The sequence below is a fragment of the Conger conger genome, chromosome 17 (assembly GCF_963514075.1).
Source record: "Conger conger chromosome 17, fConCon1.1, whole genome shotgun sequence".
Taxonomy (NCBI): Eukaryota; Metazoa; Chordata; class Actinopteri; order Anguilliformes; family Congridae; genus Conger; species Conger conger.
The window spans coordinates 25,936,721-26,080,899 of record NC_083776.1 but is presented as its reverse complement, the minus strand read 5'-3'; the positions used below and the strand labels follow the sequence as shown (position 1 = coordinate 26,080,899).

Sequence of the window (144,179 nt, the reverse complement as noted above, 5' to 3'; positions counted from 1 at the left end):
CAGACAACATCTCTCTCAAACACTGACCGTCCTGCTCTCGAAGAGGAGGCAGAGACCAGAGAGCTGCTCCCACTGCGCCGTTCTTCAAGTGCCAAAATCTTGAAAACATATCAACAATGCCTAAACCCAAAAACATTATGATAGACTTTTACATCACTGCATTGTAAGTGGCTTGCATTTTACGGACAGCCAAGTGACACCTTGACAATGTAGACAGGTGACTGAGTGACACCTCAGATGTTGAGGGGCAAGTACGTGTAGAACTTCAGGCTTCACAGCGGCTCGGGAATTTGATTTTTTTGTTGGATGGTCTCCACAGAATTGCAGCTTCAGTTTTTCTCCTTTCTCATCTGGGCTAATTTTAGAGATAATTATTTTTGTCTGTTGACTGTCAGTCTTATGCTTCTTCAGTTCTTAAGTGCGTATGATATTAATATTTGAAGGTTTTGCTTTGGTATGTTGCCAAGCTGTATAAAAAAGACATAATTAGACAAGAAAGGAAAAATTAGACAAAATGTTCAGTTACACGGTTTAACTGGACAAGAAGGATTGTCTTAGAATTTTTATTTATAAAAGAAGGATGTACACACACACACACACACACACACACAGTGATGCACAGTGACCCTGAAGGTTGTTTCATTGCATCCTATGGATAGCAGAGTTTGAGCCATGGACATGTCGGTAGCAGATCCACACATGTGTATCAGAGACTGGAGTGAGGCAACACACACACACACACACACACGCACACTCACACACACGCACACACACACTCACACACACACACACACACACACACACACTGAAAGAGGGAGAGGTAGGGATTATTGTCTCTCCTCACCTTCCCTGAGTGCCATATGAAAGAGCTTAAGGGAGGCCAGACGATGAAATCTGGAAATGGACGCTTTGTTGGAAGTGCTGTTGAGCCTTAAGCCCGGTTTTGGAGGAGAGCCATCGAGACAGAAATGTCCCAGGATACAAACCACTGAGGCCTTGGGAGGGGGTTATGCTATCTTCATTTTGCCATTGCTTTTTCAACAGTGAAGGAGAGAGTAAACTGTACACCGGCTTTGTGTTTATGTGAATCTGACTGGAGTACTTCAGACTGTTCCTGGATGTTTTCACATCGTAAGAGAAAGAGAACTTCAAATCTGTACTCTGTACATCCACAGAATGAGTCTTACCTGTGCACACACACACACACACACACACACACATGCATACACACACACAAGCCAAGCATGAGCAGTGTGCGAGTGCTTGGATCTGTGGGTGCTGGTTGGACGCTGGCGATTGAGCCAATGGTGGTTCAGCTGTGGGGTAGAGATGGTGCATCGGGCTCCTGGACTCTGTTCACTCTTTTCCAAGTGCCTTGGAGCTCGCCCCAGTGAACCTTCCTTTGGCCAGGAGAGAGCATTATGTCTCCTGTCTGGGACAGGTGGCTAACATCATCCCGGCACTCCTCAGATACTCAAATGTTATTTGTAGACTTTGTACAGAAATTTTTTTTATTGTGATTATTATTATTTAATAAACGATTGAGAATATAGTAGAGGCTCTGTTAAGGCTCTGTTGGTCCTTCCCTTGTCTGTTCAACTGTGAAGCAGTTTTACTGGTCATTATTTTGTGACGTGGATATATAATCTCAAATGTACACACTCACACAGAATTGTATTTTTCAGTTGAAACCAGGGTTAAACATTTGTTAAAGGTGCAATAGGTTATTTTAACCCCCATCTAGTAACAGGGAAATAAAAAGAGCTGTTCCGGGTTTTACTTTGTGCACTTATCTAACTCAGTAATCCTGCTTTGTGCTTTCACATAAACACAACATGGCTTGAAATGACAAATACATATTCAATGTAAAAGTTAGAGGAAAGCAACACAAAAATCCACACACACACACACTATCACCTACAATAATAAACAAGCATATGTACATACAGGGAAATATACACTCTCAACCATTCACTCTCTCAATCTCAGTCATTAGTCCCCCCATGCACTGATGACACACCGTTTTTCCCCCATGCACTCCTTTATTCATCTCCGAGTTTCCTATGTATACGTATACTTTGTTTTAAATATACTTTGAATGTCCAGTTATTGTTTCAAATGCCATTTAACCAAAAAAATGCTGTTAATGTAATAACTATAGGTGTATATACCTTTTTAGGCTTGCTGGTGTATGGGGTGGTGACTTCATCTTTAGCATTTAAACAGGTACTGGGAATTATGGAGACCATGCAGGATTTGGATAAACAGACGAGACTGTCACAGGGTTTGTGGTCATAGACAATCATTTCCCCCTCATGAAGACCAAAGTTAAGCTGTAAAATTAATTACTTTCAAGGTTTAATGATATTGACTGACCTCCCAGTTACCCCCTTGGTCTGGGGGTTATGCCACATGCCATGTGCCTGACACAGATTTGGGGGAAGAGGGGCACATATCATCTGCAATAAAGCCATGCAATATTAACATGTGCCAAATGTTCAATTTTGTGGCTTTATATCTCCAGAGTTGAGCATCACAGGGACTTGAAAAATGGCTTAAATGACGGAAGAAAGGTGTACCATTTACAATATTAATATAATTAATTAATTCATTCATTCATTCATTATCCTAACCCACTTATCCTGAACAGGGTCGCAGGGGGGCTGGAGCCTATCCCAGCATACATTGGGCGAAAGGCAGGAATACACCCTGGACAGGTCGCCAGTCCATCGCAGGGCACGCACACCATTCACTCACACACTCATACCTATGGGCAATTTAGACTCTGCAATCAGCCTAAACTGCATGTCTTTGGACTGTGGGAGGAAACCGGAGTACCCAGAGGAAACCCACACGAACACGGGGAGAACATGCAAACTCCACAAAGAGAGGCCCCAGCCAACGGGGATTCGAACCCAGGACCTCCTTGCTGTGAGGCGGCAGTGCTACCCACTGCAGCATCCATGCCACCCTTATTCATATAATTACATTAGTAATTACATATAATTACTATCATTCAAAGGTTTGGGGCGACCTTGGCTTTTTCTGATTTAATATTTTATTTTCTCTGTTTGTAATCGACCAATTCATATGTGGTCAAAGTGCAGACTCAGTGGGTAGCACTGCCGTCTCACAGCAAGGAGGTCCTGGGTTCGAATCCCGGTCGCCTGGGACCTCTCTGTGTGGAGTTTGCATGTTCTCCCCGTGTTCGTGTGGGTTTCCTCTGGGTACTCCGGTTTCCTCCCACAGTCCAAAGACATGCAGTTTAGGCTGATTGCAGAGTCTAAATTGCCCATAGGTATGAGTGTGTGAGTGAATGGTGTGCGTGCCCTGCGATGGACTGGCGACCTGTCCAGGGTGTATTCCTGCCTTTCGCCCAATGTATGCTGGGATAGGCTCCAGCCCCCCTGCGACCCTATTCAGGATAAGCAGGTTCAGATAATGGATAGATGGATGTTTAAAGACATTTATAATGCAAAAACAGTTTTAGCCTTTAATCAGAAAAATACATAAAACTGTCATCTTTTGTCCAAAAAGTTTTTTGCTGAAATTGATGACTATTGATGACTATTGAGTTATATATTATTAATACAAAAAATACATTGAATAACATGTTTGAAGACATTTATAACAAGACACACAGTTTTTGAATAAAATCAGAAAAATACATGATTAAGTCTTTTGTCCAAACAGTGGAAAAAAATGATAATAATAAAAATAAAAAATAATAATATATATATTATTAAAACCAAGAAAGAAATGGGATATGACATGGTTCAAGCTACAAATGAGGAAAAAACGTTTTTAGTGAAAAATCTGAAAAATAAGACTATAGTTGTTAGGGTGCACCGAGAATGGAGGACAAGAAGGACGAGGGATGGCGGTGATGAGGTGCTGATGGTGTATTTTATTTATATGCTGGCGGTACAGAAATATTTAGTGACAACAAAAAAAAAGAAAAAAAAAGAAGGAAAATTTTTTTTACAAAAATAAATTTACACTGAAAATGCAGTGTACACGACACAGCGACTCCAGCTCAACAAAACTCAATCCACCAACTCAACTTCCCGGAGCTCTAAATGCCTCGAGCTATATGGGCATAGCCCCTCCCACCTGGCGCCTTCCAAGAACCAAAAAGAAAATCAATTGACAAAACAAAACAGAAAATGATCCAATCGAACATAACAAACATGGCCATGACAATAATAATAAACAACTGAACACACAAGAACAACAAGGGCTACTAAACAGAAATTAAAGCAATAATACTCGTATTGTTAAAATTCCCCCCTTACACCAACAAACAGGAGGTAGCTTCCGCTAACCCCCCTCTCGAAATACCACCTAGTTCCCTCCACTTCCTGTTTGGTAGTTGCTACCTGGGTATGTTCGATAGAAAACGCAACTTCATTCGTCATATTTCTTCCAAGTTTTAAACGGTAAACCCCTCAATAAACATTTAAAAATGCACTCGCTGTTTGTCGTTTTTTTCTTTACAGTTACAGATGCCGGCAAAAATGTAAAGAGTGTTGTTTTGCGGTGTTTGTGTTGCGTGTCTGTAATAGTGTATGTCTCGTCGCAGCACTTCTCCGTGAAAATAGTCTTTCGTCCCAAAAGTGAAAAAAAGGTGTTTTTTTTGTTGTTGAAATTAATGCGGAATGATTCTACATAAATGATATACAACATGTTTCAAGTCATTTATGAGGAAAAAAACAAACAATTGAGCAGAAAATCTGAAAAATACATAAGACTCTATTCTTTCATCCAAAAAGTGAAACAATTAAGTAGGTATTTTCTTGGTTGAAATTGATGAGTAGTGAGATATATGTACTATTAAAATGAAGAAATAAATGAATATTTTTCAATAGATTTATTTGGGAAAAAACCTATTTAGCAGAAAATATGAAAAATGAAAAAGATATTCTTATATATTTGTAGATATTCTTTTGTCATATTTTTTTTTGTTTGAAATGGATGAGAATGTGGTAAAACTTGTTCAAACCAACAAAGAAATAGAATGCAACATGGTTCAAGATAATTCAAATAAATAAATTAAATTAAATCTTTCAATACATTCATAAGGAAAATAACGATCAGAAAAATAGGACTGTAGTCTTTCATCCAAAAAATGAAAGAAATAGGTTTATGTTTAAAATGTAATGAAATACATTTCAATACATTTATTTGGAAAAAAACGATTTAGCAGAAAATCTGAAACATTTTGAAGACTAGTCTTTGGTCCCAAAAGTGAAAAACTTAAGGTTTGTGTTTTCATTATTGAAATCAATGAGGAATGATTCTATATAAATCATATATAACATGTTTCAAGTCATTTATGAGGAAAAAAACAAACAAACAATTGAGCAGAAAATCTGAAAAATACATAAACACTTTTGTCCAAAAAAGAAAAAAAATATGTACGTGCTTTTATAGTGGTAATGGATGAGGATTTAGATATATATGCTTAATGTGAAGAAATAAATGAAATCCATTTGAAATCCAACATGTTTCAAGACATTTATCAGGAAAAAAACCTTTTATGAGGAAAAAAAGTAGAAAATCAGAAAAATGCATAAGACTTGACCAAAAGGGAAAAACATTATGTATTGTCTATGGATCCCAAGTACACCATTGGCTGCAGGCTGACTGACTCTCCTGTGCCTTTGGGGTCCACAAAGCCAGCACGCCTGAAAGAACTGGCTAATACCACATCAATATGCCAATGATCGCTAACCTTATGAAAAAATGAAGCCTATATTGTGCATAACAGATGAATGTGCCCTTTGAGTAAGCACAAGCCAGCAATGCTTGAAAAATGCATTTGCTGCCGCTAAGGACCTGGAAAAATTATGATTATTTATCACTCAATAAATCACTCGACCTGTCTGCCAGAATTTCCCTGTGTAGAAAACACACACATATGCATGTTATCCAATTTCACTAATATGACCATGTTTCATATTAAATAATTGTCTTGCACCTCAAATACATGGTGGTGGGATTGAACTTGGTGTTGCATGAGACTGACACCACATCACAGATTGAAACTTAAACCTAAGTAAGAGTGTCAAAGCATCTCCAGAGTGCAGTGCTCTGCTAATTTGTGTTATGTACATAGATGTTTTGTGTTGTGCTGTGCCATATTTAACTAGCAGTGCTTCTTGTGTATTGAATTTAGTATCTGAGCCCTCTCATTGCATCCTTCTCTGTGCTGGTGTGTGGAGGGTTATTTATTTCTTGTGGTGGGGTGGGTGTGGTGTGACGGTTGTTCTATGGGGGCTGTAACAGCCTGTCATGCATTAAACATGGCCTCTATGCAGCAGGGCTGTGTGTGGGTGTTTGCCAGCCAGGTTCATTATTGATTCCCAAATGGAAACTGATAGATCGTTGTTTACGTCAGCTCAGATGTTCCCCCTCCTGGCTGCCTCTCTACCACAGAGGGTCTTGCTACCCTTGCCCCAAATTTACCCCATTCACATCCTACTCCTACTCTCCCCAAATTTACCCCATTCACGTCCTACTCCCACTCTCCCCAAATCTACCCCATTTACTGTCAGTAACCTTGATAAAAATTAAGAAAACTGGCAGCATATAATAAACAACACAGATAATCTATATCTTACATTCAAACATATGGGAAAACTATATACTTTTATTTTGACACATTTATTGCCTCAATGCTTACATTTTTTTACATTCTACCTGCCCCATCTCTTATCTATCCAGATCTTACTCCCCCAAAGCAACCATCTATAGAATAGGTTTTTTTGATATTGTGAGTGTGTGTGTACTAGAATGTGTGTGTACAGTATATCTGTGCATGTAATTGTCAGATTTTTTCCAGAAACAAAATGCCTGTTATTTTATGTACCACACAAATGTCATATGCAAAGTATATCACCTCGCTCCCTGTCAGTGAGTCACAGGTGGCTCTATTAAGCTGTCTAAACAGTAATGGGGGTATCTCTAATAGACAGTGGCACCTGCATGACACCCACTGCCAAAATGAACTTAATCATAGCCCCCTCAGTACTTAATCCAGCACCTTCAGCCACTGCCGTGTGGATGACTCATCACAACCTGTACCGGCAACACCTTCACACCACCATTTATGTGCTATCTTCATCCAGAGGGATTGACAGAGCTTATCATTTGTGGAAAAATCCCTTTATATGGTTGGGTATTTTGTGACACAGCTGCAGATTTGAAGCGGGGAGAGGATGGGGCGCACAGCACAGCATTCAGTGTTTATTTAATCCTCAGAGTTTCTATCCGGGAGTTCAGGAGAGATGAAAATACACTTTATCACAGCAAAATCTATCTCTGTCAGAGTTGATTTAACTTTGAATATTTTACTGTGAATGGAGGGGAGCTAAAGCAGCTTTGTGTCTCAGAGGGGGTGTTGCTGGCTCATATCCTGCACCAGGCACTGCTGCTATATCTCCGAATGAGGTACTTAGTCTTGTTAATTCATCCACTTTCTCTATGGTATCGTGTGTCAATAGGTTTACCTGAGGAATTCTGTATACAATCATTCTTAGTTTCCAACCATCTTGGCACTCATACTGGTATTATTCAAACCTTATGAAAGTTTTTGTCCCGGTATGGTGTGGCAGTGTGTAAATTAGTGTTACAGGATCAGACCAATGGCAGGCTCACATTGGGCTAGCATATGGCTAACATCAGACCAGGAGCTCTGGGGAGGGAGGCTTGTAGAGCTGCTTTCTAACACTGCGCTTGCCTTGGATTCATTATGCTCTGTAAATCTCCCATGATTAAAATATTTCACGGCTGCTACGGCCACACACGACTGGATGCCTGTGTCTGTGTCCCCCAGCCCGCTCGCTCAGTCCCGCTGTCCGTTAAGAGGGAAATCTGCGCTTTGTCTTCTGTAATCACAACTGACTCTTAGATTGATGAGAACGCACTATGGCTCTTGAAATATTTATATCTGCACCTGAGGAGCAATGTGAGATGGTGAAGGGAGAGAGAGAGAGTGTGTGTGTGTCTGAAGGGGTTTTTTTCTTTCTTCTGTTTTCTACCCTTTTCTTTTCTTCCAAATCATGCATATCTAACAAATAGGGATTGTCATAATTATTATTATTATTCAAACATTATTATAATTAAATGGAGCAACCTGTAGCCTTGCGGCTAAGGTACATGACTGAGACCCGGAAGGTTGGTGGTTCAAGCCCCGGTGTAGCCACAATATGATCCGCACAGCTGTTGGGCCCTTGAACAAGGCCCTGCATTGCTGCAGGGGGATTTTCCCCTGCTTAGTCTAATCAACCGGAAGTCACTTTGGATAAAAGCATCTGCTAAATAACACATTATTTATGTATTATTTATTTTTAAAAATTGTGAGGGGCTCTATGGCTCCACTACATTTCCCCTCCCTTGCCCCTTTTGCCTGCAAACCCTCTTCCTGACACACTCACTAAAAATTACTGAGGCTTCTCTGCTCCATTCAGCTGACACAAACACACACAAACCACACTAAAATGTGCAGGCACGCACGCACGCACGCACGCACGCACGCACGCACGCACGCACGCACGCACGCACGCACGCACGCACGCACGCACGCACGCACGCACGCACGCACGCACGCACGCACGCACGCACGCACGCACGCACGCACGCACGCACGCACGCACGCACGCACGCACGCACGCACGCACGCACGCACGCACGCACGCACGCACGCACGCACGCACGCACGCACGCACGCACACAGGACATTGCTGGTGATCCTAATTTTCCAGGCTTCCAGCCTGGCTTCCACTGTGTGACAGATTGTGCATAAAGTCATAGATTAGAGGTAAAAACCAGCACAGGGAGGTATTTGTGTTTTGGCTCAGATTAGGCGATCTGATCGGATATTTGATTAACAGTCACAGATGGGGAAGGTCAGGACATCAGCATGCGTCTCTGGGGGCTGGCTGTTCCACACACTCCCTGCACTTTACCTACACGTTTCTCATTACGCTGTCTGCACTAGACCGGCATGAAATTCCATATTTTAAATATTTCCAATTCAAGTCACTCATGCAGATACCAGGAATTTTCAACAAAATGTTTTGCAAACAAAATGTATAATCATATGTGAGAAGGATTTTATTGTAATAATGGTGACAATAAATATTTACTTTAAAATGGATCCGTAATCCGCAGGAATTTTACTGGTGTCTAAAGGGCTACAATACTTCAAAATTGCAATTTGATCAAAGTCATGTGTTGTTTTATGAAGACTGGAATGAGATCAAATGCATTGATATCTCTATTTGCCTTTAAGAGGCTCGTGTTTGATCAGTTGAGATTGATATGGGTTTCTGTATCCAGTGAAACCAAAGCCAGATAAGAGTGGCTGAATAGCTCTTCTGATATTCCTCAGGAGCACAACATCATCTCACACTGAGAACAGAAGCAAAATCACGAGCAGAAATAGCAAAAGCTTCACAGTCACACTTCCTCTCACAGCTGGGCCTGGAGATGGAGAATAATGAATGTCTATTTCTATAAATATGAGCAAGACAAAAAAAACAAAAAAACAACAAACACAAGGATCTGTCAGAGAAGGGCGCGCTAATATCCGTTTCGTCTTTTACTCCTTTCATCCCCCATTTTGGATCTGCCGTTTGAGCCTCTTACGTTCCCGCTGTGCGGCCCGTGTGAAACAGTGCAGCCCGGCTGGGTGCAGTGCTCTCACACACACGTAGATCACCCAGGGTAGCTATGTAGCACAGTGGTTAAGGGAGCTGGGCTTGTAACTGAATGGTTGTGTGTTCAATTTTCAGCTGGGGCACCGGCGCTGTGCCTTCGAGCAAGGTACTTATTCTACTTAAACTGAAATGTTTCGGTGAATATCCAGCTGGTTCCTATGTGAAAATCTGTACGAGCCGCTCTTGATGAGAGAATCGTCTCAATGCAGTAGTTATGTCACCAGTGACTTTTACAGCTTGCAGCAGCTTTTCCTTGAAAGTTGTCATATCAGAGTGCTGAGGATACCACCAATTCAACACAGCACAGAGTCTGGGACAGGGACCGGTTAAGAGGAATATGTTAATATACTGTACGTCTCAGATCTTATTTCTCAGATGACACGATGGAGAAAGGACATTTGCACAGCATGATCTGTTGAGCTCTGTAGACTGGCTTAACTGACACATCTTTCAGTATAGATGTGGATTAAAAGCTCGCGTTGGATTAAAAGCGTCTGCCAAATGACTGAAATGTAAATGTAAATGTATAGTCTGTCACAAGCACATTGATTTCAGGTTTGTGCATCCCTATTTGACACCATTGACACAGAGGATGTAGGATGTATCATAACTCTTTGTTTCAGGAGCTTGGTTGGGTGACAGCACAGAGACATGTGGAGGTAAGAGTACGGTGTCCTGAGAGGAACACAGCGGGTGGGGGGCAGGGGCATGTGAGATATGGCTCAAAAAATATTTTGCTGTAACTTCTAGTGATACTGGAGTATATTGATTTGGGTCAGCCTTAAAATGTTACTGTGCATACATTTAATTATAATGAATATCACAACAACAAAATAGAGGGAGGGGGGTTCCACATTGTGGTTATATATTATTAAAATGGATATTATACATACTCTATATAAAATTATTGTGATGAAGATTATTATTATTACTACTACTACTACTACTACTACAACGTACATATATACATATATGCATACGTACATAACATTACATTACATTACATACATGATCCCATATTTAAAAACCCAGTAATAACACCTGGCAGATTGTACCTCAAAATATTTCGGATTTATTTGCCAGTTAATGAGGATTGGGAGTTTGGGATCATTGAAGTCTGTGCTGATCTGCACATTCGTCTTCAGTGATCTCTGATAAATAACAGGTTACACATTTACAAACTATTTCCTACTTTTTTCTTTTTGCTTTGTGTTCAATGAGAATTGCTAAAGAAAACAAAGAATTTGAAAAAATGTAGAAAATGAATATCAGATGTGGATGTGTTTTGCCTGATAAGAACGCACTTCAGATGATGGTTTATTTAAAGACTCTTCATTCCCTGCTCAAAGGTGCAGACTTCGGAAGAACTTAATTTAAATGATCGCTAATGCAAATAATTATCCTTCTGAAACAGGTTGCCCAGAAGTAATGTATCCTGTTCTGTTAAATTATCAGGCGTCTTTACTTTTGCCAGATGCATAGCAACCAGTTCCAGCTCAGCCTTATAGTGATTAAGCCAACATTCATGGAGGAACGGATTTACTCCATTTGAAGCACTATGAAAAACCTTGATGGCTAACTCAAGGCTAACTGTCTTTCTGTATTTCCGTTGTCCAATTTGTGTCCCCCCCACGGCCCCATCCATGCTGGCCACTGGCAGCGGCATGTATTACACACTCCTTCAGTCTAACCTAATGAGCGCCTGTGATTAAGGTACATGACTGGGACCCGCAAGGTCGGTGGTTTGATCCCCGGTGTAGCCACAATAAGATCCACACAGCAGTTGGGCCCTTGAGCAAGGCCCTTAACCCTGCATTGCTCCAGGGCAGGATTGTCTCCTGCTTAGTCTAATCAACTGTATGTCGCTCTGGATAAAAGCATCTGCCAAATTCCATTAATGTAATGTAATGTCATGTAATGACCTAATGCGTCTTTCAGAAAGCACAAAAGAAATGAAAAGGTGTGTCCTTGGTCATTGTATTATTTAATACCTGCTGGGAGCTCATGAGACTCACAGGAAGTACACATATAGCAGCAGTGTGCGTTTCCTGTGAAACACAGACCAGGAGAATGGTTTTTGTGTGCCTGAGGCTTTACACATGCTGCATTAAGGGTTTATGCATTTCTATTTGCTGTATAGAGTAAAGTGTTTTGTGGAGCAATTTCAGGGATACGTTTATGGAATCAGGTGAGACAAGTCCCCAACAGTTCACTGGAATTAATTTGATACACAGTCAAATCAGTAAGTCAAAACAAACACTCGCTGAACTTGAACTAACATAATTAACAATCTCTCTCTTTTTCATACACACACACACACACACACACACACACATTCACATGGACGTACACAACCCCTCAGCCATCAGGTCCAAATCAATCAGGCTACTGGCATTCCTGCTCTTAGTAGTGGATGCAGAGGAGACGATGACTATCCCGCACCTCCGAGACCCAGAGATCCCAGTCTCAGCCACACCTGCCAGAGACAGGGACTAAATGTTTATCCAAAACAAGGGGTCTCAAAAGTCCCCCAGCTAAAGGATTAAACAGGATATTAATGAATAAGGATTAAACGGTATTAATGAATAAGGTTTAAATGGATATTGATGAATAATTATGAGAGGCTCTGTCCCCAGCCTCCTCACCAGATGCCATGCCATTTGTTCCACTTCAGAAACTTTTAAATTAAATTTCAGATGAACCTGCAGGGGATTACATTACCTGTACATAATCTTGCACTGACACAACCGACACCACTCTTTCTTAGCAGGGCAAAAATTCTCTACTGATCATGCTCAGATATTATTTCAGCAATGCTCACATACTAATGATGTTTTTGCAGAAACATTACCAATTCAAGAATGTCTAAATACTGTATAAAATGCCTTCAGAAAATATTCATCTACTTTTCACAGTTTATCTTGGTACATATTAAAATTTTAATCTATAAATTGATGCAGTCCGTATGCATTTGGACAGTTGCTAGAATTTCTGTTCTTTTGGCTCTGTAGTCCGGCACATTGGATTTGAAATGAAACTATAAACGTGCGGGTAGAGTGCAGACTGTCCCCTTTAATTTTAGGGTATTTACATCCATATTGGAATCTCATCCCTTTTTATACAGTCGATTTGGCCGGTTTTTCAGGTCCACAGCTTATCATTTTCCCTGATTCCCGCTGGGGCGTTTTTACTATTTTATTTTTTTATATTGTGTTACTCACAATATTAAAATCGGTCGATTTGGCTGGTTTTTCACATCCGCGGCTTATCATTTTCCCTGATTCCTACTGGGGCATTTTTTCAAATTTATTTTACACTTTCTTGCTCATATTTTATTGGTTTTATCATATTTGGCCCATTTTCTATTCAATTCAGAAAAAAAAATCACAATATTAAAATCGGTCGATTTGGCCAGTTTTTCATGTCTGCGGCTTATCATTTTCCCTGATTCCTGGTGGGGCATTTTTTCTATTTTTTATACTTTCTTGCACATATTTGATTGGCTTCATCATATTTGGCCCATCTCCTATTAATTCCAGTTAAAAAAAAAAATCACAATTTTAAAATCGGTTGATTTAGCCGGTTTTTCATGTCTGCGGATTATCATTTTCCCTGTGGGGCTTTTTTGCATTTATTTTTACACACATATTTCATTGGTTTCAGCATATTTGGCACATCGACACCTGCCTCCTGAAGATCGTTTCTGATCTGTAGGACAGATCTTCATTATGAGAATTCTTCGGTCATCAACTGTAGAGGTCTTCCTTGGCCTACCAGTCTCATTGCAATCGCATCACCTGATGTGGATGTAAATAACCTCAAATTTAACCCTTTAAGTTTACATTTATTGCTTCATTTCAAATCCAATGTGCCGGACTACAGAACCAAAAAATAGAAATTGCCAAATACATACGGACTGCACCATATTTCCCTTTGATTAACATAAATTAAATCCATGATGCTAAAATATTTGAAACTAAATATTTGAATGTTTTTAAAAAATGTAAATCTTACAAACTCTCACATGTTTTAACCCCTCCAGAGTCAATACATTGTAAACTGAAGTTTGGCATGAATTACAACTCTGAGTTTTCCAGTGTGCATCTGTATGACCTTTGCACATATCGAAGATTTAATTGTACCATGGATTTTTGATGGGATTTAAGCCTAAACCTTGGTTGGGCCATGAACTTCTGGTTTTAAAGCAATGGCTTTGCAGTTTTTGCTGGGCGCTTTGTTTGTTTTCCTTTAAGAGCACCTTTGCCTTTTGCCAGTCTTTTGGACAGAAGGTCCTCCTCAATGATTTACCTGTATTTGGCTCCGTCCACCCTGCCTGATGTTAGGGCTGGTGTTTGCATTCAGTCTCATTGGACCACATAATCATTTGCCAGATGTCTCAGATTCAGTCAAGTCTTAATTTTGGCTTTCCATAAGTGTTCTGGGCAACAAATCTGTGAAATGCTCAATGTTATGTACTGTTTCTTTCACTCTTTTAGTGTTGTAGCTGGTCTCTTCATCACTTCTCTGACAATTGCCCTGGTTAATAATTTGGTAGGATGATCTGATCTTGCTTTGCTCTGGGTTGTGCCATATTTTTCCGTTCTATTAGAAACCACTTAACAGTGATCCTAGGAAGGTTAAAAGCTTTTCAAAACCTTTTTGCTCCTTGAGCTTTCTAACAACCTAGTCTGGAATTTCCACAGCCACTCACCAGTGACCCCTGCTGGTTGATTGGGGACCCACAAATCTGCCTGTTAAGCTGCACAAGAGTGTTCTTGTATGAGCCCGACTCACAAACCGTGCTGAGATAGGAAACAGCGGCCGACATCACATGCTTCAGAGGAGAGCGCTTTCTCGTCTTCCGAAACAAGAGCAGAGGCTGCGGCACTGACTGCTGAAACACATGATTGGGCATTCCAGACTGGAGAGAAAAGGAGGTAAAAGATGAGCAGAGGCTACCCGGATAAAGTGCCTGTGGATGCATTACTGAACAGCCCACTCCGATCCAGAAAGGGACAGAACTCATGGAGCTGTACTGCCCCCTAGTGAGCAGCATGCAGAGCCCCCCCCCCCCCAACACACACACTGTTCTGAATGCTTTTATACTAAATACTTTTCCATTTCTTATGCTTTCTTGAATTTAAAAGGTATGTGTTGAAAACTCACATATATATTTCTTCACTTGGATGCATTAATTAATTAAAATTTCAGTACTACACATTCAAAATGAACTTACTGATAGAGTAAAGCACAATCCAAATGTAACCATATAAAGTATTACTTTTCTAAAAGTGGATTGTGCTGAGAATCAATGCAAAATTAAAAAAAGGCTGATTTCTCAAAGCTGCTGTTTGTGAAAGCATACTATTTTATTAAACATTACAGCCAAAGTATTTGTTCAATATTGGCAAGAAAAACCTTATTTTGTAGCTCTCAATATGTATGTCAGCATCATGCGATAAAACAACAATGCTAATTTGGTGAATGTGCCCATAACCTAGTACACGTTCACTCACATTTCTTTGTGATCTATTAAATGTATCCAGCAAAATAGCTGTGTCACTACCACAGTCAATTTTCCCATGTGAGGTTCAGCCATGGGGGAAATATCCTTATTCCAAAATGAAACAATCTCTCTGATGAACATTTAGAACATGTCCTCCTTAACTGTCAAATAAGAGCTGATCATCTCTGTTCAAATGCTTCTATTTCACAGTCACACTGGGCTGACTGTCAGGGTCCCATTGTTGGAATATATGTTATGTCCTTGTTCATTGTTCAAGAAGTAAGATACAATTTATTCTTCTTTTTGTTGATAATAAAAGGAATAGTCAGTGAAAAATGTTCCTCATACTCATTTTTGTATTTTAGATTTGTTATAAGATTAAGGTTATTATACACATAAGTAGGCCCAGGCGGAATCTGTGGACTTCTTTGGGGTTTTCTGCAGGGTTTCCAGAGGAAAATCTGCAGTGTAAATTTTAGCTCCAGAACTGTACTGCATTAACTGTAACTACATTAATCAGTGTGTTCTGAGCAAATGTTTTAATTCAAGCTGAAAATGGCTGGCAGTTTAACACTAGAAAGGCCAGCAGGCGTTTTTGACTTTACAGACATGATGAAATAAAAATGCACTTTTTCCTCTATTGTCTTGAAACATTATAACATTTGAATACTTGTGTATATTCACACCAACGTTTTTTTTTCCCATCAACTTCCTGGAAAACAAGATTTTACAAGATTTGGCGTTATTGTGTACCAGTGGGCATGTATTTCGATTAAATGAATGTAAATTTTCTGTTTCCCTCCAATCAATGTCCTTTCATGCAGCGGCGCGTATTCTTCCCCCCAGAGCCGAAGGCTACAGCTCTGTTTCCCCCTCCTCATTTAACGGCAGTCAGATCAACTCCCCACCCTCCAACAATTCCCCCCGAAAGAGCCATTTCACTCACGTATACGTCACATCGTGGAAGCTAGTGCTGCTCTAACTTCTGTTCAGTGTGTCTTTAACATTCAAATTTCTCCAATACAGTAAATGCAATATGCTCCTCTTTCCATGACTTTTCCTAAAAGGTAGTAAAGAGGTAGTAAAGGAAGTAAAAAAAGCTACTACATGTTTGTGTTTCTGTTTGGAAGGGGAAACTTACTTCATGATTTAGCCCAGAAGATAAAAATTAGCATAATATAAGCACAATTATTCAGTCAGTCCATGGACTTGAAATTCCCGTTACATTTTGGTGCACGATTTTTGACAGTGTGATCTTGCCTATTGCACAATATGGGTGTGAAGCATGGAGTCCACTCAGTAAACTTGAGTACACTATATGGGATAAACAGCCAATAAAGACCCTATTTGCTTAATTCTGTTGAAATAGCCTATATCGAAAATCCCCAACAAATTCAAGCGGGCCAGAATTAGGCTCACTGCACTAATTGCAACTCTGTCAGCTGGTCCTGAAATTACCCAACCTTCAGGTCCAGACAGAGATGCACTTTTTCCTTCAATATGAAAAATTCTAAATAACCAGGTAAAATGATTTTGAGAAATTTGAGACTACATACCCTAATACAGTGGTTACCACTCACGATGCTTAGTATGACGGTTTTCATTCCAAGCACAGAATTTTTATTCTTCATTTATTTTCTTTATGCTTCTTTTTAAAATATTTTTCTTAGCTTGAAGCTTTTCATGCCTAGAGGATTTATTAACCCTCTTAAGCCACATCACATAAGAAATATCTGAGCACTCCATGAAAGATAACAATTTGATGTCCAGGTTCTGCTCATTATTCTGTATTAATACTAATAATTTGGGAGAGCCAAATCTGCATTGTTTTAATAGATTTAAGGAAAAATATGATCAAACTGAAACAAGTGTTGAACAACTTAATTAGGAGCCTATTAATTCTCCTAATTGGATCAGTTGATTGTGTTCTTATGTAATTGTTTGCAATATTGCACAATAAGCACAGCATAGGATGCGTATTCTTCATGCCACGCATAGCCATCTCCGACATATGTCTTAAGCGGGTAAATAATTCCTCTAAATAAAGTAACAGGGATTGCAACTTTGTTTGGAACAAAAACCAGCATAAACAGGACCAAGGTTGGGAACCACTGCCCTAATCTACCTCAAACACACACTATAAGGTTCTATTTACTTATGTTTTTCCTTTTGATCATTTTGTTTTATTAATCTTCTTTTCAGAATTCCTTTGACATGTCTTATTGTTATTCATAATGTAGCATATACATTCACTGAGCACTTTGTTTTGAACATGTTTACTTTATTACACATTACTTATTCATGTGATTATCTAATCAGCCAATTGTGTGGCAGCAGTGCAATACATACAATCATGTAGATACGGGTCAGGAGCTTCAGGTAATGTACACATCAGAATGGGGAAAAAAAGTGATCTAAGTGACTTTAACCATGGAATGATTGTCGGTGGCAGACAGGGTGGCTTGAATATCTCAGAAATTCTATAGGCTAGCCTGCAATCCTGGCTATTGGCCAGCCTGGACTTTGAGAAATTGAGAAATATACGCCACTTCCGGTTTAGGAATATGTAACTTCCGGTTTAAAACACACGCGTCACTTCCTGTTTCCAAAAATGTAAAAAAGATACCTAATACAGTGCTCAGTGAGTGTATGTAGCAATACAGGCCAATGTAAATTTTTACTCTAGTTCAATGCTACATTTATTGTTACAACTAATTCACTTGATGCAGCAGCACATATATATGATGAAAGAAAGCACAGCTCAATATTCAAAACAGTTTATTATGCTTTAAATGTATGAAATACATGTATTCTTTATTTATTTTTCATTTTTTGGCAATATGCATATGCAGCTACATCATGCCAGTAAGACAGATGTAGGAAAAGCTGCACCGCATTTCTGTTATAAAATCAGAGAAAGTGGCAGATACAAGCTTGTTCTATGGGGAAATATGCACAATATAATATATACAGTATAGTGTCATATCATTTCATTTCATCAATGAAAAAAAGGCAAGACAATTGTTGTAAAATGCTCTGTCCAGGAAATAAGAACCCCCACAGCTTCATAAACATAGCCTACAAATTGCACATTAAACAATAACAAAACTGAAATAGCCTATCCACACTAAGTGTTCTGCACAAATCAGTCTATGCATAAGAAACAACTGTTAAATGAAAGTTGCATGATTTCTGCAGAATGATTGCACTCGTCCCGTTTCTGCAGTGCCTTGCACAACCACTTTGTTTCGACACTTGAGGACATTCGGGTGCAGTTTTGGGAAAACTCAAGTGTAATTTCAATGCCTGTCGATATCTTTACCATATTTTATAATCAAGTTTGAGCACAAACTTGTGGTGGAAATTCCCCTTCAAAGTGGAAAGGATTAAGTCATATTTAAATTTCTGGCCGGTTGAGATTCTACTGAAGGAGTAACATGTTGTACTGAAGGGAAGAATCAGCGTGCAGCCTGGTGTTTGCCGCCCCTTACTCCCAGTTGAGAAATCCCTCGGCTTCAGAACCTTCAACAGTACAAACTGAGCAGCAGGTTTGTTTTGTCTCATGCTGCCAGCTGCAGTTATTGTGTGATGTGAATTACTTCCTGCAGAGGAGTGGTCTCTGTTCTAATCCCTCTTGAGTGATGGCACAGGAACAGAGTGTGCTTTACGTATGTGTACTACATCCATAAATATAGGCTGGCCCGCTTTATAGGAGCTTCCGCTAATCTGCTGGATTTACACAGCAGCCTGCGACCCGTGAACACTCATCTCCTGATGTTTAATCCCGCCGCACACCCTCAGTCCGGGTCCTGCCTTTACAGATATCAGCAAACCCCAGCGAGGGCCAGCAAAGGTATGTGCCGTTATTGTCATTCCCATTTAATCTTAATCCTCACTGTTATTTGCTTGGAGATCTATTCAAAATTGCTTTTTCTTTTTTTGTTGTTTGAAGTACTTGTTTTTAGTTCATTTTTGCTGGTTTCCTGGAGAGCAGGAATATGCTTTGTAAATGTTTTTTTAATATATATTCTTTATATTGCATTTGTTTAAATACTGTTTAAATGTGGTTATTTGAACAGTTACATACACTGAGTGACCCACTTTATTAGGTAGACCTGTACACCAGCTTGTTAATGCAAATATATAATCAGCAACTGATTGGCAGTAACTAAATGCCTAAAACCATGCAGACATGGTCAAGAGGCTCAGCTGTTTTTCAGACCAAATGTCAGAATGGGGGAGAAATTGCCAATAAGTTGCTAATAAGAGGTCAGAGGAGAAGGACTGCAGACTGATCAAAGCTGACAGGAAGGTGACAGCAATGCAAATGCATTAAAACCATGCATTACAACAATCAGCATATCTGAACACACAACACAGTGAAACCTCGAAGTAAATAGGCTACAGTAAAGTCAAATTACTAAAATAAGCCTAATAAATACCTAATAAAGTGCTCACTAAATGTATCATCATGATAAAATGGGTTCTGTTTCAAATAACAGGCCCACCCCACTAACAGTGTTGAGTGGTACTGTTAGTGCCTGCCCCACAAATCTCAATTCAGCTGCACTGATCTGGAATGTTTGAATCAATCATAATTGAATCAAATAACAATTTCAATAAGGAGCTTAAATATGGCACTTCTTGAAAATAAATGTGCTCAGAACTTTGAGTTTAGTGTATCATAGTAATTCTCTATATCCCACTAATACTGAGTACATTAATTGATCCATTCGTTGTTTGTTTATTCAGTGTATTTTGATTCATATCAAAATAACTCAATCAAATCGAACTGTGGTGAAATGAAAGATTTCATGATGCATTGAATTGTTTTCTAAAGGATCAGATCAAATTGAATTGTTGTACAGATTTAAACCCTTATGAGCTAGACAACATACAAAAGCATTAATCAGGTCTTTGCAAACCCTATTGCACAATTAACTTCAAGAAGTGATAGGAAACATTTTATTTCACAATTAAAATTTGGCCAGTTAATGATGAAATTATGAGAATAAATTAATTGATCCATACCAAATGATGCTTAACTAACTAGATTTATTCAAAGCCATACAGTTGGTAGCTATGATAAAAAAAAAAACATTTTCTGCAGTGAGTGTGTGTCTAATGAAGGATTTGTTTATATTGCCTGCTTAGCTGTCACTTTGAAATGTAACTGTACATATTGTGGTGCAGCAAGGTCATCCACAGTAGATGTTAACCCCCCTGTCCCATTCCCTGTTCCAGTAGGGGTGTGAATTATTGATGGCCCCGCCCTCTTCCCCATTCATTGTGCTGTCAGCACACACCCCTGGCACAATAGGCCATCCCCCAGGCAACAGCTGCATCGCTCTGCTTTCCACCTGCGACTTTCTTTAGCGTTCACAGCTGCTGTGCCTCACACAGGTACCAGTGAACTTCTCACTTCACTCTTCCCTCCGACAGAGTACGCAAGCCAGTTTCCGTCTTTAATTTCATTTTGTGCGGATGCTAATGGTGTTTGTGAATGGTGTGTATGTTATCAATTAGAGTCTACATGGGTCAGTGACGTACATATATTGGTATAGGTTTTTGGTTAAACATTTTGGGAAATATAACTTTTTTTCTGACTTACCCAGACGAGATGTTCGATTTCATTTAAATTTTTGTGCATTCACTGGCTCGGTTTCCATGTTAGCATAACATGTTAGCTTAGCATAAAGACTGGAAGCCTATAGGAGTCAGTAGCCTACCTCCTTCAAAGTGAAGAAATACACCTTAAAGCAACTCTGAAGCGGTGTTATTTACATGAGGTATCATGTGTATTTGAAATGCATGTGCGGGAAAGAAATTTTAAAAATGAGAGACATCGTTTTTGGAGAAGATAGATGGTTGGAACTACCGCTGAGCACGCATGTATCCTTCAGTCTTCCGCAGCTTGTTATGTGAGTGAGCGCAGTTTGAGCCAGATCTGGCTCTACCTTCAGAAGGTGCGTGGATCACTGCGCTCAACCAGCAATGTATACATATACAGTCAGCCTACCATGTAAACATAAATGTTAATAATTATATATATATACATTTGACACATTTTTGCTGACAAAATCTTTCATATCCAGAATAATCTTTAAGCAGCAGGAATTTTACCTGAAAAAATAATCTGCCTTGAAACTCATTCCACTAATACCTCTGTGTATCACTGAAGAAGTGTTTCAACATATTTTATCATTTTCAGGCTTATAAAAATGCATTCACTTAATTTTAATTATGTTGTACTTACTTGCAGTACAATATTTCCCCTGTAATCATTTCAATTATGTTTCTGTTTTTGTGTTGTAATGTCTTATTGAAAGAGGAGACAATGCCGTACTTTAGCACACTGCTTCTGCTGGCAGTGGCACATTCCACATCTCTCCAGACCAGCAGCAGCGTATGTGAGAAAGATTGTGACTGTCAGGGCGAGTTCAAATTCACCAACTGCTCCAGTGTGCTCTTCACCCACATCCCCAGTGACATCCCCCCTTCCACCGAGCACTTGGACCTGTCCTGGAACCGGCTGTCCCGCCTCCCTGCGGGGACCTTCCGGGCCCTGCGCAGGCTGAGGGTGCTGCTCCTGAACGACAACAACATCAGCGATGTGGCCGGAGGAGTCTTCTCCCCTCTGGAGAGCCTCCAGAGGCTGGACCTGAGCCGGAACCGCGTCTCCTCCCTGAGGGAGGGCTTCTCCCTGGGCCTGGGCTCCCTGAAGGAGCTTCTCCTCGGGGAGAACCAGCTCACCTGCCTGGACGGCTTCCTGCACCTGGACAGCCTGCAGAGGCTCAACCTGAGCGGCAACGCCATCAGCTCCATCCGGCCCAGGGCCTTCGGGCACATGACGTCGCTGCGGCAGCTTTACCTGCAGGACAACCGCCTGGGCTCCCTGACCAACGGGGACTTCTCCATGCTCCGGTACCTGGAGGTGCTGCACCTGCAGGGGAACCGCATCAACAGCACCGAGGCCGGGGTCTTCGCCCCGCTCACCAGCCTGGCCCTGCTGGACCTGGCCCGCAACCGGCTGAGCGCCGTGCGCTTCAAGACCTTCCTCAGCATCCACAGCTACAGCACGCACGTCCTGCTGGCGGACAACCCCTGGTCGTGCGACTGCGACCTGCAGCGGGTGTTCGGGAAGCTGCGCAGCGTGCAGAGGCTCTTCCTGGACGACTACCACAACCTGAGCTGCAGGGAGCCGGACGAGCTGCGGGGCTACCGCCTCAGCGCCGTCGACTCGGAGCTGTGCGTCGCCGAGACCGTCACCGTGCTCATCATCACCCTCACCGTGCTCATCACCGTGGTGGCCGCCGTCGTCATGGCAGAGAAGACCAGGAAGAAGCAGACGGGCAAGCACTTGTGTGAGGAGAGCAGTGTGGTTTACAATTATCAGAGCTAGGGGGCGCTCTGCGGCGAGGTATGAGGAAACGCGGGAATAAATAAATCGTAGGGAAACAACCCACCATGCTCCTTTAGGTCCTCAGTAAAAGATTATATTTTCGAACAAGAGGGAACAAGGCATGGTCCTCCAGTTTTGTGGAATCATCTGGCAGATTGTATGGGGACCTCTGACTCATCTGACTTTAAAACTTTGAAAAATTAATTAATTTTATTTATTTTTTGTAAACCTTACAGTATGTAATTATTTTAGACAAATTATAGTTTTACTTGTTTGTTTACTTGTCTGTTTTCTTCTTTATTTATCTTCTTTTTTTCCCTATTTCATGCATTGTGTCTCCTGTACTTTTATTGTGTAAAGCAATGTGTGTGCCATGTAAGAGAAGCAAACAAGCAGCTTCCAAAATTGTTATTGTTATTGTTATTGTTATTGCACCTCTTGCCATTAAAAAAAAAACTAACAAAGTAATGGTAAACATAATCTGGCAACCTAATCTGAGGGGACCATGTCTTTAAAAATTTGGAACAGGATATGTATTTGTGGTATATTAAATATGTAATGAGTGCATCATATATAATATTGTAATGCTCTTCAAAACACAGCTGCCCGAGGTACAGGACTCAATTTTAAGATGTATTTAATTATTTTCATTGAATAATGACATCACTGCAGGTATAAATGCCCTCATATGTGACCAGCTCCGTGTTTCAGATACACGTATCTTTTCATACATATTATGTCCCATAGAAATCCCTTTGCATCCTAAAGTGTGACTTGGCTTTTCAGCACAGGTCCCCAAATGTGACACCTAAATACTGGGGCTCTACAAACTTCAGTATAAAAAGTGGTGTCATTTCTACGTGGTGAAACCAAAATGTAGGTTTGTAATCAAACAGTTCACAAGGGGTTAAAGTGTAGATTCTCAGCTTTTATTCTTTTCAGCTTTTATTTTTAACTTTTAAATTTTATTTTAATACCTTTTGGTTTGACCATGTAGAAATTACAGCACTTTTTATACATGACCGCTCCCTTCCCCTCATTTTAGAGTGCTATATATCTTCGGCCAAACATTGTCACAAACATTATGAAGGGCACGGTAATTCAAAATATAATACCATAAATACCTATTTACAATAAAATAAAAAAATTAACAAATCATTGCAATTAGATATGCCATAGCATGTGCAGCCCAGTGTTAGTGCGCATGCAGTGCTGTCAGATTTCCACAGGGTGGCGCTAGAGATTAAAATGGGAGCTGCACACCATGTTGAGTACCACGTGCAGAAACATGGAACCTGGTGGGAACACAAAAGACTGCAGTCACCATCCAGACATTAACCGGGTAATGATCCTTTGCTATATTAATATTTCATAATGATGCAAAAACATCACTGACAAAGCATAGAATTGAATGGGATAAGATGGAGGCATTGCTATTGAAGATGCTTTTTAATATTTACAGAATACCAGCCAACAGAACGGGTCGCTGTTAACCGAAGATTGAACCCATGGCCTTGTGAGTATCTTACTTGGATATATTTCACTACCCTTGCACCTTACAAATTTACTGTGGTTTAAAAACTGAATGTGTAGTTGAATTTTACTGCTTTTCTATGTATTCTGCTTTGAGAAAAGGTGCACTTGAAGAATTTTTGCTTACTGGAAAGCAAAAGGCACTAGATATTATGTATGGTGCATGCAGCATTTTCCTTGCATTGATGAACGTTTAGATGCCGTATGTGGCGCAAGCCTTGCCAATACTACCATGGAGTAGCATCCAGATGACTTGTATTAAAGTCACTTTTGGGCTGTTTGAGTATTTAGGGGCACCCTTTGGTGTTTGTTAAGGCCCTGCTATGTTTCAAAAGATTATACAGGCCACTGTGCGTGACTTTGAGCTTCAGATCCTGTGGGTTTATCTGGATGACATTCTCCTCTTCTCTCAGGATTTCACTGACCTAGAGAGACTCCAGGCTTTCAGAGTTCCAGACTGGTGGAGTTATAACCACCGCAGGCTGTAAACAGCAGCAGGAAAGACAACAGGGCCACAGCGAGCTTCAGGACATGGGAAGCTTGTTGTGGCAACGATATAACCAACCAACCGACACCCCTTGGACTACACAAGCGAGACCAATACCTACATTATGGACTGAAACAAGGCATTATATGTATGTGGGTGAATAAATTATAATTGGATGGCACTTTGGTTGATTTTGAGAATTGGTGACCCAACTAAAATCTCTACCCTCCCCCATTTTGTGGGGACAACATGTACTTCATTTTCCTGGCAAGTTCAAAACCTCTCCAGATGTTTGAATCTTTTTTTATTATGCGGATTGGTATGTTTAACTATTACATATTTTCGAACCATTACTGTAAAATACACAGCGCAAAACATGCTCTGTTGCATATTACAGTTTTTGTCTTTATATTATGACCCCCATTCCAACATAAAGAACAAGAAACAAACACACAATCAGTCATACATGTACGCACATTCAAACACACACACACCCACACACAGATAGCATCATCAAAGGCATTTAATTATGCCTGGAGTAATCCGAGTGAAGGCTTAGCGAAGATCAAACTGATTTACTCCACATGGTCCTCCTGCAGAAACCTCAAACAAAGCTATTATTTTCATCTTACAGCATCACAAACACATTTCATACAAAAGGATGCATGTGCCTACAGCATCTCCCAGGGAAGGTACCCCATTCAGGTTCCCTCAGGCCCAAAACTCTTTTGGCACGCATTTTCTCAAAACGTTTCAAGGCTGTCGGCATTCAGCAGGGTGCTTCTCTGGACGGTTTTAGATACAAAGCCAGTCTGCGAGAGAGCTGGAGAAGGCTCGAGGCAGAGCAGAATTCCTGGGTCATGGTGAGTCATCATCACCCAGTTTCAGAATGTAGAACTGCAAGGCACATTAATGAGCTGTCAAAGTTAAAGGTTTAGGCGCAGAAGCCGGCGGAGCAGAGCTGACAGCCTCAGATATGATGTTACTTGCTTCAGAGAGCATTAGGAGCAGAATGATTTGTGAGAGTGAGGCTAGTGAGCAACTTATAAGTGATGTGTTCAAAGATTCCAGCTCTCGAAAAAGCCACTGAAGGTCACCCGTGGGCTCAAATAGGTCACCTGGTACCAGTCCTGGGGATATCCCATATTGGGGTGGCTGTTGAACGGTCCCCTCTGTTCCCAGCATAGAAATTGGTATCTGAAGATGTGAGCAATGATGACCTTCACAGCCTTTTTAAAAATCCATCAAGGGAACTGGGAAAAACTGTAAAACACACGCCTTCTATTTCCCCTTATCATCGGGTTTAAAATCTCGGACTCACGCCACGGACTCTGAGCTCCCTTTCCAGGTTGAATGTTTGACCTTGTTTGTTGGCCAAACAAAGGATGAATAGTTTGGACAGAAATGTAGCCAAATAAACGATGGAGAAACTTGTAATGCCTGCTATGTAGTGTTACTACTTACCACTTCTTTTCTAGTTTACCCCTTTATGTGGTGACCTTCCTATCCAAATAATCCATCCTAAAATGAGATCAAACTTTCCTTGATTTAATTCTATTGTGGTGAAGCAATCCGATACGACACCACTTCCTGAAAACTCCTGTTATTCATCTAGACACGAGCCCAAAGCTGGCCATCTGGCTGTGGGCTGTGGTAGAGGTTGACCTGTTTTTCGAAAGACAACTTACAAATGGGCAGCAGGGATTGCTGCTTGTATGTAGCTGTGTATAGCCAATTGGACATTCCAAATTAAGGTGGAAATTAGAGATTTTCAAATGAATAAGAAAGAAAATATATAATTAAAGAAATAAATACAGGCAACTCATTAAGGGCAGACAATGTGCAACAAACAGCACTTAAAAAGTATCCCACATCAGATCTCAAAAAATAGAGTTTAATGTTTATGTCCTGTATAACAAATTAAATATATTAGTGTTTACAAAACAGGTGCATAACCCAAGAGAACAACTTTTCACTTACAACAACAGTGATGAAAACAGATGTACAATTTAACTGACAAGCAATCTTTATCTTGTCCCATAGATAAAGATGTGCGGCTCTCTATAAATGCAACTATAAACCCCCTGTCCCTGAAAAAATAATAAGAAAATGAATTATATAAAAATTCTCATTTGAGGACTGTTACTGACACATAAAAAATGAGAAATCTAGATGATCACCATTAAAGGTCAATGGTGGTTGCATATGCATTGCATTGTGGGTGGTGCATTCATGAGCCTACATTACTGCCATTAATCATTTTTCTACCAAATGCACCAACATTTTTTACTCTTCTAGACAGATGAATGTTCTTAAACAAATACAAATACCCTATTTAGTAGGCTATATCTTGTCAGTTAAGGAAGTTACCATCATTCCATTTCTCTCTGAAATGTTAAAAATGACCCTCCAAAAATTAACTTATCAATATCCAAAATGGAGTAACTAAATTATATAATAAATGGATTATTACAAGATCCTCTTTTCTCTTTAATTTTTATTGAGCTTGTTTATTCTCAATAATATTTCATATTAGATTTTTTAAAATAAGCAACGAGCTGTACAAAAAACAGTTTCTTATTTCTATCTGAAGATATAAGAAAAAGCATAAACTGTCCACATTTAAATTAATAAGTCTATTGCAGGTTGGGTTTCAAGAGTGAATCAGTTTGTGAATTCATCATTCACAGCCACTTGAATGTAAGTATGTTGTAAGCTTGAACAAGGGGGAACCTGATTGGATGCTTCATTTTACCCATCAGGGAAAGGGGGAAAACTGACTCTTCAATGACTACGTGAAAAACGGACACTCAAGGCCCAACAAGATACACACCACATTCTACTTTGACAATAATTACAATGACATACTTATTCACTGAAAACATGAGAAGTCTTGGTATACAGTTTTGCTAATTCTAACACCACAGAACATTGCATTTAGAATCAAGCATATCAGCTACAGGTTGTGGTGGAAATCAGTCAGAATTAAGACTAAGAATATGCTACTCAACACATAAATACTGTACAGTGAACGATCCCAGAGAAGGGACAACTGGATACCTCCACTCAGTTTCTCAAAAACAGCTATTCAGTATTGCTATTCTAACACGTATAATATTGGAATCAATGTTGTATAATACACCGTCAAATGATGTAGTGACAAAACCCTGTTTTTTAGATGCAGGAATTATTGTTCATTTTCTAAAAATATGTACAAAATAATTATTGTAAAACATCACAGATGATTTCATGAAATCATTTTCCCAATTCCATACATAAATGTATATTTAATCAACATTCGTCCTTATCGTTGAACTGCAAAAAAATCTGTGCCTTTAACTTTTACATGGCAACATAATTTTGGTTATCACTGACCTCCTTAAAACAAACTAACATTTGCATTTAAACACAAATGCTGATTGAATCCAGACCCAAGGCTATAAAGAGCACTGCCTATCTGAAAAGGCCAAAGACAAGATACACGTTGTGCTTCATGATGACTGAAGAAAAATGCTTCCCCAAAATTAACAGTAGGGCCCTTTGGTGAAAGTAAATTGCTGCACTGTCATCACACCTGTCCACCATATTTTATTTTCCCTTCAAACAATCACTTTATGGAGTTTCCTGCAAACCATTCTAGATAAGAATAGACTTCTAGATAAGGTGCTTAACCACATGCTATCTTAGAAAGTCCATTTCATCTCTAAATCTTAAGCACCATTCCACATAAAGTTTTTTTCCCCAAAATGAAACTATTAAGCCACCATATTGAATTTCTGGTATGATCAAAATAATTACCACACTGAGGGGTGCTTTATGTCCGAACTATTAGATTCCCATTAATTCAGAGCAAAATAATGTTCAGATCATCTGCCCTCTCTCTGAAAAAAGTACAATGAGAACAGACTAGAAGTGTCTTCAGAAAGGACTGTACAACCAATGAGAAGAGACCAGGTGTCTCTTCAGAAGCGGCTATGCAGACAATGAGAAAAGTCTCTAGGAGTGTCTTCTGAAGATTGCTAAGGGTTCTAGGCGCTTTGTAAAAATACAAACTAAACATGAAGTAGGAGAATGTATTTTTCTTTCTCGAGGCAACATTGGTTGTTAAGGCTCTACTGTAGCTGTGCTTGTTTAGTATTCAATGACAGACAGAGTGTGCCCAGCACAAACGAGGAGGAGAGCGGAGCCCCAGGCACTATCTGGAGTCGTTGGGTTCCATTTTGATGGCCTTCTTGTCGGAGAGGTTGAGCACGTGGTGGGAGAAGTCTTTCCCAAGCCCGTTTTCTGGAATACGAAACACACACCTACGTAAGTGTTTTCAGCCTGCCGGGACGTCAGGGACTGCCAAACAAGGTGCAAAACACTGCATCACACAGAGCCTGGTGACTGAGTGAGACGGGTTTATTAACAACACTGTCAAAGAGACTGAAGAGTGTAAAAAAGAAGCGCTTTAACCAGAGTGAGAACAATGACTCTGCAAATCAAGGCCATATAAAATCTAAAGGCAATCTGATGCAAGCTCCCTTAGCAGCCAGGTACTACTACTACTACTACTACTGCTACTGCTACTGCTACTACTGCTACTATTTTTTCTGTAATTATACCTGTTTCTATTATAAACATCCAAAATTCAGAGGGCGCTTGAACGCTTCCAGGGAAAAAGAGGTCATGAATGGTATCTATTATCACCATAGACAATAGACAACAATGGTGATGTTTCCTTCCCCCGGAAGCATTTAGCACCAACAGATGGGCAAACTAAGACTGCTGATTAAATGAGAACCTGATGAGTATGTGGAAATGTGCACAACCAAGCAGGGTGATATGTCATCAAAAGGTCATAGATTTAAAGCCATTCATGCAAAAAGTCACAGGTGGAAGTGAAGTGTATGCAGGTCACGGAATAATGTGCAAAGCTGGGATGTCTGCCGTGCTATGATTAAGCCAAAGCAGTAGGGTACTACTCAAGGTGTGTCTGCAATGTATCCCCCGAGTTAACCATGTATTCACTTTATACCAAATGGTCTGGGGGTTTACAGTATTTGTGTAGTCAAATTCATTGGCTCTTTAGCCATGCTTATCAAGTTCTTAATTAAACGTTTATGAAGCATAATCTCTGTGACCATGTGGCTTGTGGACAACACCCACATAACTGCATTTTTATATTTGTTTTGCAAGCATTAGCCTAGAGGCACACCTCTGTTTGCGTTCTGCCCAAATTAATTGTACAACTGTGTGTAAGCTACTCCCTGTCCTATTCTTAGAAACTATCATACGATGTTTCACTTGCAGTTTTCTTTTATCACATAGTTACTTTGCAGTTGGTTTTGTTTTACTCATTGGGAAAAGCGCACATTCATTTGAGTGGGAGGAACACAGCTGCTATAATGGACTCACTTCAGTCTTTTCACATTTAAAATGTGCTGCAAAAGTCATCCATCCATCCATCAACCATTATCTAACCTGCAGGGGGAGCTGGAGCATGCATTGGGAGAGGGGCAGAACAGACCCAGGACTTTCTCTAATCAATCGCCAGGCCCATGGGTCCATACAGCTATTCATATCTACAGGCAACATAGAGTCTCCAATTGCCCTAACCTGCTAGTCTCTGGACTAAGGCAGGCTTTGTGAAGTTTCAGAATAACATTGAATTGATCAATTTTAGACACAAAGAGCGCAATAATCATGATCAATCCCAGATGTGCCTTATTTCATTTATTTGAGGCAAAGGATGTCTTATAGCAGTGGTGACCAATAATTTGAGTTCAAATTGAAGTTAATTTGAGATTTATAATACCACAGGTGTGTAAGATATACAGCTTTGGCCTCAGCTATTTTTACAAATCAAGCGTAAGCACAACTTGGGAAATGATCTCAAGATTAAGTTTAAGTTTAAAACCAAGATCATTTTTTTAGAAGTTAAGCTTATAATGTAATTGGATTAAGAGGCAGTTTAACTCAGAGCACTGGGCTGTGGAACCCTGTTCAAAGAGGGGCTCATTCAGACCTGAGGACGCCGTCTTGCCTTCCCCAGTGGAGAGGTGCCTCTTCAGCTCATTGGCCAGCTGCTTCCCCAGGGGCGTGTCCCCGTGGGCCCCACCCGGTCTCAGTCCAGGCACCCGCAGATTCAATGGCCGCTCCGCTGCACGGCAACAAACACACACAGATTCAATGGCCGCTCTGCTGCACGGCAACAAACACACACAGATTCAATGGCCGCTCCGCTGCACGGCAACAAACACACACAGATACAATGGCTGCTCCGCTGCACGGCAACAAACACACACAAGCTGCACTTCAACAACTGGGTCAAACACACATCCCCTTTCCCATATTTTACTGCTACCTTCATACAGGAGCACACTCATCTCTTGGCTCCTGGTCATTGTGTGAATGCCACAGACAAAGAAGCTATTAGTTGGTTTTGATTCATATTAAGGGCAGCTGAGCTCATGCTGACTTAAGACAGTTACCCAAGCTGTTTAAAACAAGAGCGTGGTTATAAGGCTAATGCGCAGAACCCCTGCGGTTTGACATGTCACGACATAAGGAGGAAGAGGGAGACATTGGGGGCATTTTCAGAGGGAACACCAGGTGCTCAGCGGGTTACAGCCAACCAAGTTTCCTCTTTCACATAAAGCCGAGGTTATTATGCACACACACACATGCATCATCTTCAGCACTGAGCCTTGGGAGGCCCTCCCCACAGGCACACAGTCTCTGCCCCACGCACAGCTGTCAGATTGTAGAAACGAAAGCAGCACTGAGAAAAGAAGAGAGAATGTGCCCCCCCCCCCCATCTCCACCCAGTCACCACTTCCCTTCACGTCTTCTTCAGTGACAGTGGAAAAACACTATGTTTTCCAAAATATCAGGAAGTATTTATTTTCTTTTTCTTTTTTTGTTCCCCCACCAAGCCCATACTATACTGATAGTTGGCTCTGTGGAGAGTCTGCAGGGGGCTGGTTGTCATGGCCGTACCGTCCTGTTCGCCGGCAGGCTGGGAGGAGAGGCCGTTGGTGCTCTGCCTGTCTGCGCTGGCTCTGACAGCCCCTGAGGGGATTCTCCAGTCCAGCGCCTGCAGCCTCTCCTGAGCCGACGCGTCGTGGAGGATCTCCATCTGCCTGGTCAACAGGCGCTCCAGCTGCATCTGCATCACAGAGAAACGCACTGCTGACACAGGACAACTCAAATACACACGTACACACACACGCACACACTATGACAATACCGACACATCACAACATACACACACGCACGCATGCACTGCTGACTCAGGACGCAGTGCAACTCAAATACAGACACACGCACTGCTGAGACAGGACGCAGTGCAACTTATACACACACACACACGCACTGCTGAGACAGGACGCAGTACAACTCAAATACACACACACTCACTGCTGAGACAGGACGCAGTACAACTCAAATACACACACACACGCACTGCTGAGACAGGACGCAGTACAGCTCAAATACACACACGCGCACTGCCGACACAGGACGCAGTGCAACTTATACACACACACACACTCACTGCTGACACAGGACGCAGTGCAACTCAAATACACACACACTCACTGCTGACACAGGACGCAGTGCAACTTAAATACACACATACACGCACTGCTGACACAGGACGCAATACAACTCAAATAAACACATACACACTGCTGACACAGGACACAGTGCAACTTAAATACACACATACACACTGCTGACACAGGATGCAGTGCAACTTAAATACACACACACTCACTACTGACACATAATACAGTCCAACTTAAATGCACACATGTACATGCACACACACACACACACACACACACACACTTACTACTGACACATAATACAGTACAATACACACAAAGTCACACACATAAATAGTGGTTTTGGGATTAATTCCAGGAGGGTCCTCGAAGAAGAAGCAAATTATCATTTTCCCCCCACAGTAACTACATGTTGTTTCACACGACGGCCACCGGGTGGAAAACGTGTACACTCTAATCCAATAATCAAATGCGAGAACTTCAAACGCCGATATCTGCTTCTTGTGTAAGTGGGAAGTAGTAGCTGCCACCCTGGTCTAGCTAATACCGCTAAACTCGCTTTTCTATCACTACTCTCTTCCCAAACTTTAGTATAGTGGTTAGTGCAGCCACCCTACAAATAGACGACTGAGGTTTGTGTTCTGCTTGCGGCTGGGCTGAAAACTCATCATCGTGCTGCACGTGCATCTTAAACTGCCTACCTTGGGTTTGCAATTTGCATCTGAATGCAAATACGAATACAGATAACTTTTGGACTCGAAAAGATAGTTACAAATTCAAATGGTGATATTCTGTATAGCTGATTAGGCTGCATCAGGATTCCATTGTTTGCGAGGCTATAGGCTTTCTCCACAGGATAGAATTTCTCATGATTCACAATGGCATTAGTCACATTCCATGGTTAAAAAATTGCTTTCCAGATAATGTTAACTTGTATTTCAAAATCAGTATCCGTTCCAGCATTGAGACTGCCTGTCTGAGCACCCTGTTGTTGCTGCAAGCTAATGGTGGATGACTCACAATTCAGAGTTATTTTTACCTGATCTCATTCACTCTGACCAGCCAGTGGTGGTCTTAATGAGCACTTATGGCGGTTGTTATGACCACTGGATAAGGTACACATACATTATGCCAGGGACATGATGCTGAGGCGGTCTCCAGCGCTGAGCATCATGGGATAGGCAGGCTTAGCCTGAACGAGCGCAGAGAGAAAGTGACTGACGCTGGTGTGACAGTGTGACAGACAGGCCTTTTGTGCACTTTCCCCGTCGCGGTCTCCATGTTTCCTTGGTTACCTGAATGTTCTGGCCGACGGTCTCCTCCCCTTTCGACTTGGCGTGCACGAGCTGCTCCCTCAGCGTCTCCTGGCGCATGTGGATGGCCTGCAGCGCCTCCTGCAGGTCGAAAAAGCCCTCCTGAAGAACAACAGGGAAGCATACAAAACATAAATGGCCAAAAAAATAGCAGGCTCCTGTGTGAAAGCAAAAAAGCGTTATTAAAATTAAAAAAGACGACTCATTCAGGCTTGTTTGCTCTTAATTCAGCTCCTTGGTACAGACACCCCTGTCAAACCTGTACTTTGAGTCATCGTGGATTTTAACCGTTTCAGGAGATGAAAGATCTGCCCCTGGCCTGAGCATGTCAGAAAGAGCTCCACCCTGTACAGGAGAAAGGCCCTGTAGATTCCTGTGTTTCTGTGGGATGCGTAATAGGGCCAATGTTTTTCCAATTTCTTTACAATTATCACATCAAAGTGCAGCTACGTTTCTATTTGTTATTGTCTGGAGTGAGAGTTGTCTGGAGTGAGAGTTGTCTGGAGTGAGAGCCGTCTGGAGTGAGAGCCGTCTGGAGTGAGAGCCGTCTGGAGTGAGAGCCGTCTGGAGTGAGAGCCGTCTGGAGTGAGAGTCGGGTGGAGTGAGAGCCGGGTGGAGTGAGAGCCGTCTGGAGTGAGAGCCGTCTGGAGTGAGAGCCGTCTGGAGTGAGAGCCGTCTGGAGTGAGAGTCGGGTACAGTGAGAGTTGTCTGGAGTGAGAGTTAGGTGGAGTGACAGTTGTCTGGAGAGAGAGTCAGGTGGAGTGACAGTTGTCTGGAGAGAGAGTCGGGTGCAGTGAGAGTTGTCTGGAGTGAGAGTCAGGTGGAGTGACACTCTTGTCTCTAGTCTCTCTCTCTCTCTCTCTCTCTCTCTCTCTCTCTCTCTCTCTCTCAGAACGCTCAGGTACTGACGCAGACCTGCCATTGGCCACATCATCAGGTGGCAGTGATGTCACTCTACCACACCTTCCAGCCACATTCCTGATGAAGATCCCCAGCTCCGCCTGCCCCACAGAACCTGCAGGGGAGGGTGTGCTCACGAGCATGCCTGCCTGGAATATTCTGGCTTCAGCCAGCTAGTGGCAGTTCTGCATTTGCATGGGTGTGGGTGATTCCCTGCTCATAATGCCATCATATATTCCGTGTGTGTGTAGCTGATCTCATTTAGACTCTCCTTCAACAGCGTGGCCAGGCACAGCAAATGATAAGGATGGTGCATATGGTGGCGTGCTTCACTACTAAAAGTCTAGGCCATTCACGCAGAAACTAAGGTAGAAATACAGCACTGTGCAAGGTTTTAAACACCCCTCTAATAAAAGTACAGGACATTCACCCAGAAACTAAGCTTGGAATATAGTACAGTACAAGAAATGAAACACCCCTTCTCTACTAAAAGTCGACGATATTCACCCAAAGGGCAGCATTGTGCAAAGACTACCACAGCATTTAGTCAATTGCACTACCACACAGACTAACAAGAGAACCAGGATATACAGATCCAAAGGCAAGCTACCTTGTTCACACGCTACATGGAAAGATGTAAATTTGAGTGGAATATTTCCAGATATTAAATGTAAGTCACCAATAACTGAAACACGTCCAACCTACACACTGCCAACTGTTAGCTGAAACCCGTGTTGTTAAAGCATGGTGAAACATGGGCACAGAAATGAAATTAATAACTGAAAAACAAGAGTGGGTGCTGGAAGCCGACTGATGCCCTGTTTGTGTGTAGCAGCTAATAGCACCTTTCCACAGAGCTGTGGGGAGAAAACCGCAGTTTCCATCCGTCATTCACTTGCGTCAGTCTGGACAGAAACTGGGCTAAGAGTGAAACACCTGAACCCCTGCTCGTCTAGAGACGGCAACTGGACCGAGACGGTAATTATGGGACAGAGGGAGTTTCCAGGGCACGGACATCAGATGCCTGGAAACAGATCAAATATGTTGCTATAGAGAGACGGATGGAGAGCTGCCATGCGCAACATGTAAAACAAAAGGCCCTTTACACTAAAAAAAAAAAGAAAGAGTGCGCTGTACGGAATATTTCAGTTCCGTTAACTCTTGATTAACATTCTGCAATGGAAAAAAATCTGTAGAATCTTTATGTCAAAAGGAAAAGAGAAAAGGAGGGACCATTAACCAACTGAAAGAAAAGACATCAACATAATAATAATAATTATAATAAACCAGTTTCTCTTGCTTCCATTAACATGCTTGTCATTTATGACATTAAGGGCTGGATTCATAGACACAGATTGACTTATAGACCTAGTCCTAGAATAAATTCAGTGGAGATTCTCCATACAAACCTCAATTTAGTCCAGGACTAAACTCAATCTGTTTGTGTGAATCAGGCCCTTAATGTGAGAAAAGAACAAAAGCAAGTTTATGGAAGTGAGAGCTCCCCAGTACAGATGTGTTTAGAACAGGGAGCAGCTCTGAGTTTCACTATTTCCCGTGAACTATGACTTCCTACGCGATGTCACGTCAGGGCTTGTGGGATAAACCACCCCTACCCGCCCACGTATCACACCCAGCCAAAAGCAGCTATTCAAACAATGAAGGTCATCTGCTCTCGAGATCACATCCTTTTGAGCCGTGAAGCTGTGCTGCTGCACATTTTCTTAATGCATAGGGCAGGTGAAGGGGTGAACATTCATTCTTAAGGAAAAGCCCAAATCATTTACATTACATTAATGGCATTTGGCAGACGCTCTTATCCAGAGGGACGTACAGTTGATCAGCCTAAGCAGGAGACAATCCTCCCCTGGAGCAATGCAGGGTTAAGGGCCTTGCTCAAGGGCCCAACGGCTGTGCGGATCTTGTAGTGGCTACACCGGGGATTGAACCACCGACCTTGTGTGTCCCAGTCATTTACCTTAACCACTACGCTACAGGCCACCAGTCACATGTCAGGTGACTTTATATTCATCCAACATTCTCAGGGATCACCCTGTCAGAATGTACACATATTACATGTCTGTTTTGTGGAGCTCCAGACTTCCAGCCATCAAAATGAGCCCTTTAACGTGACATGCAGAACTGTGCAAAAGTCTTAGGCACCTGTATAACATTCTGTACAGATAAGATTCTTTCAAAAATAATTCAATGAAAGGTCCTAAATAAACATAGTATACATTTGACATTACATTTTAGTAATTTGGCAGAATAGTTAAAAACTGAAGGGTTTTAATTTCCTCTCATATAAGCCCCTAAACAGAGGAGCAAAGCCATCATCTCTGCACAGAAACACCAAAGACCCAGCTGAACACACCTCTGCTTTTATCCTCTTAGGAGACGGCTCATCTCTATCTCCACACCGGGATCTGGAGGAGGGAGAGAGAAAGCGGGGCTCATTCAAAACACGGTGAAATTAAAGACTATTTATAACATTAAAAGAACGGTCTTACAACCTGTGATGCACTTTTGCTTTGCTTGTTCTCCAATTTGGAAAGCCCAACTCTGTATCAGTGCTCATGTCTGGACCCTCAGCTATTGATCTGGGTGCAAACAAGCCTGTGGTGTCCTCCAAAGCATGTGATCCCCAGCACCCTGCACTTCTATCTATTACACCACAAGGTTGCACTTGTGCAGAGTTGAGTCAGAGGAAGACTCTTCCTGTGTAGCATCAGCTGGACTTGTAGGTGCCCCATTGGCCAGGGAAGGTCTTTGGTGAATGTCATTCCCAACCAGCCCTGGTAGACACTACCGCCAGTTGTGTCACCCTGTGGCACTGGCATTGACAGGACTCTGGGGCTCCCCCATGCATTTAATCAACAATTCAGGTTTAGCTATTTTAAAGGAAATAAAATTTTTTGAAAGGGGACGGCACTGATTACTAGATTACAAGTACAATACCAGTCAATCAATGTGTCACCTGTGCTGGTCATTTGAATGCAGGCTTAGTGTCAGAGAAGAAAACATTCCCGTGGTCTGTCAGTGAGGGTGGGAGCTAATGTATTCATGCAGGGAGATAACTCCACATGCAACCCCGAAAGTCAATAAAATGCTCTGTCAGAGAACTGAGCCCTGGAAACAGTTCATTTTCTATTCGAGTGGAGCCGTAATGGGTGTAGGTGTCTAATGACAGATGGCAGAGGAGAGGCAGCTCACTTGCTGGTCCGGTACGTGTACTTGTAGGTGACCTCCCTGGAGATCTGTCGGGCCAGGCTGAAGAGCTCATCCCTACGAGCCAGAAGAGCCACATCCTTCATACACAGCTGAGCTGCAGCCTCGTTCACCGTCAGCTACGCAGAGTAGAGACAGGACACGCAATAACGCATTTATGACACGGTAAAAAAGTAGCATGTATATTGTGGTTATGCATGTTCATAATGAATGACTGTCAAATGTCATTTCTGTTTTTTTGTACAACTTTAAGACACAGACGTGTGTGCGTCATGTGCCATGGCAACACCAGAGGAAGCATTAGTCATGTGCATACACAAGCCTTCTCTCACTGACTCCAGCACTGAGTAACACACTCTTTCACAAGTCTTTTGCACACACATACACGGACATACACACACCCAGACAGGCACACACCCCTCTCTCAGTGACTCTACTCCTTAGACTGAGTAACACAATGACTCCTTCATGCACGCGCACGCACACACACACACACACACACACACAGACACACACACGTGTTTCTACCTCATGCAGTGTCAGATGTTTGCCATCCTTCCTCTTGGAGTCAAAGCGGCCGTAAATGGCGCTATACTTGCGGACCTCCTCCTCTCTACGGGGGTCCTCCTCACCCATGTCCAGGACGTGGCTGATCATCTTGGCCAGCTTCTTGTTGGCCTTCAGCTGCTCTCTGAGCTGGGCCAGGTCTCCAGGGACCTGGGCGGGGGCCAGCCTCTCCACGCACTCCGCCACCGAACGCACGGCCGCGGCGTCCAGCGCCTCCAGCGCCTCGCGGGGGGACGAGGGCGAGCCGGGGGACAGGCTCCGCTCGCTCTCCGGCCCGGGGCCCGTCCAGAAGCGCGGCTCCGCGCTGCTCCTCAGCGGGGAGCCTCCGGCCGCGTTGGCCCCGGCCGGCTCCGCCTTGCAGGGGTCCACGCAGGCGGCCGCCACGCACTTGGGCGCCTTGACGTGCGGGTCGCGGGGCCCCCCGCCGCCCTCGGGCAGCTTGTACACGGGGATGCTGCAGACGGGCAGCGAGGCCAGCGGCTGGTTGAAGAGGGTGGGGTTGGTCACCCAGTCCCGCAGCGACTTCTGGAGCCGACGCACGTGCAGCGGCTTGCTGGCCATGCCCACCAGCGCCATGATCTCCAGGAACTCGTCCTCGCCCGCCTCGCACAGCTGCTGCACGTCGTCGCCGCCCTGCTGGATGAAGGCGTCGTAGTAGCACAGCAGGTTGGCCCGCTGCAGGATGCGGTAGAGCTGCAGCTCCCCGAGGGTCCTGGGCAAAGCCGCCGCCATACCTGACAACCACAACCGAAGGGTTAACGCTCACAGCCATACCTGATAACCACAACCGAAGGGTTAACGCTTACAGCCATACCTGACAACCACAACCGAAGGGTTAACGCTTACAGCCGTACCTGACAACCACAACCGAAGGGTTAACGCTTACAGCCATACCTGACAACCACAACCGAAGGATTAACGCTCACAGCCATACCTGACAACCACAACCGAAGGGTTAATGCTCACAGCCATACCTGACAACCACAACCGAAGGGTTAATGCTCACAGCCATACCTGACAACCACAACCGAAGAGTTTACGCTTACAGCCATACCTGACAACCACAACCGAAGAGTTTACGCTTACAACCATACCTGACAACCGCAACCGGAGGGTTAACGCTTACAACAGGGTTCTGCAGGAGGGGACCGCAAACAACCAGCCAGAGAACAGAGTGGGCAGGAGAATGGGAGAAGGGAGAAAGGGGTGTGATAGAGCGAGAGGCTATGAAAGAGAAGCAGAGGTGTATGTGCATGCGTGTGAGCATGATGTGTGTGTGTGCGTGTGTGCGTGTGTGTATGTGTGTGTGTGTGTGTGTGCGTGTGTGCATGTATGTGTGTGTGTGTGTGCATGTGTGCGTGTGTGCGTGTGTGTATGTGTGTATGTGTGTGTGTGTGTGTGCGTGTGTGCGTGTGTGCGTGTGTGCGTGTGTGCGTGTATGCACGTGTGTGCGTGTATGTGTGTGTGGGCGCGCGTGTGCGTGTGTGCGTGTGTGTGTGTGTGTGTGTGTGTGCGCGCGTGTGTGCGCGCGTGTGTGCGTGTATGTGTGTGTGCGCATGTGTGCGCATGTGTGCGTATGCGTGTGTGTGTGTGTGCGCGTGTGTGTATGTGTGTGTGTGTGTGTGTGTGTGCGCGCGCGTGTGTGTGTGCGTGTGTGCGCGTGTGTGCGTGCGTATGTGTGTGTGTATGTGCAGGCGTGTGCGTGCCTGTGGCCCCTGTACTGGAGCAGAGGATATAAAAGTGTCTGTCAGCCTCCTGGTTGCTGGGTGAGCCACATACCACACTCCACCTCTGCAGCGTGCGTAGGTGTGTGCACTCGGCACAAGCTCTGCTTGTTCGCCCTGCGATTGTTCTGGACTGGCGGGGATCTCCACACCAGGCTCAGAGGAAGGGGGAGGGGTGTGGGACTGGGGAACCTGGGCTACCTCTGGGAGGTTCACGCTTTTCTTTTTTACACTCTCCTTCCATGCCATCCTCACTCCCCCCCCCCCCCCCCGCCCTTCCCTCATTCACCTCTTTCCTGCCCTCCCTTCCCTCCTCCCCCAATCTCTATCCATCTATCTGAGAGAGAGAGGGACATCCTGAGATCCAAGAAATTCCTCAATACTTACTTCTTGAAAGCTGAACAAGTATAGTAACCTCTCCAACACAGACCACAGCACAGCTTAACTGAATTGTCATGCTGAAGAAAGCCTGCAAAGCAGTCAAAACCTGAGACTTTTCATGGCTTTGGTCAGTCAGGTTGCCTGGATATGCTTGTTACCCAAAACAAACATGACTGGTCCTGTATTCCTCTCATTCTGGCAGTACTGCAGGCTTAACTTACACCATGCAAAGTTAATCATGCATAATGTTAAACCCTGTGTATGACAGAGGAGCTATTCAGCAGGTGGAGAGGGTAGGGTGGCCATGTGTGAGGCTAAGAGGATAATGAACCCCTGCTCAACATCAGATTGTTGAACCCAGTGGGATTTTACTTGAACGGCACTGACTGCACTTAATCGAAAACATTTCATCAGAGCATTCCCTCTTCAGTATAAGGCTCAGGTAACAATGGGTAGTTTGCCTGGTGCTTCACATTGTCTATGTTAGTACACTTATCATACAATCACAAAGCATAGCAGATGACTCTCGATCAATTTAATGAGAGCAATACACAATAAGAGGAGGTAAACTGAAGACATCAGGCCACTCCAAGTGATAATGGAAACAAAATTAACATAAAACGAATTACAATCATATTAAGGCCAACATAGGCTAAAATGTTTTTGTTATCCTATGAGCATCTTATATTTGACCTGTGCGATATTTGCGTCAGACATCAATATAAACAGAGTGAACTCGGTGTGGAATCTTGACCATCAAAATATAAATAAATTAATTTCTTTTTTTTTTTTTTATCCACACATTTCGACAGATTTGTATCTGCTGTGTACTCTCGTCTTCATACTATATGTAACTTGAAAGAGTTGCGACCAAGCTTACTTTCTCCACCCCAAATCAGACTCAAACAATTTTGAAAATCGAGTTGTGACTGGAGAAGGAAAATTATTCGAAATGAGCTTTCACAGTCTAATCACTTCGTTAACGTGCATTACGCCTATGTACAAACATTTAGAAATGCATAATCAGATAGGCCTAGCCAAAGCTATGACAGGACAAATGAAATAATTTTACCTAGCAGGAGCATGCGTCTACTGTGACTCGGATAACTTATTTTAAATTCACAGTAATGGTTAAAGAAAAAAAAAAAAAACCCTGCAGACTCAAGCGCAACATTTCCGAGCCGGTAACTGTCAGATAAACCGCATTCATGTTGATGGAACGTTGACGGTTTGTTTTAATAACAAGAAACTACATGCTCAGATCAGAAAAAACTAAGATACCTGTGAATGGCACAATAACAATAAAAAATATTAAACTAAACGGAGTAAGTTCACAACAATACGTACTACTGAACAACAAACAAAATCCATGTCCCGCAATAAATATTTGAATAAATGAGCGAATTAATTTAGGTTATGACCAAATAAACGAGTAAATTAATAAATCATTTTACGTGGGAACCAAAAAATTAGAAATTAAACGAGATAAGTAATTTGACTAGCCTACAGTAAGCATGCGAAACTGCACAGTTGGCAACGAAAAGTTTTTGTTTGGACCAAAAGCACTTTCAGAAATGAGAAATGAGCAGGCCGAAAATTGTTTAATTCCATTTATTAATTTTGGCGCTTTAAGAACGTCTGCCTAATACGTCAATACAGCTACATATGACCAAAGTACAGCCTACTATTCTTTAAAGCAGGGGTGCATAGCGCCCCGGTCCTGGAGCACTGGCGTGCTTGCTGGTTTTTGTTACACAATTACCTTATAGTTTTCAAATAGCTCTATCAGCCACGCTGGTGCACTCCTGTACTTGAACACAGTAAAAGCTTGAGTATGCACTTGCACTCCGTGGCCGTAGCCTACCTGGAGCTTATACAAATGTCAGATCAAGATGATTGCGCTAATTAAATAATTGAACTGAAGTTGACACAAAATCCTGAAACGGATCGGCCCTTCTGGTGAAACCCTGCCTTAGAGCATGTATGCTGTGATTTTTTGAAAAGTGAAATAAAAACAGTTTTACTGGTGACTTAAATTGAATGCGGTGGTGAAAACAGAAGGAAAAGCATATTAGCCTACCTATCAACTAATTAATTCTGTCTTTACACAGCTGCTGCTTGACGCCCACCGACGCTTCTCCTGCGTTTTGGATTTCACTGGCATTCACCCACACAGTAGAAATCCGTCCCATCCCTCCTGCCAGTAAGGGCAACACTACAATCTCTGTATAGAAGAAGTAGCAGGCACATGAGCTACAATAACACAAAGCGCAGCCGGCGCAGAGTCTATACGCAAACCCAAACAGACTAAAACAATCCGATAGAAGCAGGCATTTTTCATTTATCTTTGCAAGTTAAGCCACATACCTTTTCTTGTTCTCCCCCAAGGATGCCCTTGTATTGCGTTCCCAGGTGTCCAACCAGGAGTTCTTGTTAATAGCCCTGTCAGTTTTTGGGGGACGATTCCTCAGACGTCCAACTAGAAGGGGATGATGCGTTTCCCCGCGTGCGGGCGCTGCCACTCAACTGCGACGTACATTCAGTTTGTGTATAGTTCGCAGCCTTCGTGATACCCTTCGCATCGTAAGCACATATGCCACTGTTTAACGATCTAGTACAAAAGGCCTAGGAACTATTGGTTTCCCCCTCCTCCCCTACTGCTAGAATTGGGATATTCCGCTCTTGCTACACTGCTCTCGCACTCCCACGCAGCCGCGTGACGCAGATCCTGGCGTGGGCGGCTGCTGGGCGTGGGAGGCTGCTGCATGGAATACCGAGCCTCGTGTCACACCAGCAGCCAGCGGGGAGTCAGGCTCCAGCAAGCCCGCTCTCTCGCTCTGGCACATGGTCGTTAACAGCCCTATTGACCTCGGATAAAACGTCCATAATCTAACTATTTCTATATATACGTTTGGAGTCCCCCATGATGCATTCTCACCTATGCTATATCTTCCCGTATACACAGGCTTACAGGTATTGCAACTACCTTGCAAATGTGTTGTAAGTATCTTTCATCATGTTCATTCCTCCCATATTTTCTTGTTTTTGGATAAACAGTATTATTTACAGACTCGTTCCTCTCGAAACACGTGCATACGCACATGCATACTCTCAGGTGAACCCACATATGTGCACATTAAGTTGTGTGTGCTTAATTTGGGGAATTTTTCATTTTTATTCAATTTAGATGTGTTTAGTGATACTAACACGCAGATAAAGTTCTCAGTTTTTAGATTCTAAATTTAGAATTGACTGAGGAGTCACAGGTCACAGATATAACCAAGTGAAAAGCAATACTTCATTTGAAACTGAAATTCTACATGCACTGTGGGAACCAATGTATTACTCAGATTCTTACTCCGTTAAATTCAGGCTCTAGTGCCCTGCCCACTTGACTGAGATGGAATAGACCCACAAAGCAGAACATTGCTGACGATAACCCTGCTTTCAAAAACATTCTTTGGGGAAAATAAGAATTGTGTGGATGAGTATTAATAACTGAAATAGTCTTTCATCAAGTAATTGTGGTTGAGGCCATATGCAGCTGCAGTACCTCAAAACAATCAGAGTTGAATATGTTACACCTGCATGGCCTCTTTATATAAAAAAAGAAGCTATTCTCTTGCCATTTTGATAAGAATAGTTTGGTCAGGCAGTCTACCCAGTGCACACTGCTTGCAGACAGATGTAAAATCCAAAGCAGGAAGAGGGAGTGGATCTGGTCCCACACAGGCACTACAAACTCCCATGTCAGGATATTTACACTCCCACACACAGTGATTCAACTGGCGCCAAGCCTCTCCAAACAGACCCTCTGTTCTGCTCTGCATCAGACAGGGCGAACGAAGACGGCACGCTGACTCTTCCTCTTACCTGCTGGAAATCCAACATTCAACGCAGGATTCAATGCACTGTTCATGAATGTATCTTTTATCTTTTTATTTTTTATTAAAAAAAAATTGTGTTTACTGAACATTTTACATTCTCAGAAAAAGCCCGATTTTTCGTGTTAAATTCTAACTGAACTGAATGATGATTCAATTTAAAAAAATCTTTCTTTTTTACACTGCATTTGTTTTCACTCAGTTGCTGTATTAACTATAAAAAAGAGAATATCTCCCTATCAGACACACAGCCGAAAAAATAAGGAATAAGGCAATAATGTGAAAAATAAGGCAAAATAAATTCACCTTTCCCCCACAGCAGAAGACACAAGCCTTGTGTTGTGAGAGGTAGGCATGCTTAAAAACTCCCAATCACCCTTAGTATCAGAGGTTATTTTTAGCATTTAGGCCAGATAAAAAAAGACCAAGGAAGTTGCACCATTCTCTTTGAATCTCTTATCCCGGAACTACATGCAGAACGGACACAAAGGGCAGCCGATCCCTAATCGGACACACTGCATGCTCACAGAACATGCTCTAGATCCTTGCAGTCCAATACTTGTTCGACCAATTCATATTACTGAAATGCATACATTCTAACATTTCACGCTGCAATGTAATTACAATAGTGAATTAGTCATCACATTTGTGTATTAGTCATTTTGTGCTGGATTTGGATCTTAAACATATTTTTCACAATTCTCATCTCAGATGAGTGAGATTTTATGTTCAGTTGTTTGCTTCAGTAAGAATCAGTAGTAGGTTCCCACAGAGGTTACATCAACCCATGAGAGGCTGCAGATTGAATGGCACAGAAAACTACAGCCCAATAAGAGGAAAAGCATTCTGGCAAATATACTCTCAAAATGGAGACCATACACTGTTGTTGAAATCATACTTTTTTTTCTTGTATCACATTTACAATTCCTATTTAAAGTATTGTTACCTGGATAACATGTGGTGATATTATTATCCATTTCTTTATTTGATTGAAAAACATTGATTCATTTAGCTTCTTGATGCACTACATAAAACACAGAGGTGCAGGCATACACCAGAAATAATTAGGAATATACAGTGTTTGCAGTAGACCTGACCTCATTTTCATGCTACAATTATTGCCACTGTCTCTGTAATTGCAGTGACCATTCTGTTGATTGCTGTTCTGGGAAGAGATGAGGAAGAGAGTAGGCTAGGAGTTACACAGATAAATATGGACATCCGAGTTAACCTGGGAAGACGTTCATGAATCGTGCTTCCAGTAAAGGTTCAGAGACTTGTCTTTTACAGTCATATCTTTCTCCCCATCAGACACACAGATCCACATCTTTCTCTATCAGACAGTCTTTCTTAGAGAAATATGCAGCAGTACCATCTCATAGCACAAATGTCTTAATCGGTTTTGCATACCCGCATTGCATTTTATACAAGTGCACCCAAAGCAAATGAATTAGCATGCACATTATGCTTAATCTTAGGTTCATTCCTTTTTCTGCTAATTGGATAAGGGTGTAAAAAAAAAAGAAGGTTTTTCTTTCTCTATCCATTTACCCTTCATTGTTCTTATTTCAACAAATCATGAAACCTCTTTTGGCTTTTTTTGGGCTTTTTTTGGCATGCCACATTGTGTCCCTTCCTTATTTTTGGCACTGGATTCCCCCTCTCAGCAGACAGCGATGCTCGCAAGTCCCTGCTGTGTCATCTCTGACATATCACAGGCAGCAGAATGCTGAAGATGCCTCTAATGAAGATGAGCTAATTAAGAACTGAGCTGAGGCCACAAGCAGAGTTCTGTCACCATCACACTAAACCGCCATCTATCGCCATGTCGTATAGAATACAGCATGCCACAAAGAATGCATTGACTTTAAGGGCTGTATGGTAGTGTACCACCCAACCAGTGCAAACATTTGACGCACATTTTTAAGATTCGAAATGTTCATTTAATGACTGACCTAGCCCCTACTAAGGTCACAACTAAAATCAAATAGTATGTTCTTGGCTCAATTTATGGAGTAAAAGCCGTAATTCAATAGCCAGTGTTGAACAGCCACTGTAAATGCCCTGCCTGCAATACACTCCCTGTAGCATTGCCTCATATGGCAGCTCATTACGTAGTCAGTATTATTTGACTGTAGTGACCGTTAAAATATTTACAATAAGAGCCAGTGCACCTACACGCATTTAACAAACTCAAGTCTTCCACTATGTGACGTGTGTAGAGCTAGTATCCCACATTCCTTGTGTCTCTACTTCAAGTAGTTTTCATTGATTAATTCTATACAAGTGCAATGTCTAAAATAGCCATCCTTGGACTGCATAACTGAACACAGCTTGCATATTTAAATAGTCAAATTGAAATAAACAAAATATTTATTGCATCTGTGAATTGTGGTTAAGCATTCATGCTGCACATTCATAGTGCCTCAAAAAGAGCAAAATGCAGCAATGCTTCAGTTTAAATGTGGTTTGGGTTAGTATAAAATGCAGCAGTGCTTCAGTTTAAATGTGGTTTGGGTTGGTATAAAATGCAGCAGTGCTTCAGTTTAAATGTGGTTTGGGTTGGTATAAAATGCAGCAGTGCTTCAGTTTAAATGTGGTTTGGGTTGCTATAAAATGCAGCAGTGATTCAGTTTAAATGTGGTTTGGGTTGGTATAAAATGCAAACACATTGTTGAACACCAAGCTTGAACAGTGTCATTCTATTTGACACACCCCTTATTTCAGCGCCCAAGCCATGCTGATGCAAGTTTACCGCAGACCACGAAAATGACCGAACCAAATATTCAATTTGCAGGAGATTAAACTAGCAGTTGCATTTTCGTTTTCCCTTGCTGTGACTCTACCTGCCTCTGACACAGATGACACTTGAAGTTCTTATTTTTCATCTCACGCAGCTTTCCCGATAACTGACCTGCCACACTCTGTTTCCACAATATTAAGGTTAATTGTTCACATCTCTTGTTGCGAAAAAAAGAACACTGCCTTGGAATAGAAGAAGGGTCTTTTTGTGTGCAATTATGATCAATTCATGAGGGGCAACATTTCATTATGTTTTACAGAGACACTCTTTCCTTCCTGTCACTGTTTTTGCCATATGGTGACCATACCAAAGCGTGTCTTGAGAGCTACTGCTCAGTCCAACAACAAATATCCACTCATCCCAGCGACAAATATCCACTCAGCCCAGCAACAAATATCCACAACAAAAATAAGACCAGAAAAAACTGGTCATAGCTTCATTTCTCCCAGTGATTGATTATGGATGTTCTTTATATGCATTCTTCCACTACCACTCTTCATTACATTTTATCTAAAAGGCTAAATCCCTTACTCATAGCTGTTATTTGTATGAAAAGGCAAGTCTGACTTCACCATAGATGGCTTCATTGGCATATTTTAATTCATAAAGCCATCATAAAGCTGTTTAAATGGCCTTTTTAATTGGAAAGCAAGTTCCTACAACCACCGCTCCCAGAACCTGCCACTTTTTACTGTTCCACATTCATCCACAGAATTTTGGAAGATGGCTTTTAGTTTTTATGATCTATGGTCCTGGAACCAGCCCCAGAAAGATATCAAACTGGATCATTTCATCCCTGTGGGTCATTTTAAAAGTTTACTTCACATGTTAAAAACTGAGGTCGACAGCTGTTTTACTTGAGATTTGTTTGTGCTTTTGTATTGTCTTGAATTTAATGTTGTAATCTCGGCTCTGCTCCTCCCTTGGCCAGGGCTCCCTAGTGAAAGAGATAACCATCTCAATGGGACTCACCTGTTTAAATAAAGGAGAAAAAGTCCACTTAGTCCAGCAACAAATATCCACTCAGTCCAGCAACAAATATCCACTCAGTCCAGCAACAAATATGGCTCAACCACAAGCCCACGCTTGGGCCTGACAGCCCTTCGGCCTGTGATGAAGACGCCCACGCAGTGCTGAGGCCTGCCTCTCGCACGCAGCTGCCAGAGACACCCTGTTATTCTGAAAGCAGCCAGCCAAACCCTCCCCTCCCGCCTTGCAACAACGCCCACACAGACAGAGCTCCCGATGGTGGGGGTGGGGCTATGCATGTGTGTGAGAGAGAAGGAGCCTGTGTGTGCGTGTGTGTGTGTGTGTGTGTGTGTGTGTGTGTGTGTGTATGTGTGCGCAAGCACGTATGTGTGTCTGTAACCGTCACCAAGAGAAACTATGCATGAATGTGTGAAAAAAGATGGTGTTTAAAGAATTTATGTGAGATTTTGGGAGTGACACACATCTTGTGAGGGTGTGTGCACCCGTGGTTATTTCCAGACGTGCTCAGAAGTGTGGTTAGGTTATGTATGTGTGCATGAAATGTGCATGCTTATTTTGTACACGAATGTATATGAACAGTGCAGTCTATAAAGATTTAGACAGTGGTACAATTTGTCCATTTGGCTCAGTACTCTGACACACTAGATTTGAATTGAAACAATGAATATGAGGTTAAAGTGCAGACTGTCACCTTAAATTTGAGGGCATTTACATCCATATTGAATTCATGGAATTTGCGTTCATACATTTCTCTCCCCCTCCCCCAATTTTACGGGACCAAAACGAATTGGATAGTTGGCTTCTCAGCTGTTCCGGTTTAGTCAGGTGTATTCAATCACTTCCTTGGTGCAGGCATAAGTCTTGATTCTAGGGTTTTGATCGCCTCTAGAGTCTGTTATTGTCAACATAGACCAATGAGTCAAGGAAGTCATTATGAGGCTAAGAAAAGAGAAATAAACAGAGACATAGGCCAAACAATAGGCTTACCAAAATAAACCGCTTGGAACATCATTAAGAGCCAAGGTAAATGCAACGCAGAGCACTGGTGACCTCAGTCATTTTAAAATGGGCTGATAGGCCAGGGATGTTCTCCACAGTTAATGCCAGAAGAATTCTCACCATAATGGAGAGAAACACCCAAACACCTATCTGACAGATCAGAAACAGTCTTCAGGAGGCATACGAGGATGCTTCAGTGACTCCTCTCCATAGATTACTTCACAAACAGATCCACAGAGGCTACAGCGCATGATGCAAACTGCTAGTTAGTTGCAAAAACAGGATGGCCTGTTACGGCTTGCCAAGTAGCAGCTAAAGAGCCCGCAGGATTCTGGAAAACGGTCTTGTGGACAGATGAGTGCAAGATTGACTTGTATCAGAATGATGGCAAGAGCAAAGGGTGGAGGCTAAAAGAAACATGGTGGCGTGGGCGTTATAGTTCGGGCATGGACAGTTGCCACAGGTGCTGGTCTTCATTTGGTACTGTAACAGCTGATAGTAGCAGTTAATAGGAGAATTAATTATGAAGTGTACAGAAGCATTTTATTAGCTCAAGTTGAATCAAATGCCTCCAAATTCATTGAATGGTGCATCAGCCCACAGCAAGGCAATGATCCCAAACGTACACCAGTGCTCTCCTTCTTAATGTTCCAATCGGTTTGCTTTTGTAGGGCCTAAGTTTTTCCTTTATTTCTCTGCCTCATAATGGCTTCCTTGACCAATTAGCCAAGCAATCCAAATGTAACAAATACACCATTGCTAAGTGTTGCATTTGGCTGCATGCTTGTGGGGCATGTAATTATCAATCCTCATTAATCACCTTTGTCAGCAAAAACATTCATTACACATTACCAACAAGGTTATTATAGTAAAATCAAATGGTAAAGTGTGAGAATAACATGTTTTTGAAGAAATTAAACAAACTACAGTTTGTGAACGAGGCCTGTGATACTAGGGAGGGCCACAGACACAAACTCAAAATACGGGCAGGCTTTCTGCCATTCATTTAAAGAAAACAACCACAATAAACAAATACCTGAAATGAGGGTCAACCAAAAGTTCCCCAAAGGAGGGAAAGGGAAGCAATAAGGGCAGCAAAAAGACCATGAGACAGCATACAAAACACCATGAGTCATAAAAAAATAAAAAAATAATATATATATATTTTTTTATGATTTATTTCTCCTTTTAGGCCTGAAGGCCAGGCCTCTTTTATAAGGTCCATAATTGGGTGATGGGCCACAGCCATAGTGATTGCGATTAATCACAGCTGTAGCCATACCTGAAAGTGGGGCAGGTGCTGCCTCCTGGTGGACAGCTCCTAAATTTCTCTTCCTGGCACGACAGGCACTATTATGCGCATCTGAGCACAGGAACTTAAGAGTTAATAGTTATACCTAAACAACAGCGGCTATGTACACTGTGTGCGTGTCCCAAACTGGTCTAAGACATCGGTGACAATGTGCACTTATGTTTACTCTGTAGTCTTGAAAAAACAATTAAATTGTTTTCTGGACCTAAAGAAGGTATTTAGCAGAGACTGGTGTGGAGATTTGTGTGTGAGGGTAGAGGGCGAGGTAACGGGCGTGACCATCGGTTGGGTGGTTGGGCACGGGCACGGGCACGGGCACGCGCACACACACACACACACTCTCACACTCTCACACTCTCACACACACACACTCACACACACGTAAACACACACACTCACACACACAAACAAACACACACACACACACGTAAACTCACAGACACACACACGTAAAAAAACACACACACACGTAAACACACACACACACACACGCACACACACACACACACACACACAAATGGCCTCTACATGGGCATTAGGCTCCCTGGGCTCAGTGTAGAACACCTCCGCTGACCTTCTCTGCTCCATTACAAGCAATTAGAGGTCTGGAGGAGGCGAGCAGGGGGAGGAGGATCTGCAGTCTCCACTCACAGCAGTGAGCCTGCCCACACCGTCAGGCTTTCTGTCAGAAACACATTTAGCACATCAACCATAGAGAATCCAAATCGATTGCTTGAATGAGAAAACAAAAACATATCTACCTAAACTGAAAGCTTTTGATAAATTTTTAAAGGAATCTAAATCTGATAATTGAATGATTCAGACTTTAAGTTTCAGGTTTGCATCTCAGCTTTAGATGAGCACAGCCTGTGGTTTACAGCAGAGGACCAGGAGTAAGGTGGTTTATTTGTTCACTGTTCCACAAGTCGCTGGTGATTTTCCCATCCATCCTCACCTGCTCTCCTGTAGTACTGTGTGGCTTTTAAAGCGTCAGTCCCTGCTTCACAGGAAACTATATTGGATGATATATTGAATAATTGCATGTGTTCCTTGAATCATTCATTTCATTCATTCATTATCCTAACCCGCTTATCCTGAACAGGGTCGCAGGGGGGCTGGAGCCTATCCCAGCATACATTGAGCGAAAGGCAGGAATATACCCTGGACAGGTCGCCAGTCCATCCCCTTGAATCACAACTGGGATATTAACTTATAAATCAATAAGCATGATGTAATGAGCAGAGCATGAAGTTATGAATGTATTATTAAAAAAATAAAAAAACTATATACAAAAATGTTCATGCAGAATTTTATCATATAATTCAATATCAATTCATAAAGTTAGAGATAATAGAAATGCCACATCTGGTTTTTTACATAACATCATGACGTGAACAGGCCATTCAGCCCAACAATGCTTCTACCATTAAAGTATCTAGTACTAAGTTTACCTAAAACTAGATAGTATCTAGCACCGTATCATGCCTGGTCTTAAAAACCTCTAGAGTTTCTGCCTCTACTTCATGACTGGCCAAGTGGAAAAAATACTTCATAATGTGCGGAATTTATTTTTCGGTAATTTCCATTCATGTCCCCTTGTTCAAGTTCTTTTAAGTTCTTGTTTGCAGGACTGCAAATGAAAAGGGCAGTGTTAATTCATTCCAAAGGTGCAGAAAAGTATGTTGAGAAAACAGTCTCCACAGTGGATGAATGAAGTTATAAGTAAGAGTTTGCAAAAAATGAATAAACTGTATAAGATATATAAAAAGGACAGCACTAAGAGTAATAATATATATTGTATATATTGTAATATGGGTGCTATGGTTAAAACAAAACTAAGGTTAGTCAAAAGGCTATTTGAAGGGCAAATTACACAACATGCAAAATGCAATCCCAAACATTTATTTCAAGACTGTAGTAGGAAAAAGAGAGTTAAAGAGGAGGTTAAGTGCCTTATAGAAAGGAGAATAACAAAGGAGAACTGCTGTATAAGAATAAAGTTATTGCAGATGCTGTAAATTTATTGAGTTTAACCAGGGAGGAGGTTACTAATAGGCCGAAAGGCCAAATCAATACTCAAAACGTCTTAGGCAATATTGAGATAAGGGGATAAAGAAATACTAGATATATTGCATGAACTAAAGACAAATAAGGCAACAGGCCTCGATGACATATTCCTAAGGGTACTCAGAGTGAAATCATTTTAAAAGTATTTTTAGACAGTCTTTAGAAACTGGAGAAATACCAGATGACAGGAAACAAGGTAATATAATACCAATATATAAGAAAGGGGACCGTACCGATCTAGGAAACTACAGGCCTGTCAGTCAAACTGTAATCGCATGTGAAATATTGGAATCTATCATTAGAGAAAGCGGCATTATTTCTTCAAAATAGTAACAGTCTAAGGGATAGCCAGCATGGTTTTCATAAGGGTAGGTCATGCCTGACAAACCATTTGGCATTCTTTGAGGAAGCTACCAAGTGTTTTGATGTTAGCAGGGCTTATGATATCGTATATTTAGATTTCCAAAAACCATTTGATAAGGTACCGCATGACAAACTCATTATCAAAATGTGGACGGTAGGAATTACAGGAGCCATTTCAGAGTGGGTCTGGAACTGGCTATGGGATACAATACAAAGAGTAGTAGTAGAAGGGACCTTATCTGAGCAGGGTATTGTGGGACGTGGAGAATTGGCCAGGGTACGGATGGGTTCAGTCAGTCAGGGATCCGCATTTCACTGCTCTCTAGTGACCCCAGCTGGTGAAATGGGTGACCGTGGACCGCATGTCACTGCTGCATGTGAAAGGTTTTCCTCCAACTCCCCTCTATGTGAGCCTAGCTATACCTGTGAAAAGTAGCAGGTCTGATATAGTCACAGACAGTACGATCGGGCATAGTCAGAGAAAGACAATTTATTTTCCGTGGTCATGAATAAAATATCATATACATCCCACAGTCTCTCGGAGTCTGTGTGACTGTATATAGCACGACGGTGTAGCAGAAATGCATCACAATCGAAGAGGCCCAGCGATATAGATTTGCAGTTTTATTTGCAATGATCAGAGCATTATCTCAGCCATCCTGGCACCTGCACTGTACTCATGAGAAAGAGCATACCACAGAAAACAGCATTGGTGCATAGCTGGGCTTGTTTCGTGATTGAGAGCCTCCAGGAACTGCAGTCATACGCACAGTAGGTGGACTGAAGACGTGGTGGACATTCAGGGCCTAGCCTTACAGCGCGTGTTTGGCTGCCCGTGTCATCCTGCGCGCTTTAGACCGCCACCCACACTCAACAGCAGTAATAGCCATGCACTCTTCCTCCTACAGCAAGCTCGCTAAATTAATGAGGGATAATTGCTTCTGTTTCTTGGAGGAATTGGTTGCATGCTGCCTCCAATACAGGGGCTTGAGCCTGATTATCACCATCTATTTCCTGCTAATGTGGTCACAGGCTGCCTAATAAGAGATACACCCACCAACTGATGGAAAGTCAAGATGACATTTGTGGTTTATTCTCTTTGTCTCCTCTGCATAGCATGTTAGGAGGGAGTTTTACTGACCAACAACTAAATTACTTGAACAAGCCTATTTTATTAGTCACAGCTATACCGGAGTAATTATTAATTAATTATTTGGTGGCTTCATTCAACCTATCTAGGTAGCTATTGAAATGGAAAGCACAGGTAATATTTAAGTCTAAAAGCCTTTAATGTCTGAAACAAGGAAAGGCTAGATCAATCTGTTTTTTTCCCCACACACCAAACGTCCTTTCCTATAACCAGCTCTGCTAAGTTTCCGATGTTTGCCAGACAGCAATTAAGTCGGGTTCCATTGAGGATTGGTTCCCCCCACACACTCGCCCACCCTGAAGATTCTCCTTCAACTGAATTTCCTGCCTTCTCCCTCTGTCAATCATACAGGCAATCTCACCCAAGCAGAAGGCTGCAGCACACACTCTATAAACCCACAGTTGGGTGAAAAATTGTTTTACCTTCATGAATCTCCATTTCGATCGCTGCAAAACCCAGTCCTCCAGTGAATGATTAGAAGGATCAACGTGATAAAAAAAATCCAGCTACAACATTCTGTATTATGGATTTGGAAAAATGTGCGGGGAAAAAACACATTTATTTCTGTGGCGTGATCCATCACCTTGCACAAACCGCAGGCTGATGCTCTGGGCATGATATGTCAAGGGGGGTCGATGTACCTCACCTGCAGATCCAGATTTCCAAGGGCCGCGCTGCAACAGACCAACGGAGCCCCCCTATCCCCCTCACCCCGCAGAGCAGTGCAGTCCAGTGGGCCGCACTCAGAGCACCCACAGTGGGCCCTCTTCATGGGTGTCATGTATGGGCCCTTTGATTGCAGCAAACACAAAGTCCCTTTCTCCACAAAGTGGTGAACATCAGGGTTGAGGAATAAAAAAAGTGGACAGAAGGCCCATTAATAACCAGTAGAGTAAAATTATCACAAGAAACAACAATTCGTATTGTGAGAAAAATTAAGTACCACCACGACCATCCTATTTTTACACACATAGAGTAGACTGTTGTAATTTATAGTATATAAAGTCAGGAGTAATGCCTGTAGTAACAAGCAGTGGATTACAAAATGAAAAGTAGCTAGCAAGAGCTGTATACTTGCCTGTTCATGAAAATTACACCAAAATATGTTATGAACAAAGACATAAATAATAATAATAATTTTGTTATATAGCAGACACTTTTATCAAAAGCGACTAAGCAGGGGACAATCCCCCCTGGAACAAGTTGGGGTTAAAGACCTTGCTCAAGGGCCCAACAGCTGCATGGATCTCATTGTGGCTACACAATGTGGCTTGAACCACCAACCTTCCTGGCCCCAGTTAGCACCTTAGCCACTAGGCATACATAGGCAAAATTACATACTTAGTTATGTTGTTTGGCAAAGCTATGCATTTTATTCATAGACAAATCAATTTTCAACTTTTTCCCCAAAGTAAAATAAAGGTAGTTGAGATACAAACGCAATTTTGAAAACGGTCAAAATATTTGGTTTGACCAGCTGGAGATTGCAGCTGCAATGCAGCCAGGTGCATGCTTTAAATAGCTGGAGGAAAATGTTTCTTTAATTGGGGCTTTCTACAGTGTTCAAAAATAAAAGGGGGGAAAAAAACAACAACCACAAAGGCTTTCTTTAACTCAGGAAGAATGTTATTTTCCATCAGACAGTGAAAGTCTCGTTGCGTAACAGTCTGCAGCCCTGGGCAGCTGTGGCAGCAGACACATGACATTTGTGGGAAAGGTGCGCCGGTAAGTACAGATACGGTTCCGCTTCCTGTATTTTTTTCTTCGGAGATGTTGTGTTTGCATTCTAGAAAGGTCTTTGTGTTAGAACCTGTGGCCGTAAGCCCTTTGGCCTTGTGGGAAGGCTCTCAGCAAATGTCATTGCTCTCTCAGCACTCCGGCTAAGCCCCCACCCAGCATAAAAATACTCCACTGTTTACAAGGGTGATACAAGAAAATGTACATAAAAACACACTATGAAGCCTGCCTAGGTTCTTCATTTACCTAAAAACTAGAGAGAACACAGAACTCCATAAAGCCTGAACACAAGACTTGAAGACTCCAAGGGTCTCTGCCTTGATGCCTTCAGCATCCTGTGTTCCCGATTTACCTTTCACTAATTTCCACCTACACATCTACAGTTCAGAGTTATACTGGCAGAACTCAACCTGAAAGAGATTTTGTTCTCCACTCTGCTAATCAAAAAACATCAAAGCAACCCACTCCCTGTTAAATCTGAAGCGATTACATACTATATCCTTCTTTCTATGTAAATTTCACGTTTCATTCCAGGAACCACTTCAGTTGCTTTTCTTTGTACCTCAGGATTCAAGAGGAATGATCACCTGCTTGCCCAGGGCAAGAAAATCCAGTTGTCTGACAATAAAACTTCACAAAATTCTGAGATAATTCTGAAAACTCAGGGATAACTCGTAATCCAGGTCTGAATTTGGCACCACTACGCTAGCAATTGTGTGGGAGAATAGAAAATATGGATCACACGTACAGGAGATTCTCCTGCTCGACATGAACACCACCTAGAGAGGGCTCTCAAGATGCTCAGTGACGTCAGGTCTCAACAAAGAGGAATTTCATTAGTGACAGATAATGGCCCTCAGCTTTCTGGAAAATCCTACCAAGACTTTGCCAAGACAAATTACTTTTACTACATCACTAAAACATCACACGACTCTCATCTCCCGTAGGCTAAGGTAAGGCTGAATGAGCTGTGAGAATAATAAAACAGTCTGAAACTGAATCCGTTATTGCAACATTGAGCTAGAAAGCTACGCCAATTCAAACAGGCTTTAGTCCAGCCCAGCTAAAGCCTGGATGTCGCTATTCCTGCACTTGAGCAGAAATGGACTTCTGACAGGGCAAACCTCTCTCGCCTTATATCCACTGATATCAGAGCAAAAGCAAACTACAAGCATAATTATGATAAGCATAATGTTAGAGCACAATCCTGGTAATTAGGGGTGAGCTGGAAAGTCAGATGTCCTGTATGGATTATGCATTTTTCCTGGATAGCTTACAACTACTATGTGCCAAAATATGTAGTCAGAGAAACATATTGCATATTTTAGCTGAATGTGTAGGCCTACGTTGCTGAAAGGAATGTCTTAAAACTGTTGCATGATACGCTAGACGCAACCGAGGTCACTCCTGAGTCCCCTCTATAAATACCATCGTTCAAATTTAAATCTTGCACCTTGCCAGTTTCTCACCAGACACCAGCGTCTTGTCATTTGCTGCAAGGGACTGATCGTACTCTTGCTATTCTTATTCTAGGATATTCATCGTCCCAACAGTCTGCATCCTTAAACGCTGTTTAAAAAACACCAGAAGAACTCCCCCTAGTGGGTGGGATTATTGAGAGTGGCAGGTGGGAGTGCTGGGTGGGGCTACCTGGGGGTCGGGGGGCCAGATAATTGACAATGGGAAAAACCCATAATTGAGACACATGCCAAATTGCAGAAATTGTTTTTCCTTCATATCATTTTAAAAATGGTTGAATTTGAGAAACCAATCATATGAGGACAATCTTCAAGCACCAAAAAATATCCATTATTATGCCTAAATGAATTGTAGGCAGCTCCATCTAGTGGACAAACACAATGCCATATTAATTGAATTAGACGGCTAAACAATTTTAGTTTTCCGGAGTCCTTTAGAGTCCTGAATTTATTTTTTAAATAATTAATTAATTAATTAATTATTCTTTTTTTTGTGATATTTTGTTGAGGGATAAGATAAGTATCTTGTTTGCACAAAATGTTAAAAATATAAGTCCATAGACGTATCATGCAAACTGCATCTAAAAAATCTAGAATATTCACAAACCCCTCATCACCCACTCTCCCACCCATGCCCTCTGCCTCACACTCTCCAAGACCCCCACTCTCCCACCCATGCCCTCTGCCTCACACTCTCCAAGACCCCCACTCTCCCACCCATGCCCTCTGCCTCACACTCTCCAAGACCCCCACTCTCCCACCCATGCCCTCTGCCTCACACTCTCCAAGACCCCCACTCTCCCACCCATGCCCTCTGCCTCGCACTCTCCAAGACCCCCACTCTCCCACCCATGCCCTCTGCCTCACACTCTCCAAGACCCCCACTCTCCCACCCATGCCCTCTGCCTCGCACTCAGGGCAAAAAAAAAACCTTGTGCCTCTCCCCTTCAACCACATGAGCAGCCCTCCTCTTTAATGCTGGTAATGAGGGGGACCAGCTTAGGGCAAGCAGAGTTATATGCTGCTGTAAACACCAGCTAGATGTTGTGTCACAAAACCCCTGGGAACCTAAGCTTCTGTGATGGTGATCTAGGCAAGCATAGAAATAGGCTACAATGTCTATTATGTCCTAAAATACTTGATAGCCCAATACAAATACAATGCATTTAGGTAAAGTATGAAAGCAGCACTACAATGTGTTCACAACCAAATGTTGCATTTTATTTGGTTACATTTTGTAAGAGACTGTATGCTCCCCAGTGCAACAGAACACATTTGATAGTTTATTAGACAAGTTCTGTTTAAACTTTATTATCCTATAGAACAATATGGTGTGTACATGCCCACCCATCCCATGCACACATCCATCTGCTGCCCTCTAGTGACAACCCAAACACATTGCAAGTAAAATAAAGTTCAGTGGGTTTAACAGCAGAGTTAAACCCACTGAACTGCACATCCAGGCCCTGATAGAGTATATGTATGACAAAGAGAATGTTCTCTGTGAACCCACTCACCAGCTCGTCCACACGGAGGACTGGGGTGGAAGTGCATCCATGCTCTGGAAGGAGCCATCCATTTTCTGTGACTCCAAAGAAAACTGCCAATGGGGAGAAGGAGTTACTCCACTCCACTCACGGAGAGAAAAAAGTACATATTTTTTCCTAAATGAAGCGACTGTCTACTTATGCATTTTTTTTGCAGTACTATGTTAGTCACACAGACATTTACTGCTTGGGATGTTTCTGTTAACCAAAATAGATAGCAGGAAAACAAATCATCTTCACATTTTGCTGGGAAAACTGATTTTCGTTTTAAATATGGAGCTTTTAACTTCTGAGTGACCATCATGCGCATGAGCGGACCATTGTAAATTAAAATGCAAAAATGCCAGAGTGGTACCTCTAAAGTTGGCTGACCGTTTTGGGTCAACTCCAACACAATTCAGAAGGGGTTAAGGGCAGGGGTGCACAACTCCAAACCCGGTCTGCATGCAGGTTTTTGTTCCAACCAATTACCTTAGTTTGTTTTCTGGAAATTCTATAAACTTTGCTGGTTCACTTGTTTCCTGGAGCACAGTAACATCTTCCGGTTACACTTCCAGTCTGTGCCTGTAGCTGGTGCTCACATATATGTCAAATCAGGATAAGATACGCTAATTAAGTCATTAAGAGCAGAAGTTGGCACAAAATCCTGAAATGGATTGGCCCTTTTTGTGCACAACAAACAGCGCCACCTGCTGGTCACTGTCAGCTGTGACATGGAGCATCCAGCCCCTGCACAGCACAGTGCTCGGGTCAGCATTAACAGCGCTACAGCACACCTGCATGGCAGCATTCCAACAACACAAACCAACTCGCTATTCTTCAGCTGTGCAACCAGCAGGTTTGGATCACATAATTATGCAAATATTTTGATAAATGTAAATTGTAAATGTAAACTCCTGAAAAACTCTTTGTAAGCCGTCGGCTTGTTCATTTCTGTTCAGAGACAGCCACTTCCTTACAGTTCGTAAGATAAACAAGCCTTCTGAGTAGAAAGATGCTTTCCTGATTAATAGTTTCTCCCATACACTTAATTAACAAAATAAATGTCTAATATACCTTATGTTCAATGCATCAGTTACTTACAAAGTTATTTTTTTCTTGTAGCAGTCTGGAAAAATAGTAATTGATAAGAATTAACATATTACTGCCTGAATATACAGTATTTCCATGAAAAGCAAATTAAACATACCTTGTGAAAAGCTTTTATGTGCAGAGCTAAGCTGAAAACAGCAGACACTCACAAGGACCCTTTTACGCCCCTTAAAGAGCCACCCATATTTATAATAGCCTGGCTCATCTTTCCTGCTAGGCTGGAGGCTTGTCTTCTGTGATCCACTTCAACTAATGATTGCACAGCATGCCCAATAATATATGAACAATAATGGGCAATAAATGACAGGGGGTGGAGAAAGAAACGGCAAACCAAAAAATATCCAGAATGCTGAACTGCAACAGTTAAAAGTGATGCTTTTTTGTTTCCATTAGTTTTACAATGAAGGCTGGGCAATCTAGAAGCTATTGAAGAAGACATCCATTATAAAGTCCTTTGAAACACTACGAAATACACAATCCTTTACAGTAGTCTTAATAGTCAGATTGGGTTCGTCCCACGTGGGTGGCGGTCTCCCTGCCATGACACCTTCTGAGCTGTGATCCTTCTCCATTTGTCTTCCTCCTCCATTCGCTCCCCACTGTCTGACAAAAGCAGGAAATGAGAAAGGAGGAAGATTGCCCGCACTGCTTTTTCTCCTGAAGCACGTTAGGTTTCCCCTTATCCCTTTTCTGCCTGTACGAAAGCGAAACTGCTGCCCCCCGGATTACAAAATTATGTGTAAGGAAACGCCTGTAACATGTTACGTATTACAATGGCATTTGGCAGACGCTTTTATCCAGAGTGACGTACAGTTGATTAGACTAAGCAGGAGACAATCCTCCCCTGGAACAATGCAGGGTAAGGGCCTTGCTCAAGGGCCCAACGGCTGTGCGGATCTTATTGTGGCTACACCGGGGATCGAACCACCGACCTTGCGGGTCCCAGTCATGCACTGTAACCACTACGCGGCGCAATATTGCAGCACGTATTATTGCTCTGTATCAGTACATCCATATGTCCAGTATATATGAGAATGTGTCTGAATTACTTGTACAGAGGCTAGCCACATGCTAGCAGCACTCGCTAGCAGCAGCCAGCACAATTTAATGCTGAGCAAATTACGCTGGCAACAAAATCTTCAAGTCAATAAAGGTGTCCCTATGTGAAGTGATAATCCTCTGCACACTGCAGTCTTCACACCTACTTGGACACTGAGGGCAATTAGCAGAAATATTTAACTCTAGTAACTTCGTGGCCAAGTAGAAAATCCACCAGTGTGAGTACGGGGAGAGGCCCCTTGTAGTCAGAGCATGAGGTTCCGGGCTGCACCAGCAGGGGGCAGTAGCAGCCCAGAACATTCCACTTGAGAGGAGTGACTTGGATTTTGCGGTTGCATAAGCTGACCAGGTCCTGATCTCTTTCTCCGGGTACTTCACCCTGTTCTCAGGCATGGGCAGAACCACCTGAAGGATGACAGAGGCAATCTTATTCTGGCTCAGGGGCCAAATGTGGCCCTTTGCACATGTGTATTTGGCCCTTTGAGCATGGATTATTCTGTTTTTATTATTATTATTATTATTATTATTATTATTATTCTTATTATTTTGTTTTTTACATTACATTCATTGTGTACTAATATAAGTAAGCAGTATGTTTAGAAGACCGCACATACACTATTTTGAAGACACAGTTGTTTCAGACACAGCCTGAGTGTGAGGACTGGATCTCTGTACCTGATTGTGACTATGCTGTCAAGGAGGCTTCTGATTGGTCAGCATGTGCAGAGAAAGCCTGATCAGTCTCTGTGACTGTGCAGGCAGAAGCACTAGCACACTATACAGAATAACATGGTTCATAGATTTATTTCTGCTACTGGCCAAATATGATTGCTACTATGTAAATAGTAAATGGCTGGCATTTATATAGCGCCTTTATCCATAGCGCCGTACAATTGATTCTTCCCATTCATACAAACACTCACACACCAACGGCGATTGGCTGTCATGCACCAACCAGCTTGTCAGGAGCATTTAGGGGTTAGGTGTCTTGCTCAGGGACACTTCAACACACCCAGGGCGGGATCAAACAGGCAGACGACTGCTCTTACCGCCAGAGCCAATGTCGCCCCCAATGACGCTACGCACCCCAAATGGAAGTGATAATAGAATTATTTCCATTATAATTATCATAATCGCAATATGATGTAGGACTGCCCAACAGATATAGGGAGACAAATGGAGTATTTTTCCATTTTAGATGGATCTTTATGTGTTAAGATGTTTAATCTGAATCAGGGGTAAATCAATATCTCAAAAATTATTTTGGATGCACATGCATCATGACTTGTGGGGTTCATTGTGACCTCAGCCTTCAATACCCACTCTGATGCCCAATATTTCACAATCTTTGTCACTCCATTGTCGTGTTTATGGCTTATAATTCAGAATTAATTCATTTGTCACCACTGCTTTCAAGTGACTTCTGACATTAACTTTGCTGGTGTTATTCAGGGTCTTGGCTGAAATCTGATGATTGTAGTTGTATAAACAATGTTTTGTTTATACGTATATAACATTCTATAAATACATTTTGTTAAGGTTTAGGTTGGAAGAAGAAAAGAAAGTCAAATATCAAGCTCTTAATGAGAATAATTTGAAGTGTGAAGCTGAATTAAGAATTCATGCTAATTATGCAGAGAAAAAGAACTTCCCACATTTAGTGTATTAGCAGTGTGAGAATGGGAGAAACATTTTAAACGGAAAAAGAATGTTTTGGAAGTTGTGAAATTAAGGTGGGAAGTATTTGGGGATGAGATCACTGCACTAGTCTGTTTATGTCCCATCATTTCTCTCTGTAAATGTGCATGCACTATCCAGATCAAACACACAAGAAATTGAGTGAGTAAAATTAACTCATTGATCCGACTGCCCAAGCAAAAAGCATATTACCCAAGCAAAATAATCTAAATTGGCAGTTTAGATTACATGTTGTCTGTTTCTACAACAGACATTTGGCAGATCATCTTTAGATTAATTATCTTGTATATAATGCACATATTTTTGACTTGTTGATTTTTGTCTGTGCCCTAGGGCCAGCTGCCTACAGTCAGCATTTTGGGACATACGTATAGTCTTCAGGGATATGGAGTTTAATTTGAAGACACAAGTTTAAAAAAACTTACCGGATTCTGTACCTGTGCTGCATGGATGTTGATTTGTGTCGTGGTGTGGTTGGACTAGGTGTCAGGGTGGCCAATCAGGATCAGGAGCCCACAGGGGTTCAGGAGCCTGATCCATTCAGGGACCCCATCACTCCCGCTCCAATTCTCAGTCTAGGTAAGAATTGCTTCCATTAAACGTTAGCAAAATGATTTGTGCAAAGTTGTTTTGAATGATTATTATTTGTACATTGAATAAAATCATCAGTTCATGGCTCTCGTGTACTTCCGGAAGGTGAGAATCAGCAAATTGAACATACATTTTTATATACACATTGTATTACTTTTTTGGTTGTGAAGTTTGCTTGACATGCAAAGACTCTAGAGTCAAGCTAAGACTGACTAAGTTGTTCCCAGAGTTGGTCACAGGGTCAGCTGTTTTAAATGTCAGCCAGACCTGCAGTGCTGCCAATAGGCTATGAAATTGCATGCTTCAGAATGCCCTCCCAATGTGGAACTTGGTCACAATGGTTTGGGATTGTAGTCGAGTCATTGCCTTGCCTGCCTTGCAGGTCCCTTTCCCACCTGGAACTGCTGCAGTTCCAGTATCTGTGGGGTCTACTGCTGTTCCAGTATCTGTGGGGTCTACTGCGGTTCCAGGATCTGTGGGGAGGACTGCTGTTCCAAGAACAGTGAGTTCTACTGCTGTTCCAGTATCAGTGGGGAGGACTGCTGTTCCAGGATCAGTGGGAAGGGCTGCTGTTCCAGGATCTGTGGGGAGGACTGCTGTTCCAAGATCAGTGAGGTCTACTGCTGTTCCAGTATCTGTGGGGAGGACTGCTGTTCCAGGATCAGTGGGGAGGACTGCTGTTCCAGGATCAGAGGGGAGGGCTGCTGTTCCAGGATCACTGAGGTCTACTGCTGTTCCAAGATCAGTGGGGAGGACTGCTATTCCAGGATCAGTGGGGTCCACGTCCGACTTCCGCCCCACACCCAGTGCCCACTGGGTCAAAAACAATCTACCCTCACTGGTCCCCCTGCGATTAAGCCATTTCATTTTGATCCATAAATCAATTTTCTTCATGTAGAAACAACGCATCTCATTAATAAAAAGGTGAATAACTGTTTTCCTACTTCACAGTCCAGAGAGACAGTATATTTGTCTTCAGCAATAATTCTTACTACAAAACAAATATTGAAATTGATTTCTTGGCTATAATAGGTGTGTGGTGCTTAACTTTGATTATTACTTTTGATTTCATAACTGCAGGGACTTGATATTTGTATGCTGATGCTGTACTGCTGAAGAAAATATAAAAATGGCAATATTATTTACATTTTTTTACTTATCAAAAAAAGTTATCAAATTTCATGTTGAGTACAGGGAGTCTTTGTTGCTGCTCTGACACAAAGGCATACAGTAATTCAAAGAACACAACAATAACATGAATGAAAGCAATTACATAAAAATGGAATATGTTATAATGCATATGAAGTTAAAGGCAAAGGAACATAATTCCAGGTGTTTCAACATGATTAAATAAAGGTTATTTCTAATCCTAATAGTTCTGATTTAAATCTCACTTCAACTGTGGGCCCCAAGCAGTGAGGAGACAAAGTGCATACAGTAGCCCAACCAGCAATGGCCCCCATCTATACCCACATATGCACCACCCCTGAGAGTTTGGGGAGGTCCTGTTGTTACACACACGCTCTCTATTAGCATGAACTTACACTCTGTGATCACTTTATTAGGTAGACCTGTACATCAGCTTGTTAATGAAAATATTTAACCAGCAAATCATGTGGCACCAACTCAGTGCATAAAAGCATGCAAACATGGTCAAGAGGTTCAGTTGCTTTTCAGACCAAATGTCAGAATGAGAAATAATGTGATCGAAGTGACTTGACCGTGGAATAATTGGTTGTTTGAGTATCTCAGAAAGAACAGTCATGCACAACAGTCTCTTGAGTTTGCAGAGAATGGTGCGAAAAATGATCCAGTGAGCAGCCTTTCTGAGGGCAAAAAACTCAATGTTAATAAGAGAGGTCAGACAAGAAGGGCCAGACTGGCCGAAGCTGACAGGAAGGTGAGAGTAACGCAAATAACCACAACAGGGGTATGCTGAAGGGCATCTATAAGTAGATAGCTACAGCAGCAGAAGACCAATAAGTCAAAAAAATAAGTCCAACAAATACCTAATAAAGTGCTCACTGAATGTATATCAGCTTTGATTTCCTGGTCATCTCCAGATCCAGCCTTGACCTCGGCTTCTGGTATCCCGGCCATGTTCCCTCAAATTCCGATTTTTTATAGCTGCACTTCTGAGTTCAACGGGTTTGATTTGCTCTGCATACGCATCAACATTTTATGGGATTTCAGTGCATTTGACACTTTGTGCTATCTGTGCCATGCCTTTGGTAGTAGTTCTCTATTTTTGCAGTACAGTTTGTGGCCTGGATGACATTTAAGTGAATTCTGAGGTCTGTGATGTTGTGTGTAAAGTTCAGCCAATTGGTTTGAAAAGCGTGCACTCATTGCCTGAAATCGGTCTCCGCCATCCGGCTTAAAGGTTGGTCACTAAAACATTAGAAAATGGCTTTCATCTGCCCTCTAGCACTCCTGTGTGACATATTTTACAGGGAGGGAATCAATTCTTGCAGTGTGAAACATGATGCCGTAGCACTACTGTGTAACATATTTCACACTGAGAGAAGCGGGTCCTACTCTGTCGAACAGTTTTGTTTACCATGATGATCCAGTACAGAGCGGACATTTTAATGTAAATTTGATGACTGTTACAGATGTTGTCACATTCGCAGAGAATCTTATACTATAAGCTCCCGACTATATAGCCGAGCTGCTGTCTCCACCAGTGTGAGGTCCCTGAGGTCCTCCAACCAAGGTCTGCTCGTCACCCAGGGGGGCTAGACTTAAACTGAAGGGAGACTGCGCTTATCATAAAACTGTCAACTCCACTGGTACTTTTAACAAAACGTTAAAAAAAAAAATGTTTTACTCCTTTGCTTTCCCTAATTATTGATGCGTGCGGTTGCCATGTTTTGTTATTCCTTTATCAGTATGCTTTATCTTTGCATTTTATCGGGTTTTTATTGTGTTTGTGTTTTTGGTTTTATACAATTTTTTAATTGCTTTTTTTAACCATTGGATTAGAAAGGTGCTATATAAATAAAGCATTACTTACTTATTGCAGCTTGGTGTCTGGTTACTGTCTAAATACTTACAGACTGCACTGAATATAGCATGTAAATTACTAAGATGCAACAGAAGTCGCAGTAAAGCAAGGTTCAGTCCATTTTAATAGGGTGCGCTGCTCCCAGTTTATAGTAATTGAAATATTTTTTATATGCTTCAGAATAGTGATATTCAAATTGCAACATTAAGTGGTTTAGGCCTAAAAATAAGCCTAAATGAGGTCATTACCTCATAGTCCATCAAGTGATTGAATTATGCAGTTATTCAAATGTTATTACGAAGCCATAACAGAGGGGGTTAAAGCAGCAAGGTCAGTCTGCAGGGTGAGAGAAATTCACGACAGAAATGTCAGAATGGCCGAGTAGATTACTTGACATTTCATTGCGCTGCAGAATGGACTGCAGCCAGCTGTGCTCTCCAGCTGCCCACAATGGCACACAAAATAAGAACAAATGTTTAAACATTGTACAGAAGGGCCAGGAATATGGAAAAGTGAGCAGATGTCTGACTGCCCATCATGTGAAAAATGTGTCTTGGTAGTTCAACTTATTGTATTGCATGAAGTTTGTGGCTCCTGTCTTTGAAGTATTAAGGTTTATTCAATACAAGAGGCCTTGCTGAATTGACCTGAATATAATATACTGTACCGGCTGTAGTCCTGTATTGCCATGTTGTTCAACTCCTGTTATCACAGATTGTCATGCCTAAGTATGAATATGGTGTTCTTTCCCCATACTCATGTAAAAATACAATACTGTTTGGAATACATTTATACATCTTCTTAAAATGTTTCAGGGTTTTAATTTCAGCCAAGGTATATGACCTATCATTATTTAATAAATTGGAAATTCTATCGTATCAGCATATCTACTCAAATTAAGTTTATAATGGAAGAAGAAACCGCTCAACTCTGGACATGAACTGTCGTCCAGCGTATGTTCCACACGCCGCGGGTGCCCCACCAGTACGCCCGTCAGTCCTTCCACCCGTCTGACAGTTTTTCTTCCATGCAGACTACTGTATGGGGCGTCTGCTTTCACATCGACGAGGCCCAATTTCGGCAGCATTTGTCCTCTGGGAATTCATGGTGGAAGGCTTAGTTGGGCGGGGAATACCAGCTCCCTATCCTTCAATCAACTGTCCCTTTTACGCATGACGAGAAGACTCAGGAAGAGAGAGAGGCGCATAGCGATGAATGGCAGGAGAGATCATTGCAAATTGAGTCCCGTCCCCCCCGCCCGCATGGTGCTATAGAGCCTGTGTTTAAAAACGTGTACAGAATGCAGACTGGAATCGCCTTTGACTTCCTGTTAGCCGTTAGACTACCATTACCACTTGATTCCGAACATTTTATTTTTCCAAAATTGTTTAGCCGTAGACTTTGCATGCAAGTAGGTTAATTATAGCGTACGAACCTTTTGTTGAGTGAGAAGTACAATATATACTTCCTCAAATTACCTGACATCCTGGCAAACCATGCATTAGCCTAATACGTTATAAGTTTTAAATATGTCGCTTTCCCCCAAAAACAAATGTGGCTCCGTTCAATTTAATTGCGTTAATGAATTGGTTGAATAAGTATTAATTTCTTCTGACATATTATTGTTTAATGTTCTTAACACGATAACGTTTCTAATTTGAGAAAACACACGTAGCACTTGTAGATAAGTAGCTTAAGGCCAAGTGATTGATATCAGAATTCAGTTTACGGCTCAATCAAATCAGATAAATTGGACAGTTGAATCAAAGTACTGTAACTTAGCCTACACTTAGGTCCCCATGATTGGGAGGCCACGTTCTTAAGCACCCTCCCATTAGCGCTGCTGCTACTGCTACTATTTAAAGAGTGAATGAACGCGTTTGCTGACTCCCACAACCCACCTCTTGCTTCATGGGTGGGTGATCTTGGTGCCGCTTGGCACTCACATGTCAGTTTGTTTAGATCACTGATGCTGTCGTTCACAAACACGTTCGGGCGGCAAACAATTTTTCCGATATTTTTAAAGCAGATTTTATTTAGAGGCGGTGCTCCAGAATAACGTCGTGTCGAAACGCCACTTTTCCACTACACCAGTCAAAAGTGTTTGACCACGAGCAGAGTTGGAGTCGGGGGTCGACTGGATAGGGGGGGCGATTGTTGTTTTCATTGCAGTTTTTGCTTTTATTTTCATTTCATTTTTATATTTTCGTCTCGGATTTCCCCCCAATTTTGTGTCCACATAAGGATTTCTTTCGGATCATGAACAAACTATACATCGGGAATCTGAGCCCCTCAGTCACCGTCGAGGACTTGAAGCAGCTCTTTGGCGAGAGGAAGCTTCCCCTGACCGACCAGGTTCTGCTCAAATCCGGCTATGCCTTTGTGGATTCCCCTGACCAGAATTGGGCCATAAAGGCGATTGAGACTTTGTCAGGTATGAACAGCAAAAACTGAGATCGTCCGCTCGCGGCAGTTAGCACTGTGTCTTGCAGGATGAAAATGTCGAAAGAATTCTTAAGACAAGAAAGTAACGTTATGGGGAATCTTAGCATGATTCACGTACGCACAATGCTGTAATCAATGCAGGAGTTCAGAAAGCTAGTAACTACTCAAAATTTCAGTACTTATGTACTCACTAGTGTGTTCCATAAACGCCATGAAAAAGTACACTCGTTGTACTGTAGATTACATCGCTAGGTTTTGTGCGTTAAGTGATAGTGGTTTTGAAGGGGGCTGCTTACCAATCACCCATAGAAAATGTGGGGTGGTGTGATGCTCGAGTAGGCATAATTATTTTTCAGTTATTATTTGTCTTGATTTTTTTGAAAAGACTACACAGAAGTAACCAAAAAGAAGGTCTCAAATCCACGTTCATACGATGCCTAGGTAGGTTTTTACGAGGTGTCCTGTAGGTCGGTGATAGGGGTCCAGGGAAAAGTGGTAATAAACAGGTAGCTGGGGGGACGAGGTGAGAATACAGCGCCAGGCCACTTCTGCACAGTCGCCCTGAAAAAAATGATACTAGCCCCTTGCACACAGTTAAATGAAAGCCCGCTGTTAAGAGAGGAAGACGATCCTGCGAGAGGAAGAGTGCCTGTGAAGCCCTAGCTTTCTTTAAGTTCTCGCATTATTTTTTTCTGGAAAAAAGCACCCTCTCACAACTAAGTGGTTTGTGGGATTGGAAAGCATGGCTGCCTATTTCTCATTGTGAGTTTTAAAATAAAGAGCTCATCTGGCTCTTGGCGCCTATTTAGTCAAATCTAAGGTACAAATATAATTATATATGGGTATTTTATCAGAAAATGGTATGCCCTCGGCTGAGAAATGAATAGAAATCTACTATGATTCTGTTCATTAGATTTTTATAAACTTTTCGTGGGTTTCCTCTGTGAAAATGATTAATGTAGTTAAGTGCCTTCAGACATTTTAAGATCGCTACAACCTGCAAATAAATGTCACAAACTGCTCGAAACTGATTGAGCTATCAATTACACAATGAAATGTGTAATATGTAGTAACCGTTTGGATGCTACAGCTTATCCATTTTCCCTCCTAACAGGAAAAGTTGAATTACACGGGAAGGTGATTGAGGTAGACTACTCTGTACCCAAAAAACTAAGGTAATGTTATTCTGTTGTTTTCTGTGTCTCTAAGTGCTCAGTCAAAGCTGACCACGTCACTCAGTCAGTCAATGGGGAATATAGTAAGGGCACATGTTGTTATGTTGTTGTTGTTGTTGTTGTTGTTTGTGTGTAATAATGCTATTACTGTAAAATAGTCAGTAAAGGGGTGAAATTGACCAGCATATTATAACATGAGCATACATTTTAATATACTTGATATTTTGTAATGGGCTTCTGTCTTAATTGGAGAAGTGATTACAAAAAGTGCTACATAGCTTCGGCGAAATATTTTCTCTTGCAATGTGGAGTATTTCTAGAAAAGCTATATCGTTTTCCCTACGTTAAACAGACAAGGCACCAAAGGACCAAGCGGTTTTTTCTTTTATATGATAAAAGCTAGATCTTTGTCGCTTTTTCACTTAATGTTTATTTGTGTGAAATGTACACATTTGATTATTTTCTATTTTTGTGACCACTCTAATAATACAAAAAAAAAGTTAGTTTAATTTAGGTGCTCTGCCATATCTTCTATTATAAGCGCGAGTCTGTAATGTTATTGCCTTTGACGATTTAAGACAAAATGTGAACTAAATAGGGTTTAATAGTTCGGCAGTTATTTATTGTACAGATAACAGAGCATAAAATGCAGTCTTATAAAAAGTAATTTAGAATTTGGCTTGCATGAATGTGCACTTCAATGAAAGAGTTAAATTACAATGGCCTGTAGAATTTAAAGGTATGCAGTAAACTGGAATAGCCTATCTGACGGTAATACATTAATGGTATTCGAAATGTTCTCATCTTTGTTGGCCTATTAACCAGTCTTTTATAAAGCGGAGACAATTTCGTTTTGTTAATTCTTCATATAGGGCGAATGCGACAGAACTTCAAAGATAAATGTATATTTACCAGTGTGAACGCAACAAAAATGCAACCAGGGACGCCATTATGATGGCTGTAAGAGCTTACACATAGCGTGACCTCTCGGTGAATATATATATATATATATATATATATTTATTTTAGTGCACGTGACTTGTGTAGTCTCCATTTGTTTTCGAGCGTCCAGCACAGTCGACTGTTTCTGAGACTTTGTTATGCCAACGTAAACAACAAAGTTCAGAGTTAATCCATTTTCAATGAAAACACATTAATGTGTAAAGTTTCATAAGCGTGTCCTATAGAGACGGACCCGGTCTAAACGGGCGCCTTTTAAGAAAGAAACAATTGTCCAAAGCACGGAACAATACGAACAGACTAATAGGCCTACACACGTAAAAAATGTGTTATCAAAGAAGGTACTTAATACATTTAATTTAAAGCTAGATTCGCCTTAGTTGGCCACCTTGCACCGTACAGCCCCAAGTCTATTTATGTGTGTAGTTAAGATGGCCAGAGACCAGATTTGTAAGAAGCATGGCAGCTGGGGTAGCGCTGAGTAGGCTTTAGTGACGGCCTGCAGAATTAGGTATTCTGAAAGCGTGTATGGGGCTCATTGGCAACGCGTGGACTATACCATCGAGCGAGATAGCCTGCATAGATCCCAGTTCTGTTTTGTACAGTGTGGAATTTGTACAGCCATCCGCTATGTTGTATACAGTGAAGGAAAAGGTTTGATTCAGTCGGGATGCTTGAATTTCCACTGTCACGGTTCAAGGAGTGTACAGTAGTTTTAGGCACTTTGCCTCTTATGTAGGCCTACGTTATTTACTACTGAAATGAACACTGTTGATAATAAGAATGTGCTGCTAAATAGGCTACATAGTTGAAGTCGGTTTACTATGAAATTGTTTTATGAAAAATGTGATATTTAGTATTGGAAAATGATATGAATCATATTTTATTTTAGGCTATAGGGTTTATAACCGTATGCACTGATAAGTTCTGGGGTTAGGCAGAGAGAGGCCAATGGAGGTATTTCTGAATCTATAATTTCTGATGCATTGCTGTAATTATGATTATCAATAAAAGGTAATGGCCAAATAAATTATTTGTAAAAACAGATCTACACTACTTACATTTGATTACAACTGTATAATTACAAATAAAATTTTACGGACAAAGATTAAATGAAAATTGCATTTGTGAAAAATAATGCAGCAAAGCAGTTTTTCAGCTGCATGTTTCTGATACACATGTGGGGAAATGAATTCTCAGGAGAAATTTTGTATGGTTGAAATGCTATGTAGAGTGCATACTAATGTGCAGCTGAGTGTGTAACATTTGGATAGATGTCTAATTGCCTTAGTCATCACCTTTGCCTCTTTGTATTTCAAAATTTCTTTCATTTGAAAAATACTTTTAAAAGATTTTCTAAGGACTTCTGGATCATTTTTGAATCTTGATTTTGAGTGTCCTGTAATAACAGTGCATCAATGTTATTATGTCATTTGGTAATACTGAGGGCATATGTCTTTATATTCCAAAAGCATATATGCATGCTTCTTCAGAGAAATAAGTTAATTTTAATGTCATTCAAATTGAAGTTTATCTAGTTTTTCCAAATGTACTGAAAACTGATTTACCACTGTTCACAGATGATATGATTTAATTAGTGGGGATATTCTGGAAATCACAGTAAAAATAACAGTACCTCAACACACCTAAAAATATGGAAAATATATTGCAGTTTTATATTCTTGAAAATGTATTTTTATATGCTTTGTTGCCATTGTTTTTGTAAGAAGTTTAATAGAGTTAATGCTTTCTAATATTTAGCACCACCAATTTAATCATATTTATAATATAGGCTAATACAGTTGTGTGTATGGTGTAGATTCAGTGCTGCCATTAAACAGTTAAGGCATGTCTATTTACATGATGACAATGTTCAACTTGCAAATTATTCAGTATCTTATGTGCAGTACTTTTTCTGCAGTAACATAATTAACAGTACTGACATAATCTCTTTGAAATAGTCTGTTTGCATTGAAAGGGATCACTTGCATTCTACTATTGGCTTTAGTGTATAGACTGTCAGCAGTTTGAAAACAAGTAACGTACATCAGTATTTAAGTGTGATTTTAAAGGGTGGTGTAGATCACTGCTGTGTCTCAGTGATATGTGGAAACAGTGCCCTGTGTTTTTACATGGCCCCTGGCAATAAGGCTCAATTTTAGTCTTAAAACATCGATATGCATTACAAACACACAAGAATAATAACAATAATAATTATAATAATAAAATAATAATAATAATTATAATAAAAATAATCATTATAATTATAATCGTAAAATACACTCTTGTATTTGGAAGGAACATTTGCTTAGCAAATATGAATGCTTAATATGAAGTTCGTACACTTCTAACCAAAATATTGTGAAGTTAAAAAATATATATAGGAAAAAGTACATTGAACTTGCATTTTTAAAAGGCAAAACCACGTTATGCACTTACAGCATTGGTACAAGCACACATTAAATAATATTCTGAAATGTGTTGTAATATAATTGATGATTAAAAACTTTGATAAAATGATGAAAAAAGAAAATTTGTGAACTTTGCAGAGATTACACAGAAAGTTCTATTACATTTTGCATGCGTCAGAGATGCTCTTTTGTGAGGGGGTGCCGGGTAGGGTGCCTGGTGGATCCCATAAACTCTATATAGCAGCAATGATGCGGAGTTGCTGAGGTGGGGCTGGGGGCCCGTGTGGCCCTCAGCTGGTCCCTCTGTTACGCAATTGTCTAGAGGCATGTAGTGTAAGGGTTAGAGCACTTGGCCTTAATGTCAGACGGCTTGAGTTCCACGTATGTCACTGTTTTGGTATTATTAATCAAAGCTACTGTAGCTGTTAAAATGAGTCAAACTACATGCATTGGTTCCATCTCATACATGATTCAGCTCCTGTAGCTGTTAAAATGAGTCAAACTGCATACATTGGTTCCATCTCATACAGGATTCAAAATGGCTTGCATTCGGAGTCACCCAAACTGCATGCAAGAAATAAATAAAAGGAAATCCATGTACTATGGAAACACTGAAAGGAACAAGTCAGTGTTAGAGCTGCTCTCTATGAGCTTCAGTGGGTGTAGACATTGGAGTTGTCTTGACCTCTTAAAGTTGATGGTGCTAACCCATTTGTACGGGTCTGAGACTGCGTGGATTTCAAGATTCATCTCTTGACTGAAATGTTCTCAGAAATATTTTGTGCAAAGATCACCACAGGAGGGAGTGTAATGGCAGGTGGGTGTAGTATCTCTGTGGTCTGGAAAAGCCTGTTAGCCACGTGTGGTGTACTGCTGTGTATGTGTTTGCTGTGTCATGTGGAGATCAGTTTATTTTCATGAATCTGTGCCATTTTACCAGAATATGTTTAAATCATGCTTGAATTAAAGCTGCACTTCATTGTTGTGGTGCTATGTGTGTGATATAAGCAATGTAAACGACGGCGATTACAGAAAAAAGGACTAGGATTTGTAATTTCGGGGTGTGGACGTGTCTTCAGGTTTTGTGTCAGAAGGTGCACTGCAGGTCGTAATGGAAGGCAGGATCTTGTGTATGGGCACAATCGTTCAGAGCCTGTTATGACTATTCGAAGACTCTGAAATGTGTACAACGGTTTGATAAAATTGTATTTTTGTTTTAAAATATTCTTTGAATCCTTGGAAATCCTTGGGAGTTGATCTTTCTTGGTTAAACTAAGACAGATAGGGAATTTGCTTTGTGGATTTATTTTGTAGTTCACACTGATAATATCCTTTGTGTTTCATGGAGTAGTTCAAAGTCTGTATAGATTTTTATCAAAAGGCAAAGAATGCATTTTGCTTTAAGTCACAGAAGTCACACTTAAACTGAGAAAGGTAGATTAAAAAATGTTATTTTGCTGTTAGTATAAATGAATGGAAATAAAAATATATTCTATGTACATTAATGTTTGTTTCCTAGTCTGCCTTTGATGACATTTTTGTGAATAAGTAAAAAATAGAAAAATGTGTAGTTGTAGTTTGCCACAAATATCTTTGATGATGGTGTAAACTATTTTAGTTGGTATACAGCAAACATTTCAAAATGAATGTTGATCCGCACCCCATTTGAAAAAAAATAGGCTTTATTGTATTAATTACTCATTAATTTCATTTGCAATAAAAACATTTTCTTTCAGCAATAATCGTTGAAAACCGGATAAACAATTTCAAATATGGAATAAAAATATAGTTTTGAATATTGCAGCCAGAAACAACACATAATACTTTCCCAGATTGTTTTATACAGTATGTCAGTATGTTGATGCCCACAATAGTTGGCAATAATGTTGGTGGTAAAAATCAAAAGCATTATTTGGGAATATTGAAGCAATAATGCTGAGGCAATACCATGCAATTGCACTGATATGTTTATATTAATTAGATTAATATACTGCATTTTAGACACTTATGCAATAAAAAGTGATGTTCTTCATGTAGCACAATAATGTTATTTTCAGTTTTCATTCTTAATATAATAATTTCACAAGATGTACATATTGTCGGGGGAAGGCCTGGGGCAAGTTATTTTGCGGTGAGATCAGGTTATTGTTGAAGGCAAACTCGTTTCACTGAACTGTTTATTTTAAAATATATTTTCCACCTGTGAGTTCTGGGGATAGATTTTTGATTGGAGATCAGTTCTGAAATGCTATACTTGCACAAAGTTCACTATAAAATCACAGTGCTTCAAGTATCAGAAGTGCTCTCTTGGTGAAACAGAATAAATGTGTTCTTGCTGAAGCTGATGATGGTGATGAACAATGCTTTCATATTAGGAGACATTAGTTTCACTAACTGGGTATGAAAGAATTGGATAATTATGTTTTTTATTCATAGTAAACATTTGCATTTCAAGTTAATGGCCCTGAGTGTTGTACAAAAGATCTGCCGTGTTGTGCATGTAGTAATTTCTGTTTAAACATATTTACTTTAAAATGGTGAATAAAAAAACAGATGCAGTAGGCGCCTACACATGTTCAATTACTAATATATTCATTTAAGTTCTGTGACAACTTGGTTTTGGAAAAATAACAGCCAGCTGATCAGGCCAGCTGGACATTCCAAATTGAGCATTTCTCCAACATCTACATTTCAGTCATTTAGCATTTGATCCATTTTCTAGAAAGTGCGTACTTGTGACTTATGGATAGGGTGGACATTTGAAATATTCAGATATTTGAATATGAACTGAATAGGTGAACTCAGTGCTGCTTTATTAGTGTCAACACAGTTCAACATTGTAATAGTCTAAGATATAATAGTCTAGGCACTGTTGCTGTATCTTCTTAGCTGCATGCATTCATCCTTTGTCTTTGTTTTTGTTAGATTTTTAGTCCAGAGACCATTCAGCATCTGGATGTGAAATTGAGTTATTTTCAGTTACAAAAGGGAAGTGCTTTAAGAGTCATATACTGCACATAATGAGCAGCGGAATGGTTCAATACTTGAAATGAAGTATTTATGCAAACTAAGATCAAAAACAGGCAAAAGTTGAGGGGCTGCCCAGAGGATCCCTCATCTGTGCCTTTTCTCCATCCGGTGGTGAAACAAAGATCCTGTTTTTACCATGGAGGGGGCAGAGGGAGGAGGTTGGCGCTCTAGGAAGGATCTCTGAGTTCGAAACCCCTCTTTCTCCACTGGGTCTGATGGTGATCAGGTGAGGGGACCAGAACCTAGACGAGTGTCTAGCAGACCCAGTCTAAAAGACTGATTGGGCTCCAGCAGGGTCTGGGGGGGGGGGTCCTAGCAAGATTCTGTATTGAGACAATTGTGAAATAAAAGCATGTAACAGTAATTGTGTTCTTTTTAAGTGTTTTCTTTCGAAGAAAGGACAGTTCAGAGCTCTGGACAATATGTAATCAAGAGAGGGACGGAATGCTTCTCTTTATGTGGAACACAGTAGACTTCCTATAATAACGCACCTTCTATCAGGAATTGCAGTTATAAAAAAATAAGTACACAAACCGAGCTAAAATTTTCCCCACATTTTAAGTGGGAAAGACAAAGACATAAAAACATATTTATGTTTACTGTATGGTGATGGATGCTTATGAACGCGGAAAGAGACCAGCCATCAGGGAGACTACATATATTGAAATTATTTGAGTGTAGTGTCTGACATGATTGATAGTGCTAAGTCAGAACGTTAAGTATTTGAGAGTTCATGGTTTGAGTACTAGATGACACTGAAGGGAGCAGCCCATGGTCCTGAATTGAAATTCTGACTGTGCCTGTATTGACTATAGCAGAGATTCCCACAGGGTGACCAGTTGCATACTTACAACTTTAACGGGTCATTCCAAATTGGGGAATGACAATGAAGTGTTTTACCCAAAATACATTTTAAAGTCGAATTCATACATAGGTGTCTATTTTACCACGGTATGTTTAAACTTTTATTCTGAAAAATGAATCTAATTGGATTACTATAATTGGTAAAAACCACATTAACACCAGAGCTGACACACACCGCCTTTGTGTTCAGTATCAGTCAGGGACTATGGTGAAAAAGGAGGATGCATTGTAAAGATATTGTTCCCCCTCGGTGGAGAGAGAGGAGGAGTGTGAGAGTGCACATGGTGAAATGCGATAGCTGTCACCTGATCGACTCTGAATTCATTAACACTCCGGCTTGTGTCCCGTTCCATCAGAGCCATTTCAGCTGCTTCTCCCGGCTCCAAACGCTCTTCCACTCCTGCTCTCCCCCCTCCATCCCTGACAAGCCCTTGGAGAAAGGCTGACTGGCATTGCGATCCCAGAGAACCTGTAGAACATTCTACTGTTTTGATAAACCCGGTGGTGCTTACTGGCTTACATTCAAGCATTGATGAAGTGCAATATGTTAGGCCAAATACATTTTTATTGGATATTGAATTTTTATTATTTTTTATTTTTTCTGTAGACTTGTCTGACCAGAACACATCAATCCAGAAACATTTCAGTTCAACTAGCCTCCATTTTGCCCCTAGTAGCTCTTGTCAGTTTTGGATAATAAATGTCAGTTTGTGCAACTAAAACTTACAGTATAATTAAGGAAACTATACAGAAAACAAAGGCCGTAATCACCGAGCGATTATGTAAAATCCAGTTGTAATCACACAACAACCTTTGACTCGCTTAATTACTTCTCATAATATTCCTCACAGTAGCAAAATAAAAAATCAGCAACATCACTTGTTTTAATGTGAGGCTTGTGTGAATGAAAACATTGTGATCCATCAGTATAGATCACAAATATCACGCTTAAATCCACTTGGTGTTCAGCTTCATATGAGGAAGTGTTCAGAGACCACTGCAGTCCTGTGACTATACACCTGGTGTGATACTTGAAGTGCAACAGAACAATCCCTGGTTATTCTGAGGTATATATCTACAATCATTATGGGGTAGAATCTGGGGGACAAGACATGTGTGAGCATGGAGCCATCCTATTGAATTAATATGGATACAAAGGGAATATAAATACTGCATATATCAGCTTTCAGAGGTAATCTGTGGAACATGAGTATTGGATTTGTGCGTCTGTTTACATTAAGTTGGATAATAAAATTATTGAATTACTTTAAAATTACTTAATTGAAGAGGTCAGTATAAAGAAAAGGAATGTAAAAAGAAATTTGAATAAAATCCATTAAGAATTATAGTTAATCACAAAATTAAGTGTCAGTCAAGGATAAGATGCTGTCTACTGAGGTGTGCCAAGTACAATGTTAAAAGCCTATTCAGAAGCAATACAAAAAAAAAAGTAAAAATGTTTCACAGCTACAAGCGCAGAAAGCCTGATCTGGGTCTTGGCAGAATGAAGCAGGGATTATCAGATAAATTCCTGGAATGGGCATGGACGCAGGCAGGCTGAGCCATGTGTTTGTCTTTACCGAAGGACAAGGAACAAATTAACATGACTTGAAACGTGTGAACAGTCATTAAGAAAGTGGATGTGATAAGTATATAAAATATACCCCTGGAAATAAAGGTAGACTGACCTGCAGCACATTACATGCAGGGATCATCAAATCTGGCCATCAAATCCAAATCCAGCCCTGGTTTTATTTTCTCCCAGGTAATTAACTGAACTAATTCATCTAGCGCTACTGATTGGTCAGACTGTCTTCACACCTGACACCCAGGTAAAGGGAGGGTGGAAAAGCAGCAGTTCAGGCCCCCGTTTGATGATCCGGTTATATTGCATGTGTCCTAATGCAGAGGCTCTCCTTGTCCATATCTGCCCAGTCTTTTAAAGTCTGCATGGGGAAGGGGAGGATTGTATCACAGAGAATTTGAGTTATTTGTTTGGTCTGCTGCTTGGAGCGTAGTGATTAATTTTACTCCCAAGGACAGGACTGTGGATTTTAAACAGTTCCCGGGCCCGTCTGGGTCAAGCACTTACTGACATTACGGTGCTGGTCGAAGCAGCAACTTGTTTATGCACGATTACGATTCTGCCATATTGCACGCCTGTTGTTTTTTACGTCAGAGAAACACACACAGCAAATAGTAAGCCCTCATGATTGAGGGTTGCATTAAGAGACCCATCAAGTTGAGATGCTTTTAAATAAAGTTCTTTTTTATTTTCAATTAAGTTTTCTCCTTAGTCTAGAATGCCCAATCATATTTATGAGCACTCATTGCTATAAATTCCGCTATTGGATGTCAGAAAGTACAGAACAAACTTAGTTTTAGTGATGAACTTGCCAATAAACTTGTAAATAAATATAAGTACTGCTTTTCACTGTTCATCAAAGGACAAAACAAGCCTCAGTTCCTTGTTTGCAGCCGTTTACGCCATGTACTTACCTCCAACACTTCCTGTTGATGAACGTAATGGATTGTGTATGTTTGTCTCAGTACAAATCATTGTAAATACGTTCAGAGCAGAATCCCACCCGCCGCCTCCCTACATTTATTTTTTGGCTTCTTATTTCTTTCATTTCCACGTATTATTTGTATAACTCTTTATTTGGAAGATTTTTGCACAAGCCAGATGCCACATCCTTATGGTTTAAAAATTAAAATTGGTTTTTACTTATTATTTAGGACAATGCATCAGAATTTCTGACGACTGGTTAATTGACCTTGCTGTTATTTTCAGTTCACTGTTGTCCTGTTACCATGCATATCATCGGCTAACTTTACGATCTTTACGCATGTTCCTCTCATTTACATGCTTACAATAGCTCACGTCTCATAGTATGTAAAAGGCTCTTGCTGGCTGCTTTTGCTAATAGCATAAACAGTGTGAGCTTCAGCTGATAGTCAGAAGTGCACTGCACCCTTCTCAGTGTATATTAAATAATCAAGGTAAGAGTGTGGACATGCTGGGCCTTGGCTTAGCATGCAGAGCTGCTGAAGGGTCGCACCGCTCCCAGTGCTGTGGATTCCCACCAATAGGACGTCACCCATGCCCTTGAACCTCCGGTCACCTCCTCTCCCCCACCCCTTCCCATCTCCACGGAGGTGGGGTGAGGATTGCGGGCCTGTCCCAGGCCCTGAGACTGGGGCTATGAGAACAGCTGGGGACCCCAGCAGGTGGGGCGCCCCATACAAGGAAGTGAGGACAGCGCCTCCTGCTGGCCAAACGCTCTCTGCCCGTCTGTCAGCGGAGCATGTGTTGACCCTCCCGCCCTCTCATTTGGGTTGGGGATGATGGCTGTATGCCTAGGGGGAAGTTGGATGTCAGACATGGGCACTGTCAAAGCCACCCACCTCACACGCACGCGCACGCGCACGCGCACGCACACGCGCACGCGCTTACGCACACACGCGCACGCACACACACACACACGCCTTCTCTCTCTGCTTTATTCTGCTCCTGTGTGGTTCTACATAACTGCACCCATAGAAAAGAGTAAGATTAAGGCTAATCTGTCTGAATTGGCTTCCAGTCCATTAAAAGAATACCATTTAGTTGCATATTCAGTACTTGAACCTTTTATCCTGAGAAAATGCTTGAGAGGGAAGGAGAGAGGCACGGTTTGAGTGCAGCTCTTTTACAGACAAGCTTTTATACAGTGCATCCGGAAAGTATTCACAGCGCTTCACTTTTCCCACATTTTGTTATGTTACAGCCTTATTCCAAAATGGAATAAATTCATTTTTTTCCTAAAAATCCTACACACAACACCGCAGAATGACAACATTTTTTGAAATTTTTGCAAATTTATTAAAAATCAAAAACTAAGAAATCACATTTACATAAGTAATTTCATGTTGTCATTATGGGGTGTTGTGTGTAGAATTTTTTGGAAAAAAATGAATTTATTCCATTTTGGAATAAGGCTATAACATAACAACACTGTGAATACTTTCCAGATGCACTGTATCTGGAAACTTGAATGCTACAGAGGAGGTTATGAACTTTTGCACCCTCTCCTTGACCAGGTAGAGCGGTGGGCTTCAGGTTCAAGCTATGGACAACAGCAGTTACCATGGTAACCCCCGATAGCACTCTTCAAAGGGGGTGCAGGGAGGAAAACGCATCACGTCCACCAAAAGCGCAGCGCTACCAGCGTACCAGACCAGCCCAGGCAGCCCCATACTGCAGCTTCGCAAGGGTCCACTCAGAAATGCTCATTTCAACCGAGCTAAACATCTGATACTCTACTTATGATTCACCCCATCCCTATTTTGTCTCTTTATGGGCTCAGCTGAATTTGTACATTTCTAATTAGTCTGCGTTTTGAGTGAATGAGGATTTTATTTTTACGGATGTTACTGTGGCACGGTCATTTTCCACTTATTAATATTTAGCAGTGCATGCAGTGATCTTGACCCTCCTCATGACAGGTGATAGCTCTCCATTGTGAGCTTGGGGAAAGTTTCTGCTCGAACTCTTACACCGGTGCATAGACAGGACACCAACAGCAAGAGATTGTTTGTGGTAAAGAAAGGGCAAGTATTTGCATTTGTTGCCAGGACTCATTCAGCTTTGAATGAAGCAGAGAACCAGCGGTCTTGGCAAAAGCGTTAAAATATGGAACCATCTCTCACACTTGGCTGCTGGGGGTCTGAATGCCTTTAAGCGTTAAGGATGAACCAAAAAAAGCCTAAACACATCCCAGCGGGTTTACTGGTTTAAAAAGTGGCTGGAAATAAATTGTTTGAAGCAACTTTCATTAATGTGTTACTATAATTGAAAGGAGAAAGTGAGTCACGATTGGATAAAATGACATACCCCACTTCAGTTTGAGAGCATTTCTGTAATGCTGTTTACATAAGGTTCCAACCATATACATAAGATTTAATGAACAGTAGCTAATTTTAAACACTTCAGAAATGGTATGTCTGCTGGCAAAATTCAGAACAGTAGATTGATCTCACACTCATGTAAAGGCACTCCAATTAGATTCTGTTCATTGGGTATTTCTGTATTTAGGTTTCTGTACTTATAAAAAAAGATTAAAAAAAAGAAAAAGGAGTTGTACAAGATAAATGGAACATTTTTTTTACTCTCAGAATTTGTCCTTTAACGGAGTGGAAACTAGAGAAGAGGCAACGATCTGAATTCTAACAGTAATGAAACTGTAGGGGTGCTGAGCCATAGGGTCAAGCCTCTTGGGTCCAGTTTGTACTTTACAAAAAATAAAAATAATTTACATCTCAAGAGCAACTCTCTTGTCTTTGACACTGTATCTTTGTCACTCGAATGTCACCTCTACTTGCCTTCAGTGTGAGCATAAGCAAATGAATACATTTAATGAATGCTGAATATATTCAACAGGACTGACAAATGTTTCACAAACACTGTTTTATCGTTGTGATGCATCCTTTGTCGTCTTGAATCTCACTGCTCAATGTTCAGCAGAAAGTAAGCCTCCAGCGATGCACCCTGTATTGTATTTTCCTCAACACGCAGTGAATCGAGTGCTGCTTATCTTGGTGAGCTGTTGAATGGGCACGCTGAGCAGAACATGCAACTGGTACACTCACAGAAAAAATTTAATAAATAACATCTCAGAGCAAATGCATTGGAATCCCTTTGTTTTTGCAATACACTGATAACATTTGGGCATGAGATAAAAAGATGAACAACTGTTCAGAATTGCAGCTTTTGTTTCCTGGTATTTACAACTAGGTGTTACTAGAACTACTTCAAACACTTTGAATCACCTTTGGTATCAGACCACCCAATTTTTAGATGAGCAAAAGTATTGTAACAGAGTATTTCAGTAAATGAAAGTAAATAACACTTAATATTTGGTAGCATATCCCTTGCTTGCAATAACTGCATCAAGCTTGCAACCCATTGACATCACCAAACTGTTGCATTCCTCTTCTGTGATGCTTTTACAGGCTGTTACTGCAGCCTATTTCAGTTGTTGTTTATTTTAGGAGGTTTTCCTCTTCAGGATGTGAAATGCATGCTCAATTGGGTTAAGGTCTGATGATTGACTTGAGCCAGTCTAAAACCTTCCAATTTTTCTCCCTAATGGAGTCCTTTGTTCTTGGCAGTGAGTTTCGGGTCATTGTCGTGCTGCATGATGAAGTTCCTCCCAATTATCTTTGATGCAATTCTTTCTGTAAGTTGGCAGACAGAATGTTTTTGAGTTCTGAATTCATCCTGCTGCTACCATCATGAGCTATATCATCAATAAAGATTAGTGGGCCAACTCCAGAAGCAGCCATGCAAGCCCAAGCCATGACACTTCCTTGACCATGCTGCACAGATGAGATATACTACATTTTGGATCGCAAGCAGATCCCTTCTTTCTCCACACTTTGGCCTTTCCATCATTTGGTAGAGGTTAATCTTGATCTCATCAGTCCATAAAACTTTGTTCCAGAACTTTTGTGGCTCATCACTCTACTTCTTTGCTTATTGTAATCTCTTGCTACTGATGAGTTGTTTCCATCTTGTAGTATAGCATCTGTATTGCTGGTCTCTTAGATGAGTTTGAGTCTTCTTCAAACAGTTGATTGAGATACCTTCACTCTTGCCCTGTGGAAATTGCTTGAGATGTTACAGACTGATTTTTGGGGTTTTTCCTTCACAGCTCTCACAAGGTTTCTGTCATCATCTGCTGTTGTTTTCCTTGGTCGACCTGTTCGATGTCTATTGCTCAGTATGCCTGCGGTTTCTTTCTTTTTCAGGACATTCCAAGTTGTTGTACAAGCTATCCCCAAAGATTGTGCAATGGCTCCGATTGATTTCCCCTCTTTTTTAAGCTTCAAAATGGCTTGCTTTCATGATTCCTAACACAAATTCAGTCTTCATAGGCCAAACCCAAGGCTAAAACGAAGAGTAGACATTCAGAAATATTTATTGCTTAACCAATCAGTCCAACAGCACACATTTGGGAAACAAGAAACACCTATCAGTCACGTGCCAATACTTTTGCTCACCTAAAAATTGGGTGGTCTGATGCAAAAGGTGATATGTTCCAAGTAATTTAACGAATCTAGATAAAAATACCAGGAAATAAAAGCTGAACTTGGGATGTCATCTCATGTACAAGTTTTGGCCTCAAACTGAATTGTCTTCAGTGTATAGCAGAAACAAAGGGATTCACCTTGCTGTTCCAAGAATTTTTTTTGTTTGATGCAACCCATTAGAATTCCGTTTGTCGGAACTGGTAACACACAGAGGAAAGCTGTCATTCTAATTGAGGATGTGCGAGCCCTAATAGCTCCCTGACTCTCCCAAGGGGACATGTGTGCATCCTCTCTTAGGTCAAGGCCTTGGATCAGAGAGAGAGAAAAAGCACGAAAGCACACCGCTCTAGGATGGGAAGAACCAAACCAAGTTGCCTTCCTGCAAAGACCTCAACATGGATCCATTGAGCTAACGTGATAAATCAGAATGCAATTGGAGCTCAAACAGGCAGACTGATCGACAGGCAAACATGTGAAGAGACCCCTGGCTTTGTTTCACATGGACCATGCCGCATGAGTGACCATCGCAGACAATTTTATTGACCGATAAGGATCCGACTAAATTATTCATTTGCATTTTTGTTTGTAAAGAAAATAAATATTCAGTTCCTCATTAGCCATAACACCAGTATAAACCACAAATAATGGGAATGTTTAAGCCGAACAGCACTGCTTTAAAGGCCTGCATAGGCTAAGCAACCAGGACCCCCCCCCCCCAAACGGCTTGCTTTCACTGTGACTGGAGACTCATCCGTCAGTGAAGATAACTATTGATTTGTGATTTATTTCTGCGCCTAGCTGGTAAAGCTGGAGAAATCACCTGTATGCGGGTGTAAAGTGTGTGTGTGTATATGTGTGCATGCACACACACACACGCACATGCACACGAGCGAGTACTCTTGCACCGAGTGATTTCTCCCAGAAGTGGCTTCACCTGAAACGCAAAGACCCCTCACACTTATCTGTTTTGGTGTCCATTTGCATCAGTGTCTGTGTCTGCGCTCACCATGCATAGCCAATTACACCAGAGTACAAGACTGCCTCTGTGGCATTGCAGGCTGTTGCTAGGTTACCAAGTTGCTTTGGTGTGCAGTGTGTGTTTTCTGCACAGAACCGAAACATGAATGTTCAGGGCGGGAGTGCCGGAGGATCGGTGCCATTGCTTACTCCTCGCCCCAGGGCACCTATATCAGCACACTGCCCTTTTTAGTATCACTGAGGTAAATTCAGCAAGAGCAAATATCATATCGGAGATTATAAATATACTGAATAGATCTGCTGGTGGTTGTCATGGATTCTGAGACTCTGAGGAACAATACTTAACACAATGAGATTCACCGCAGATGTTAGGAGGGCAAGCTAAGATCAGCCTGTTATCTTTTGTATGGGCAACTGAAGACTATTGAATATTAAAAATAACTTGCTGGTCTGGTTACATCAGGGCTACGGACGCAAAGGTCAATATACAGTTTGCAAATGCAAGAGACATACAACTGATTCCTTCGGTAAATGTAGTTCTTCAGGAGAATTCTCGGTTTTACAATACACTTGCTCAAGCTTGGAACCAGCGTGGCATCCCTTCCTGGTTTTATTTTAATTTCCATTGATGTTTGCTCCCTTCACAGTTGACCAAAATTGCACTGCTGCAGTAAACAAAGCATGCTGTTGCTAGGATACCCGTCACCGGCTCTCTCTGTTGGGTGCCCAGTGCAGTTCCATCAGGCCCAGGGTACTGTCCTGGAATGTGCAGTCTGGATTCAAATCTGCCCGTCAGCAGTGGTGCCGATTCTCAGAAACCCACACGTGTGTTGTCTTTACCTGCCCGAGTCTGCTGGGTGTTGCCTTCAACTGGTTCCCCTTCCTTCCCACAGTATGCTGTGGTGGTCCAAAGGCTGACACTTAGCCCTACACCAAAAACTGTAATTTTGCTCTGCCCTCCTGACATATTCTCATTCCTACCAAGCAAATGGAAATGTGGAGAGGTAATGGGAGATGGGCATAATGGATGAATGACAGGAGGAATTCTGGATTCATGAAATGAACATTGCACTGAGGGAGTATTAAGCACCACAGGTCCCATTTATAGATGGAAAGGTTTCCACCCCTAGCTAGAAAACACCTGACACACCAGCGCTTGCATGTCACAGCGGGGGCAGGCTATTGCAGTGTACAGAGAATGCAGAGACAGCCCATAGCACTGAACAAGCTATGGGACATGTACCCTGATGTCACGCAAGATCACCATCGCGATCTCCAGGGGTGGGGAGACCAGGAGCGCGGAGGGGTGCTGTGCCATCATCCGGGCTCATGCAGGTGTCAGCATGTTTGGCGGGAGAGGGGTGGAGTTTAAGAGGAGGTCGGGGGAGCTGGTTTGCACCCGTCCCCTGGTGATGTGGCCGTCAGATGCATGCAGCGACGGGCTGAAGGGGAAGCCTGTCGCTGCCAGGGCTGGCGGGAGTGGACGCCAGAGCGAGTGCCGAAATGCCCGGGCACTGCCAAGCGCCGCCAATGCCAGGCAGCTGCGCCAGCCAAGCCTCAAAATGTGCCGTTCGGTTTCGTTTCTTCCTGCCCAATCTCTCAGTTTTGTTTTGTTTCCGCCACAAGGGGTGTCTCTTATTACCCTCTCTTTGTCTCTTTTTAGTCTCTTTTAGGGGCATTGTTAGGTATTAAAGTTTATTGTTTATTTGTTTTGGTCAATACATTTTTGCAATGTTTAAATAAATGGGACATCATCAAATCTCTCTCTATATCTGCCAACTCCTACTGCCTATGCCTACCTCGCTTCTAATACCACCAGATAATGCATATCCATATTTCTAGCTTTGTTCATTGGATTAGCACAGTCATTTTTCTATTGTCGTGTGGCAGTAGATGACATTGGCTGGCTGCCCAGTGGTGTCAGACCCAGTGGTGTCTGGGAAAGATTTTTTTGCTGGGATCAGTACAATCTGGGTTAAGTCGTAGCAGAAAGTTACAGTGACCCGCAGTGACCCGCTTTCCATGTGATGGAAATATTTAGCTAGTCTCACAAGGCTATTAAATTAACAGTACAACAATACTATTAAAAATTCACATGGAGAACAGCGATCACGCGCAATTGTGATCCTGGCGTTCACATAGCAAAAATACAGTTACAATATGACCTCAATATTTTTGGCTCATTCCATGCCAACTCCAGGAGGGTGCACCACAACACCTCTTGGACTTTTTTATTTTGCTGTGTTTTGGTGATTCCTGAAAATGTGAGCTTCATGTTCAATTTCTTTTTTCCGGTAGAGCCATTTAAAAATTTTGCAATGAAAACGTTAAAGCCCTACATCTTAAACAAAAATAAGCTCAACCCTCTACTTTGGATATGTTGAGGTTACACCCTTAATCAACTTTTCTAGAAAGATTTAGCCTTGATACTCAGTGGTTGTTTATACAACACTTCTAACTATCGTAACATTATACATGAATGTTTACATACCTGTAACACCTTTATAATCTAAAATGAAAGAGTAATTGTGGAACATTCCACTTTTTAAATGGGGTTTAATTTATTTTAAATTGATGAATGATATATGCAGTAATAATCTGTTCACTGTGTTTATTGTTTTGGTATCACTCCAAATTCCATTTGAGAATAAACTTCTTTTTTTACTGGGATTTATTGATAATAATCCTAATTTCAAATAACAGCATCAAGAAATGACTTGCAACATATTCATGTTTTATTGTTTTGGTATCACTCCAAATGCTACTTCACACATATTACAAAATATGCAATTAGGTTGTGTAACTTTGGCAATTAACTATGTATGATTAGACATTACATTTGTACACACATCAATCCAATAGAGAAAATAAAATGCACCATTTTTGTATGTTTAAACTTTATACAGTAATACAGTAATTTTAAGTCATTTCACAATGCTGTGATTTGAAATTTGCCCTTTTCAATAAATCCCCTGAACACTTTCAAATAGCATTTGGAGTGATATCAAAACAATAAACCAAATTAACTGATTTATCAAATTTATCAAAGATATATGCAGTAATAGATTAAACTCTGTTAAAAGGTAGAAAAGTCCACAGTGGCGATACTGGTAATTGCGTTCAGACTCCAGTTTAGATTATTGGGGTGTTACAGGTATTTAAAGACGTGTGAAGTTACGATGGTTCAAATTTACTAAAGCTAAATCTTCATAGAAAAGTTAAGGATGTAATGTCAACATATCTGTTAGAGGGTCAGATGAAATTTCTGACATATGATATTCCATGGGTCATGTTACCCTCAGCTAATGTTATTACTAATGTGTTTATCTTTAAATGTTACACCTTTCAAGAAAGATTTTGGAGATACAGTATGACCCCCGAAATTGGCCCCTGGTGAAAAAAAGTTGCATTTTTAGGGCAAAATATCTCCAAAACAAAAGTAGATGCATGTTCTTCGAGGCCAGATAAGAATTCTACATACAAAATTATTTGTTCATACAAATCTATAGATTTTAGGGCTTTCACCTATGAAGTTGTGGACCTCTAAAAGTCACATTTTAGAGCAAAACAAAATGAAAAAGAAAAGATTCCAAAAGGTGCAGTGGTGCAAGCTCCTGCAGTTGCCATAAAATGGCCCCATTATATGTATATTTTTTAATTCATTCATTTTTGCCATTGCCATCTCCTAAAGTCAATACAGCCTTTGTCGTGCGACTGCAAAGACAACACATTCATTCTATGATCGAGAAGTCAGAACAGGCCAAAATAATTATGGGATGCCATGGGGTTATGAGCCATGTATAGTATACGTCACCCTCTGATGGATTTATAGTCATACGTGTTAACGCAACGGAAATATATAAAAACTTTTATATCTTGAGTTTTTAGCCACCGATTCATAGAATTCAATGTGTAACTAGGAGACTTTATAAAAAAGGAATGGAAGAACCATGTGCTGTCAATGCTCTCCTAATAGAGTGCTAAGAAGCCACTGGCAGAAATCGCACCTCATTTCTGTAGCGTTTCACAAGTCATCGTTGCTGTTGTCATGGTTACTACCGTTTAAATAGATACAGTAGTAGTATTTGAAACGTATGGTGATCAGAGATATACTGAGCACTGCAGACGGGCATTTTTCTGGCTAGCTCAGACAGTCAGGCATTATAGATAGGAGCAGGCCAGGAGCACCAAAGGTATATCGGTAGGAAATGGCCGCAGGTGAGGTAGAGCTCGTAAAACAGATCTGTTAAAAAGAAGAGACGCTGGAACCTGCTGAAGACCAGTATTGCACTGTTCCTTAGTGCCCTCGTTGGGAATAACTGGGCTGCTTTTGGTTGGCACAGGGGCACAATTACATGACTGATCAATCCCTTGATAGAGAAACAATATGTTTAATTAAATATGGATTTAATACTGCTCTTTTAGTTTGTCATAAAATCCCACTGTTGACAATGGCAGGGAGTCAGCAACCTGCAGATTTGGGGCAGATTGTGATCCTCTTGGTTGCTGGTAGTAGCTTGTCCCCCGCACTTTTAGTCTAACACAATAATGTCAATAAAGAACTGTGATACATGACTTTCTGGTTGTCGTAATGCAGTTACTGTTTTTGCATCACTGCTGTGTATTTCTCATTTAATTTACCATTGTCTCGCAGTACTTTTTTTAAAACAAGATATGCGGAAGAAATAGCTTTATATATTTAATATTGTTATTCTTTAAGATTAATTCTGTGGCAAATGCTCGTTAGCCATCATACTGTAACAGTGTCATTGAATGGATATGGAATCACTGGCTTCTGATTGGTCTTATTTGTAGGGGCATGTGCTTTGGAACCTTTGGCACCCAGATACTGTATCTTTTGCAGCGTTGAGACCATTTTGTTTTAGCCACAAGGGGTGCTGCTGCTCACTTACTCACCAACTCTCTTACAACTCACTCTTTCTTTCCCTCTCTCACTGTTTGTCACACACACGCACGCACACACCCATGTACGTACAAACACGTACAGCACACACACACTCATTATTTTAGCTTTCTGTGAGGACCTGCGGCCCTGGTCAGGATTTAGGTGATTAAAGCGGGGATTAAACCCTGACGGACATTATGGTACTCCAGCCACTTCTGAGTGACGTGAACAGATCACGGGCAGTTTGGGGCGGGGCTCTGCAGTGTGAGAAGCTCTCCGGGTTCCTCCTCTGCTCTACATGCTTACAGAGTGGGCTCAAGGCAAGGCCCTTCTCCCCAGGGCATCACAGACCGGCAGAGTCCACCAGGACCGACTGTTCCAGTCAGCCTGGGATTTCTGGGACGGGAACGCAATACCTGGGGACGTCCTGTAGACGTCTGGCGTCATGTTTCATATTTCACAGCAGTGCGTGACATGTGATGCTTGATGATCACTCAGTATTGTATTTTACAGTAACAAGCACATTATTGTTTTTGCCTTTGTGTTGTTAGTGCAGTATACATGTACAGTTCAGTCTACAATAGAACACCAATTTATACATTTAAATAGACAGTACCATAAATTGCTACTGCATGTCACTCAGTAGTTTCTCCGAGTTGTGGAGTATTGTGTGATAAATTGTGGCACGCTTGGCTGGGAGTAGATGAGGTGTGATTGACTGACAGGAGACAGTTTCTCCCTCCCTCTGTGCTTCCTTGTCTTGTCGGTGTCTGCTGGGTGGGGCTGGCTGAGATTCTGTTTCCCCTTTCCTTTCAGCCTCTCCCTCGAGTCCAGTTCAATTGCACTTCAATTTACTACATTTAAATAAGAGTAAAAACAATGACATTAATGAGTGAATAATGATGCTTATTATTAACATCAATAATAACCATCATAATCATAACAATAAAGAAAAACATTAAGATTAATATAATGTATAATACATAAAGTGGTTGGTGGCAACTGTCCAAAGCGCAGTTCATTCAGCCGTGAATGATATCTGCACCATATTAATGACCTATTCAGCAAATTGCTGATGCAAATAACCATGCTGAAATACTGAGCGCAGTTGAGAAGTACAACAATATGACATTTTTAGTTTGGAAGCATTACTTTTCATCCATCAGATCAGCCTTCATTTGAACAAGGGTCCAGCCAACGTCCACCTTCACTGCTGCACTAGAAGCAGCACCTAGTCTCAATTGTATTATTCTTAATTTAAAAACTGGTCTTGTTGTCAAATTATCCCATCTCGGTAAAGTAAAGTGAGATGGGTTTTGTTCATAGCCGTTTTGGAGCTGGTTCAATAGCGTTAATTTAACCAGTGATTAAATGGTCCTTCAGCATACTTCAGCATCTAAAAACTGGTGTATTTCAAATGAAAGATTTATTTAATTCATTATTTTGAAACACTCCAATTTCATTTTCAATAACATGGCATCACTAGTTGTCTGCATATTTGTTCCCGTACAATAAAATTGCCTAAAGTATAAAACAAAAATTACAGGGGCAAGTTAAATGTCATTGTATTATTGTATGATTGCCGGTATTGAAAAAAACTAAATTGTGAACCCAAAGATATGGAAGGAAGATTCACATTACCGCTACCACATTACCAATTGGTAATTTGCGATCATCATTGTAAATTCGACAGGCTGTATTTTGAGCGCCTTTTACATTTAAAAAAAAAAGGAAAAAAAAGAAAAGTCACTTTTGTGCCTACATGAGAATTTCTGGTATGTGTTTGTTTGTCAAGTGGGAGGTGCTCTGCTGATGCCCTACACTGAGGTGGTGCACGTGAAGGGTTTATTTAGTCCAACCTGTGGGCCCCTCCACCCGGCCCAGCCCCCAGCTGCTAATCTCAATCCTGACAGATTAAGGGAAGAGATTTCGGGCAGGTCAGCACAGTAACCACATAACCACAAGGAGAAGCTGCCGCAGTGCCTCTCCATCCAGGCATGCTGCCCGCTAGAGCCACTCTGTGTAGGCAACGGAGCTGCAACCGGGACCTTTCTGAGAATCCGAACCGTGAAAAGCATCTCTGCTGAGCTGGACCGTGATGTTCCCTGTGGAAATTCCCCGCGGTCTGGCGGCTGAAGTAGGCGAGAATCCGGTGTGATTTGGAATGGCTGGAGCTGTGACTTAGGTGGACTTGAGCCTGATGCATCGAGACAGGTATCGCATGAGCTCTCCACTGTGAGCGAATCCTAATGGGACTACCAGTCCAGCATTTTTACTTGCACTGCAATGGAGAAAATGTTTAGGATTTTCAATAGGCTATTTGGAGAAGTTGATTCTTTCAGTTCAACTTATATCAAATGGCCATAGTAGATGCATGCAACAATGAGAATTCACTTATAAAAATAACAATGCAAATGATTTTCGCTCCATTGTTCAAATATATTTTGTGCTGATCTCCCAGTGAAACAATGCTGTAGGTCTAAAGTATTTGGTACATAAATGATTATAATACAATGTTTCCTCCTTCTGATATAGCTCTAGATGTATGTGTATGTGGTGCCTGTGTGCATTTATACATTACAGGTGTCCAACAGTACCCTTTCATCACCCCCACCGGGTTTCTTTGTTTTCCTGGGTCTCTGATTGGCTGCCTCCAAGTTTAATGCCGATTGGCTCTGGCAGGCAGTGAAGGGTGGGGCAATGTGCAGGAGGTGTGCATACTGAGAGCTGCAGCTGGCAGTAGGGCATTGTTCTCAGCGGATGTTGCAAGATTGGTGCACTGTCACCCTGATAGATAGCTCTGGGAAATCAAGACACCGGGAGCTTTTGTCCGTCCGCTGAACTGTGCCGTGTTTAGTTACAGGGCGATAATTTGTTTGTTATACATTGTTATCTTAACGGGCCCTGCAGATGTGAATGCGAGCCCCATTCTCACCCAGGGGCTGGTGACATACGGAATCTATGTTTTTTTTATTTTTTTTATGTGTCCCTCTTCCCCCATTTCATCCCTTTTGATACAGCTGGGGATTGCCTGTGGTTTTTTGGCTCTCCCATTGTTTCCTTGCACACCAGCAGTTTGTTTGCTGCTCCCGTTTGGCTGCTCCTCCTTGATCATTATGGCAAAGCATCTCTCATCACAGTGCGACATACAACTTATTTAGGAAATGTAATTCTGCCATTTGATCCTGGTACGCGATGCATGTTCTGCACATGGTGGCATTTAAAATGCCCAACAGCCTCATGAGGTTATTCAACATCTGCAGCAATACTCAGCAGAGCAATCCCTTATCCTGCTCATGATGTTACTTGTGTATGCAAAAGCTACTCCTCCTGTACTCTGTACAAACGATCTCATTCAGTCAAAGTACACACCCATCACTTACAGCAAGGATACTCAATCTTACCCAGAAAGGGCGGGGTGGGTGCAGGCTTTTGTTCCATCCAAGCAGTTATGCATCTGATTCTACTAATCAATCGTTAGATTCTTTGTGAAGGACCTTAATTAGTAGAGTCAGGTGTGTAATTGCTTGGTTGGAACAAAAGCATGAAGCCACCCCGGCCCTTCATGGGTAAGATTGAGTATCCCCGACATACAAGCCTATACACTTTGGCACCATGCTCTGTGTGTGCGTGTGTGTAGTATTACTAGTTGCTAAGGTGAGAAATGGCAACACATGCAAACCAATTCATCTTCAGATGGCTCTAGTTTTTCTGGCTTGAAATACTGTTTACTTGTTGACATGTAAGCCTTGTACACCCTGTGAAGATTTGAAGCCATTTATAAAAATGTGCTAAAGTTAGATGATAATTCTTATGTACCTGTAATAAGTCTGTCAAGATGAAATCACTCATCACCTGAAGGTGTGATGTCACTGAGAAAAGTGTTGAGTGCGTGTGAATTATGGGGAATGCATGATGCTTGTTTTGTACGCATATCTAGATGTCTTACCTGTTGGTTCAAAAAGTTGAGGCAAAGTAACAAATTCGAATTATCGTTTGGGAATTCAAAGAAATGAGTAGTATAAATAGGCTTCTGAAGTCTTCAAGACATTTGAAATTTCTTGAAAACATTACAATTACTCAAATAGTCTTTTTCAGCAGTTGAAGGTAGGACCATCCCACCCAATCATTACCTGCACTGTGGTGCTTTAGGTCTGCCCCATTAGGGCAGTTTCACAAAGCTGAACAACAGAATAAAAACATGGTTGGGAGCAGATACATGTAAAACACTGGGATAAGGCCCCCGCCTCATGCTGGGTATCCAGCTGATAGACTTGACACAACGTGGGGTCTGGATCAAAACCCAGGCCATGTTGTGTAATTAGCCACAATATCACCCACAGAGGGACGGTTTTAGTCAGTATGCCCCCTTCTCAGTACCAATGAAACCGCAGTAGTAAATACCCCGACACCATTTGTACTTTAACCCAGTAACTGTGCAGCTCACCTGGTGGATTCAATTAAAGTAGCAGTTGCTTATATGGATATAGTTTTTCCTACTGCAAGTGGGTAAATGGACACAACACATTACAATGACACAAATGGCAGTAGTGTCTTAGCTCTATGGTAAATATGAATGAAGTGTGGGGCGAATGTCTTTTTGCACATAGGGTTCTCTGAAAACAATGGGAGTGTCGGCCCTGTACACAGGATTTCAGAATGGTTAATGTGCTTAAGGGCTTGAGAGACGAAGCTGGAAATGGGGTTAATTCAGATTAGAGCGTCCACACTATCCTAAACTCAACCAGTACTCACATGCTCAAGTGCAGCCTACCACGGTATCTGACCATACCCCTTCCACCAAATTCTCCACAAAAGCTGCACAAAAGCTTACCCCCTCCAGCTGTACTGTACCAAGACAAATCGGTGTCGAGGATATCTCCTGGTCCTGGCATTTTGCTCGGCTGAAACCTGTGGTGTGTTTGAGGGATTTCAGTGTTACTACATTATCTCATTTTGCTTGGTGTGCCTTTTTTACTCTTCACTGTAAACATGAGGACTCTATTGAGGGGCTTTGGAATTACCCTGCTGTTTTATTCATTCAATAGATTTGTGGACTCTCACACAGTGGCACCAACTACAGCTGACTATTTCTGCTACAATGGAGATTACAATGTCCTTCAAATTGTGTTCCAGACGCTTCACTTTTAAAATGTATTGCATGGCTGACAATAGGTTTACAACCACAGGAGCACAAACACGGAAAACAGGGTGGCATAACGGGCAGGCTTAAAAAGACTTGGCAACAAAGTTGCCCTCCCCACTACGCTGCATATTAATGCTCAACTGCTTCAGGGAAAGGCTGACAATCTCTTTGGCGCTCTCAGGCTCCAACGGGAATATGGAGAAGGCAGCATTGCTACCATCACCAACAAGTGGCTACAGAGCCACATTCCAGATAATGAAGTTTACCTACAGGGTATTCAACATCTTCAGGCAAGATAGAGACCCTGGATGTAACTTGCAAATATTGTGGTGGGGGTATCTACTACAGGTTAACATCAGTGGTATGTTTGTACAGTCTATCTTCCATGCAAATTCCCACAATTTGTCTTCACTGTTGTAAATGTTTCCCCAAGAGCCAATGTTGACAGAGCAGCAGATGTTCTATTTAATTTGACTATGAGACTATCTCCCTGATGCCCCCATCCTTTGAAACTTGGGAAGCTCTCGCCATAATATTGACTGATACCAGTATACAGGCGGGTGGTAGAACGGGTGAAATCTGTGGAGAAAACTGTTCTTGGAACGAGAATAGTATCACAAGGGTGCTTCGACTACCATACTAGACTACAGCGTTACATTTAAACAAACTGACAGACAGGCCTCGTAATTCAAAACACACTTCCAACAAAATGACTGCTCCAAACAATAAACCATGGATTTCAAAGGAATTAAAGACTCTTCTTTATAGAAGGAAACAGTCATATATGGGGACACTAGGAAATGTAACAGTGTCCAGAAAGAAAGAGACTGATTTGGGCTAACAAAAGTAAATAAGAACAAAGAGGAAAGTGCCTTCAACTGGTGGCTTGGAGGGAAATCAAGGCCATGACAAGTGGGGCTCATAAGAGTTCACACACTAGCTAATGGAACTTAATGCCGCCATCTCCAGATTATAAGATACCGACTCATTGGCTTTGATATTTGAAGACTGGACAATGATGAAAGTTGGGTTACAATCTACCAGTCAGCTGTCAAAAAAGCCCTCAAACTCTGCAGTGCTCACAAAAGCCCAGGCCCTGATGGGATCCAAGGTTATTCCCTTAAACACTGCTCTCATCAAGAACATTTTACATCACTCTTTCAGTGGTCACTCGACCAGAGGGGTGTGCCTCTATGGAAATATCTATTGAAATAGCTCTATGGAAAAAGTCAATTATTGTCCTTGTCCCCAAGTTCATTAACACATCCTCTTCGATTATAGACCGATTGCTTTGACTTCACTCATAATTAAATGTTTTAAAATGGTCATGAAAAAAATAATTCTTGGACTTGGATCTCATTGACCCCTTTAAATTCTTACCAAGCAGTTAGGGGTGTGTATGATGCTATTCTGACTTGGTCCAACATGCTTTATAGACACTTAGACTAACCTCATGGTAAACGTGATTAATTTTTTTTGCTTCCTAAACTGCATTTAAAACAAATCAAGCCAACTGTTCTTGCCAACAGACCCAACCATACCTTCAGTATTCTTTGAAGCCTTATGTTATAGCTCCTTAATTTCTTCACTCTAACCTAGCAAGTGAGTAGGGAAGAGGTTCTCTGATATTGGGTCACAATTGCAGGCAAGCCCCAAGGCCACATTTTGTCACAGGTGCTTTCTTTATAGAAACAGTCATGGACACGGTTATCCCAAACAACACATTACATTCACAGATGACTGACTGGTTAGATGAGGGTAGGATGTTTTGTGATATTTGTTAAATGAAAATACTTATATAAATGTACATTTCAAAAACTTTTTTAAGCACATTACCGAAGAGAACATGCTAGTTTGCTCTACAGTGATGATCTGCTACCCGTTTCTGACTGCAGGTTAAGATGAAGTGGGATGCACTTCCCTCATAAACAGCCACTGAACAGTTGTTATGCAAGCGATAAGGAAGACAGCCACTGTTCCAAAAAGCCACACTTACTTCAATGAAGACTGTCACATCTCCTATAGTACACCAATACGTTTCCTAAAATGTGACCTGCAAAAATACATGCTACATTTCACAGGTGAGGCTGCTCTGTGGGAAGTCATGTAACTTTTTTTGGAGAAAAGCTGAACTGGCTTACCGTTAGAATAAGCAGGTTACATTCTAATACTTTCTATTGGATTAGGATTTATAGGATTCCCTGGTCACTGACCCCATATTCTTTACATCATTGTGATGGAGGCATGTAATGCAACCTTTTAAGTCAGATCTTATGTATGTTACTGGTTTCAATTCAGCCATAATTTAAAAAGGATTTTCTACTGACAATGTTTTTCTTAATGCATGAACCATCTGTAGGTACACGTTTTCTTATCAATCTAGTGAAGACTAAACCAAAGAACATATTTTTAAGCAATCATTAGGTTAAAAGCCTTTAAAATATACCACCTGTTATTTTAGTCAGAAAATCCTCAAGTTTAAAAAGTGTACTTTGGGATAATATAACATTATACATTTCTTTGAAAAGTGATGGAGCTTTGCTTGATTTTTTTTCTTAGTTTCTGGGAAATGCAATCAGGGGACAAACTAAGGATAATGTTTCATGGATATGGCCCAGGACAGCCCTTCCTTACTGCCCTGCCTGCTGGCATATTTTGTGTTTTGCAAAAATCACAACGAAATACAGCTTTCAGTAATTTGACTCTCTTAATTTGAGTAATCTATTCACAAAGGGGATATTTGATTGTGGAGATGCAAGTAATTGTATGTTTTACATGTCATTCGTCTGACTACGGTGTGGTATGCAGTACATTTAAGCAATGCAGCGAATAAGCCTATGCCACAACTTCGTTCAGTTGGCAATCATACTGAAGTATTGTAGGACTGTTCATCCCTAATCATTTTTGGGTAATCCATGGTCAGAAAGAGAAAGAGCCTGACTGGCAGTGAGTATTGATTAATTTTATTTGCCGTTTAATGGCTTGAGTGGTGAAATGAGACTTTGCTTGCTCTCAGTTGTCCCCTCGTTACTCCAAAGAGAAGGAGGAAATGTGTACAAACCACAGGGGTGCTTTGGGGGGATGGGGAGAAGAACTACAGTATAATGGCCACAGAGATATAGGTCCACAGAGATTTGGACAGTTTATTATAAAAGGGCTGCTTATGACATTAGAAAACATTATGAAGTATACTACTGAATTAACATATTGCAGACAATTAACACGCACAGATAAACAAATTGTAAACAGCAAATTGGTTGTAAATTGTTTACTATTCTCATTGGCATTCCAATTTTATCAGAAAGACAATTGTATTTGTATGTCATGATTAAACAATGATTACTGAATCATTTAAAACAGTGCAGTTGACTGCCCAGTTTCTAATTTATATGGTTTAGTAATTTAAATGTTGCATGTAATTCATGCTGAGCAATTTATTTTTGAAATATTTTCTACCAATATGCATCATCTTTAAATAAGCAGGCCTGAAATTTTACATGGAGAGTAGGAATTATCAAGCTGTTCTTGACAGCTTGTATAGCCACTCATAATCCTAATAAAGTAAAAATCTTATTTAGGTGATAAAGCATGAGCCATGGAAAAACAACTTTGAGGAAAACAACAAATATTTCAGTGTATGTTTAATATCATGTACAGTATATATACTGTATTCATTTTGATTACACATTCTGAAGCAGTTAATTTCCTATTCATTTTAGAGAGAGAGAGAGAGGTTGCCAGAGCTCACAAGAGTTTGGAAAGGAGATTTTGGCATGTGTGTTGCAGTACATTTGTACAACATCACAAATGACAAAAAGGCTAGGATTGTGCCCTATAATCATGGCTACTGTGCTGTTACCATGGTGTTAGCATGCCTGGCCCATACACTCGCTAGCATTAGGGTGATGGATGGCTTGGGTTGTATAGATGCAGGAAGAAGGCAGTCCTTATGAAGCTCCATGCAAAATCTACAATCATTCAAAATGTTTGTTTGGGTTCGGTTTTTATAAATGACTGGGCTCTACTGTATTTCCGCCATTCAATGTTTTTGGCTCTGTAAAAAATGTCTAATTAGAGACACACTGAAGAAAAAAAATTGACTGAGCTTAACCGACACAGACACACAGCATACAGTAGCATGAAAAGCATGTCATGCTGGTACATAAATCAACACCAAAACGCATTTAATGTGGGTATATGAAGGCATGTTCCAACTGGAGCACCCCATTGGCAGCCTTCATCAGCGGTACGTTAGACTGTGGTTAGTCAGCCATGCGTTTCAGAAACTGCCTCCCTTCTTGTTTCAGAAACATCTCACACAGTGTAAACAAACCCTGGCCCTTTAGGTTGTTTTTTTTTCTCTCCTCTCCTTCCTTGATGAAAATATTGGGGAAGTAGACACTGTAGTAACAACAGAGCCCAAGAGTGGGAAATGATAAAGGCTTTTGTTACAAATTTTTTTATAAAGAAATGGACAAATGCAACTGGTGGCATCCAATGCTTCAATGTTGATTTTCAGTCAACACTGTCAGATGAAAGTTTGCCTTGTGCTGCCCAGGCATCATTTTAAACAAATTTTGCGTTTGGTTCTGCGTTTCTGAATCCATAATTGAACCACTTAAACCTTTTCCTGTTGCTCTATGGTTGGTCGTCAAATTTAAAAGGTGCAAATGACTCTCGGGAGTGTCGGTGCGATTGGTTGGTTTGGCAGGTTTTTAAGTGTATAGATGGTATGGGGGTCTTGGCAGACATTGGCAGACACACACACACACACTCGTCACACTCTGAGGAAACTAAGCTTCATGCGGCCCTGTAATTTATGTTGTTTTGTTCCATGTTTTGATCGTGACAGAAAGATCTTTGCGTTACGAGCGTGGAGGGCTCTTGAACCTAAGAAAGTGACTATTTATATCCCCTGAAGTACCAAAGCACATTGTGGACCGTTCCAGAGAAAGAAAACTAAAATGAAAACAATAAAATGCCACTGTATGGAAATGGATCTTGATCTGTTTAGAATTTTCAGCAGAAATATACAACCCTCAGGAATTTAGCTACCTTTCATACACCAGAACGATTATAACTGAAACAGGTGTCTGCCCTTGTACAGGTGTCTGTTCCCAATATGCAATATGCTTTCATTTCAAAGCTAAGATCTGTAACAATTGACAATGTAGCTAACGTAGATGGCAGTAGCTACGCAAGTAATCAATCCCGTGTCCAAATAATGTATGCCATAATCACCAAATGATATTTGGACAGAACAATATGTATATCATCAGCAGGAAGAACAGTTAACATAACACGTAGCCTACTGCGTTTTCCCCATAGACGTCCGAAATACAATTCCCGTTTTGAAACTTGATATTGTAAAGTTGTGAGACTACATTGGGGCCCAGTACGTTGGTGCAATCGACAAATCACTTCCAGTTCTCTGGGATAGATTTTCAATGCGAAATCAACGACAATGCCAGAGTAACGTCAGGACGAACCAACTTCGCGTTTATTTCTGAGCCTCCAGTAAAACTTTAATTGTAACTTTATTAGTGTTGCGCTTGGCAACTGAAGCAGGGTACAGGGTTAATAGAAACGGGTAGTGTAACACTGTTGCTAAGTAGTTCTGCAACTACGATTTCAGCCAGTATATCAGGAGAAAAAAATGTTCCCTTCACCTTGGCTGTGAACTATGAACTTTTCTGTGAACAGGAACTGGCGTTTTATATTAAACTGTATGTTGAGCTCTGATTGGTCAATTACACATCACTCACACCAAAGCTTAAATTAGACTGGCCAAAATGTAAATGTCACTTTCTCGAAGTCCAAGCAGGAGACAGAAAACCACAAGGGTCACAAATGATTCTGGTCAATTGGGTCTTTTTTATATTTATGTAGTAAGCAGCCATTTCTGGCACTGGCCAGCTACACAAAAAATGCAGCAAACAATAAAACAATACCGTTATTAACATAAATTCGATGGAGTCAACAAAAGTCTTAGATTTAAAAATAAGTATTTGGTTTGCAACCACCCCTGGCAAAGTGTTAGCCATAAGTGTTTTCCCATATCTTTGAACATAGCATGTACACTCAGTGAGCACTTTATTAGGTATTTATTAGATATATCTTTTAGATTTATTAAGTCATCTGCTGCTGCATCCTATCCACTTAGAGGTTTGACGCATTGTGTGTTCAGAGTTCAGAGCTGTTCTGCATATCACTGTTGTAATGCATGGTTATTTGCGTTACTGTCATCTTCCTGTCAGCTTCGACCAATCTTGCCCTTCTCCACTGACGTCTTTAATCAACAAGGCGTTTCCGTCCACAGGCCAGCCACTCACTGGATGTTTTTTGTTTTTCACACCCTTCTGAGTAAACTCAAATTCTAGAGACTGTTGTGTGTGAAACAGGAGATCAGCAGTTACAGAAATACTCATTTTTTTCCCCATTCTGATGATTGATGTGAACATTAACTGAAGTGTATCTGCATGATTTTATGCATTGCACTGCTGCCACATGATTGGCTGATTAGATAATTGCATGAATACGTAGGTGTAAGGTCCTAATAAAGTGCCCAGTGAGTGTAGGTTATTATCTGTGTTGTTTATTATATGCAGCCTTATTCTTCATTTTATTTTGTAGGTAACTGTACTGACCAAGTTGAAATAAGTTCTGTCTGGTAGCTTTGCTCTCATGCTGTGTATTTCTCAGAGCAAGGTCTATGACATTATATGAAATTGTGCTTATTGACAATTGCTCAGCCATATTGCGTCTTGAAGGCAGCTGAGAAGTATTTGTGAGGAAGTGGAATTTTTGTCCCATTACATGAATTCAATTCAATTTAAGAAACAATCTGTTTTATTTTATTTGTATTCTTTTATTTATGTTTTATTATAGAACTTGCCAATGTTCCACTGTGAAGCTTTTTCTCTTGTGAAGAGCTTGGCTAGATGTGTTTGAGTCTGACATCTTTGGCCACTTCAGTAAATGTGCAGGAATCTTCAGGAGATACAGCAGACCTAGAGTGGTCTATGCCATGCAGCAAACCTGGAGTGGTCTATGCCATGCAGCAAACCTGGAGTGATTTATGCCACTCTCTCATTGCCTGCCCAGGAGCTTGTGGCCAGAGAAGAGGTATTGGACTTGCATAAATGCAGAGGACCCTGGTGAAAGAGATGTGGATCCCTGCATTAGATCATAACCCCCCTGGCTTAGTTATATTTGAATGTGTTTCTTCAACCCAGCTCAGTGGCCATCTTTTGCATATCACAGCCGGGCTCACTGATAGTGATAACTTACTGTAGAGCAGTGATTCCCGAGATGTTTCAGCCTATGGACTGGCAATTCCGAGTATCAAAGTCTCAGGGACCTCTACACTGTAAGCAACATGCATTTCATTATGACTGCTAGGGACCGCTGATTGCTGCTAGGGACCAGCGCTGGTCCACGGACCAGTGTTTGGTAACCATGGCTGTAGAGAATGCCCAGGTACAGGTCACACTTTACAATAAGGTTCATGAACTGGCATTAAATAATGTAGTTGTTAACACAAATTAATGATGTACAAATGCATTAATTAAGCATGAAATTCATGAGTTAATGCATTTGATAACAGCTAACTAACATATTTGTACATGCATATTTATACATTAGCAAACCATAGGATGAACTTAGTTAACCATTAACAAACACATTAACTGACTTTTTCATTACAATACGAATTGGCAGTAACTAATGGAATTGTTAACATGAATTAATGATGCACAAATACATTAACAGAACTGTACATATTAAGTAGTAATTAACAACTACATTAGTTCATGCCAATTCGTGGAACCTTGTTGTAAAGTGTGACTCAGGTGGATTCTGCATTTAAGCACTGACCCTTGTAGAATCAGTGCTGTGGTGGTCAGGATGTTTTCCTGTTTATGAGCAAATCTAGTCCTGTGTGCTGTCCTGGGGTCTGTATCACGTTTTTTGTATGGAATACTTTTTGGATCTGTCAGAACTGGTACAGGTGAAGCCTTTTGAATGTCCTAGATGGGTGGGTTCCACTTTGATAGGACACAAGGATATCGCTGATGGCAGCAAGATGAGAAAAGGTTTTGCTCCTGGAGTCTTAGGTCACCCTCATATTTCAGTGACATATCATTTCCCTCTGATGTATAAGAAGTAACAATAGAAATAAAGGGAAGATGGTGAGATGAGAGGAGAGGATAGGAGATAGGAACATAGGAGTTTCAGAGCTGTGTGACAGCTTCCACAACCCTTCCTTTTTTCACAGCATAATTACAAAGGCTCATTCACTTCATTCAGATGCAGCTGCCAGCCCAGTAAAGGCAGACAGACAGGAAGCAACAGCCCATGTGCTCCTTTACACATGGCCTGCAGAAGTTAAAAAACAGCAGGACAGACAAAAAAATGAGAATTTCTCTGACTGTGGATGGATTATGGGTGTTTGGTGTGCTTGTGCATGTGTGTCTGTGTGTGTGTGGGTATGGATGTGTATTCGTATGTGTGTGAGCTCCATCACTCTGTGCTCTACAGTCGGGTACAGTGAATTCCCCAGTGGCTGTTTTTCCCTCTATCATCTGTTTCCTGTTTATAGCGCTCAAATGCATCGCCGGTCAACACACAAGCTAGAGCTGAAACCCCTCCCTCTGCTGAGGCACAGCGTGCCGCTCCTCTCTCTGCGTTTTTTAAAGTCGCTCGTCCCCAGCGGTTCTGGGCGCACTTAATGGAGTTGTCAGAAGCCTGCAGTCGAGTGGCTTGTGTGGCTTTGGTCAGGGAGCGTCCTCAGTGAGGGGAAAAGCAGTGGCAGGGCTCTCTCCACGGCCCGAATGGGGCTCATATAGTCCACTGCGCCTGATTGAGCCCTCGTTTCCGTGACTGACGCCCTCAGCACAATTCCCAGGCTCCCCCAGTGTGCTCATCCTGGGACATTTGCCACAACAGAGCAGGATTACAAACCATGAACTGCCATCCAAATAGTTACAGAACCTTTTTTATACCTGCTAGCTCCAGGCTGAATTGAGAGTGCTTTTCTACAGTTCCATCCAAGTCAGATTCACTTACTGTATTCACTTACTGTTCCAGTTTTTATGGCCAGGCAGTTGGTTCGTGGGCCTGTATCACAAAGCAGAATTACCGAATTAGCTGGATAACTTTGTTGAGTAAAACCTGGAACAGCACTCAGTGCAGTTGTCCAACAAACCCAGTAATCCTGCTTTATGATACAGGCTCCAGGTTGGTGTCCTGCCTCTGATCTGCATTCATTAAGAAATATGCTATAATGGGGAAAAAGTGTAAAGTGTATTTTGGTCTGGTTTGGAGGAGATAATGATGTGGCATGCCTGCCATGTAATGAGTGTATGCGTGCGTACTGTTTGTGTTGGGAAGGAGGCTGTTCGTGTTAGGAAATGAAAACATGTTTTCCTACACTGTTTGATAAGTCTGCTTCTGAATGGCAGTGAAAAAAACAGAACTTTCCTATGACCCAGCTGTTAACCCCCCCCCCCCTCTCCCTGTCTCCCTCTCTTTCTCCTCTCTCTCTCCCTGTCTATCACCAGGAGTCGGAAGATTCAGATTCGGAACATTCCTCCACACCTACAGTGGGAGGTGAGTTTGGCTGAGTCTCGGGGCCCTCTCTGTGGCTGTAGTGTGTAGTGAATGGGTAGGAGGGATAACTTTGTGAGCCTGGCATTGTACGCGGCGGAGCCACCCTAAGTGGCCAGTTTGTCTGACATAGCATTTCACGATACCCAAACAAATAACTTGAATGTTCTGTTTGGGGGCAGGTGCAGCCATATTAAGGTGGGAGGTTGTCTCATTCCTTGACCAAAGGCATGTCATCACTGCCACAGTTAGGAGTCATTGCTCCAATCAGACCAGAGCTGGGGAGGAGTATTGAATCATTAGGCTGCCTGTCATTTGGAGGCTGTTTATGTGAGTCTGCACGACCGTGATGAGCTGTTCCCATGGCCATGGTAGACGGTTGTCATGGTGTTTATCCTGGGCAGGCGTGTGTGGGTGGGCATGTGTTTGACTCAGAGCTGCTGTTCCCTGTGGCCGGGTGTAGTCCCCCTGCACAGAGGCCCTGACCCCACCTTGCCCTGGTGGTCCGCTTCCACGCAGTGTGGGAGGCTGCGTTCCCGGACCTCCGTCATCATTAGGGCAGGTTTTAATTCAGAAATTCTTGGAAGGAGTGGAGCTGATGAGTGGTCGCTTGTGAAGTGCTGTGCTGTGCTGTTCCCTCTCCCTCTCTCCCTCTCTCTCTCTGACCCACTTGCTCTGGTTTCTTTATTTATTCATTGCTCTCTCTCTCTCTGGGTGTGCCCGGGCCCTCTGTGGGTCCTGTCAGTGCAGAGCAGGACACGCATGCTAACTCAGCTCAGCAGCCTGTACCTGTCCTGATGGGGGTAATCGCAGACCCTCTGAACCACCCAAAATGATGCTCAGCGAGAGCTTGCAAGCCGTAACCCAGAACACAGTAGGGCTAAACCTAAACCATTCAGATGATTTAGACAGAAAAATAAACCCAGGTGGATGTTTTGGGTTCAAATTTACACTGAGAACAAAACAGGATTTCAGAATAGCTGATACAGTTCACACACATAGGAGGGGGGTGCTGGCACAAGCCATGCTCTCTTTGTGTGTGACTGTGTAAAGTCTGTGTATATATATTTGAGGGATAGTATGTGTATGTATGTATGTGTTTGAGAGATTGTGTGTGTGTGTGTGTGTGTGTGTGTATTGACCCATTTATCTCCCTCCATTACCACAGGTTTTGGATGGCCTGTTAGCACAGTACGGTACCGTAGAGAACGTGGAACAAGGTAATATCCTCTGCTCTTAATCTCTTACAAACACTTGAACACCTAAAATCGAATGGCTACAACATCAGAAGTAGCTCACAGAGACAATGCTATGTGTTCACTGTCGTGATACAGTATGTGTGGTCCTGATGGTACTTATTACTTGTACTTATAGTAGCCACAGTTACATTGAGATAAATCACATGGGTGGAGTTGTAAGTAATATTTCAAATGCAGGTGTACGCCATAGGTGGTACAGTAACTTCACCAAATAAGAGAAGAGCAGCTCGTATCCATTAATGATCAGTTGCACCTTGAGCCACTTCCTGCATAGGAAACAGGATCCAAACCCTGGCTCTGGAGAGCCACAGGGTCCACTGGTTTTTGTTGTTACTTGGCACTTAATTGATAAATTAAAGCAGTCGATTACACCGTTAACTCACCTCACCTGGATTCCTGGATTTAAAGCGGGTATTGTATTTGTGGTAAAATGATTTAGGTTTATGTGGTTGTTTTTTTGTGCAGTACTTATTATAACACCTTTGTTAAAGAGAGAAATGCTTGATAGTTACAAGTGGTTATTGTTGGCGGGTGATTGTGTGTTGTGTTTAAGGGGAGGTGTGAAGCAGTTTTATATGTTTGGGGAGGTGGCACTGTAATGCCGGGGGGAACAGAGGAACCAAAAGCAGACAGGGGTGCAGAAAAATGGCAGGTTTAAGTCCAAAAGGGGCAGACAGAGCGGAGTCAAAAAAACAGGCCAGGGTCAAAAATCAGGGGGTCAGTCCAACAAAGCAGAGGTACAGATATCCACAAAGCAAAGAAGAGTCCAGGGAAGCAGGCAGGGGTCAGAACCGGAAATCCAGATAGGCAAGGGCAAGGGCAAGGGCAAGGGCAAGGGCACAAGGAGGCTAGAACTGGGGGAAGGAATCAAGGGCTCAGCCAAGAAAACAGGACAAGACGAACTAGCAGCGTGCAACTGAAAAGGACAGGTATAAATACACAGGGGAATGAGACAAACTAGACGGGACATAGGAGTGAGGGCGGTCTAACAAATAAACATCAGGTGAGACACATGAAAGGGTAATAGGACAATAACGAGGGGGAAACGAAAACGCGGACTGGATTCACAATGACACACATGTAATACAAACGGCTCCGGACTAGAGAGTAGACAATTGCAGAGAATCAGGAGATGCAGAGATAGAGAGAGACAGGTGCGAATACTTCGCTGAAACTAAGCAAGTAATCAGTGATAGAATAGGGAGGCGGAGTTACAGAACAGAATTGAAACTGGAGATGAGTTAGTAAGTTCACCAAAACTAGTGAATGTTAGTTTGTTAGTTTGACAAACATATTAGTGTGTTAGTATAATTAGTACTGTACAAATTCTATGTTAGTTGGGATTAGTATATTAGTGCTATGTACAAACATGAAATGGAGAGAAAGCAGGAAGTAAGGAATGCAAGATTGGAAGGAAGATTGAACCCCGGAACTACCGTAAACACCCGAATAGTGGGGCACGCAGACAAGGGAGTGACTGGACTAGTAAACATTCAGACTCAGACATCACAAGGGAAGAGTGCAAAGACTAATGAGTGTAAACAGAACACCAGACATGAATATGAAAAATAATAAATTACTAGACTAAAGATGATAAACAAAGATAAACTAACACAGGACAGAACACAGGAACATAACAGGCACTGGATGATCACCTCCTTAATTTCTTTCTGGAAGATCTCCCCAACACAAACTCTTGACTCGCTATTTAGCACAGCCAAGACTAAGCAAAGGCCATGTGAATTATGGTGAAATAGGTCATTGTTTTGGATCCAAATACTTTTTTACATTAATGGCATTTGGCAGATGTTCTTATCCAGAGCGATGTACAGTTGATTAGACTAAGCAGGAGACAATCCTCCCCTGGAGCAATGCAGGGTTAAGGTCCTTGCTCAAGGGCTGTGTGGATCTTATTGAGTCATGTACTGTAACCACTACTCTACAGGCCGCCCTTTTCTGTGCCCAATTGATCTTGCCTGGTGCAATTGAGCCAACCAAGAGGACCACAAGACAAGGTTTTTACTTTTTGATTACTTTATGAGTTCCAATACGGCAGACAAGCTCAGTAAAGCATAGAAAAGTATTTGAATCCAATTCAATTATGTATTTGGCCCCGGTCTGGCCCCTCAACATCATTTCCCTGTGGTACTTCCCTGGGGCTGTGCTCCTGATGCTGCCTGCACATTAGGATAGTGCTCTCTACGTTCTCTCTCCTCATTCCGTTCCTGCTCTTTCTGTTTCTAATCATCTGTGCTAGTGACTGAGGATCTAAGCACCCGGTGTACTTCTGGGAAGCCAAAAATAAAGTCCCACGCAAGCCCACCATCCCGCTCTCAGTTGTGGTACTGCCGGCACGACCATCAGCCAACTGCCAGATTCATCCCACACAACCTCTGACATTACCCTCTTTAACCCCTTACACTGACATCCTGCTGGAAAATCCGGCTATGCCAGCTGGGTAGGAGCTGCTCAACCAGCTAGTGCTGGCAGCTTGGCTGAGCTGGTACAGTAGATGGTCAAGCAGCTACCTGCTGTTTCAAAACATAGCTTGAACTTGTCAAACCATGTCAAGCTGGGAGTTAATATGAACTGTTCAACCAGCTAAACTATGTTGAGCTGGGAGCCGGTCTGAACTGGTCAACCAGGTACCAGCTGTTTCAAAACCTAGCTTGAGCTGTTTTTTTCAGAAGGGCATTCATTGACAATTATTCAGATGTTGACTACAACACACACTCACTCAGTGCACACACTAATGAACAGAATAACAGATGAACAGGGATAATGCATAGGAAATCAGCGGGTAACGTTGTTGAGCTGCGAAACATGGCCGCGCATGCCAGAGAGCTGGCAGACAAACTCAACGGCAATCTCAAACGTTTTGACTCAGTTGGTTCCCTTCATTGAATTGTGTGCTGGGCTGATTATCCATGAGGCCAGGATGTTGACATCCGTAGCTGTCATAGTCTCCATCTCCTATGTGTTTTCCATTACACATGCAAACGAGAAGCAAGTAGGATATAGTGGTTAGAAGGGGACTTGACTTTTAGCCAGAGGTCTGTTGGCTCTAGATCTACACCCATGATATACCCTTGGGCTTGCTCTGCTGTATACATTTATAAAGCGTAAATATGATAAGGGCGCCTGTCGCGTAAATAATGAATGTAATGTAAAGCAATCCCTCTGGCGCCCAGGACGCGCGTGTGACTCACCAGAAACGGGAATGAGGACCGCACGTGTTCCTCAGACGGGGCTGTGCCTAGCAGGGGGTTTCATGGGAGAATGTCTGATTCATGCTCTCACAAGGCCTCATTGCTGGATTGCAAAGGAGACCTCAGCAAGAATTAGACTGTAGCGGTGTGCTCGTTGACAGTTTGATCGAACGTTAATGTTAACAATTGCCTTTTGTTCCCATTCTTTTAGCGGTGGCTTGTTTCGATCGCGCGGGATAAGAGCTCTGTGACTGTACTGCTGTTTGCCTGGCATTATTATATTAAGGAGCATCTCCTAAATGAATAAATGTAAACACTATTTTCCGCCTTGCTCTCTGTCTCCCCACAGTTAACACTGACACGGAAACAGCAGTAGTGAACGTCACGTACGCAACCAAGGAGGAAGCTAAAGCGTAAGCACTCAGCACTAAAGGCATTTCTCACTGTATATTCTAGCCTGTTTATACACTCACTGAGCACTTTATTAGGTAGACCTGTACTCCAGCTTGTTAATGCAAATATTTTATCAGCCAATCATGTGGCAGCAACTAAATGCATAAACGCATGCTGACATGGTCAAGACGTTCAGCTGTTTTTCACACCAATTGTCAGAATGGGGAAGAAATGTGATCTAAGTGACTTTAACTGTGGAATGATTGTTGGTGTTTTGAATATGAATTTGCAGAGAATGGTGCAAAAAACTTAAAACCTACCAGTGAGCAGCAGTGCCTTGTTAATGAGAGAGGTCAGTGGAGAAGGGTCAGACTGGTCAAAGCTGACCAATACGTCTAAAAAAGGAGACTATGTATAATGTGTCATTGTAGCCCAGAAAAAATATGTTGAACGTGGCCATTTTGACCATCATCCTACTAAAGGAAAGCATATCGGCTAAATTATGTGAAGAACAGTAAGCTAAATTCACCTCACTACTGTGGTGTGAACTTCCACTCTGCTGCCCAACCTGTGATGTAATCGCAGTTGCGATGGTGTTCTCACACATGCGGTGTGTAATTAATCAGGCATTGTTCGATCTCTGGACCTGATGGTGTCATGGCTAATCACGGTGACTGGGCGACGGAGGCGTTTCCTAGCACAGGCGAGCGCGTGACCACCCCTCCCCTCCGTGTCACCAGGGCGATCGAGAAGTTGACAGGACACCAGTTTGAGGAATACTCCTTCAGGGTGTCGTACATCCTGGACGTAGACGCGGCCCCGTCCCCCCAGACCCCACGGGCGCGGCGAGCAGGCCGGCCGCAGCGGGACCAGGATGGCCCCCAGCCGGGCCCCTCGGGAGGCCTCGGGGGCCCCCGGCACCAGCAGCAGGACTTCCCTCTGCGCATGCTCGTCCCCACGCAGTTTGTGGGGGCTATCATCGGCAAAGAGGGGCTCACCATCAAGAATGTCACCAAACAGACCCAGTCCAAGTGAGCAATGACCTGTTGTTATTTACCTAGTTGTAGTATCTTACCAGTTGATTAGTCTTAGCAGGCGACAATCCTGGAGCAATGCAGCATTAAGGATCATGCTCAAGGGCCTAACAGCTGTGCCAATCTTATCATAGCTACACTGGGGCTTGAACCTCCAACCTTCCGGGTCCCGGTTATGTACCTTAGCCACTAGTCTACAGGCTGTCCCAGTACTTCTCTTGTCTGCGCATCCAGGCAGCGCTTGCCTGGCTCCAGTTACCAGGCGACTGTTTGCTTGGCCTGGCTGTGTGTGAGCCTGGTGTCTGTGTGTCTGTCCCAGAGTGGACATACATCGGAAGGAGAATGCGGGTGCGGCGGAGAAACCCGTCACCATCCACTCCACGCCGGAGGGCTGCTCCTCAGCCTGCCGCATGATCCTGGACATCATGCAGAAGGAGGCCAACGAGACCAAGGTGTAAGTCTGAGTTAACTTACCCAACCCCCTGATATCCTTGTCCCTGTACCTACACATACACACACACACAAAACCAACGGACCCTGACTCTCAATGTTATTCAATGTTATCAAAACTCCTAACCAATACAAAAAATAAAAGTTGCTGCTGAGTGTATATACAGGTATACAGTGTTAGGACTTCTCTCAGTGGAATCAAAGTTAGGACAATGCAGAGACTCAGCCAAGTGAACAAACACTTTAACTACAGAAAAGTAAGTTTATTGAATTTCATGCCAGCCCAGCGGGAAGATCAGTAAAACAAAACCAGTTTGTAGTACAGCAAGCTGTGGAGGCTTTGACGCACCTCTTATCCGTGAGGTCCTCTCTCTTTCTTACAGGATGACATAGGTTTCCTTCATCAACATCACATGCGTAGCTATGCCGACAGAACAAACCTGAACCCGTCAATAGGACTAATTTCGTTGCTGTTATGCCTTTGCCTTCAGAGCTGAACAGATTCCTTTGAAAATCCTGGCGCACAACAGTCTGGTTGGGAGGCTTATTGGGAAGGAGGGTCGCAACCTGAAGAAGATCGAGCAAGATACAGGGACCAAAATCACCATCTCCTCGTGAGTGTCCAGCCAGAACACCCTACAGCCTGCCCTGCTCCACAGCATTTGTGGCCCTCACAGGCATCCTTACTCAGGGCCAATCACAGAGATTTTATTGTCTTGTACAGTGTAATTGTTTTAGGCTGCTTGGTATTTGCCTGTATTTAACCAACTTTGGCCATGCTCATGAATGTAACAGTCATTATATTCCCAATTTATGGGATTTGAGCTTTCTGGTTATCAACCCAATGCTGTCAGCTGTCCCTCCTGTACTGAGTTTGGTTCAATCTAATAGGGAAATGCCTTCATGATGTTTAAATTAGGAGTTCATATTATGGGCATAAATGCAGTAATAAATCCTATAACAGATTGTGGATATAAATTGAAGTTAATTTGGACCGGAGAAGACCTTATGGAAAACAGCTTTATGTTCATCATATCTCCAGGCTAAATCTTACCCGGACTAGATAAATCACACTAATATCCTGACTAACACTGGCTGCGTCTCAAACCGAAGGCAGCTGCCTCACTGCCTCATTTCCCCATTAGTCACTGTCCTCATTTCCCCATTAGTCACTGTCCTTCCAAGGCGTCTTCAGAGGTAGTGTGGGATGCACTTTGAAGGCAGGAGGACGTCACAGATTACACCATGCGTGATTACAAAGTATGGCTAGTTCATGAAAAACATGTTATTCCAGTGTATTCAATAATTTTCATGTATTTGAAATGTATTACAACGAATGATCAAGCTCACTGTATACTTTATACTAAACAAAGGTTTCTCACTGTGCTTTTACTAGCGAACTAGCCAAGCTAACCCTGCTACTCAAACTCCGCCTCTGTTTTCAGTAAGAAGCCTGAGGTAATCACAAAGACTTCTGGGATATCCTTCCCGGTGAAGGCACCCTTGACGGAATCATTTTAGCAAACTTTTACATGGGACGTCACTCGATGTCTTCCTGCCTTAAAATACTTCCTAAGAAGTCATCGTTTTTGCCGTTTGATACAGACACTGAATGAGGCTTTCTTCTCTCCATTCCCTGTATGACTTGTCTGATCAGAAGAGCTCATTAGCTCAGAAACATGCAGGGTAGTATCACAGCTCAGGCTAATACCCACACATTTGTGGTAGTGATTACAGTGTGTTGTTCTTGTATGCGGTATTACAAACCCGCTGACTCATGTTCCTCACCCATGGGACAACGGCACTGTTGTGTCCCACCACTATGGGCTCCCAGGCATAGACGACAGGAAGGGACTCCCAATTAGGGATGCTAACTTGTGGCTAGCTCTGTGACCACCAAGCCACCCAGGGACCTGGGTCTCTCCAGTCTGGTCACGCAGGAATGAGGCTTAATCGTTTTTTACATTTTTACATTCTCTAATGTTAACCAGGACTGTGAGGCGAATGGGAAACATACAGTTGTGACAAACATTGAGGGATTTGTGTTTAGAGTTTGTCTTTTTTCTGTCATTCAACAGTTTACAGGACTTAACCATTTACAACCCAGAGCGGACCATCACGGTGAAGGGCAGCATTCAGGCCTGCTGCAAAGCTGAAGAGGACATCACGAGGAAGCTGAGGGAAGCCTACGAGAATGACCTTGCTGCTGTAAGTGTACGCTGACAGCTAATAATAATAATAATAATAATAATAATAGTACCATTCAATTGTGGTTGCAGTCCTGATTGACATGTTCTGGCATATCCTGGAGTTAGGTGAGGAGAGCTGTTACTGGGGGTGTGTCAGAAAGATGAGCGGATAAGAGATGAGTGCTTAATTCGTCTGAGGTTACATAGAACCAATTTCTAATCGCTTTTTGTGATTAACGGGCATCATACATTTCTGCAAGGATCACCCATTATTTGTCAACTTTGAGTTTTGATTCCTATCATTCATTTGCCCTTGCACTTACCATCTAATTATTTTAATTATGAGGGTGATAGTGGTTTGAATTACCGCGCATTGGTTACGGTAATAAATAGATGCTTGGCGAAGCACACAAACACAATGTTGGCATATTAACCTTCTTATTCATATAAATCCTTTTCCCCCCTTCTTAGAGCTTTGGGTTTAATGGTTTGAGGGAATCGGTTAATGAGTGTCTGGTAGCCGTAGTGAGTGTCCATGGTGACCAGCGCAGGTAGGGCTGGGGTTACAGGGTCAGGGGAAAAAGAGAGCCGGTCGGAGCCACAGACCCGGGGTTCTGTGTGCAGCGTCAGATAAAGTGTCCCTCCGATAGCAAGACTCATCTCTGACTCACTCCTTTACCGCTACGCGGACTGAAACCGCGCGCCATGTTCCGGCATTCGTTTAATGTCCTCTCCACCAGTGCGCCTCTCTTTCTCATGACATCACTCTTAAACCCCCCCTCTCAACCCCCCTGGACCAGGAAACTAAACAGGATGTGAAGCGAGGAGAAATAATTATTTGTTTGCCTTCTCTATTTGTGATTATTTGTTTGCCTTCTCCATTTGTTTAAAATGATGCATCTAAGAGACAGACATTTATGGCAAAATTGAGCCTGGTGGAAATGTGGTTTCCTTCCATTATGAAACGTATAGTCCTGTTTTGTTATTTTGTAAAGTCTCATTTTTTTTTTAAGATCCTGATTCAGGAGAATGTATGCCATCTAGTGTACCGCTGAGTATGTTACAGGTGGGCATTGTGCTGGATGTGTGTGGAAGGAAGCAGGTGGCTCATCTTTGCTGTGCTGATGGAGCTGACAGACAGACAAATGTACACCAGACTAACCGTTGATTTTCGTCTTCCTGATAGCAACAAGCCAACCTTATCCCGGGGCTGAACCTGAACGCGCTGGGCATCTTTTCCACGGGCCTGTCGGTTCTGACTCCCTCAGCAGCGGGACCACGCGGGGCAGCCTCCACACCCCCGACTGGCTACGGTGCCTATCTGGCGAGTAAACACTGCCCTCTGCTGGTCACACAGCATACCCTCGTCTGGAACAATAGAATCTGTCTGCAATTATGTCAAGATTCAACCTTTGAGGCTTTTTTGCAAAGCTGTTTTATCTTGTGGCTCTTGGGCAGAGGGACACACTGGGTATTGTATTTTCACAATAAGAATTTTGTGTGTTGTCAGTGGCTCTGAAACTGTAAGAAGGAGAGTTCTTTTTCTCAGAACTTCGGGAAAACTACTGAATTCCCCTTTCCTGGTGGAGACATGACTAAGTGTCCTTCTCCCTCCCTGTTCTGGACCCTGAGTCACCAAGTGTGAAGAATATTATACTGTGTGTGTGTGTGTGTGTGTGTGTGTGTGTGTGTGTGTGTGTCATTGACTAATGCACCCACCACTCATCAGGCCTTTGCTTATGTCCTGGAAACAGTAACACTTCCAGTATTCTGTTGATGGGAAAGGGGGGGCAGCCCGAAATAAATGCCCTGACTAATGTCTCTCTATGCTCACAGAGTCACTCCTCACACCTGGGCAGGCTGTACGGAGTCCCTCCTGCCAGTGCCGTGTCCCACCAGCACGCAGTAAGTCCTCGCCCCATCGCTGACTCTGCGTTTACCTTAATCTCTGTTCTCATTTGTTCAGTACATTTCCCCCGAAATAAGTTCAACAAGGGAAACTTAAAAATTGTTCACTTTATTATCAATACAACATTTAGTATGTTGGTATGCTAATTAGGATGTAATAAATGCTGCGTCTGTGATCTGTAGTCTGGTCTGCATTGCTCCAGAATGAAGTGTCCTCCAGCCGATCACTCTAGCTTCTTTCTGTGGCACTTCTCAGTGCGAATATGTTTTCCTCACAACAATGTGTTTTTCCCCCCATGGAAAAGTGTCTGCTCATTAAAGGCTACAAAGTCAGGCTGCAGATACGCATCTCCTGAATGCACAAACGCACAATGAGCCTTTTACCGGTGAGCTGCTGAGCCGCTCTCAGCTGGAGACGGAGACTACGCTCTGAGATTAAAGCAGACAGAGTCAGAGACGGGACCATTTTATTACATAACACCTTGTTTTATAGAAGTTCTCTCTGGACACCAGCCTTAGAAGAGCAATTTCTCCTCTCCATTTATCTTCTCAGACTTTCTTCTGTGGGAATGCATCATTATAATGGGGTAAAATGGATAATTATCAGGTCAAGGGTAGGGAGAATGTTCAAGGATCCTCTTTTCTTTGGGCATCTCTCCCTCCCAGTGGGGAAAGAGGCAGCTTAAAGACAGAAAGAGCTGAGAAATGTTCAGCAGCCCATGAAGCGTGGCCCTGAGGGAGCGGGGGGACCGGAGTGTGGGCTTCAGTGGTCCCTGTGTACAGGCTGGGTGAGCGGCCTGGCCTGCTCTCAGCCCTGCTCTGCGTGAGGGGAAGATGAAAAGGGAGCGGTCGCTGTGGGTTTAGCTCATTCGTCACTGTTGAGTGAAACTGCACAGCCGGAAAGAATCAAACGGATTCACGGCAAAAAGGAGGCCGCTGAGGGAGTGCGTCATTAGGGGTTGTCAACCTGTGGGAAAAATTAGGTTCTATATGGGAGGTCAGGGTGCAGACTGTAAGGTGCTGACTCTACTGGGTGGTCAGGATGCAGACTGCAAGGCCTTACTCTACTGGGGGGGTGGATGCAGACTGTAAGGCCTTACTCTACTGGGGGGTCAGGGTACAGACTGTAAGGCCTTACTCTACTGGGGGGTCAGGATGCAAACTGTAAGGTGCTGACTGTATGGGTGGTCAGGATGCAGACTGTAAGGTGCTGACTGTATGGGTGGTCAGGATGCAGACTGTAAGGTGCTGACTGTATGGGTCTTTTCCCACCAGGCTCTGGAACAGGAAGTGGTCTACCTCTTTATTCCAACTCAGGCCGTTGGCGCGCTCATTGGAAAGAAGGGCCAGCACATCAAGCAGCTGGCTCGCTTTGCTGGAGCCTCCATAAAGGTAGGGCAACCCGGTCATATGCTCCTGGTCCCTGCCCCTGGTCCCTGCCCCAGGTCCTGTCCCTGGTCCCTGCCCCTGGTCCCTGGTCCCTGCCCCTGGTCCCTGTCCCTGCCCCAGGTCCTGTCCCTGGTCCTGTCCCTGGTCCTGTCCCTGGTCCCTGTCCCTGGTCCTGTCCCTGGTCCCTGTCCCTGCCCCAGGTCCTGTCCCTGGTCCCTGTCCCTGGTCCTGTCCCTGGTCCTGCCCCTGGTCCCTGTCCCTGGTCCTGTCCCTGGTCCTGCCCCTGGTCCCTGTCCCTGGTCCCTGTCCCTGGTCCTGCCCCTGGTCCCTGTCCCTGGTCCTGCCCCTGGTCCTGTCCCTGGTCCCTGCCCCAGGTCCCTGTCCCTGCCCCAGGTCCTGTCCCTGGTCCTGTCCCTGGTCCTGCCCCTGGTCCCTGTCCCTGGTCCCTGCCCCTGGTCCCTGTCCCTGGTCCCTGCCCCTGGTCCCTGCCCCAGGTCCTGTCCCTGGTCCTGCCCCTGGTCCTGTCCCTGGTCCTGCCCCTGGTCCCTGTCCCTGGTCCCTGCACGGGAGACAGCGGTCCACACAGCGCTCTTTAATCTACTGAAGGCCTCCATATGTTCTGGTCTGCTTATTCACTGTGCCTATAGTGAGGTATTGGTGGATATTTTGCAGGTGTACAGGTGCAGGTGTTTCTCTGAAGAAAATATAATGTTTTCCTTGGTTTAGCTTTACTTTATAGCTCAGTATAAATGTGTGTTGACATGGTCAAAAAAACTTAGCAGCGTGTAATGACCTGAACGACCTCCAGTGTGCCGACATCATTACACCAAATAGTGAAGTAACAGTTTCACTGAAAATAATTAGTATCAGAACTGTACAGTGCAAATGCTATTTCTTTTTTTGTTGTGTAGGCTCTCTATGACATGATTACTCAAACCTGCCTTTCCTCATGTAATTAACTGAACTGACTGTGCCTGCACCTGGACCTGTACCTGACTCTAAACGCACAATGGAAAACCAGCATTTCTTGTCCCTCGAGGACCAGAGTGATTTGAGTAAAAAAAGCTCTATACTGTTGGCTGTGGATGATGAATGGTGCCTTGTGTAAACGTACTGTATCTTTGGCTTTAAGCCTCGCGAGATGAGTGTAGTTTGAAAACGGCAGTTGGTTTGCGTTCTGCAGATCGCCCCGGCGGAAAGCCTGGACGTGCCTGAGCGAATGGTCATAATCACAGGGCCCCCTGAAGCACAGTTTAAGGTAAAGCTCTTTATTTCCTTTTCCTCTCACGGTGGCTGCAAGTCTCTGTCCAAACACACCGACATTCTCACGCGTGATTCATGTGAGGAGGGCCTGCGTGCTGTGACTCGTGAGTGCGCCTGACTGGGAGAAGCCTTTGTTGTTGCGAGCGGAGCCGTACCTAACTGTTTATAGATGCATGGTTGTGTTTAAATGCTTGTTATGCAGGCTCAGGGCCGGATATTTGGGAAGCTGAAAGAGGAGAACTTCTTCACGGCAAAGGAGGAAGTGAAGCTGGAGACGCACATCAAAGTGCCCTCTACCGCGGCCGGACGCATCATCGGCAAGGGTGGCAAGACGGTGCGTACTGTACGAGTGTGACCAATATTTATTTTAATTTATTTTATTTTATGAATGCTTCAGTAGTGCTTATGAATGTGCTATGTAGTGCTTATGAAGGACATTTGTAGATGGACACATGTCAGAGCCTTCAAATAAAGTGTTGCCCACATATTTAATATTTAGATATTATGTGGCAGCCATATAAAACATTTTGAACTCATTTTGATGGGGTAGTTGCTCTGTGTTTCTAGTCAGTTCTGATGGTGTCATTGCAATGTGGCTGGTATACTGCCCCCTGTAGGTCAATGAGCTGCAGAACCTCACCAGCGCCGAGGTCATTGTACCCAGGGACCAAACTCCAGATGAAAATGATGAGGTTTTTGTTAAGATTATCGGGCATTTCTTTGCCAACCAGGTATGTGTTGCTGATTGTGTAATTAATAGGGTTGTGTTTCCTTTCGTCCGAAATTTTAAAACCAAACAAAGATGCATATTTGGATATTCAGGACCATGTGCTATCTAATCAAAAAAGTCACTGACTTTTTTCTTCAACAATGTTTGTGTTTTTCACATGTTTTCTCAATGGTGAAACTTCCATGTATTCTCATACTGTTTACTCAGTAAATGCTGAAAAGTGCCCATGGGGTTAAGCAGTAAACCCCTGGTGCCACTATGATCATCACTGTGAACTGCCAGCTCTTACTCTTATAATGCAATACTCGCTGTAGGATGCTTTCCCATTCCTGTGGACACAGATTTTATTCCTGTCTGCAGACTGCACAGCGGAAGATCAGGGAGATCATTCAACAGGTCAAACAGCAGGAACAAAAACACAAGCAGGGAGCTCCCTCGCCGCACCACTCCAAGTGACCAGCAGGGCGGCGCCAGTGAGCACCAGCTGAGGAATGTAGCCTTTCCGACCGGGAGGAGAGGAGGCAGAACGGGAAGGCGGCGCTGGGAACCAAACCAAAGAACTTCACTTGTGGAATGTGTGAGCCAAAGGCTAGAGGACTTCCTGTGCACTGCCAACGCAGTGGAAACTGGAGAACGCTGACACAAGTGACATTTTTAAAAACGCAAGCAAAAGACTAAAAGCGAAAAAGAAATTATTCGGAGAAAGTTTTCTGTAGTGCCGTGAGATGCTGCCGCAGTAGTTGGAGTAACATAGGCCTAACAGAAGCAGACTAAAAGTCATACTAAATGTAATTGGATTTCATGACAACGTGGGGAACGGGGAGGACTTTTAAAAGCAAAGGCATTGACATTCAGATTGTAGGTTTTGATAACCTTAGCAGTATTAATATATATTAGGAAGAATAATAGGCTATATATTAAACAAAGGTAGGATGGAGGGTGATTATTATCATACTGCAGGTGAAAAAAAGGCTGTTTAGACGTGAACCTCAGCATTTAATCACAGGCAATAGCAAAGGGTACTGCCAAACACAATTTGAACACGACTTTTATGCATTTACATTTGAATGTTTTAAGAAAACAAACAAGCAGAAAAAGCGCTAACAAATCGAAAATCATTGAAATATTTTGAATCTTTCTTTGTTGTCACTTAACCTCAGGCGTTCCGACACCAGGGCCATCCCTGGCAAATGTTTTTGTGACATTTTCTCCTTTTGCCCTGTGTGTTTCTGCTTTCATCCTGACCAACCTTTTCTTCACCTGGATTTAAAAAAACGTTTATTAACCATTCATTAATCGGCAGCATTTGGGCATTGAGATGACTTCTAGTTCAGCCATTAGGATAAGGAAGAAAGATACATGGCAAAGAATAAGCAGGTACTAATCCTACTATTAATCCAGTGTATACGTAAGTGTAGTCTGAGGAAATTCAGTCTGGAAGCTGTTTTCAAATTGACTGCCAAGAGAGGGAGATTTATTTAACAAAGAAGCCAACAATAACCACAAAGAACAACCGCTGTTAAACTAACATCTTAACATAGTGCACCTTTTATTTGTTGAGAAGTAGCCAAGAGCCATAGGTTCATTTTAATAGAATGTGCACCACATTTTTGCCTTATGCTGAGTCTTGGAGTAAGATAGAGTGAGATAAACTGTGACGGAAGGGCCTGGTTGGCTCTGTGTTTATGAAATTGAACAGTGAAGCACTCTGTGAGCTGTGGCACGCACACACACACACACACACACACACACACACACACTCATTGAATTTAGGCATCGACTTGGTGCCGGTGTATCGATTCTTGTGACATCCCAAACACACAGGCACACACATACTCACACACAGAGCTGCGTTTGGCTTTAAGTCTCTCCTTCACAGAGCTAACAGAAATGACATCACAGCTGTGAATGTTTGACACATAGCCTTTTTCAAACCGAATGGCTAAAATGTGTAAAGTTTAGCCATTCAGTTGCCCAGTGCTCTTATGGTGCTCTTGGTAGCAGCTTGATGGAAGTACAGGTAACTTTGTCATTGCTTCTGTGCTTAATTTCAGTTGCCATGGAAGCACAGAGCAGAAAAATCCAATTCTGAAACATCAGTCACATCTGCTGTGTTTCCAAGTTTTCAAATTCAGGGCCAAAAACACAGCGTGTGTGTTTGTGTCTCTGCGTGCACACGTGTCGACATGCGTGCTTGAATGTATGTATATGTGTGCACCGTGTGTGCGTGTGTGGGTGTACTTGCTCGAATGTATGTATTTGTAGGTTTTGTGTGTGTATGCGCGCGTGCGTATAAAATTAAAGAAATATTTATGAATACATTTTTCCTACTTTGTCATGAAAATATAGTGGCAAGAAAAAAAAGCGAAACAAAATTCCCTTTGTTTAAAAAACAAAAACAAAACGAAGATGCTTTGTTTGGTGGGACACTGCCATGTTATACTGAAGGGAAGCGTTTTACATTGAAAATGTGAACAAGGGTAATAATTGTACTGAATCAGGTGAACGAACAGACGGTGGCGTTACTTTGGTGTGGGTGTGCGGCGTGCGCATATGAGCTTTGTGATCTACCTACCTCAGGCATCAGGGTACCTCAGTTCATTCTTTCATTTCCCTTCTTACACATTTTATATGCCTTGTAAAACTGATAGTTTTGATCATTGTTTTATTTTTTTAAATAAAAATAGGGAATAAGAAAAAATAATAAATCTAAACTTTTAAAGTCCAACTTACTTTTTTTAGCAGTCTAAGTATTTGAAACTGTACATTTATTGGGCTCCTTTTTTTGAATGGACCCCTTTTAAGATTTTAATATTATAATAATAATTAGCTATGATTATTACAGTTTTGAAAATAATTGGGAGACTGTGAACGGGTACATGCCTGCTTGGTGGGGTTCTGCGTGAAGATACAGTGTACTCATTTCAATAAACATTACATCAACGAAGAAAGAAATGCTATTACTGATCACAAAGGCAATAGACAGTGTTGTTTACTGAAAACTGTAAAATATACATTAAATGAACATATGGTTTTATGTGTAGCAAAGAGATTTGAGAGCTGGTAAGACCAGCCTCTTTCAGAAATGATATGCTCTGGGAAAAGGAGAGCAGCTGCAGAAGCACATAGAAAGGCTCTTAGTTTTTATGTACAGTGTAGAGTGTGACATCATTAATAGGCTAGTCTGTGGGCCATCACTGTACAGGAGGAAGAAACTGTTAACTGTTGCTAAAAGTGTACAGTAGAGTCACTAGTGCATTGATTTTCCTCTCTTCAGTAACTGTGTTCATCGACTTACACTTGTATCCTTTGGGACTGTGGTTCTGTCTTTTGTACTTTTTCTGTACTCTACACGTTTAAATCTAGACTTATGTCTTGTCTTTAACCTCCTACACTATTCTGCTGTGCTGTAACAATTTTAATTACCTCTCAGAAACAAAGGCCAATTCACTTTTAGAATGAATGAATCAACGCACAGAGAGGCCACAGTTTCAGAAAATGAGAAAGCAAAGGCCTATGTGTCTTACAGTATAGTGTCAGATCTGTACAGACCAGTGGCGACACCAGTGTTGGGATTTGCTCTCAATCCTACAAAGTGCAGACTCCCTTTATTTGAACTTCAGTTATGATGGTACATTAGCAAAGGGTCTAACTATATGGTTCAGCAATTTTTAAATTGCATTTTGCTGTCCCTTGAGGACTGTATGGGCTATGCAAGCTCAAAATTCACTGTTCTGTTTTGTCCCTATAGGCAAAATGAGAAGAAATCAAATGCACTTGTATGACAATGTTTCAAAATGGTGTATACTGTCCAGTGACTGTCACAAACACCACACTCCTTGTCACATTCAACAAGACAGTCCTCTTAGAATGGAAAAATTTGGGTCATCACAGATGTGGACATGTTGTTCCCACACAGTGGAAACACTGGAGATGTCAGTTTTCACTCAACAGAACACATCTGGCCCAATCTTATTTTACAAGATTTATGACTTTCAAATAACACATCTAACTGAATTAGCTGTGGAAATCTCGCTACTCAGAAATTTCCACTGATCTGATTAAACACTTGTAATACAAGTGGTTTCTTTCCCAAACAGGAACTGGGTGACAGATTTGAATAATTATACAACAGAGAATCGATGCAAACCTTGCTTAACAACACGGCCAAGCCATGCAGTATGCATGAGATTTCTGCAGTCTGCGAGTATGCAAGGGAAACTCCCACTCCAGGGTATCTTATTTTTCTCTGTCAAGGACTCTTAAGGCTGTGCTGTTTTTTAAAGAGTGTTTCTCTGTTTCAAAGGGATTTCATAGATAAAATTTCAACTTATTTCACACAAAGTGATCAGCTCAGTCTCATTCCAACAAGGTGAGCTGCTTTAGTAAATGGCTGTGGTTGTTAGATTTAAAAGCATTTGGGTGGAGTTTTTGTGATGGTCCTGTCCCCAACCCCACCCAAAAGGATTTATTGTTTTTTGTAGCTTTGTACAGTTAATGATTTTATAACTTTTCCAGTGCAAAAATATTCATCGATCATTTCCAGAAACGCCTAACTGACATATCGTAGGTGAAATTAATTTCTATTTTCCTGCAAACACTAACCTTTTGGCCACTTTGCTAATTGGATTCCATAAATAATTGTCATCTTCAACAAGTTTCTATCATAGTGTGTGGTGCAACACGCATTGTCTGTTCACTCAAAGCTGTCATTGAGTCTTTTAAAAGACTAAAAAAATCACAGTCACTCAGCAGCCTTGAGCGGTCAATTCTCTGGCCTCACTGAGGGAGCCAATATTAACGGGGATATCCTACTTCACAGACCTGGTACTTGCAGAGTAGAGCATGGACATTTGTATGATGGCTTTGGGTGAGGGTGGGACGTATCGAAAGTGACGTGAATATCAAGCCAGGGACTTACTAGATTCTAGGTTTTTTCATGTTTTAATGGAAGCTGTCTCCTGCATGGATGGCTGTGGTGGGAAGCGGTCTATAGCAGGGTCTGAAGCCTTGTCCATCTATTAACAATACTGCTTATCTGTAATTCTATGGACTACACATTGAAAGGTAGTGGGTACATTTCAGTTTTTGGCATGGCACTGTTTGTTTGGTAAAATTCACTATCTGCTGGTTTTGACTGAACAGTGTTAGACAATGGGGACCTGCCTTGTGTACAAGACTCCAGATCTCAACGAATTGCATTTTATTGAGCTTTTAAACTCTGACCTTGATTTGACATTGGTTTTGTATGCACTGAAAAAATTTTCTTACAACCTTATGTGGATTGTTAGAAGTATGTTTGTTACAACAGCTTGGATAGAATTAAGGTGTTTCTGTGGATTATTTAAATTCCTTAACTGAATTAGATTTACAAGCAAGCCTTCTGCTTAAGAGTAATCAGTTGTTCAATGATGTGAATTAATTATCCCAGCAATTAGGCTTAACTGATACAGTTGCATCAATTTGCAGATAGATGTTCACAAATATACATAGAAAAAAATTTAATAACAGCCTCACATAATTTGTAGGCTAAATACCAAGATGTCAAATAAAAATCAGTACGCAGTTTTGCCTCAATAAAATGAAGATATTGGAGCATTTGACTGCATCTTCAAAGCAAAAGCTCTGTTAAAAGCTGTTAAAAGCTCTACAATTTGGCCATTGGGCCTGACTGAGCGTTGAGCTGGAGAGAGAAGCCACAATGGGAGGTGGACCCCAGGTGTGAAGTGACGTTCTGACTTAAAGAACACTGAACTAGCTTCTCCTTGTGCTGTTGGATGAAGTAGTGGCAGATGTTGCTTGGCAACTGTCATAGGTTGTAAAAATATGTTCTTGCATATCACACGTCTAGTTTAGATTTTTCACAGTAGAATCTCACCACTGGAGTTTCTTTTGTTGTTTTGGGCATCCTGGGTCAGACTCCCAGTTCACTGATTTATCATGTATGGCCATGGAGGAAACTGTGGAGGAGGACCATTGTGCTGGATTAAGGGGATCCTTACCTCTCTGGTCACAAATGCTGTGCTGTTGTTTTGAATTGTGGATGAACTGTACTGCTGACCAACCGTGATATGAGCAATAAAGAAAGTCTTCAAAACGACACATTTGCTCTGTGCTATTTTTGTGTCCTGTTTAATTATTTGGAACCGTCAGAATTATACACCAGGATAAAACAAGAATCAGAGGAAATGTTCAAGTCTTTATTAGAGCCCAATAGAGATAGAACCAAACCAAAGTACGTTTACAAACAATGTTGCACTTAAAAAAGTTAATCACATTCCATATATACATGATACGTGTGGATGTGTGCAGAGACGCAGGGACTGAAACCATGCTTAACGTGGGAGCTGGGAGTATGTATACAGATTAGGTCGTTTTGTTCATCTCATAATTCATTGTGACTGTGCCTACTATGTGAAAACAGCAGTTCCTCTCCGAGTGAGAGTGCCCCAGGACCAGCATCACCACAGTGACTGTGTAGGCCAGACCTGCTGAGGGTTCTTTTAGGTTTGATAGTTAACTGTTCTTTTTGGATGAGCACTTAGGCTGGGACATCTCTTAAGAACAGTAAAGCATATATACTATACACTCAGTGACCACTTTATTAGGTAGACCTGTACAGTGACAGGTGAGTGTGTGTGTGTCTGTGTGTGTGTGTAAACAAAATACTGAAATACTATACTTTGCAATACTTAAACTCAATAAGACACGGCATTGTACATCCAAAAGACTTGTCAGGCAAATTGGGCTGGGTAAACTCAGTATACACAACAAACACAAGTTGCAGAAAAACAATCAAAAGGCAAACTCTGGACATGGCTGAGATGTAAGATGTATGCACAACTCACACTGAATCCCACATAATGCAAACACAAATGCACACACAACCGCGAGAACGACAAACAGAAGGGGAGCAGGAGGACAAAGGGGTTTCCCCTTAATAGATCCCAGATAACTTTGTCTTCAAGGTCATCTACGCTTGCTTTAGGAACACTGGAAAATGAAAAATTGAAAAATGCAGAGTAGATGACCAAACAAGTCAAGTTCGGCAAAAAAACCACTTCCCATTGTCTAAGCAGTCAGTCACTGTGAACGGAACACTTTACCGCTGGACCTCCCATGAGGAAACACGTCACAGATATTATTTACATGTGGATGTAAAAATAGTTTCACACCCTTGATTTAGAATAGTCCAGTACAATTGCTTGCTATAGTATAGCAGTATGAAAATACATTCATTTATTTGTGTTGTTAACACAAGGTTCTGTGAGAAAATAATGGCCATCACTTTTATCGGTGGCCAAACCATACTGGATAATACAAAGGTATTGTTTTTTTCCCTACCGTCACAACTTGTGCTGACATGGTTGAAAGTTTGAAAGATGTTGGACAACACTTTTAGCAGAACATATTTAAAAATGTCAAATATGTTATTGGTATGTCAAGTAATAATAATAATACAGCTAGAGCAATTTAAACTGCAATTATTTCAGGATGTTGTTCCTTCATATGGGGACATCAACAAGAAATAAATCTCCCTCTGATTTTTTTTAATGAACAAAAACGGTATTCCCAGATTATCAGGACACACAAAACAAAAGCAGCCTTGATACTGAAAAGTGAATTCAGTCACACTCGCTCATACACACACTACGGATGGTTCACGTGTATGACGCGGGTTTCTCATGCAGTAAGCAGTATGCAGTTCCAGAAACACCAGGGATTACAGCACTGGGCCCTGGTGGGCGGGTCATACTGTCTCTGCACGCCATTGGTGAATACTGATGCCATTCACAGCTGAGTTGCAATAAACTCGATTCTGGCTATACGCAGCCAACAGCAATAAAAATGGATTTGCTCTCGTAAACAAAGGATCGTCTATAATGTTCATAGATTAGTGAACATATATTGTTTCATGACCAAGTTAATAATGAATGAGATGTACTGTCCCCATTGCATCGAGGTAGTTATCTGGTGTAGGTGGATGTTGATGGGGGCATTTAGTAAGGCACTTGAAGATCAGACATTTTGGTGTCTCGTAATATACTATTAACCCTTGGTGTTGATGAGGCTGTGTTACAAGTCCAAGCACTTTAAGAATAAGGATTGAAACATGTGTGCAAAAATCTCTTAAGACACACACATGCTCCAGAGATTTGAACCATATAGGAGCCTACAGGTCCAAGCCATCAGGGAAAAGGCTCATATTCATAATGTACCAAGATAAAAGTTTTGTCCTCAGACTCGTGTTTTTAAAAACAGTGGACACTGTGTTTTATGCCCGTTTACTCCCTTTTGAGCATGAATTTCTTCAGAAAGACATTCCACTGGTCAAAGTAGAGTATTCTGTCTAGTAAAAGCAGCACCGAAGATTGTAAAATAAATGGTGGGCACATATCATGAACATAAAAAAATGACCAATGTTTCACACAAGTGTACATGGACATACACTTGCACACAAACATACAGGTTTGTTCCTGCTGGTGCTGGCTATGAAGGCTGTCGTGAAGAGTCGCTTGCTGTGTGCAGATTCATGGACTCATAACATGGACGTCTCAGTGTGATCCCTGTCTTCCACAGCTCCCTAACCATCCACCCCCTCTTCAGCTTTCTCCAGAGGACGTAGCAGCCGGGAGAAGAAGGGGCTGCTGGGAGATTGAGTCTTTCAGCTCAAATGGAGCAGAAGAATCAGGATACAGACAAACCAACTTCACACATGAAAGTACATGTAACACAAAACCACCTGACACTGTTTCTCAAAGGAAACGTAATCCTCTAGATAAAATAAATACATGACACAAAATAAAAAAATAAAGATTTGAAAAAGCCAGAAGGCTTCAGCCGGATTTGTTTTCTTCAAGGGCAGATGTTTTCAAGACAAAAAAACGAAACAAAACAGATTTGAAATAAAAAAACGACAATATTTTCCCTTTGAATATGAAGCGGGTGATGGCGTGTGTGCGTGAGAAGGCGTTGTGGGCGGGGCGGCCCCGGTCATGTGCTCTTCTTGTCCAGGGCGTGGCCGTTGCGCTCCAGCCCCTGCAGTTTGAGCTGGGCGCGGCCGTAGTGGCGGATCAGCGTGCCGGGCAGCAGGGCAGCGCAGGCTATGGCCAGCAGCTGGAGCAGGGATCCCCAGGACAGCAGGTTATCCAGGGACGAGATCTCCGACAGGATGGAGCCGGTCCGTACGCAGATGAAGTTGTACGGGATCAGGCCTGGGGCGGGGAGACGGCGCTGTAATAGCTAAATCCTGTGCAATGAGCATGCACCCTTCAGCAAACTTTCATTGCTTAATTTACCCCATGGTTTAAAAAAAATAAAAAAACGCTATTTATAGGGTATCTGTAAATAAAATAATGTGAAAGACGCCCTGTCTATGTCCTAAACTATAATAAAGATTAGCATTAGTGGAATGAGCATTACACATTGAGCATGACACAGAACAGGTGTCAGTGACCACCAGACCACCAGAGTCCAGCCCCACTCAGCGATGGAGGAAACTCACCAATGAAGACGGAGAGGAAGAAGAGGGTGATGGGGATGTTGAGGATGGGGGCGGTGACGTTCAGGAACCAGTTAGGAGTCATGGGGAAGAACCGCAGGAAGAGGAGGAAGAAAAACAAACTGCTCCTGTTCTCCTCCACCTGGAGGGAGGGAGGGAGGGAGAGAGGGAGGGAGGGAGAGAGGGAGAGAGGGAGGGAGAGAGAGAGAGGGAGAGAGAGAGGGAAGGAGGGAGAGAGAGAGAGACGGAGAGAGAGAGGGAGGGAGGGAAAGAGAGAGGGAGGGAGGGAGGGAGAGAGAGAGGGAGAGAGGGAGGGAGGGAGAGGGGTGAGGGAGGGAGGGATAGAGAGAGGGAGGGAGGGAGAGGGGTGAGGGCAGTGTAAAAGCAGAGGGGTGTATTTATAAACAGAAGCGTTTACTCTCTGCGCTAAATATAAAGGTGAGGAGAGAGACTAAGACTGACAGAAGACCGTTAGCCCACTGATCAGGCTACTTACAGGCCATCTCGCCAGCATAGCATGACTCTGAGTTGAACTGCCATGATTAAAACATCTATTACAGAGAGAGGCAGCACAGCTCTTGACACAGCATTTTCATAATTAATATTTATATGTTGTCTGTATTGTTTAACTTGTATCCTTCTTGCAAACATGACACAATGTTTTGAACCATATGTCATGATTTATTTCTAGTACAAATCTGTTTAGGACATTTTTACTTGTGTGTAGTTCTCATATTTAAAAAAATAATTCACTTAATCAAGAAAAATATGATCTGTACAGTATACAGTAATTTAGCACACCAGATATGGTTCTCAGCCATGTACAGTAAGTGAGTTGGCTGGGAGAGTAGAGGCCTCTGTAACTCCTGTCAGGGGAGCCGTCTAACCCGTCCTGAACTTTCCTTACTCTTTGTGTGGCATTTATGTTGTCTTGAACCCCACCTCCCTATCTCATACACACAGTATTGACTTCAGGTGTATGATGTTTAGAACACATTTCAACTGTAGAGAAAGATATTAGTTAAATGCTGCCACCAAGTGGATGCTATTCAATATTACAGGCATCGACCACTGCACTGCCGCCGGCTGATAGATTGTTAATGACAGCGGCAGGGCAGAAACAGGGTTGCATAAGAATAGCTGGTGGCATTGATGGACAGGCAGGGATTTGTGGGATTGATGGACAGACGATGTCTCTGGGTCACATACCTTCCCCTGCAATACAGCCACCTTGTCTGGGAAGAGCCGCACGATGTAGGTTTTGCCGAACACCTGAGACAGCAAGTAGCAGAAGGTGGACCCCACAGTGGTGAGCAGGCAGGCAAGCAGCAGGCCCAGCCAGGGGCCAAACAGCGCCCCCGCCAGGACGTTCTGGGGAAGACAGCAGAATGGAGGCTCACTGGCATGGACTTTGGGTCTCGTCTCATCTCACACACACACACACACACACACACACACACTATCACACTCACACAGACTTATAGACACACTCTAACACTGCCCAAGGCAGGACCGGACACAGGGAGCAGGGGAACACCAGGGCCAGACACAGGGAGCAGGGGAACACCGGGTCACACACAGGGAGCAGAGGAACACCAGGGCCAGACACAAGGAGCAGAGGAACACCAGGGCCAGACACAGGGAGCAGAGGAACACCAGGGCCAGACACAGTGAGAAGGGGAACGCCGGGTCACACACAGGGAGCAGGGGAACGCCGGGTCACACACAGGGAGCAGGGGAATGGCTGGGCGAGACACAGGGAGCAGAGGAACACCAGGGTCACACACAGGGAGCAGGGGAACACCGGGTCACACACAGGGAGCAGGGGAACGGCAGGGCGAGACACAGGGAGCGGGTAAACCAGCGCGGACGTCCTCACACGCTCACCAGGAAGGACGAGCCGGGGATGGCGAAGGACTGCTTGTAGATGTAGGCGCTGCAGAAGAGCAGCAGCACGTAGGCCGTGTGCTCCGTCTTATAGAACTGCAGCAGGGCGGCCAGCTCCCGCAGCTCCTCCAGGTCGGACGGAAACCTCAGGCTGGAGACAGACGCAGGGAGAAGACTCTTCACAGCACAGGAACGCACACAGACCTCAAGCCCTGGAGCAGTATTTAGTGCTGCTGGCAGCGTTTCCTACACTCTGAATAAAAGGGCACTCACACAAAGGGTGCGCTCCTGGTAATTACCATGCAGCTGAAGAGTAAGTCAGCTGAATAAGATGGCTAATCTATCTTCACTCGAGGCACAGTCATAAAAAGCAAGCGTGATTGCCATCTACTTACGAAAGGAACAGGCTTTTAATTAAGCCAATGTCTTTTGTCTTACAAATTTTAACTGGATGAAGACTTAAAATGTGTGTAAAAGATAACAATTACAAGCCAGACAGAGGGGAGCAACTGATGCAGGGTTACCATTATAACTGCACTATTTCTAAAAAGGCCTTTTAAAGATGAATGACATTTAAATACTGAGGAAGATGCCACTTGCAGAATTCTGCATGAATCAGACTCTGGACCATGTCAGATAATTGGAATAAAAGAAGAAATATCTAATAATAATATAAGAGAAAGTACCAGGTAAATTAAATAGAGTAATAAAGAAAAGAAAAAAACATGGCAATCCTTCTGTACAAGAAAAATGTTGGAAGAGCCTCTACAAGGAGGGTGGATTCAATCAAGACAGAAACAGGACCAATCATGCTGAACAGCAGATAGAGTTAAAGCCCTCTACTCTATACAATACTCTACAAACAAACAGAGCTGTCCCAAATCTAAATCTGCCAGCTCACCACTGGATGGCATTCACGCTGAATCGTGTATCGCTTTCTCATTGGCCAGTGCTGCTTTAGGCCACTCCTACCCGAGCACACAAGCTGTCTCTGGTGGGGGGCGATGAAGCTACCGAGGGTTTCATTTCCCTCCGACCTCCTTGGGAGGGACATACTGCAAACCCTGCTACTCCCCTTTCAGCGTTACTCCTACAGGGGGGGAAAGCACGCCCGCTGGCTTTGGAAACCTAGAAAGCAGCACAGCATTCTACTCGGTTGCCATGGAGAAATTCATACGAGTCTGCAAGGTGCCACTTGTGTTAACCGTGTGATTTCAGTTGAGACAGCAGCACTGAAACAGCCACAGTCCACAAACACAATTGAAAATGCCTTCTGACTCTGGGCCACTGGGTTCTTATATTTCCAACCTCACTTATGTTATTTGGCTGTGATTGCTCAGTACAACTCAATACGTCCTGTTGTCGAATATCTGATTCAAAGGAGGATAACGTAAGCCAATGACAACCACCACATACCTGACTGAGAACAGTTTGTCATTACCCAACAGGGCTTTCACAGTTGCATGTAGTACGTCTTAAGCAGTCAGCAGAGCAAACTGCATTATTTCAGTATTCATAATGTAACAATTTACCGGGCCATAAAGAGGAAAAAACGTGTTTTACTCTGACACCCCTGCTGATGTAAATGGCCCCTCTCTCAACACGAATGTGGAAGCTGTCAGGCATTCCAGCTGCAGGCTGGTTGTTATTCCTGTGCACTCTCTTACATAAGGACATCTCTGTGAGCCGGGCTGACTGAGCGAGGAGCTACAGTAACCCTGCAGCTACGCTGTCCTCGTGTGGGAAGAACGGACTCTTCTGTTCTGTTCACAAAGAAAAATCACAGGTGTTATATGCTAATTCTCTAACATTAAAGAGCCAATTTACCAACTTCTGCGAATAAAGGGCCGAATGTCGCATTACTCCATGAGTAAAAAAAAAAAAACCCCGCATTATCCATTGATTTATCTCTGGGTCTGTGCGCAACAGCAAGACTAGCATTAGAACGTGTATTCCAGTTTGGCTCCCTAGGGTCCCATGGCTTGAATTCCTCTTGTTGACCTCACTTTCTGCAATAATCTCTAAGGAGACCATTCGTACGGTATGGAGTCCCCACAGTCACACACAGCAGGGAGGAGTAGCGCTCACAGACTTTTTATCAAAACTCAATTCCCAGGTGGAGCACTTCCACTGTGCCAATTAGCATCAGTGAATAGCTCTGCACATTTCATGTATGCAAAGCGGACGCCATTAAAAAAAAAAAGCTCTATAAAAGTTCAACTGCAATACAGGCAAATAATGTAGGCTATGTTTAAAAGAAAGCTCCAAGCTATGAGATATTTAACTGCTCCTTTATGAAAACACCCTACAGCTATTATATTTGTCATTATAGGATTGTATTTTGTAAGTATGCAGGTCTAGTGCAAGGGACTTGGTGGTGCCCAATAGGCATGCAGAACATTTAATGTCAATACTTGGTCTCATATTCCCCTGTGCGCTCGGAGAACTGTGTAGACACTGTAAGGAGTTTCTGAGTTACTTTTTGCATATGTTGCATTTCTGGCTTTAAACTGTATCCTATATTTAATTCCCATTATAAATGGTGGAACAATGTCATGGACAAAAGGGTTTACTGAAGCAGGGAAGCCATGGACCATGGCTGCTGTAGTTAGGCCATGGCGATCGAGTCAGTGCCTCAGGCACGGGAAGTCATCAGCAATCAACTGACATTAACTTCTAATCCCTTCAAGGGCACCATCAAGCTGTATTCATCAAGAGACAGGGGGCAAGTGGAACTCTATACTTCTCAAGGGCTAACCCTTACGCAAGTCTCCAACTCAGCCGCTCTCTATGCAGACTGCAGGAACTACTGGATATTCACTGGCTAGTTGCAATGCAGCCTCACACCTACTGCAAGTACACGCACACATAGGCTATCTAGTGGGCTAGCAAGGTTTGTCAGACCTTAACCCAGTCAATCAGAACATTTTCATGAAGTTAAGCAAAGTATTAAACAGATCCAATTTAAAAGTCAAAAAGGTGTTTGGCTCATATAACTTGATTGAGCCGTGGTTGCTGTGGAACCTAGCTTCTAAATATAAAGTTTGCAGGCTCAAATCCCAGCAGGGGCATCACTGTTGCAGCCATGAGTGGCTAGACCTATTTAACCAGTAACGTGTCAACTGTATACACATTCATATAGCCTGCAAGAGTAAACCAATTATTTACATAATTATTTAAGCTGTCTTTGAAAAGGACATGTCAAAGAACAAAAGTAGCACACCATTTCAGATAAATTAATAGATATTATGACAGACGCAGCACTATTTTCATGCAGCCTGTGTAATTCTATATTAGCAAAACAGTTTGAAAAGTCTTTAGGTCTAACCTTTTTGTCAATGAGATGGGCTGTAAATACTGAACGCTCATGAACAGATAACATGTGATACCGTCCTAAGCAGCAGATTCCTGACAAAGCTCTTGAGACACACTTGGCTGTGTGCACAGGCAAATACAAACTGTGTACAGTCAACATGATCAGCTGTTTTGTGCTACATTAAGAAAGTTCAGAAAAAGACCTCTAGCAGAGAAAAGAGTTTGAATGTGAAATTAAACATAGCATATATTTTTGCTCAAAACTTAATAACGGAACATGTTTGTCGGCACTAGTTTGCAGAATGCTTAATACAAATTATGAATTAGATGGCATATTTTTACATTTTATGTTCAAGTGTCTAGCACAAGCAAAATTTCAAAATATAATATAATTGCCTGAAATATTGCTTTTGCAAACTGAGGTTATCTTCAGGGACTTTGTTCCTACATTTAAACTTGCCTTATCATCAAGATAATCACGTGTTGATGGCCCCATATTTATTGGCCTTGAGCTGCTCTCAGTGTACCGTAGATGTGTAATTTCTTAACATAAGTCAATATTAATTGTACAGTTTTGCAAACTAGGGAGAGACGTGGAGTCGGGACCATTGACAGCTCAATATACAATGCTGGGAAGGTAGCTACTCTTACATGAAGATTTCCTTAAATTTTCCTAAACACTTTTAAATAGCAAATAAAGTTTACCGATCACCTGCTACTTTGTGTGGCGAGTTTCATTCGTCTTGGAGACTATATTACTCGCCTTGTTTAAGTAGCGAAGTCAGCTCGCCCACTAGTTATGTAATTTAAACACAGGACAGAAAACAGAATACTACAGCAAACGTTGGGCAGCTAGTCACCGTGACAACTAGGCACTCGCTAACTGAAAATGAACAGTAGGGAGAATTTAGCAATACCTCAATGTATTTAGAGCACATTCGTCAAAAGGAGCCCATGCTAAACAACAATTTCCATCAGAACGAACCTGGCTAGCTCGCACATGCAAACTAGCTGGTGAATGTGTTATCCAAGTTAGTCAGCTGGCTAGCTAAGTTAATGTTATCTATGCTAGATAGTTAACGAACAGTTGGGTAGCTAACGTTAGTAACGGTATAACTAGTGTGGCCGCCGTTGCTAAATATATTACGTCAGCTAATGATAGCAAACAAAAAAGCTAGCTAGCAATATTCTGTCAATTACAGAAATGTCAAGTCTGGTTGTTATTTAGCCAGTAACGTTATAACTACCTGTATTCTTCGACTACCAATTCGTCCCTGTCTTCTACAGACTTCTCTCTTTCGTTTTCCTGGCGAAAGTGTCGCGGTCCCGGAGGGAGGTATGAAGACAGAAGATAGAGATAAAAAGTAGCCGAGACGACCACAGCAATTAAACCTGAAATAGAGCGCATGGTTCCAACCAAGTTGCAGCTTGAAAGCGTTTGATCCGCAGCACTAAAGCTACTGTAACTGCGAGGAGGGCGGAACTGCAGAATAGAGTGTTGACATACAGCGGAACGTTATGGGAGGATGGACTGACAACACAGGTCACGTGCATCCGCCTTATCCTAATCGGTACCCAGATCCATATCGATCAAGCTGCTCTGAAGCTAGACGATCAAATCAAGTTATGATAGGCAGTTGATGACATTGGCTCAGGGGGTAAGAGCAGTCGTCTGGCAATGTGTCCCTGAGCAAGACACCTAACCCCCAATTGCCGTTGGTGTGTGAGTATGTCTGCGAATGGGCGAATGAGAACCATCAATTGTGCAGCGCATTGGATAAAGGCGCTATATAAATGCAGACGGATTACCAGACCATTTATAAAATCGCTTTTCACTTCCCGTCCATTAAATTAGTTTCCCCATTCAATAGCCTACTGGCTCTAAAATTATGTCAGGCCTTAAGATGGGAAACGTATAGTCCTATTCGTTGCACCCAAAATGAATTTCCGTTTTTAGACAATAATAATCGTGTTTAAAATTAGGCCTTTGAAGATGTTTAATTACGCCTTTGAATGTGTTTTCTTTTTTTCTTTTTTGTATTCTTCAAAATTATAAGTCAGTGTTCTAGAACTCCATTGCTTCCAATTACCAGGAATAAATAGAATTACATCAGCAGTAGAGAACATTCTGATCTCATAATTGTGATCTTAAAGGGTTAATAGGTAATTAAGTAGTTAGTAGGATTCATGCAAGTAGAAGCTAAAGCACTTCAAAACAATGCCCCCTAATGGGGTCATCGAGGAGGTTCCAATGATTTGTTACCAGCCATCATACACAGGTCGATTGAGTACCATTCCATGTGATCAAACTGTATACTTCAGGATACTTGTTGTATCCTATATGATATGTGATATGTGTAACCTTATATTTAAGAAAACATTTTCATGTCACTTATTTGTGAGAGCAAACTTGAAAAAAAGGACTTGCATGGCTTAAAGGTGGTATCTGATAAAGCTGAAAAAGAGAATGTACCAGAGTTAAAAGGTCTGCTGCTATTTCAAAAAATATTATTCAGCCAATACACTTCTACGTGTTCACCATATACATAACAATGTTATATAGGCTATTTCCTTTTAATACTTCAAAAGCTTGTGCTACTTTATTTTGCTACACGTGCAGCAGAGACTTAGCTCTTCACCATGGCCTTAAATGCGCCATTCCATTTTCACAACTTTGGGTGTGAAAGAATGAAAAGGGGATGAATGTGTTTAATTAATCAACGTCCATTACATTTGTGTTCTGAGCTGTTGCTGAGTGTCTTTGGCTTTGGTTTCCACCAGGAGTCAGTATTGTACCAGCTTTGTTGCTGCACATCTTCAGATGTTCACACATCCCACTCACAAGGACAGTGCTGCCAGAATGTGTCACTTGCATCAGTAGATCATGCAGATGATTTTCTATTTTTCTGCACATATATTAGTTGCGGAAAAGATGAAAGGGCTAGAATTTAATCACAAACTATTTGTGCTCATGAAAGTATTCTATCAGCAGCTGCTTATTTGTTCCACAAATTACTGTTAATATATATAGCTACAGTTTTCTGTGAAATCATACTCGCTAGATAAATGAATCTTCATATTGGACACAAACTGTATTGTGAGCGTTCATTCTTTGGGAGTTTCTTTCAAGGGTCCACCCAGGACACACTTGGTGTGGAGAGGTATCGTATCATGGGAGTTAGAGGACATGCTGTTTCTTAATAAGGGCTTTGTGGACCGGATGATGGAAGGCAGGGATACATAAGGGCTAGCAGTGGGGCTTGCTGGGAGTGTGCTGGGAGCAATAGGGCAGGGTCCAACATGTGAATATAGTGGAGATGAAACTGTGTACATCAGTTCAGCAGTCAGAGGGATGGGAGTACCCACCCACAAAGCCCTCAGTCACAGTGACAGAAGAAATGGTTCACACCCCAGTATACACTTAAGTCATGATAGTTGGCTGAATTGTTTTATAGTGCTAGCTTACCAAGGTGCTGATAGCTGAAAGGGTGGTGTTAATGAGCCCACCTATGTTCCCTGTGGGTGGTGCCAGGGCGGAAAAAGAGAAACATTTACATGTGACCCTTTCATAGCGTTGCTGTTCTGTGATGATGAATTCCCTAATCCTGTCTGTTTGTATAATTAATCAGCGCACTGTTGTTGGCTGAGCCTCTCAGTAGAGATGCTGTCAGCTTAGTTTGTTTGATAAGCAGCATCAGCATTACTGTTGAATTCCTGGCCAGGCTGGAGCGCGCTCTTTACACTCACTGTCCTGCCTTACTAACTGCAGTGTGTGCTGCCGCAAAGCTAGATTCACAACTGGAGAAACACACACTCCAGGGAAAATGGATTTCATGGTATGGGGCAGCCTGTAGCCTTGTAGACAAAGTACATGACTGGAACCTGAAAGTTTGGTGGTTCAAGCCACGGTGTAGCCACGATAAGATCTGCACAGCTGTTGGGCCCTGGAGTGAGGCCCTTAACCAGGGGGGATTGTCCCCTGCTCACTCTAATCAACTGTAAGTCACTTTGGATAAACAAAGGTCACAAACTAAATAAGAAATGATTATTATTATTATTCCACACTGCCTACAGATTGGGGGGTTTAATGGTCCATGAGTAACCCTGTATTGTTCCAGGGAGGATTGTCCCCTGCTCAGTCTAATCAACTGTAAGTCACTTTGGATAAATAATAATAATAATAATAATAATTATTATTATTATTATTATTAGACACTGCCTACAGGTTGGGGGGCTTAATGGTTCATGAGCAGGGCAACGTGGGGGAATGTCCTCCACCATCACTAATGACAGTTGAAGCTGTGACTCAATGGCAGATGGAGATGCTGCACGAGAAACGCAGTGCTGAGCGCGTTTCTTCTTCTGTTCTTCTGCCCTTGTACCCAGCACTTTCAAGAAGGAATGTCACAAAGCAGTCCGTTCCTCATGACTCAATGAATTATTGATCAATTAGGTCGCTGCCGCAAATGTTTCTCTGTCAGAGATGGAAAGCAGATGTGTCATGCCGGGCAAGATCGCTGAAGAAGGAGGCAAAGTGATCAACATCCAATCTGCTGGTGTGACAGGAGCTCCTCACGCTTCACACATTTGCAAATTCTTTGTAGTTCAATTGCCACCCTCTGTGAAATGTCATGTGTCTTATTTTAGCAAGGGAACCCCTGCAGTTGTGTAGCATGAGAGAAATAGAGAGAGAAGACTTCTGGAGTAGGGAGATTGGAATAGACAGGACACCCCCCCCCAAAACACAGATGTGTTATGTATCTGCATAACTGTGGTATAGGGAGGATGAAATCATTTTGCATTTTTATCATTACCACAACCAGAAAGCTATTCATATGTGGCAGAAGTCATTTCTCATTCATATTTCCTTGGAGGTAGGCTGTCAGCACCCATCCCAGGGGATCTTTGTGTCAGTTTTTTTCATACTCATCCTGTGGCATGCAGGAGGCCGAAAAGGCAATTCCACCTGTGTGTGCGCTTGCCGTTGTACCTTCTGTGTACTATTGAAATAACACAATAATATAAGATGAGATGAGGGGAAGATAGTGGTTACATCTTATTTTTCCTTTTAAGCCCCCTGCTCTGATCCTTTCATTCGCATTGTGTGGTTCAGAGTCATTCGCCTTACATGGTCAAATCTATCAGAGATCAGAAATGACGGAAGAGAGAGACCATATTTGATACAGAAAAAAAGAAGATGGGTTAGCACTACGGCTGTGTTCGAAACCGTATACTATCATACTACTGGTACTAAAATTCAGACTGATTATTTTTTAACTTAAGTATGCATAGTATGCTAAGCATGCCGTTTTGAACACAGCATAAGACTGGAGTAACGTGGGGTTTTTGGTGCTTTCACTGGACAGATAAGCGCTCATCAGCTGCAGCGATGAGCAGAAGGCGGAGATGTTCAACTGGATAAAGAGCTAATGCTTGTTGAGAAGTGCACTCAGAGCCGGAACGCGATTGAGGAGAGTCTCACCTTCCTTCCATGGCGAATGCGTGTCCTGTTCTCAGGCCATTGTGGTGCCAAAATCACCAGTAATTCATTCTTTTTTGATTACACAGGTGCATAGCACAGGTGCATAAAACGTTGCATTTGACTGTGACTTTCAAACAGCAGGCTGGCACTTTCTGTTCCCTTACGATCAGAGAGAGAAAATAATTGGTCCCCTCAGAGAACAGGACATCCCCCTGGAGGAGGTTCGCACAGAAATACATCCCACCGTACATCACCAGCAAGGGCACATGCCTGGAGGTAGAGCCAGCATCCCCCTGGAGTCCAGAGACAGAACCCCCTGTAGTGTCAAATACTGGAGATGAATTTTGAACTTTAGTCTAACTTCAGTCCTTTGGTATGTGTGATGCAGTAGAAGCTCAAGGCTGCTGTGCAGGAGAGTGCATGGAGGACATGCAGTGGGGTTCCCTTCTGTCTGAGAGATTTACTTCCTGCCTCGGCGACAGCACCAACATCTGTCATACACGTCTGTCGGGCTCAGCATCAGCCCGCCTCTGCTGTAAAGGGAGGCAAACATCACAGCTTCCACCATTTAGAGATTAACAACAGAGACAATGTACCACACACCCGAATGTGAGATGAGCTGTGCTTGTCTCAACATCTCATTGTGCGCCGAATGAATGGCTGCAGCTAAAGCTTGACTATGGTGACATTATCGCATAGCTACACGCTAGAGGAGAGAATGTACTCTGATGTTATGTAACATAATGACAATATCATGCACAGGCCAGGGACAAGTAAGAAATGTGTGATTATTTAAAAGAAAACATGAATGTATAATGCTCTACATCAGACCTCTTTCCAAATGCAGTTTAGATCTCTTTCCAAATGTAGACTCGGATTTCACTGGAAATAATTGAAATGGCAGAAGCATATGACATAGGGGCTACATGCACACACACACACACACACACACACACAGAGGTAGACAGCTGTGCTTTAGGTCATTGCTTAGCTGTCCTGAATATTAGAGAGAGACTGATCTGGCGATGCTTCTGGCCCATTGAACTTGCCTTTGTAACCCGGTTTCCTGTCACCGAGGCCGAGTGATTGATCTAATTCAATAACGGCTCAGAGGATCTGTGCTGTCCCGTGTAATCTTGTCAGGAGGGATGGGAAGTCGAATTAGGGGCTCTTTAACAAGGTTTAGAGAAGCATCCATCTGTATCGTTCTCATCGCCTTGCATGTGCATTTTTCTGTGTGCCCGTGTGTGTACGTGTGTGCGTGCAGATAGGTGTGTGTGTGTGCGGGCATGTGTGTGCCTCCGTGATACGCATCCCGGCTAGTGCATCTTAATCATCCCTACTTCAGCCAGTAACAAACTTTCCTCTGTTGCCTAGCACTGCAGAAAAGAAACCAAAGAAGTGCCAAGTGAAGCAGCTGTCATCTTTAGTGAGAGAGCTGTGTGTAGGGCTCTGTGTTTGTTCCCCAGAGAGGTGCGCTGTCATTACCCGAACCTGCCTGTCTTCACTGCTCAGCAGATTTATCATGTTTATTTTGGGAAAAGCCCTGTGATGAGACTCCAAAAAGCCCTTGACTCGTGTTCCTTCGTGGGAAATGAATGCAAATTTGACTTTCACTGGGAGAAAAGAACGGTAGCTGTACGCAGTGTTTTCGCGAAAAATGTACCTTCACAGAGTGCTCTGAGGTTCTCTGAAAGCAAACCATGAGGGAAATAACAATGTGAAACATTTCTTAAAAAGCTGTATTAAAATATTAAAAGAACCAAAGTTTCTGCTTGCTTGGGCTTCCAGCTGAAGTGCTTGTTCTCAGTGCAGCGAGAGGGAATGCTGACTTAGCATAGCAATGCTACCTCCCAGCGAGCACCAAACATTCTCACAACGTTGCTGCCATATAGTGGCTATGTTATAACACTGAGAAAACATTCCAGTAACATTGTGAGAACATTTTGTGTTAACCGGGCTATCACCCTGGGTGGAACAGGATTCTTCCCATCTCACTGTGCAAGAGCAGCTCCTCTGCCAACTGTGGAAGCAAGCAGTTCTTTCCTGGTACAGGGGCTGTGCATAATGTCATATCATACCATACATATCATACACTCTTTTCCAAATCATTCCATTCTTAAATAAAATGGATGTCTTTTTAAAACGTTTTGTTATTCCAATCACATTTGTCTTTATGTCATAGCTTTCAGGGTGAGCCTGTGCCTGCCTCTCTCTCCCCCTGGCCAGCAGGCAGCAATGGTGAGCTAGATTTCCTGTTGTTCCTCTCTCTCTCTCTCTCTCCTCACGCCAATGGGGAAGAAACGTTGCCCAACAGAAAGGAAAGAAGGGATTGGATGGAGAGAGTCGATTACAGCCCAGTTTGGCTCTGGTCATCATTGTACGCCATAGCGCTCTGTGTGCCACTGATGGTATGCGGGGAAGTGGAGCGTGCTCTGTGGGGTGTGCTCTGTGGAGCATGTTAGGACAGCAGCAAGCCGGCAACATGGCAGCAATCACAGGAGGTGGCATCCGCTGCCTGTCCTCTTCACTAATGTTGTGTTTTAGTTTTATAATGAGACTTCAAATCTTAGTTTTCTCTCAATTAGTGTGAAAGTGAAATTTTCTAATCCCAGTGGCAAATACTGAAATGAGTAAAACAGTCTCACCTTGTTGGCAATACTTATAGTTTTATAATATAATAGTTTTTTTAGCAAAGATGTAATTGAAAATAAGATTTTAAGAATATCATATTAAAATACCTGCTGAGGCTGACCTTTGTTTCGTTTGTTTCACGCTATGATCTCATTTTATTGATAGTTTTTTTTTTCATGGAACGTAATATTCAAAAGAATGATTTCATTGATCAATTAAGTTCTGCTCAACAATGAAAACCAGCACGCCCTACGGCTCTCCGGGACCAGGGTTACCATCCCCTGGTGTGACTTGTAGTTCTGTGCTTATGAATGCATGTTCCTGCTTAGTGCATGTGTCTGTGTGAGTAGCATGTGTTTGCATGAATGTCTGAGTTTCTATTTGTGTTTGTAATTTTATTACAGTATGTGTGCAAATGTAAGCACATGCATTTCTGCCCTGTTGTAAAATCCAGCTCTGCCAGCTTGACCAGCTTGGAAATTGAGCTGGTGATGCTGGTCGTAAGCCGGTCTAGCTGGGTATGGGCTGGTCAACCAGGTAATGCTGGTATCTTGTATTTCAAAACCTAGCTTTATTTCCAACAGGGCCACTTCTATAAATGGGATATTTCAGTACACCACTGTGGCAGTGTGCTGCAGAACCCTACACTGTCAGACTGAGATAGACTGTGAAGCGAAGATAAAAGCTTATGATAGATTCAATTTTTGAAAACCTGCTCCAAGGCATTTCTGCTGACTAAACTTGGCAGCTCCATATGCAAACCACTACTTTCAAACAATGTGCATCTGCTCTTCTGCAGAAGTTCAGATAGCTTCGTGAAGGCTTCAGCATGAGAGGATTGGGCGAGGGTTACATAAGAACTTTCGAAGGTTTAATGATGCAGGCAGGTTGTTCTGGCCATTTTAGACTGTAATTCTACCTGGAGTGAAACATTATGCTTCACCTGATCTGGGCTCTCCAAAGAGTCCTGTTTCTATTATGAGTCACTCGATGCAATCACTTTCTTATGCAATATCTAGTCTTTAAAAATAGTTATTGTCAATAAAACATGCTGACAGAAATCATCTTTAAAAATTTTCTGTTAGCAATGTACCTTTTAAGATATGTATAGAGACCCGCAATAAATGTATGTGAAATTTATGATTTAAGAAAAAATTGTAAAGGTGCTCAAAAACACAGAACCAACATGTTGTTGAACCGAAAACTTGTTTAGCTGTTTTTCACTGTTGTGAGAAAGCTGAAGTCAGATTCAGGCACACGGGCGTTCAGGAACACAGCCAGCTGAACACATCATGATTTGGCTGGTTCTCAAGTCAGATTTGGGCAGAGGGGAATCAGTCAACCAGACTAACCAATGCACTTGTATTTTTAGCCTGTGGAAGATGGGAAGAAATTTACAAGGAGAAAAGAGGCCACGATAAAATAAAAAAGAATCCTGCCTGTGCTTTTAGAGACAGGAGTGAGATACCTTATTTTTCAGGTTCAGTGATTTTTCATGTCCCAGAGCTAGTTTGGTGCATCACAGAGTCCCAACTCTTCAACAGTGTCCAAGTAGAGTGGCCTTCTCACCAGTGGCCTGTGTGTCCCACGTGGGGTCTGTCTGAATAAAACACATCGCCTGCTGTAGATGGCTCCACCAGAGACAGTATATTACAGGCACAATCTCCTTCAATGCAACAGTCATAAAAGTAATCCTCTTCCAAAGCTAAACATCTCCTACCCCTAACCTCTCCTTCAAACTGATGACCTATCCCAAATATCGAGTCTGTGGTCTCCCATGCCAGCTCCCTGCAAGTTCTCACAAAACTACAGTCCCTGTGAAGCATCCATAAATGTAGTTTTCAGACAATTAGAGGTATAAACTACAGAATAATCCAGCCAATTTAGACTACTACATGATCCTGTGCAGAGGGTGCTGGTGACGGCTCATGGGATGGGATGGGAACACAGCTTCGAGATGATGCCACCCAGGACACAGTATGTGGGTAAAACAGGCATGCTAGTTAATAATTGTGCTGTGGGAGAAAGTGTGTGGATCCAGGGAAAACCCACACAAACACACACCCCTGCAAACTCAACATGGAGCCCTTGTATTCATACCTCGAAGGTAGAGAGGGAAACGTTTCCCACATATCATTGCTCAAAACGGCCCAATGAAACTTCACTCTAGTTTATGTTTAATTCAAGTCATGGTCCGGTAAAGTAATTAAATTCTTCATTGGCATTTAAGGGTCATTTCCTTTATTTGTTTTGTCCTCATTTATAATTCTGTCAGTGAAGTGTGAGGGTACAGAGGGGCACACAGCATCACTGCCTACTCCATTATGATGTCACTCCATGGTAACCAGAAGGCTGAAGGCTGACAGGGCTTGAGGTCAAGACAAGTGGATTATGGGGCAGTAGGCCTGATGCTGGAGTGACATTACAATATATTGACCTATAAAAACATATGACTGGATGAAAGAGCACAATAAACACACAGGCATCCTTTTGTATCTCAGCAAAAAAATCTTGATAGCAAAATGATAAATAGTTTAACATTGTATTAGGTCTTCTTTACTTGTGGTGAACCAGAATAATTTCACAGAAAACAGATTCAGGCCAACAGTTTTTATATAGCCCAGATACAATATTAGTCTGGCAAGTGTAGTGGAAGCTGGTCTATTTATCCCCTAAGGCACCACAGAGTATTACTCACTAGATGGCATGGGCTTGTGCACAAATTATCTTCTTGTGCTGTACACCTACCTATATGTATTGGACCAAATTCACCATAATCTTGTTGTTGTGGTCCCCTGAGAATGGGAAAAACAAAAGCATAGGCATTTAACCTGATTACCCAGTGAACAT

The 144,179-nt window shown here is 42.2% G+C and overlaps 5 protein-coding genes across 9 annotated transcripts in view; 3 read left to right on the top strand and 2 right to left on the bottom strand.

Moving 5' to 3' along the window:
- The window catches only part of LOC133116457 (neuropilin-2-like), a 45,269-nt gene extending 42,780 nt beyond the window's left edge, over positions 1-2,489 (top strand). For both annotated transcript variants that reach the window (XM_061226007.1, XM_061226006.1), the window contains one exon: positions 1-2,489. This exon is cut by the window's left edge and continues 390 nt beyond it. The gene's annotated coding sequence lies outside the window, so the exon portion shown is untranslated.
- Positions 2,490-21,565: 19,076 nt separating this feature from the next.
- On the top strand, positions 21,566-22,630 carry LOC133116289 (insulin-like growth factor-binding protein complex acid labile subunit). The gene has a single exon (XM_061225728.1). The coding sequence runs from the start codon at positions 21,566-21,568 to the stop codon at positions 22,628-22,630; it is 1,065 nt and encodes a 354-aa protein (XP_061081712.1).
- A 3,893-nt stretch (positions 22,631-26,523) lies between these two features.
- Positions 26,524-48,041, bottom strand: LOC133117028 (NGFI-A-binding protein 1-like). 4 transcript variants are annotated; one of them, XM_061227094.1, is made up of 8 exons: positions 47,973-48,041; positions 38,170-38,942; positions 37,627-37,760; positions 36,788-36,839; positions 33,496-33,615; positions 31,632-31,800; positions 30,658-30,792; positions 26,524-28,934 (listed from the first exon to the last, which is right to left on the bottom strand). In XM_061227094.1, exons 2-8 carry the CDS (start codon positions 38,938-38,940, stop codon positions 28,846-28,848), a joined length of 1,470 nt encoding a protein of 489 aa, XP_061083078.1. In that variant the 5' UTR covers positions 38,941-38,942; positions 47,973-48,041; the 3' UTR covers positions 26,524-28,845. The 4 variants fall into 4 exon arrangements, with proteins under 4 accessions (XP_061083078.1, XP_061083076.1, XP_061083077.1 ...); XM_061227092.1 differs by lacking the exon at positions 47,973-48,041 and adding an exon at positions 42,681-42,978; XM_061227093.1 differs by lacking the exon at positions 47,973-48,041 and adding an exon at positions 42,394-42,518.
- Positions 48,042-67,999: 19,958 nt separating this feature from the next.
- LOC133116813 (insulin-like growth factor 2 mRNA-binding protein 2) lies at positions 68,000-124,609 on the top strand. Its single transcript, XM_061226783.1, has 16 exons — positions 68,000-68,524; positions 69,650-69,710; positions 104,640-104,688; positions 105,854-105,905; positions 109,503-109,566; positions 110,287-110,577; positions 110,900-111,034; positions 111,522-111,644; positions 113,109-113,238; positions 114,406-114,543; positions 115,056-115,124; positions 116,403-116,519; positions 117,700-117,774; positions 117,982-118,113; positions 118,397-118,510; positions 118,870-124,609. The coding sequence occupies exons 1-16, from the start codon at positions 68,350-68,352 to the stop codon at positions 118,963-118,965; spliced, it is 1,821 nt and encodes a 606-aa protein (XP_061082767.1). The 5' UTR covers positions 68,000-68,349; the 3' UTR covers positions 118,966-124,609.
- Positions 124,610-124,688: 79 nt separating this feature from the next.
- Positions 124,689-134,722, bottom strand: LOC133116669 (transmembrane protein 41A-A-like). Its single transcript, XM_061226505.1, has 5 exons — positions 134,461-134,722; positions 129,899-130,049; positions 129,221-129,382; positions 128,015-128,153; positions 124,689-127,724 (listed from the first exon to the last, which is right to left on the bottom strand). Exons 1-5 carry the CDS (start codon positions 134,619-134,621, stop codon positions 127,504-127,506), a joined length of 834 nt encoding a protein of 277 aa, XP_061082489.1. The 5' UTR covers positions 134,622-134,722; the 3' UTR covers positions 124,689-127,503.
- Positions 134,723-144,179: the final 9,457 nt, after the last annotated feature.

Coding starts and splice junctions, on each gene's coding strand:
- LOC133116289 (XM_061225728.1), top strand. CDS start 21,566: ATGCCGTACTTTAGCACACTGCTTCTGCTGGCAGTGGCACATTCCACA.
- LOC133117028 (XM_061227094.1), bottom strand. CDS start 38,940: ATGGCGGCGGCTTTGCCCAGGACCCTCGGGGAGCTGCAGCTCTACCGC. Junction 30,793..31,631: donor GCCTGCCGGCGAACAGGACG/GTACGGCCATGA, acceptor GTTGCCGTGCAG/CGGAGCGGCCATTGAATCTG. Junction 28,935..30,657: donor AGGCAAGACGGCGTCCTCAG/GTCTGAATGAGC, acceptor TTCGTATTCCAG/AAAACGGGCTTGGGAAAGAC.
- LOC133116813 (XM_061226783.1), top strand. CDS start 68,350: ATGAACAAACTATACATCGGGAATCTGAGCCCCTCAGTCACCGTCGAG. Junction 69,711..104,639: donor TCTGTACCCAAAAAACTAAG/GTAATGTTATTC, acceptor GTCTATCACCAG/GAGTCGGAAGATTCAGATTC. Junction 109,567..110,286: donor ACCAAGGAGGAAGCTAAAGC/GTAAGCACTCAG, acceptor CCGTGTCACCAG/GGCGATCGAGAAGTTGACAG.
- LOC133116669 (XM_061226505.1), bottom strand. CDS start 134,621: ATGCGCTCTATTTCAGGTTTAATTGCTGTGGTCGTCTCGGCTACTTTT. Junction 129,383..129,898: donor TCCCCGGCTCGTCCTTCCTG/GTGAGCGTGTGA, acceptor TGTCTTCCCCAG/AACGTCCTGGCGGGGGCGCT. Junction 127,725..128,014: donor CTTCCTCTCCGTCTTCATTG/GTGAGTTTCCTC, acceptor TCCCCGCCCCAG/GCCTGATCCCGTACAACTTC.